Source organism: Pogona vitticeps, chromosome 6, assembly GCF_051106095.1.
Source record: "Pogona vitticeps strain Pit_001003342236 chromosome 6, PviZW2.1, whole genome shotgun sequence".
NCBI classification, from domain to species: Eukaryota; Metazoa; Chordata; class Lepidosauria; order Squamata; family Agamidae; genus Pogona; species Pogona vitticeps.
In genome coordinates this window covers 118,824,385-118,962,457 of record NC_135788.1, presented here as the reverse complement: position 1 = coordinate 118,962,457, position 138,073 = coordinate 118,824,385, and the positions used below count along the sequence as shown (strand labels likewise).

The 138,073-nt window shown below is 48.4% G+C and overlaps 9 protein-coding genes and 1 long non-coding RNA gene across 18 annotated transcripts in view; 4 read left to right on the top strand and 6 right to left on the bottom strand.

Moving 5' to 3' along the window:
* Positions 1-461: 461 nt before the first annotated feature.
* On the bottom strand, positions 462-14,131 carry IRF9 (interferon regulatory factor 9). The gene is made up of 9 exons (XM_020810505.3): positions 14,004-14,131; positions 10,026-10,214; positions 8,150-8,336; positions 7,304-7,419; positions 6,356-6,458; positions 5,290-5,358; positions 3,921-4,286; positions 2,801-2,916; positions 462-1,116 (listed from the first exon to the last, which is right to left on the bottom strand). Exons 2-9 carry the CDS (start codon positions 10,212-10,214, stop codon positions 997-999), a joined length of 1,266 nt encoding a protein of 421 aa, XP_020666164.3. The 5' UTR covers positions 14,004-14,131; the 3' UTR covers positions 462-996.
* Positions 14,132-17,645: 3,514 nt separating this feature from the next.
* RNF31 (ring finger protein 31) lies at positions 17,646-41,835 on the bottom strand. Its single transcript, XM_078378341.1, has 21 exons — positions 41,651-41,835; positions 40,731-40,877; positions 39,651-39,806; positions 39,484-39,543; positions 38,883-38,958; positions 38,143-38,344; positions 36,055-36,442; positions 34,103-34,387; positions 33,152-33,415; positions 32,281-32,463; positions 31,096-31,308; positions 29,335-29,508; positions 27,110-27,208; positions 25,711-25,800; positions 24,663-24,777; positions 23,894-24,012; positions 21,353-21,466; positions 21,164-21,221; positions 20,073-20,169; positions 18,676-18,850; positions 17,646-18,257 (listed from the first exon to the last, which is right to left on the bottom strand). The coding sequence occupies exons 1-21, from the start codon at positions 41,831-41,833 to the stop codon at positions 18,204-18,206; spliced, it is 3,252 nt and encodes a 1,083-aa protein (XP_078234467.1). The 5' UTR covers positions 41,834-41,835; the 3' UTR covers positions 17,646-18,203.
* A 3,037-nt stretch (positions 41,836-44,872) lies between these two features.
* On the top strand, positions 44,873-50,174 carry PSME2 (proteasome activator subunit 2). Its single transcript, XM_020809305.3, has 11 exons — positions 44,873-45,066; positions 47,093-47,125; positions 47,238-47,300; positions 47,419-47,505; positions 47,606-47,633; positions 47,778-47,875; positions 48,225-48,293; positions 48,683-48,750; positions 49,401-49,455; positions 49,747-49,833; positions 49,951-50,174. The coding sequence occupies exons 1-11, from the start codon at positions 45,016-45,018 to the stop codon at positions 50,029-50,031; spliced, it is 720 nt and encodes a 239-aa protein (XP_020664964.3). The 5' UTR covers positions 44,873-45,015; the 3' UTR covers positions 50,032-50,174.
* A 788-nt stretch (positions 50,175-50,962) lies between these two features.
* Positions 50,963-57,260, top strand: EMC9 (ER membrane protein complex subunit 9). 3 transcript variants are annotated; one of them, XM_020809314.3, is made up of 6 exons: positions 50,963-51,101; positions 53,123-53,333; positions 53,994-54,070; positions 54,168-54,237; positions 55,548-55,642; positions 56,643-57,260. In XM_020809314.3, exons 2-6 carry the CDS (start codon positions 53,124-53,126, stop codon positions 56,821-56,823), a joined length of 633 nt encoding a protein of 210 aa, XP_020664973.3. In that variant the 5' UTR covers positions 50,963-51,101; position 53,123; the 3' UTR covers positions 56,824-57,260. The 3 variants fall into 3 exon arrangements, with proteins under 3 accessions (XP_020664973.3, XP_072833175.2, XP_020664972.3); XM_072977074.2 differs by having other exon boundaries at positions 50,968-51,077; XM_020809313.3 differs by lacking the exon at positions 50,963-51,101 and adding an exon at positions 51,287-51,367.
* Positions 57,261-73,817, bottom strand: PSME1 (proteasome activator subunit 1). The gene is made up of 11 exons (XM_020809311.3): positions 73,553-73,817; positions 72,804-72,836; positions 71,777-71,839; positions 69,732-69,833; positions 67,128-67,194; positions 64,907-65,004; positions 64,633-64,701; positions 63,049-63,116; positions 58,606-58,660; positions 58,422-58,508; positions 57,261-57,469 (listed from the first exon to the last, which is right to left on the bottom strand). The coding sequence occupies exons 1-11, from the start codon at positions 73,589-73,591 to the stop codon at positions 57,389-57,391; spliced, it is 762 nt and encodes a 253-aa protein (XP_020664970.3). The 5' UTR covers positions 73,592-73,817; the 3' UTR covers positions 57,261-57,388.
* Positions 73,818-73,886: 69 nt separating this feature from the next.
* On the top strand, positions 73,887-75,500 carry LOC110087539 (uncharacterized). Its single transcript, XR_012080318.2, has 3 exons — positions 73,887-74,087; positions 74,226-74,330; positions 74,630-75,500. It is a non-coding gene; the product is annotated as an uncharacterized LOC110087539 (long non-coding RNA).
* A 508-nt stretch (positions 75,501-76,008) lies between these two features.
* On the bottom strand, positions 76,009-78,184 carry FITM1 (fat storage inducing transmembrane protein 1). Its single transcript, XM_020809309.3, has 2 exons — positions 77,799-78,184; positions 76,009-76,771 (listed from the first exon to the last, which is right to left on the bottom strand). Exons 1-2 carry the CDS (start codon positions 78,041-78,043, stop codon positions 76,153-76,155), a joined length of 864 nt encoding a protein of 287 aa, XP_020664968.3. The 5' UTR covers positions 78,044-78,184; the 3' UTR covers positions 76,009-76,152.
* A 571-nt stretch (positions 78,185-78,755) lies between these two features.
* DCAF11 (DDB1 and CUL4 associated factor 11) lies at positions 78,756-91,929 on the bottom strand. 7 transcript variants are annotated; one of them, XM_020809306.3, is made up of 15 exons: positions 91,697-91,929; positions 90,690-90,926; positions 89,380-89,507; positions 88,519-88,640; positions 87,944-88,008; positions 87,724-87,824; positions 86,502-86,648; positions 86,351-86,405; positions 86,198-86,266; positions 85,098-85,155; positions 84,028-84,213; positions 83,219-83,372; positions 82,908-83,060; positions 81,106-81,212; positions 78,756-80,408 (listed from the first exon to the last, which is right to left on the bottom strand). In XM_020809306.3, exons 2-15 carry the CDS (start codon positions 90,836-90,838, stop codon positions 80,307-80,309), a joined length of 1,596 nt encoding a protein of 531 aa, XP_020664965.3. In that variant the 5' UTR covers positions 90,839-90,926; positions 91,697-91,929; the 3' UTR covers positions 78,756-80,306. The 7 variants fall into 7 exon arrangements, with proteins under 7 accessions (XP_020664965.3, XP_078234470.1, XP_078234468.1 ...); XM_078378344.1 differs by having other exon boundaries at positions 90,713-90,926; positions 91,697-91,799; XM_078378342.1 differs by lacking the exon at positions 91,697-91,929 and adding an exon at positions 91,455-91,536.
* A 3,637-nt stretch (positions 91,930-95,566) lies between these two features.
* Positions 95,567-115,401, bottom strand: PCK2 (phosphoenolpyruvate carboxykinase 2, mitochondrial). The gene is made up of 10 exons (XM_072977069.2): positions 115,243-115,401; positions 109,862-110,107; positions 109,051-109,235; positions 107,849-108,052; positions 105,814-106,001; positions 102,910-103,072; positions 101,848-102,066; positions 100,776-100,913; positions 100,446-100,541; positions 95,567-97,170 (listed from the first exon to the last, which is right to left on the bottom strand). The coding sequence occupies exons 1-10, from the start codon at positions 115,269-115,271 to the stop codon at positions 96,716-96,718; spliced, it is 1,923 nt and encodes a 640-aa protein (XP_072833170.2). The 5' UTR covers positions 115,272-115,401; the 3' UTR covers positions 95,567-96,715.
* Positions 115,402-132,248: 16,847 nt separating this feature from the next.
* NRL (neural retina leucine zipper) overlaps positions 132,249-138,073 on the top strand; it is a 6,042-nt gene continuing 217 nt past the window's right edge. The window contains exons 1-3 of the mRNA XM_020809326.3: positions 132,249-132,489; positions 133,814-134,213; positions 135,023-138,073. The exon at positions 135,023-138,073 is cut by the window's right edge and continues 217 nt beyond it. Coding sequence (XP_020664985.3) covers positions 132,470-132,489; positions 133,814-134,213; positions 135,023-135,403 — 801 coding nt within the window. The 5' untranslated portion in view covers positions 132,249-132,469 and the 3' untranslated portion in view covers positions 135,404-138,073. The remainder of the gene's footprint in view (positions 132,490-133,813; positions 134,214-135,022) is intronic.

The following is a 138,073-nucleotide window of genomic DNA, read 5'->3' as shown; positions in this document are numbered from 1 at the left end:
GAAATAATTTTTAACCTTTTGGACTGCAAAGACCACAGGAAAGTGACCCGGGGCAGAGATGCATGTGATCAGGAAGTCTCTTTCTAGCTCTGCTTATTGCTAGCAAAAGTAAATCAACTATTCCTCACGGTGTTTGCTTTGCATAATCGAACAAAGAGGCAAAGTACAACTTTCCTTGAGTCTGCTGTGTGCAAAACGGGAGACAGACCACTGCTCAATTGCAGACCCAACTCCGGTGACCCAACTGACGGGGCCTTAAAAGAACGCTCCTTTGTGTTCCCACCACAGATCTTCAGGACAGCTTTTTCAAAACCACAGCCAAATATTTCCCAGAATCAAAGCGATGCCATCTCGCTTCCCGAGAAGAGAAGTTAGTGTAGCCCCAGTATGAAACTCTCCCGCTTTACAGTATTATGCTGGCTGGTGGCTCAAAATTCATGTACTGGACGCAAATTCTAGCATCTGTTTCAAAAACACATTTTATTTAAACACACACGGTAACTGGGTTCATACAAAGTCGTTTCTCGCTACGAATAAAGTGCAAGTGAGATAATTTACTAGCCTTCTGCGCTGCTGCCAATTTTTTGTTTGTTTGCGTGTTTTCTTGGTCTTTATTTGCCTTCCTCTGTCCCTTCTTCGTCCGTCACCCCCTTGATCCAAGGAGATGCTGTATTCTGAGCTCTCGACGCTGAATCCCACCATCTGCAGGAAATCATCACAGCAACCAACCAGTCCCTCAATAATGCTACATGGCTGTGGCTAGTGTTATACACATTTCTAGAAAGAGTATGCAAGGCAGAGCAGATCCATCGTGGGTGGTGGGCAATACAAGAAGTCCCACCCGGCTCGGAAAGAAAGACAGGAAGGAGACCATTCTGCAGACACTAGTAAACGAGAAATATGGACAGACTTCGAGGCCCCCGGAGGGAGACCCAGGAGCCGTTCTGTGACCAAGTCCAACCAAGTCTCGGACGGGAACCAAAAGCTTCTGTTCCTTTAGGGCAGGATATTCGCCGACAATACAGCCACCTGGACAGGATCGAGGCAGGATGATGCTTCTACTACTGGAAGAGCAGCAGCAGCAGACAGCAGGCGGAGAGCACAAACGGGTTCTATCTGTTGGGTGGGAGGGGGAAAAGGAAAAAAATTGTAACTCCTTGTGCCAGACTTGATCAGATTCCATTCACTCGCCAACATTCAACTTTGCTGCCGAGTTTGAAAAACATCTCTGCTCCGCGCTCGGAAAAACTACTTTTGGGCACCGGATCTGGTCCGGAAACATGCTGGCGAGGAGATGCTGCAGATTCCCAACCCCAAAAAGCATTCCCCCCCCCCATGTTTTACCTGTCTCATTCTGCACTGCAGGCTCATCCTGAATCTGGATTACTCAAAGTACCATTCTTTTCGGATCCCTGCCTACTTATAAGGAGCCTGGTGGTGCAGTGGTTAAACTGCAGTACTGCGGCCAGCAACTCTGCTCACAACCCGGGTTCAATCCCAGGTTGCCGGCTCAAGATTCACTCACCCTTCCATCCTCCCGAGGTCGGTCAATATTTACGAGTACCCAGCTTGCTGGGCGTGGGGGTGGGCAATGTGCAGTCTGCATAATTAAAACTAAACCACTCAGAGAGACCTTTAAGCACTATTGGGCAATATACAGTGGTGCCTCGCTTAGTGACATTAATCCGTGCAGGAAAAAACGTTGCTAAGCTAAACGGAATTAAAAAGCCCATAGAAACGCATTAAAATGCCATTAATGCATTTCTATGGGCTTCAAAACTAACTTTAAAGCAGAGATCCTCCATGGGGGCGGCCATTTTCGGTGCCTCTAAAGCGAGGACACACAGCGGACGGCCGTTTTGTTTTCCCGGCAGCCATTTTGAAACCGCCGATCAGCTGGCCGAAAATGGTGGCTTTGCGATGATTGCTTCCCCGCAATCATTGCAAAGCGAATTTTCCCCATAGGGACCATCGCAAAGTGATCGCTTTTGCGATCGCTTAAACTCTGTCAGTAAGTGATTTCATCGCTCAACGGAGCGATCGCTAAGCGAGGCACCACTGTATAAGCAGCACACTTTGCAATAATGCCTTTAATCCACAATTCCTAAACACCGCACACTGTTTACTGCCCCAGAACCTACATGTCTCCTTAAAGCTATTCTGCCTACCCATAAATGCTTTTCACACCCGGGCTCTTTTGCTGAAGGGCACCAAACTCATGAAAAGACACAACAAGGAGATATAACCTCGATTAACAACGTACAGCGGAGAGACCCAAACTTTTTTTCTATCAGGTTTCTCCACCTACAATCCTACACATACTCCCTCGGAGACCATTCATGTTGCTATAATTCTCTTCTGTCCAAAATTCCCAACCATGACAGGCAGGGAACCCTTCTGGTTGTGTCCCATAACAATGCCCATCCTCCCCCGCTGGCATGGACTGCTGCCTGGGGATGATGGTATTGGCAGTCCAAAAGAACCAGAGAAGAAAGACAGTATCTTCAGAGGACCTTTCCCACCCACTGGTCATCCCTTTATCCTGAACTCTGCAAGCTCACAAGGCTTTTATTTCTTAATGTCTTCTCCTATTTCTTCTCCCCCGATTCTTCCCATAACCCACATGTCTGTTCCTGGCAAAGCTGAAAACGGAGAGCAGGCACCCTCGTGTCTAACTGAAAAGTCTCTTACTGTACGGACCGTGCTTCTCTTGTACCATGGTGGGCTTCCAGCTGACCGCAAATCCCTCCTTCTGAAGCAGCGATGGGTTGGGGCCTCACCACCACATAGCCCATCTCACCTGGATGATGATGGGTTTGCTGTCCATACTCTCGTCCTCCCCTAGTTCTTCTCCAACACAGAGAGTAATCCGGTGTTCGGGCAGAGGGGCGAGTCCCAACTGGAACTGCTCCAGCGCTGTGGGCGTAAAACATAGCAAGGGTCAGCGGCGAGAAGAAGGGTCAAGAACCATTGCAGAACATGGAAAAACAACTTCAAGGACCACCATTCCCATGGTCCCCCAGCCAGGGAGGCGACGGGATGTGCTGGCTGGTTGGATCCTCATTTTAGCAAGGAGAATCCGTGATTTTGCCAAGCGCTGATGTGACTGGTTCACTCAAGTGCCTGTTCAGACCAGAGAAGGTGTACGGATATTTTAGGGAAATCAAACCAACCAGGAAAACAAGTCCTTCAAGGAAAACATAAAACCCATCAAACAGAGGCACCAACTCTTAAACTGCCCATCTTCATTTCTTAGGTCTCATGCGGAGCTTGGAGAAATTTCCTCTTTTTTGGACTTTGGAATTCTGGGAATTATAGTCCAAAAAAATTAATATTTGTAAGCTGCATTCCAGAATGTTTTGAAAAGTGCTCTCTATACCTTCTTCTTCACTGATGCTAATATTTGCCGACTTTTGAAAGTACCCACTGGATATCCGTTAAGTATGCAACTACAATGGACGCTTAAATAGCTAACAAAATACCTCTTTGTTAAAGACAAAGATGTACAGAGTTTAGCATGACCCTATCAGGGAGGGAAGCACTGTGTATACCACCTGGCACTCACTGAAAGAAACACGGATTATATGTAGGAAATACAGCAGAACCCCCTTATCAGCGTGATCAATATCAGCTGGTTCAATTAGCCATGGCCTGAAAATATTGAAAGAAAAACCCTTGAAATGTATATTTCTAAAGATAAAGTTGCCAGAACCAGCCACTGGAGGGAGACAAAGACCATACTATGTACGGCATTTGCTATTATCCACATGTTTCAGCATCCGCAGGGAGGCTTCAAACTAATCTGCCACAGATACAGGGGTCTTACTGTACACCCTTTTCCTCTTCATTTCATGAGGAAATGAGTTCCCCCCCCCCCAGCCACTAAACCCTGTGGTTTCTTGGTGTGAGAGAAGCTTCACCTGCTTTAAACAATCGGGTGCTGAAGAGCTGAAGGAATGTGTTATTCTCCAGCCTCCCTTGGGCGTGAACTCCGCTCGGTCCTCGGCAGAAGAGGCTCGCTTTGCCCCGACACTGGGCGAATATTCCCTCCTCATTGCTGGCCACCATGACGCCCTTCTCCAGATCCTTCAGGGAAAGCAGAACGGCTTCTTGCTTCTGACCGCCCTCCGTTTTGATCGGCAACGGCAACCCCACGCGGCTCATGCTGCTGATCAGGGCGGCCGACGGGGCTGGGGCGGAGGAGATGAGAAACTCCCCCGCGGGGATCCAACTCTGCTGGACCAGCTCGCCGCTATAGAAAACGGACAGCTGCACCGAGTAATCCCCTAAGGAGAAAGAGGAAAGGGGCTGAGTCCTAAAGCAATGGGTTACAAAATGAATGGGACGTGGGTGGCGCTGCGGGTTAAACCGCAGAAGCCTCTGTGCTGCAGGGTCAAAAGACCAAGCAGTCGTAAGAGCGAATCCACATGACGGAGGGAGCTCCCGTCGCTTGTCCCAGCTCCTGCCAACCTAGCAGTTCAAAAGCATGCAAATGCGAGCAGATAAACAGGTACAATCTCGGTGGGAAGGTAAACAGTGTTCCATGTCTAAATCACATTGGCCATGTGACCACGGAAAGATTGTCTTCGGAGAAACGCTGGCTCTACAGCTTGGAGACGGGGATGAGCACCGCGCCCTAGAGTCGGACACGATTCGACTAATTGTCAAGGGGAACTTTTACAAAACGAATCTATGGGCCACAATCCTCCTATCTGGAACTGGTTAGGCTTCCTCTCGAGTCCTGTTCTGGATACTGCATTTCGATAAGGATGTCGACAATCTAGAGCAAGTCCAGAGAGAGGGCAACAAGGAGGATCTGGCGACTGGAAACCAAGCCCTAGGAGGAAAGACGGAAAGAACTGGGCTTGTTTACCCTTGAGAATAGAAGACTGGGGGGGGGGGGGGGAGACATGATACCATTCTTCAATTACCTGAAAGGTAGTCCTACAGAGGAGGGACTGTTCTCAAACATCCCAGAATGCAGGACGCATAATAATGGGCTCAAGCAACAGGAAGTCAGATTTCGGCTGAATGTTAAGAAAGACTTCCTGTTAGAGGCAGTATGTCAAACTGACAGGAGGTAGAATGGGAATCGAACGCTCATCCTCTGGCTTTGCAGCAAGATACTTTAACCACTGAGCTATCCAGCCATCTTTTCTGGACTGCGACGGCTGAAACCTTTCCCCAAACTCTGGATCTTAAGGGGTTAGAGCTGGGATCACAAATCACGGGAGGGAAGGGACAATTCTTTATAAGAGGATGATCTCTGATAAAGTTCTGTGATCTTACCTGCTTCCACTCCAGAGTCCAATGTGGAAACGGGATTAAAGCAGACCGAATTCTCGTTCACCTCTGGTGCTGGCGTGAGAAAAGAGGGGGAAAGAAGAATGAATTTTAAGAGGGGAGCCCCCTCCCGTGACCCACCGTTCGGCGTAAGCTACCCCTTATTCTCTCTGAAATATTCCCTCCTCAATCTTGCAGGAGAGGATTCCCTCAATAAGAAAATAGATGGTGGGTCAAGAGGTAAATACTTGATATTTTTTTCTTCACCGATGAGAAAGAAAAATGACATTTTGGAAATGTCTGCGCTTTTTAAAACAAAGACACACACACACACACACCCAGAACACCTTTTTTGTGCAGAAACTCCCTGGGCGCTGCTCCAAAATGCTCTCGTTTTGCAAAAGGCAAGGTTTTTAAAAGCAATAACACCCTGCCCTCTTAGTTCCTGAAATATTTTTACCCCTCCTTTATCCTTAAAAAAGGACCCAAGGTGCCATACGTTGTCCTTGAAAGACAGTATTTAAAGCTGAAGACAATGAGAATCTGTTGTAAACTACCCAGAGCGGTATATAAATTAAATAAATAACAACGGTGGTTTATATAATTAAAACCCGGTAATTAAAGCTAAGAACGAGTAAGAACAATGAGTTAAGAGCACTGCATACTCTGTGGCAGGATGCTTTCAAAAGTCTTATTTGAGCCGGCCAGATCCCGCGCTGGTGTTTAGAACCAACGTGGATTTTGCCGCAACATTAATAATAATAATGAGAATTCTCCTATGGGAAGCCTGATCTTTATGGATCCAAACAGTTGATATTCTTAAGACTAGATATCCGTAGCTAATGTGTAATGTGGATCTGGATTCCACTTAATGAAACCCGATCAGATTTCCTCCCCCCTTTTCAAAGTGTTTAGTCAGCTTCCTGAACCCGGTGCCCATCTCTTTGGCAAGACAAGGAGATTCATTTTGCAATTCTTCACCAAGCAACCCCAGCCAAATACTTTTTACGCCCCAGGCACCTTGAATGTATGAACAGAGTGATAACGTCCGAGACAAGGCGAATTCCCCCACCTGGTTCACCGGCCTGGGGACTGGTCTCCCCGTTCTGGTAGGCAGAAGGGTCGGACCCGTTTGTAGTGTTGCTCGTCATGGCGGCCGGCTCCAAGCATACTTCCTACGCAACAAGGAACTGGTGTCAGGGTGCGTCCACATGAGGACTCTCTGCTCAAATTCCACTCCATGGATGGCCATCTTTCTCCTACCCCCTCGCCCACGCCTCTTTCGCCATGCGCTCGCCCTGGGATGACACCCAAGCGGCTTGAAAGGCAGCCTTCTCCAATCTGGTGTCTTCCAGAGATCTTGGACTACAACTCCCAGCTGGTCACGGGGATTCTGGGAGTTGTAGTCCATAACACCTGGAAGGCATCAGGTTGGGAGAGGGAAGCATGTAGCAAGTCATGGATACCACTCACTGGTATAGCTTCCCTCTCACCAGTTCCCTCTCCTTTTCCACTCGGTGTGCGTGGAAAAGTGCGCATGCATGCGCGCTGGCCTCCCTGCACACGTCAGGTTGAAGGGAAACTTCCCTTTCAATTTCTTTTATCTGTCGGACTGCACTAGCGCTATCCCAGATTGCAAGAAATACATTTTTTAAAAAGTAAAATGTTAAAAAGAACACAACAGCACCACAGCGGAGAGCAGCTGTAAGAAGCTGCCGGTGCGCAGGCTGGCGGGCGGGCGCAGGATGAAGCCTGAAATGCAACAATTCTAAAACCCCAGGTCCCCCCCCCCTCTGCTAATCTATAACACAACTTAAAAACGGATTAAAGGTTTTCTCAGGAAGATGAACATGTGGTTTTCAACGGGCTTCAGAAACCCCGATCCGTCTCCTGATTCGTTTTTCCTGGCATCACTGTGCCCGGAGAAACCGAGGAAAGAAAGCACGATCCGGTCCACGCGCGCACAGACCCCGCGGACAAACTGTCCGAGGGTCCGATCCACCACAATGTTAATACTCACCACTTCCAGGAGGGGAAGAGAGGCGGCCGGCTGAAGCGGGCTGTGGTCAGAACAAGCGTTTTTATTCAACTGTTCCAACTTCACCTTCTTCGACTTCAGGAGTTTCGGCCGGGGTCCTTGGGAAAAACCCAGATAAAGGGCCGGGGAGAGATAAATTAGGGCTCAGTCGGCACTCCGGATACATCTCTGTGCAACCCCTTAGTCCAAAAATCCCCTTCCCGAGAACGGCCAGGTCCTCCTGTTAAAAATAAACGAAGCCAGCCAGCCTCTGTCACTTTTAATCTATCCACCGGCAAGGAGAAAGCAGGGAAGAGTAAAGCTTGGGGGAAGCCGGAAAAACACCACTGTGACACCATTGAAATGGTTCCATCTGCCATGCCATCTGGGAACGATGGGGGCTGTAGTCCAACAATTTTGACCGGCACAGATAAGGTTGCCCTGAAGCAGAGGGGGGAGGCTTTGGATGCGACGGAACTGCCTTTTCTGCCCCCAGGAACGCCTCCGGGCCATGAGGTCTTCCAAAAAACAAAAAATGGAAGCCATTCCCAGTGTTCAAAAATCGATGACTTTTGGGGGCCTCAAAGGTGCACCCCAGAGGCCTGCAACCGATTCCTCATCATTTTCGGCTGGGGATTATTTTTAATGTCTTGCCAGCGAACTTTGGGGCCGCAAAAGAGCCTTAGGTAAGGCACGGGGGTTCAGGCCTACCGTTTTCCTCCCTTTCTATGCAAGCATCAGACCCATGATCTTGACAGGAGCGCCTGAATCATGTTGGGAGATTTTGAGGGAGAGAGAAAAAGAAAAAGAAGCCAAAAACACACAGAAATATTTAATTACTTTCCTTACCAAGAACCTGCTCGGACAGTGGGACCAGGCGGTACACTTTATAGGGCTCTGTGATATCCAGCCGGGAACGCTCCGGGACCTCCTCGAACTCGGGGCTCTTGCTGAAGGCACAGCGGATGCGTGTCTTCCAGGCAGCTGGGTTGATCCGATCTCCAGGGCGGTATTTCCCTTTAAACACGGCCCATTCCTGTGCAAAGAACGCATGGAGAGAGATGGCGACTGAACCTTGTTGGAACTGACATCAATCCACCCTGCAATGGAACTCTTTCGCATTATGATGGCCTCTCTCGAGCCTAGCCTTCTCCCTGATAGACTAGTTTTCTCTAGGCAGGGAACTTCCCTTCATTCTGTTATCCTGAGCGAGTCTTCTATTGCTCCTCCCGCCAGAGTGCGGGAAACATTACTTTCTGGACTACAAATCCCAAAATCCCCCACCAGCCATTCTGGATTTTGGAAGTTGTAGTCCAAAAAAGAAAAGTGACTTTGTCTGCGGAGGCGAGAGGGATGGCCTGTCGGCGGAGGGCCTTTTCGGCAGCTGCCCCCTTGGTCTTTGGAAGGCCCTCCCAAACGGCGTCCGATGGGCACCGACATTACTGACATTTCGGCACCAGGTTAAAACCTTTCTGTTCCGGAATATTTTTAATTGAAGTTTTGAAATTTTAATTGATAAGAGTCATGGATCTAGAAAAACAGATTCTAGACTGTTTTTGCAGATTGCTCCTGCTTTTTATTCTTGCTTTTGTAGAGTATCGATGTAACCGTATGAGTTTTTAGTGTGTTTGTTTCGACGGAATTGTTTTAATGGATGTTGGAAGCCGCCCGGAGACCCTTGCAGGCACCCTGCATACACGTCGAATAAATAAATAAATAAATAAATATAATAAATAATACCACAAAAACTGGAAAAGTGGCATGCCGTGGGCTGCCAGAAACATCAGCCGTAGCTTTGGCCTTTAGAAGCCTTCAAACTGGACTGCCTTAGCTCGGCCCTCGGCTACACCCACAATGAGTCAAGATACACAAAAGATAAAAAAACAAGGCGACAAACCATGGCCGTGTGGCACGAAACACATCGAAGTCACGACATCACACCCTCTTGCAATGGTAAAAGTAGCTCAAAGTAACTTCAGTGACAACCTCAACGGAGTTCAGTTACAATTAGAATTGCAACGTAACTTCCTTATGTCCCCGTGACAAAGAGGTTTCTCTCTGGATTTGCCTTTCTGCCTCCGTTTCATCTCCAAGCTAAAACCTTTCACCAAATGTGTTCGCCCAAGCCTTTGGGAGGACAGGATCCCACCCAGATTGTGGAACGGAAAGCCTACAGCGGTAGAATTATTTTTCACAAATTCAGTTTTGTATCTTTGAAACTTTACCCTAAACTAGCTAATCAGTCTATAAGACAAGGGACTGGGTTTTAGCAAACGTCACCATGTGGGTCATGCAAAATAAAACACAAGTGCAAAAATAGCTGATACCTTTTGTTGTTGTTGTTTAGTTGTTAAGTTGTTTCCGACTCTTCATGACCCCATGGACCAGAGCACGCCAGGCCCTCCTGTCTTCCACTGCCTCCCAGAGTTGTCAAATTCATGTTGGTCGCTTCGATGACCCTGTCCATCCATCTCCTCCTCTGTCGTCCCCTTCACCTCCTCTTGCCCTCACACTTTACCAGCATCAGGGTCTCTTCCTTTATAGACCACTAAAAAATTAGCACAAAAAAACTCATGTGGTTATTTTTTTTAGTGGTCTATAAAGGTCTTGCCTATTTTCACTGTCCCTAACCACAAATCCGTATTTCTGGTTCATTCTCAAGATCGTGCGCAGTCTGGCGAGACCCACCCTGAAATCTTTTCTACCTAACACACAAGCACAATACCTTGAAAAACCCAGCGTCTTCTTCGTGCCGGAACTCCTGCTTCCCGGCGTGTTTCCACGGGATACGGAACATCGTCTTGGCCGGAGGGTCCTCCCAGACGACGCCCGGGAACTTCCCGCCTTCCACCTGCTCAATGGTCCAATCCCTCAGCTTCCGAGTTATCCTCACGCCTCGCTTTGGGGTCGCCATCTGCAGCCGGAAGCGAAGAAAGGGTTGAGAGGGTGGGGAAAGTGATCCACGGACTCTAAAGAGTCCCACGCCACGTTATCAGAACGTCAGATTTGCGTTTCCCAGAACAGCGTAAGAAGAGCGTGGTGGATCAACCAAAGGATCGTATGTTCTGGATTGCACGCCTCCAGTGGCTTCTTGGTTGCCTCCGAGAAAGCCACCGGCCAGATGTGAGCACAACCGCACCCTCTCCATCATGCGCTTCTTCAGCTGAGGTAGAGCAACTGACTCATAGCCACGGAGGGCCTGAGCCGCCATGAATGGATCCAATCCGATTTTAAAGCCACCCAAGTTCACATCTTACAGGGCACCTTGTGGCATAGAGTTCCACAGTTCAACCTGACACAATGACACTTCCTTTTTTCAAAATAACAGGCATTTGGGAAGCATTTCAAAGAGGACCACGCATCAAGGAAGGGGTTTGACCCACACCAATGACACAAAGGATCTCCCCAAGCCACTACCCCAAAATCTCAAAGACTGGCACTCGTGATTTATAACTTTTGTGCTGGCCTTATAAAGGTACTGCTACAATATGGTAATTTGAGAGTGGACTTTGATTCTGGTCCATGTGGCCAGTCACCTCCATTTTTTGCTCAGCTTTAGAGAGCCTTATTGCTAAAATAATTCAAATGCAAAGGTACAGGAAAACATTATTGACTCCTATGATGGTTTTATCCAGCTCCCTGGCTCGCATTTCCTGATTTTACAAGCAGGCAGCCCCAAGCTATGTTAAAGACTGCATCTCCCATTATGAGCCTGCTCGGGTGTTAAGATCATCAGGGGAGGCCTTTCTCTCGGTCCCATCATCCTCACAGGTGTGTTTGGTGAGGACACAGAGCAGGGCCTTCTCTGTGGCTGCTCCTTTAGACTCTGGAACTCCCTGCCACTGGAGGCCAGCCTGGCCACATCTTTGCTGTCCTTCCACAAGCAGGCAAAGACCTTTCTCTTCAGGCAGGGTTTCCCTGAGCGACTGGCTTGCTTAAGTAGGGGTTTTTCATGGATTAGCATACCTTGTTGCTTCAACTGAGTTTTGGTGATGCTATTTATTTTTTTAGTATGGCACTTGTTTGATCCTTTCTAGTATTTGTGTACTCAGTATTGTTAGCTTCCAAATGAGCTTTTAATGATGCAAGCTGCCTTTTAAGGAGGGAAATGGGGGGAAAATATTTTAAATAAGTCAATGCAAAACTTCATTCATATTTTAAGTGCGACGGCCCAGAAAAAACTCCCTAGAAAACAACAGCAGCTCCTCTCTCACCAATGAGATATTAGAAAGAGGACGGATCGCCTGGGCCCAAGGAAAGGCAACTTTAAATCAACAGCCTTTGAGATTAATTTAATTAGATAAAATAACTCCCTGCAGTGTTTTAGCAAAGAACCAGGCAAGCAAAATGCAAAGGATGCTCGGTTCCATGCCTGCCGATCCTTTGAGAGCTGTAGGAAACTCCCTTATCTGGTTCCTGGCACCCACCCATAGAGTCACGCCTGGTGAGCATAGGAGCGAAGGCTTTTTCGGAGCCCGCTGGCAAACTACGGAACTCACCGCCCAAGATGGCCAACTCCCTGGTGTTCCTTCTGCGCTTCCGCCAGCACCCAAAGCCCCGCGTTGCAAACCTCTAAGGACAGGGGCTACAAAAGATGGGCCAGGTACTCATCTACCCCCCCTCATTTTTGCAATTATTATTTGTAACAGAGAGAGCTTTTTAAAAGGGTTTTTAATCACACCCTGTTTCCCTACAACCACTGATCCCGTTTTAAGAGTTCACTGCTTTATTTGCAACCGTCAGTCAAAATTTTTAAAAAAAGAAGTCCCGAGAAATAAAAAGAATGTTGTGGCTAATATCTTTACTTCCTTCAACAATTTGGAAAGTCACCTTTCGGTAGCAAAGTCCGGACTGGGAATGATGCAAGCCTAAAGTCAAATAAATAAATAAATAAAATTCCTGGTGGCTTGTTATGAGACAGACCAATTAATTCATTGGGACGATGATTAAGTACTCTGATTAAAGCCTCTTGTCTCTTACCTGCACAGGTAAAATAACTGATTAATTGCCCTTTTCATTCATTTGTTTAAATGCCATCACAGCACAAACTAAGAGACAACTAAGGTAGCTCTTATATTGCACTTATATGTCACTAGCTGGAAGAATCATGCTAGAGAATACTGCATCTCAGTGAGATGTGCAAATTGGAAGCAGATTCTTACCAAATGTAGCACCGCGTGATGGATGTGAGCATGAAAAAGGGATGGAAAGGCCAGGAGCTACACACAAACACACAAACTTTTCTATTAGGTGTCACCACCTTTCAAACAAGGAAGTTTATATTAAGGAGGAAATTTAAAAGAAAAAACCCAAAACAACATTTTCTTTGGGGAAACAAGAACAAATGTCGAATTAATAATAAACAGTGAGCAAAGCAGTCTATGGGGAAATCAACAGAAGGGATGATGGTGGTGGCATTAATGAAATCAGAGGAGAAGACCAGAAATTAAACAGCCATTAAAGAAAACAAGGTTAAAGGTCAACATATTTTAACAATCATGCCTGAGTCCCTGAATGCCCCTTTTTAAAGTTAAAGTTTGTTTTAAATATTTAACATTTGGAAAATTTTGTATTATTCAATGTGTTTTCATCCGTTTTTTAGTGTGCTTTTTTAAATGTACAACTTACTTTTTAAAAAAATTCTATTCTTTTTTAATACTGGGAGCTGCCTTGAATCCCATGATCAGGAGAATTTATTTGTCTGTCTATAAATCAGACAGACAGATCAATACCTAAATCAAATAAGGCACAGATGTACAGTAAAAGCAGGGGAGGGAGACCATGGGCGAGAGTCAGGAAAAGAGGGAGGGAGGGAAGGAAGGAAGGAAGAGAATATTAAAGAGTAAAAATGTGAAAAAAGGTGAAAGGAAGAGCAGCTCACCCATGGATCTTGTAGCATATTTTAGAAATATCTACTAAAGATATTCTGCCTGCCTGCCTTCGAATGTTTGTTATTGCACCGCAGATAGTAAAAACACAATACAAAATGAATTTTCTGCTTTTACAGCTAGCAAGAGATAAGTTAATAATTGACTTTTTAGATCCCTACATAGAGGGACTGCATGGGAGTCCCTTTCCAAAGGGCAGCATCTGCAGCACCTATTCAAAAAGAAAGAAAGAAGTCGAGGAACCCGGTGGCACCCAGAAGACGAAGCCATGGGAGCCTCCGTGGGCTGCACTCCACACCACCCGAGGCTCGAAGCAGTCCTCCAGAACCGTCTGCTCCGGAATAAAAGGTCTGATTGTCAAGTCCATCTTCCCAGTCTGGGTTTCTGTGTTTGATCAAGTGGGCTGCAGTTCCGAATGCTGTGTTGCATTTCGGGGTCTCACCGGACTCCGGCGTTGTTGAAAGAAAGAGAGAGGAAACGCCACGGGAATCCGGTCCGCCCCGTCAACAGGCGTGGGTCTGGATCGGAGCTCAGGGCGGTCCTTGTTGGGGGACTACAATTCCGACATTCCCCCTCTCCCCAGGCTGGGGAGGAATTTGGGGAGTTGTAGTCCCCCTCCCCCCAAAAAGTAATTTCCCCCCCCCCTTAGTTCTGCCCTGGATCTCTAGGATAAGAGGAGGAGGAAAAGGAGGGGAGGGGGGGAAGGAAAAGATATGGCTAGAGAAATCAAAAAGTTGGAAAGCAGGAAGGGAACGGAATTAATTTAATAAATAAATAGAAATAAAAATAAATGCAAAGAGCAGGCAAAGGCGCACCTTTTCCCGACTTTGCTGGCCGCCTTCCTCCCTCTGCAGCGGTCCGGCTCCCGGGCTGCCTCGGTGCAGGATCGCACCCCCGGGTCCCAGCCGGCTCGCGCCGCCCCCGATCAGCTGGGCTGCCCCCCCGCCCCCTCCCTTTTCTTCCCTCCTCCGAGCCTTTTCCTCGAAGTCACGTGGCGCCGAGCGCTTCCCCGCCCTTGACCGCCAGGGGGCGGCAGAGAGACGCTGTGTGGATGTTTTTATGTACAGTATTTTATTTAATTTATTTTATTTCACAGTATTTGTTTTTTTTCGACTCCTATACCGCCCCCTCTGGCTACCCAAGCCACTCTGGGAAGGTTTACAACACAATAAAACAAGGGACATTAAAAATATCTATATTATTAAAGCAAAACCCAAATAAATATACACTACTGTACTACCAACCATCTCACATGAGGTAAAATATAGAGTGACTCAGGGTTTGTGCCCAGCTTTAAGCGGTTGTGTTTCATACATGCCGTTATGTATGACCTAGGTTTGGTGTTTAGTTCTTTTGAAGTCTTTAAAAAAAAAAAAAAAAACATTCGCACATGAGACAGAAAGCAAGGTTGGAAGAGAATCGTCTGAGAACTGCAGAAGCTGGAAGGGACCCTGAGGATCATCAAGTCTAGCCCGTCAAGGAGGTCTGGGGGGCGGAATTCGAACTCCCAACCTCTGGCTCTGATGCCTTAAGTGCTGAGCTAGGTTACACAGTGTGAGAGCCAGTGATGCCTTTTATGGGATCTTTTTTAAAAAAATCCATCCTCTGCAAGCTTTCGGGACGACGTTTCCACTTCTTCAGGCTTAGCGCCACCCCTTTCTGGACAGGGCAGCCAAAAGGGACGCACGGGTCCCAGATTTGGTGGTACACGTTTGTGAGGCTTGACGCCAGTCCCCGGAAGGCTGCGGTTTGAAGCCTCTTCACAGCCTCGTCTCAAAATTTTACACCCCCTTGCAAGTTGTTTTTTTGGGTGGGTGCAGTTAGTAATTAAAAAAATATCACCCACTCTTGCCTTGGGCAATCTTTGCGAACCACACAGCTTTTCCTGGTCCCCTTAAAATAACAAGAGATTGCAAAATACTCCAGGAAGCATTGGATTTTTTTTAATTTTGTTTGGAAAGAGGTCTCAAGACAGCAGGTCCTGATCCGTTCTCCTTTTCCACCTCTGTTGCCCATACTTAATAAACCCCTGAGAGATTACACGGGCCCCCATTTTTTCCCTAAGGGGAAGAGCCCTTTGCACATGCCTGTGGGTGATGGGTTCCCAAGCCATTTCTGACCTCATGACTACCAGATGAATGAGGGAACCTCTGAAAGGCCCAAGTCCTTAATAGTTCTGCTCAGGTCTTGCAAACTCAAGGCCAGAGTTTCCTTGGGGCACTCAATCCCTCTCATGTTTCTTCTTCCTATTTTCCTACGGCTTCCGACTTTTTCCTAACATCACATTTTCCAAAACACTGGTGGGCTGTTAGCTTAGTGGTTGAGGTCTCTGGAGCTGTAGAGCCAGAGGCTGGGAGTTTGATTCCCCCACTGTGTGTCTCCTTGACACGGGCTGGACTGGATGATCCCACGGGGTCCCTTCCAGCTCTGCAATTCTAAGATGATGATGATTATTACTACTACCAGACCACTAAAATCTCACAAAGGGGCTGGCTTTCCAATTCTGTAGCAGGAACAGAAAAGGCCTTCAAAGACATCATGCCTAAATAGATGTTCAAGCCACAGCTCGTGTATGCAAACAGTGGAAAAGTCAGCAGTGACTCCCAGGCTTTGGAACACGCTCCCCCCCCCGGAGATTTGTCTGGCCCCCTTGCTGGGCATTTTCAAAAACCAACTCAAGACCTGGTTATATAGACAGGCCTTCCCTCCAGACTTTACGTAATTCTCTCTCTTTCCTTACCTATTCTGTTCTGTGTTAATGTAGGAATCTGTTACTTTATACTAATTGTTTTTATTACGTGTCTGTGAGCCGCCCAGAGTAGACTATGTCTAACTGTGCGGCATATAAGCTCAATCAATCAATCAATCAATAAAATAAAATAAAACAAAACAAAACAAAGCTCCATTTTGGGACCCGCTTTAAAGAAGAGAGCCTGAACTCAAGATCTGGCCATGATGATTTGGGGGATTTTTCTGTTTGTTCCTTTGGCAACTCTCTGTTCTGCCATGCTCAACCGTCAAGAGTCTGGAAAACTAGTGTCCATTCGTGAGATTTTAGAGGCATAATACAGACACTGCCCATCCTTGTTTTTGAGTCATGTATAAAGACCAAACAGCTTCCCACCCCCTTTTTTTAAATTGCCTTTTTCCAGTGGGCAGGATCTTCTCATTAGACACTCAACATACAATGGGCTGTGTTTAGTCATTTTTGACTCCCGAGAGAGTTCAGGCTGCCAAGTTCAGCTGTGTGTGCGATGTTATGACTGATTTTTTTTTGTTCCTCTTCTCTAACCACCACCCCTCTTTGGTTTAGAAACTGGAATGCCACCACTTTGTAGCCAGCTGCATTTTTTTTCACGCTCAAGAAACACGTAGGTAACACAGCAAGTTGGGGAAATGATTATGGTCCCAAGACGTAAGCTTTCAAGTCACACAGGAATCTTCTTTAGGAAGAGAGAGAGAGAGATCCAGAAAACAAACGGGTAAAACTGAATGCTGGCAGATACCGTAACATGACAGGCTCCTTTACAGAGACTGGAAAAGTTAAGTTTTTCCAGGTGCAAATCCTGGGTCCAGTGTTGGTAGATAAGAGTCCAAAACAAGAAATCTTTCTGTCATTTTGATCCAAAGGAGACCAGCCTAGTGACTTTCCAGACTGGCCCACAGGGATGGCATGATTGTAATTCTCCAGGGATTTGGAGCACAGAAAAAGAGGTGTGTGTATGTGTGTGTGTGTGTGAAATCTCCTGGGGAAATGCAGCCTGCTCGTGCTAAAAACATGACAAGGGCAAAGAGAAACGGCATCTAGAAGCTACAGTGGTGCCTTGCTTGATGAGGATAATTCGTTCCGTTGAAATCGCTGTTAAGCGAAATCCTCGTCAAGCGAAATGAAAAAGCCCATTGAAATGCATTGAAAACCGGTTCAATGCGTTCCAATGGGCTAAATACCTCAGCGTCCAGCGAAGATCCTCTATAGGGCGGCCATTTCCGGTGCCTGTAAAGTGAGGAATCCGTCCTAAAACACAGTGGGGAGCCGTTTTGCACAGCAGGCAGCCATTTCAGAGCTGCCGATCAGCTGTTTTAAAATTGTCGTCTATCGAAAAATCGGTTTCCTGAAGCAGGGAACCGATCATCATTCAGCGATTTTCCCTATCAAAACATCATTTTGCGATAGCAAAAACTTCATCGTCAAGCGGTTTTGTCGTTTAACGAGGTGATCGTTAAGCGAGGCACCACTGTATACGGTTGTTCGGAACTGGCTTAGAGTGACTCTAATAGGGCTTACATGAAATATTTAAAGAGTGGTTTTACCAGCGCCACATCCTCAGTGAGCTTCCTTGGCTGAGTAGGGATTCGAACCCAGGCCTTTTGAGTCCTAATCTGTAACTCTGCCCACTCGTATACCACACTGGTATCCCAGAAGCTAGATTAGCAGGGAGGAATAAAGAAAAACATGATTTGTTTGGTTTTTTTAAAAAAAATCATGGAACAGTTTATTAATTTCCGAAGAGGTACGCAGGCTCAGAAATTAGGTGGAAAGGGGGAAGGAAATAAGGAGTCAGAAAAAGAGGGAATCGGAAACTGCAACAAGACATTTTCACCGAATTTAGCCACCAAATAATTCTCTCTCTTTTTTTGGTGAAAGTGGCTTCATTTCCAATCCACCACGGAAAAAAACATCCCCCATAAACATTCAGCTACAGTATTTAAACCCAACGCTTCCTGGATGACAAAAATAAAATAAAATATTATCTTTCATTTTACCCATGACAGTCTCCTAAAACTGTACATCTCCATAAGGAATTTGCATAGAAACGTGTAAAGACAAGAAGCTTGCGAAGACACCTTATCTTTGGGCACCTCGAATATAAAGCTACATCTGAAATATTAACACAAGGCGGAAAAGACGATGAGAGAAGGGGAGGTTTCCGTGCAGCGCTCCATTCCGCCAAAATCCAGAATTTCGCTCCTAAACCCGCCTTATTTCTTCAGCTGGAAGGTCCGCTTGCATCCAGCTACTTCCGCCTGCGTGGAATATGCTGGGCCAGCGGTACTCCATCTTTCAGAATCTGTGGCAGGTGGAAGAAGTCCAAAACAGGACACGTTAGCCAAGAAGACGGAATGATTCAGCTTTTCTTATATCTGTCCCCCCCCAAAAAAACTGAATATATATGGAGTTTTAGTACTCCTTGTATTTTCCATTTCTCAACGTGAAGTAAGCTGCCTCTTGATACTCATTGTTCTCAGCTTTAAATATTGTCTTTTAATGACCAAAAAAGCCCATCAGTTTTATACGCATTTCAAATACTGTTTTTTCATGACATAAACTAGTTTTATGCTCATTGCTCTCACCAACCAACCGACCGACCGACCGACCGACCGACCGACCGACCAACCAACCAACCAACCAACCAACCAACCAACCAACCAACCAACCGTCTTCCCCTTGACCCCGTTGCTCTCCAGCCGGCAGCGGTCCAGCCTCACCTTGAGCAAACGCCCCCGATAGGCTTCCTCGTCTTCTGCTGGCCCCTGGTGCGGTATCTGCGCAGCGGGCAAGTGGCGTCGGCAGACGTTTTCCGCCTCTTGCACAGTGTACAGGGTGGCTGGGTCCAGGGAGTGACCATTGATGAGACTGACCAGGTACTCTTTATAGTGCGCCCTGAGAGCAGGAGGGGGGGGAAGGAACAGAAATCACGGTGGTGCGCTGACACTTTCCTTGTGCCAGTGTGTGCAATAACAAAGAGGGACCCTCCAATATTCCCACCCTCCTTACATGGAATCACAAGTAAGAAATAAATAAAAAAAATAAGAACAAGCTCTATTCGGGTGTGTTTTGTAAACTGCCTTGAGCCTCTCTGTTGAGAAGCAAGAGGTCACTCACTCACTCACTCACTCACTCACTCACTCACTCACTCACTCACTCACTCAACCAACCAACCAGCCAACCAGCCAACCAACCAGCCAACCAGCCAACCAACCAACCAACCAACCAACCAGCCAACCAGCCAACCAGCCAACCAGCCAACCAACCAACCAGCCAACCAACCAACCAACCAACCAACCAACCAACCAACCAACCAACCAACCAACCAACCAACCAACCAACCAACCAACCAACCAACCAACCAACCAACCAACCAACCAACCAAATTATTCAGCCCAATAACCTCGCCCCCTCTATCATCACGTTCTTTACAGTAGGAGTGCTGAGATGAATGAAGAAAGGTCCTGGAGGGAGCAAGAACCCTGGAAAATCTGGTTCTCGCTCCTGCGACAGGCCTACACATGAGTAGGACTTTCCTCTTCTTCAGATCCGGCGCTGCTACTGTAAACTACAGGCCAAGCATTGTTCCTCCCTAAGCATGTGCTCAGCACCAGGCTGAATAACGCCTGATTACGGCTGACATCTTTCAAGGAGAGAGGTGCGGATTTATAAGTTTTTGGAGAAGCCTTCCCAGAATTCCCTTGCCAGCTTGGCCTCCCGGGGAATCCTGGGAATGGTCCGAAGCCACAAACACATGCTCCTCTCTCTATCTTAGAGCCAGCTTGATTTCTCTCAGATTGGCTCAGTGCCTTTCCAGTCAAGAAGAAATGAAAAGAGAGTATGATCGTTTTCATCCGAAAAAACACACACAACATTTCTGTTCTCTTGCAACATGGTCTAGCAACTGGGGTGCCGGACTGGGATTTGAAATTCAAGGTTCTAGTCCCTATTAAGATCAAGGAGTGATCCCTTTCTCTCAGCCTGATCTACAGGGCAGGATTCTTCTGAAGTAAAACCAGGGAGGAGCAGAGCCACATACACCAGCTTGAGCTCACAGTAGGAAAAGTGAGATACAAATGCAAATTTAAAAAAATAAAATTAAAATAACATTACTCACTGACAAAGACCAGCATATCCTGCTGGGGTTTCTTTCCCACAAGGTTCATCCTTTAACCCTGCCATAGTTTCCTTCTGCTCCATAACACGGCATCCACCTGCATGGTAGGAATCCATGGGGATTATTCATTCATTTATAATATTTGCCACCTTGGCATCTTTTTTAAGGTGAAAGGTGGGATAGAATGGATAACATATGTATTTCTATACCCCTTTTTTCGGTAATAAAGCCTCTCGGGATATATACATATAATACAATTAAACGATTACTTAAACCCCAGGGAACTGGAACACGAGATAAGTTTTATTCTTCTGATCGGTGACATGGATGTAGAGGGAGACAGATGTAAAAAAAGAAGTAAGCAAACATCTGCACAAAAGACGGATCCCTCCATCCTACGGCAAAGGAGCTACCAGGGAGCCGGACGGATCATTTTAGTTTAGCCTTCTCACCTTGAAACTGGCGGGGAGGAGTGGAAGATAATTCCCCCTGCAAAGACGAGGGGAGACGGCAACAGGCCAAGAAGCACAAACGTATCTCGCAAGGCCAGCATGTCCTCATCAGGGAAAGATAAGCCACTCTGAGAACCGTATCAATGACCATTCCCAGAATCCTTCTTGAAGCCTTAAGAGCTCAATTATTTATTTATTTAATTAGATTTCTATCCCGCCCTTTTAGACAAAGTCTACTCCGTCAACTTAGTTATCGTCAACTTATTTATTTATGGCACAAAATCAGATGCTTAAGCAAAGCAACTGTGGCGTCTCTTCCCACATGTCTCGTTCGAGAAGCCCTTCGCTCTTTGGTGTCATTCAGATATATCTATTTTTGTTTTTGTTAAATAATTTTTAAAAGCCAGATAATAAGAGTTCTTAGAACAAGGGAGTTGGAAGGGACTTAATACGGCCATCAGATCCGACCCCCTTCATCCACTGCTCTCCATCTCTTTCCTAGAAAGTGGGAACGGAAAAGGCAGAGAAGCTTCCACCCCTGACCTCCTCAACCCTCCTCCCAACGGTCTGGATTACAAAAACCATCCTCCTTGGCTAATTCCAACTTTTACCGTCTACCCGGAATCCTTTGCCACTCACCTCCAGGGGTGGCTCGGGTGCCGGCCGGTGGGTCTGTATTGAACACCACATTGTTATCCTGGAAGGAAATAAAAGACCTCGTGAGACCACCACCGAGGCCGAGCCGTGGCGGGCAGCCCGCGGGCTGGGCCCTCCCTTTGCCGGTGGCTCTTCCTGCCTCCCACCCCTCCTGCCTTCAGACCGACGGACCTGTAGGAGACGCTGCAGGCGAGGGACGTCCCAGTCACGCAGGTAGAAGAGGCAGTCCCGTGGATGGTGGCCGTGGAGAGACCGCCGGATGTGACAGTCCGGGACGGGGCATTTCTGGAGAAAAGGGAGTCCGCGATCACCCAAAGCAAGCAAGACGGATCAAATCCCCAACCCCATGAAACACATACATGAGATCCCGCCTGAAGACTTCTCTGCCTCAGGGGCCAACCAAGAGCTATTGTTTTTTAGTCGTTAGGTCATGTCTGACTCTTTGTGACGCCATGGACCAGAGCACGCCAGGCCCTTCTGTCTTCCATGGCTTCTCGGAGTTGGGTCAAAGTCATGTTGGTCGCTTCGGTGACCCTGTCCAACCATCTCATCCTCTGTCGTCCCCTTCTCCTCTTGCCCTCACACTTTCCCAACCAAGAGCTGAGCGTTGTGCAATTTTAACAACAACGACAGCAACGACAGCAACAAGAACCTCTGCTGTCAATTACAAATTCAGACATAAATATGTGGCAGGAAAAAAAATATATGAAAGTATAAGAACGTTGGGTGGGATACGAAAGGGTTGGCCTAAACTTTAGAAGCCCTTCTAAAAAGGGCCTCAGAGAAGTGGATTAAGAGTGAAAGCATTATTGGGGGGGGAAATAAAAAAGTTTGCCAAAATTACTGGTTTGGTTTGGAACAAAGAACGGGTAAGCGGAGATGGCAGGTTCGTTGAGCATGTGGGCCAGTTTTCGCAATGAAAATGTAAACAAGGATGCTGACGTTACGTGGAAAAAGACAATAACAAGGGGAGAAAATATGGGAGTCCAGTTTATTTGGACTCACGCATTACGTTGTAGTCCCTCAAAGACCACTATGTTTTAATGTGAGCTTTCACGAACAAGTCCACTTCCTCGGATGTAAATAAATCAGTACGAATTGTAACGTAAAGACGCAGTTTTAATTCTGTCTCTGGTGAACTGTGGGACGGCAATACTTCACCTCATCTTTAAGGTTTAATCATCATCATCTTACAGCTACAAAGCTGGAAGGGACCCCTAAGATGATCATCCAGTCTGACCCCATCAGGGAGGCACCACGGGGGGGGGAATCGAACTCCCAACCTCTGGGTCTGCAGCCAGATGCCTAATGCATTGAGCTATCCAGCAGTTCTATGAAAATCAATAATAATAATAATAAGAAGGCAGCTTAGATTTTAGTTTAACACTTGTATCTGTCATATAATACCAATCAAAGTTTTTATAATTTCGATTACTCTGTTTTGGTAAATTTTTCCACTCGCTTCTGGCGACAGGCTTGGATCAATAGCTCTCTTTTCCGACCCGTCTGACAGAAGAGTCTGTCTTGACAGCTTCTGAGGCTGATGCAAGGTCTGGGAAACTATGCTATGCCCTCAGATAAAGGCCCCATAATTTCTAGCTTATCTCGTGTGTTTTTTTTCAATTCCGGTCAGTGAGTTCAGAAAGCAAGCAAAAGAGAGAAGTGTTGTATACAAAAACATCCTTTGTTTTTCACTCCGAAATCCGCAGAGATCACTTCAGAAATGTCAGGGTTCACCAAAAATCAAAGGCTCCCTTGCATTTCCCCGAACAGGGAGAGTCTGCTGAAAATGAACACAACTTGGAGCAATGCCTTGGATCGCTTCTGCCTAGATTTTATGACCATGGATGGCTTCAATTCCTCAATACCGCCTCCCTCTCCAATGTTTCGGGAAAAATTTCCACACCCGTTACAGAAAATACATGCGCCATCTAGACTTTCTCTGCAGCCCCTGAGGACTAGAAACTTGGTGGGAGTTGTTTTTTAACAATAAATATTGATAGCTGTTGGGATTCAGTCTGGGTGTTAAAAGGGGCTTTTAAATGGATTGTTATGCCTTACTGCTGTGAATGCGTTTTAACCTCAGTTATATTTTTTACTATTGAATTGTGCCGTGATACTCACAAGGAGACTTTTATACTTCATGTAAGAATTTTTGCTTGGGGAAGGGGGGGAGGAAAGAGAATCTCCCCAGTTTTATTCCACCACTCGAGTTAAATAGGAGATAAAGTTGTATTATTTTCTGCAGTTTCTGTTTTATTTCCTGTAATCCTGTACCTGGAACGATTCTTCCATTAAAAAAAAGAGATCTCTCCCCCCCCCTCTTTCCTTTCCTTTTAAAATAAACTTTACGCACCCTTTTAAGCTGATTGTCTGGGAAGGTAGTTCTACATTTCCCATCCCTGCTGGGAAGTTAAGCGACTGAATTGGGAATATTGATCTGTCTGGCAACTGGTGGCAACTTATTGGAATTCTAAATCTGAACCCCTGGGTGCGCACCCCACCTTCCAGGCAGAATGTATGTGGAAGAGTGAAAGGATCTCAGACAGGATTCATAGCCTCCCCCTCCAACCCTAAACACCCCCCTCCGCTTGCTCTGGGTGCTCCTACACAAGAGAGAGCAGGAGGTAGCACGGCAGAGTGGCTACAGTGCGGAGCCTGGTTTTGGGGGCACCGTGCCAGCCCCCCAACCCCCCCCCCCAGCCTCCTTACGTTCGGGGCATAGAAAGCGCCATAGCAGCCGCTGCAGAAATGGTGCCGACACTGGGTGCACTGGAAATGCATACATCCTCCCCGGGCCAAGGCGTACGAGAATTTGCATTTGGGACAGGCTGGAAGGGAAGGGGAGAAGAAAAGGTCAGGGGGGGCAGAGAAGCCGGGAAGCCGAGGGGGAAAGGGAGAAGCACTCCGTCCCGGTAGAACCCTGGCAGACGCTGGTCACCTACGTCGGACTAGCAAGGTCTTCCACACCTGAAAAATAAGACTGGACCTAGCTAGCTGAAAGGCTTCTTCCTTCCAGAGTAGCCTCTACTCCCTCTTTTCCCCAGGGCATCATCCCATCGCCTATGACTCACGGTGACCCTACGAAGGAGCCGTCTCCAAAATATACCCTGTCCTCAACGGCCCTCCTCACTATTTCCAAATGCCATCTTGTGGCTTCCTTGAGGGAGTCGGTCCATTTCGTATTATTGGGTCTTCCTCTTTTCCTGCTGCTGTCCACCATTTCCCAGCAGGATGGGTCTTTTCCAGGGAATCCTGCCTTCTCACGAGGTGCCCAAAGGAGGACCGCCTCAGGCTTCAGCACTTTGGCCTCCAGAGATCATTGTGGCTTGATCTGATCTTGGACCCCCTCGCGTGATCTAGGAATTCTGCGGCTTAACCATCCGCGAAGCAGGCCAGGGCTCGGTCTTGCCGGGAAACCACGTACGGGTTGGGATCTCGGTCAAATGAGGGGGTAAGGGTGGTGGTGGGGAATACTCACCAATCCCATTCTCCTGCAGGTAGGCAGCTAAGCCCTGAGCTTGATATTCAGGATCATTGGCTCGCTTCCATTCCTGGAACTCATCACACGTCAGACCCTGATGCTGGGGCTCCCACTGCAGGACGGGGAAAAGGGGGGGGGGGAAGGAGGCAGGATCAAGGATGGCCGATAAGCGCCCTTGCTTGCCGGGGACTGGACGCAGCAGGCGGAAGCTCAGCCAGGGATCAAAAGCCTTCTCGGAGCACCTCCGCCTGATGCTTTTTATCCCCATCCCCATCTCAGGCCGAGAGGGGGGACGCGTTCCCGAGGTCCAGGAACCGCACACGGCTCTCAACCAGGTGGGCCTTAAAGGCTGCACACAAACCCATCCCGGGATCCCCACTGCCCAAATTATTGCTCTAATTTATTTATTAGACCCCACCACTACCAACCCACACACTCTGTCCTCCCTGTGGTTACAGGGACCCACGTGGCCATCATCCTCATCTTCTTGTTGCTCCTGAGCTGTTCTACGTGACTTCTGGACGCCAGCCCACGGCAGCTCCCGAGAGGGCAGGCTGGCTTCGAGAGCAGCCGCCCACCATGGTCTGTTTCCCCCCAAAGCAGAAAGCATCAGGAAGCCATATAAAAGTAGCCAGGAGCTGCTGCCTCATCCCAACAGCTTCTCCTGAGGCAACTGCCCCACATGACCTCCTAAAACAGCGTCTTCCAACCCTGGGTCCCCAGATTTTCTTGGACTACAATTCCCAAAAATCTTGGCCAGTCCAGCTAGTGGGGAAGGCTTCTGGGAGTTGTAGTCCAAGAACACCTCGGTGATCCGAGGCTGGGAACCACTGTCTTAGGGGATCTACGCTACGGGTTGACCCAAAGCTAGGCAAGCTGCTTTTTCTGGATGAGAAAGCCCATCATCCCCTGGGCTGGGGGATTCTGGGAGGGCTAGTCCGACAAGCAACTTCTCCAGGACTCCCAAAGCGTCTCTTGCGCACGACAAGGTGGGAGACCGCAGCTTCTCCCTCGCCTCCCCCCATCGCCCGAAGTCGCCACCGACCTGGCGCTTGCATTGGACGCAGAAGCTCTTCCGGCACTGTGGGCATTTGGCCTCCAAGTGGTCCGATTCATAGATGAAGCCGAAGGAACACTAGAAAAGAGGATGGGATGTTTTGTTATGTCCTTTCAGGTAAGCAAACAAGGAAACATGGCAGCCATTGCTGGCTCCAGGGCCACAAAGATGCTTGGCTCTTGTCTGTGCCAAAAGGCACCGTTTTCAAAGAAGTGGCCGTGTTAATCTTTGGAAGGAGATCAAAATAAAATGAACAGCAGCGCTAAAAAACCTGTGACCGTCCATTTCAACCTACCTGGACATTCTTGAGTGACCTGTAGGGAACCAATTTTTTTGGGGGGGGAACAAGGGTTGAAAGAGAAGCAGCCGAAACAAGGCCTATGCGGATGCTGGAGATCTGCTGAAAAGGACTGGATCTGAAATCAAGGGTTCTTGTTACCACATGGGAAATCGTGCGCCGATTCCCCCGGTTTGCCACTTGTGTCAACAATGCTATCATGACCTCATTAACTTTTAACCGAAATTACTGACAGCATGACAGCCTATTCCCTGACCAATGAACCTTTATCCATTACCTCAGGACCCTCCCCCCTTATCTACGGGTTCAAGTATCTGCTGATTCACTTATCCACCGTTGAAAAACATTGCAAGAAAAATCCTGGAAATATATATTTCTAAAGATGAAGTTACCAGAATTGGCCACTAGAGGAAGCCAGAGACTGTGCTCTGTACAACGTTTGCTTTAAGCCACGTTTTTCAGCATCCACGGGCTGGCGGGGGGCTTCGAACTGATCTCCCACAGATATTGGGGGTCTTACTGTATTTGTATCCTCGCTTGGTCGTCGGGCCTTGTCAAAATAGGGCAGTCATACAATCTTACTCTATGGTCAGCGGGTTGGACCGTTCAGTGGTTTAGGGATCTGGCTGTGGAGCCAGAAGTTGGGAGTTCAATTCCTCCACAGGGCCTCCTGGGAGAAAGAGCCAGCCTGGGTGGCCTTGGGCCAGCTGTAAAGTTCCCAGGGCACCCCCAGAAAAAAAAAGGACAGGGTAAATCACTTCCGAGTCTCCTCTGCCTTGAAAACCTTGGAAAGAGTTGCCGCAAGTCGGAACTAACTTAATGGCACTTGGCTATTAATGTCCGAGGAAGTGGATTTGACTGACAGAACTGCACACTGAGAGAGTCTTCAAGAAGCCACCATGTTTCTGTCTCTTGTGAGTTTGGTTTGATGCACCAAAAAAAGTGTAATTTTTTTAAAATACGGACAATTCGTTACACGCCTTTCCTATAAGAGCTCTCTCCTCCCCTTTACGCACAACTCCCCGAACACTTCCTTGCTTGTGCTCCTCTTCCACCCGGCAAGAAGGCGGCCCCGAACAGCTTACTCACATGCGTACACCACTGGAACTTTGGATCCCGCATGAGCTCATGCTCCGTCAGCTTTTTGTGAAAGAGATCGTAGGTCTCCCGGTCCAGGCAGCTGCGCAGCTGTGGGGGGGGGGGAGAGGAGAAGCAGGGAGAAAGATGAGAATTAGAGAAGGTGAACAACCGGGTTGCCTAAAATGTTTTATAATTTCGGAGAGAAAAAGGGAGAAGACCGCTCCGAATACCATGAGGCTATAGACAGCAGAGGGGGCTACGGCTTGGAAAGAGATTTTAGAGGAAATCCTGTAAGAAGGGATCGTTACGCTGTAGACGAAGGTCTGTTTTTCCCCTCTTTAGGGAGGCTGACAAAATGTGGCACATAAGCCACAAGGGGAGCCCTGTGGCGTGGTGGTTATGTGCTATTTCAGTCGCCTCTGATTTTTGACTAATGAATGACACCCCCACCCCACCCCGCAAAATGCCCTGTCATTAATAGCTCTGCAAAATCAAGGCCATGGCTTCATTTATGGAGTCCATCCATCTCCTCTATTTGCTCTTCCTCTTTTCCTCCTGCCACTTTTCCTAGCTAGAGCCCTGGACCAAAAGAAAAAAAGGAAGGAAGGAAGGAAGGAAGGAAGGAAGGAAGGAAGGAAGGAAGGAAGGAAGGAAGGAAGGAAGGAAGGAAGGAAGGAAGGAGAGGGAGGGAGGGAGGGAGGGAGGGAGGGAGGGAGGGAGGGAGGGAGGAAGGAAGGAAGGAAAGGAAGAAGGAAGGAAGGAAGGAAGGAAGGAAGGAAGGAAGGAAGGAAGGAAGGAAGGAAGGAAGGAGAGGGAGGGAGGGAGGGAGGGAGGGAGGGAGGGAGGGAGGGAGGGAGGAAGGAAGGAAGGAAAGGAAGAAGGAAGGAAGGAAGGAAGGAAGGAAGAAGGAAGGAAAGAAAGAAAGAAAGAAAGAAAGAAAGAAAGAAAGAAAGAAAGAAAGAAAGAAAGAAAGAAAGAAAGAAAGAAAGAAAGAAAGAAAGAAAGAAAGAAAGAAAAGAAAAGAAAAGAAGTGGGGGGGGAGGTATATGATTTTATTTTCCCGGAAGCCTCCAGGAGTGCCAATATGGCTCTAAAATGGAATTCAGCCCCTTCTGCCGGGGGGGCGGGGGGGAAAGGCCTCCCAAAATCAACAACCTGAATCCCAGAAGGGGCCATTTTTTTCCATGTTTTTAACGCTCCTGAGTTAGGGGCCGCCTACACTGGGTCCCGGGTCTCTTGGAAGAGTCGAGGTTGGGAGTTCGATTCCCCCACTGGGCCTAATTGACAGAGGCTGGACTCAATGATCCATAGGCTCTCTTCCAGCTCTGCCGTTCCAAGATGATGATGATGATGATCTTGAGAGGCTTGAAGGACGGCCAGTGATCATGTGATGATGTCTAGTCCTGCGCTGAGCAGGGGGTTGGACTTGATGGCCTTAAGAGGCCCCTTTGAACTTCATGATTCAATGACAGTATGATTCTAGGTCTTAGGGCTCTCCTCGGTTTATCTGGATACACAGCTTTCATTTCTCCTTCTCTTTCTCTGCTAACATTTCCCCCCAAATGCTCCCGGATCTCCACTTTGGTGAACAGGGTGTGACTTCGGCTTATGGCTAGAAACTGCTGAGTTCAAGGACCGAGCGGTCATTTGGAAAAGGAAATAAGAAGTGTGTGCCCTCCAGGCCATTCAGACTTGCGAGGCAACCCCTTTGAGGATCCAGATGGAGAAAGAGAAGTGGTTTCTCCTGCCTTTCTTCCCTGAGCAGCCCTGAGACGGACAGTGCAGGTGGCCCAAGGCCCCCACCCCCACCCCAGGCTGGCTTTACTCCCAGGAGGCCCAGCGGGGAAATCGAACTCCCACCCTCTGCAAGCCGGAGGCCTCACTCCCTGAGCTCTCCTTCCGGCGAATGAAATCGTTAGCTAGAAATCGGGACCACTTCTTCAATCAAAACAGGGCGGCCTCTAACCCTGGTAGGGTGGAAAGGGGATGGCCCTCGATCGGGTAGCATTTCCCCAAATCTTGTGCTATTTCAAAGAAAATTATTTTGCCTTCTCCTCTATGGGAAGGGGGAGCTCTCGAAAAAAATGAAAACAGTACCAAGAGGTTCATTAAAGGGACGTTACGGTTCGCGAGAACGTGAGACGTCAAGTGAGCTGCAGGATGAGGCAATTGAGGGTCACTTTTTTCACAGCAGGGAGGTTGGGACGGGGGGGGGGGGAGAGAGAGTGAAATACCTGGACGTCCAGAGTAGAGAAGTAGCTCAGAAGTTCTTTCTCGTCACTGATTTCCGGCTCGGAGCAAGCCGGGCAGACCAGGTCCGTGATGTGCTTCTCTTTCACGGCGATGGTGAAGTGGAGGGCGAAGCATTCTGGGCAAATGGTACATTCACACGACGTCAGAGACTGCATCTAAGGAGAGGAGAGCCCGGCTGGATGAGGCCCACGACGCACGGCGCCCAAGAGCCCACCCCTCGGAAATCCCTCGACCACAGTGAGAAACGGAAGCCAACCACTCTCTCCACCCCAGTGTGTCACCGTTAAGAGATATGCTGCTTCAGTACAGTCGTGCCCCCCTTTACGATTGCCCCGCATTATGATGAAACCGCATTACGATGACGTTTTTGCAATCATAAAACAATGGTCTGAATAGGGGTTTTTCACTTTGCGATGATCGGTTCCCTGCTTCGGGAACCGATTCTTCGCAAAATGATGATTTTTGGACAGCTGATCAGTGGTTTCAAAATGGCCGCCGGGTAAATAAAATGGCTCCCCGCTGTTTTCTGGGACGGATTCCTCGCTGCACAGGCACCGAAAATGGCCGCCCTATGGAGGATCTTCGCTGGACGGTGAGTTTCCAGCCCATTGGAATGCATTGAAGGGGTTTCAATGTGTTTCAATGGGGTTTTTATTTTCGCATTACGACGTTTTCGTTCTACAGTGATTTCGCTGGAACGAATTAACGTCATAATGCGAGGCACCACTGTACATGGAGGTTCTATCTAGCGGCTACATAACCGTTAGCCCACTCACCAATGATGCTTACGGCCGTCCGCTTACAGGCCTTTCTGCCAGACAGCGCCATCCTGGACAAATATGGGTTTGATTTTGTCTGTCTGCATAATTAGGCAGGCGACTTGGGGGAAAAACTCTTAGAGAGGTGGTTTTATTTAGGCGGAGGGGGTGAATAATTACTCTATAAACATCTATTATCTTCATCTGGTTCCATTGGCTGGGCCAGCAGGGCAATGGGAGTTGTAGTCTCATGCGCCGGGAGGGCATCAGGAGACACGCACACACAAAAAGGAGGAAAATGTCAAAATGATGCAAAAGTTTATTTGGGGGCTACCTCTTGCAAAAACTAACAGTCAGTGGGCAGGCTGATGGAAGGATCGCAAGATTTGTGACCCAGAAAGGAAACATTTGCAAACTCTAGAGATAAGGAACATTTCACAGAAACAGGAAGTTGGAAGGGGGCCTCTAAGGGTATCGAGTCCAACCCCTGGGGCTCAAGGTAGGAATCCAAATCAAAGTACAGTAGGGCCCCCCCTTATCTGCGGGATCAGCATCCACGGATTCACTTATCCACGGTCTGAAAATATTAAAAGAAAAATCCCCATAAGATGTATTTTTAATGATGGAGTTACCAGAAATGGCTAGTAGGAGGGAGACAGAGACCACACTATGTATAGCCTTTGCGATTAAACAGCGTTCACAATAACCTGTGTTTTTTCAGCCTCCGCAGGGGTGTTTGGAATGGATTCCCTGCAGATATGGGAGGATCTGATAGACGGTTATCTAGCTTTCTCTCCAATGCCTCCCACGTCGCTGATATATAAGTAAATTTGTTTTTCATTTACGGCTGAAAAGAGTCAGCAGAAAGGAGCCTTGGAATTGGACGGATCCAGGACCCATCGCCGAATCTTGTATGTTCCCCTCTTCCATAAAGGAAAGCAAAGACTGCAGCTTCAACGCAGGGACACAAACACACACGCGTACCTTGTTGCGCGGCAGGGCCAAGCTGCAGACGGCACACTCCCAATTCAGCAGGCGCTTGATGAAATCACGACTGGGGGAGGCTCTGACGGCCTCCACAATGTCGGCCAGCTCCCAGCCTCCATCGGCCGGCTGCTCCAGCATCAGGGAGACCACCAGCTCCGCACGTCCCCAGCTGGGCAGGGACAGAGAGGCCAAGAGGCGCCGCAGAAGGGCCTGGAAGGAAGGAGGCAGGAAAGCACGACGGTCACTGCGGGACTTGGGAAATCAAGGCTCTAGTCCTCACTGTGCCTGAAACGGATCATTGGGCTTTGTTGTTTTCAATATCATATTGATTTTGTCAACTGTTTTTAACCTAATACTTGTTTAATCCTTTGTCTCTATACATTTATATTTGTTACGTTCGGAACAGTCAGCGGTCAAAGGCGACGAGGACACCAAAGGACACACGTTGGTTGGATGGAATCAAAGCAGGCACTGGCCACGATTATAAAGCAGCCGAAAGCAGCCGCAAACAACCGGAAATTGCAGGAGAGAGCTGGTTCGCGACATCGCCAAGGGGCGAATACGACTGGATGACTCGATGCGATGAAACACTCACTGTTTTTAGCTTTTAAAGATTGGTCTTTTAATTGTGGCAAGCCACTTTGCGTCATTTGGAGGAGAGATGGGGTAAAAATATTTCACATACATAAAATAAATAAAAACTCACAGGGTGACCCTGAGCCATTTGCCGTATTTTTCCCGTGTATAAGATGCCCACATGTAGAAGACACTCCCCCCACTTTTCTAACCTCAAATTAAGAAATCTATGTGGGGCTTAGCAAGTGGAGGGGAAAATAGGGATCAAAGCCCTGCAGGATCGCTTTGATCCCTGCTTCCCCCCCACATTTGTTTTTCTTCTCTCCTCAGCTTACTTCTGTGTATAAGACGACCCTCAATTTCTAGTCTAAAGATTTTAGACAAAAGTATAGCCTTAGACATGGAAAATACGGTTCTCTCTCTCTGTCTGCCTGTCCTACCTTGCAAGGCTGCTATGGGGATACAGGAGGAATGAGGAAATCCTTTGAGTTCATGGAAGAAAGGGAAGGACAGCAGCCTCGCCGATCATTAGTAAAGCACCCCGGGGAGCTGAACAGAAAGGGAAGCCCTTCCGGGGACCGCGCGTTGTGGTCAGCCCCGTCTCACCTGCCGGTCAGGGCAATGGACGTCGATTGGGGGCTCCTCCTCCTCCCAGAGCTGCCGATGAAAGGGCTCCAACACCCGGCGCTGGAGTGGCACCAACGCCCGCCACAGCTCGCCGTTGTTTTGGTAAAGTGCCTCCAAGACCGGCCCACGCTCCTCAAATCCCAGCGCCTTCAGCTCCTGGATCTATTCAGAGAGAGAACGCTCAGGGTGAGACACACTCCCCACCACCACCACCCCAGCAGCCGGATCCCCTGGGATTTAATTTCAAAAAAATACTTCGCACACATTCTGAGCACACCTTGATTACTTTCCCATCCTCTTAGGGCTACGATCGATGGAGAGGATCTCAAAGGATGACTCGGCCAGAGCTGGCATAGGAACTCCTCACTCTGTGGCCCCTGAGCACGCCCCCCCCCAATTATTGTCTTTTAAATCCAAACATATTTGCTCTCTTCTAAAAATCTGCACCGTCTCCACCTGCAAAACCTTCCTACTGTATTTCGAACCCGTTCAGGCTCCTCCCTTTCACAAGCCACTACCCCTTTCCGGCCCCACCCATTTTCAAAGAGGAACCTTCCTCCCTTGTTCTAATTTTGTCCTAAGGTTCCGCCCACAAAACCCACTTCCCTCCCACCATAAGCCCCTCCCTCGCTGCCCAGACCCCACCCTGGAGTTCCCCCGGCTCCTCCCACTCCCCCAGGATTCAGCTCCTCCCTCTTATCCAGACTGTTTCCGATCACCGATCAGAGATAACAGCAGACGTTTGCAAGCCAGACAAATGCCGGAGGCTGCATCAGACCCCTTCTCCCTTCCCACAACCTTCCATCTCAGGAAGCCCATCCATTTCTTGAAGCATCCCGCGCGGGCTGACCTTGTTGCGCCGGGTGGCCAGGCACCGGGCGACGGCTTCGTCCACGTCTCCCTGGCTCTCCACCCAGGCGGCCTGGACTTCCTTTCGGGTGATGACGCCCAGTCCGCCCCCGGGCTCCTGCTCGCCACGCTGCGTGGCTAGCTCCGCCATCCCTTCCAGGACGCAAGGGAGCTCCGAATTCAGCCACGCCAGAGGCAGCTCTGCCCCAGAGTAGCGCAAGGCAGCAGCCACCATCTCGGGGGCTACCCCAAACGTCTCGGCCTCCTGGTGGGGGGGGGAGAAGAAAAACAAGTCCATAAAGATCCGGTGAAATTGGACAGGGTGGCAAAGAGAAAGACCAGCCGAGAAACTCTTGAGAGCGGTTTGCAGCTCGGCCTCCGAGGGGAACCACCCGGACTTTTAAGGAAGGAAGGTGGGTATTCATCCGTATAAAAGAAACTGGGATTCAATCTCGCACGTGGCCTTTAGCAGGTGTGACTGGGAGGGACCTTCTTGGGCTGGCATGGCTGTCAACCAGGACTAGCCAATCGTTCCTTCCCTGCCTCGGAATTCAGAGACAGCCCCGCCTCTTTCCTCTGTGTCTCTTTCCCTCCCTTTAGTCTGTTAGAAGCAGGTTGTTTTGTGGAGGGCTGTGGCTGAAAAATCAGCTGGCCAGGTTTGTCTGTTGGCTGTTTGATCTATTTCAACTGTACAACGCTGAAACCTTCAGTTCCTCCGCTCTCTAATTTCTCAAAGCGAGTTACTGAGACTGTAAGGGCCAGTGGATGAAAAAAAAGGGGGTGGACTCCCTTTGGGGAATTGAAGCTATTCTGCTCCATTCTATTCTGCTCTTCTGCAGAGGACCTAAAGAAATTTAACCAAAAGTTTGATAGTCTGCAACAAATTCTTGCCGCTACATCTCTTATGCCCCCACATTTTTCTTCCCTGTCTCCAATACCAGGACCTACGCACCCGAATCATGGCCACCATCTTCTGCCCGTCCTCGCGCAGCTTCTCCTGCCTCTGACGCTCCGCTTCTTCCTGGGAAACGAGCGAGGTCTTCTTCCCATCTTTGGGATCCCCCTTGACTTCCGACGTCAGGCTTTTCCTCTGTCGGTCCTCCTCTTCTTTTTCCGGCTTGGGGGGAAGCAGCGCCGGGGCCGGCCCTCCGCGCTGGCTGGTCCGGTTGCACATTTCACACACTCGGCCACGGATCTTGTTCCAGTACGTACAGTGTTCGCACTGCCAGCCGGAAGACTGCAGGGAAGGAACAGGGAGAGGCTGAGCAATCCAGGATGGAGGGACAGGGCGCCTTTTAGCAAATATCTGCCTATTGGCCATTAGTGGGACTTCGAAAACACAAAGACACCTCGATGGGTGACGGTTATTCTGAAGTGTTTCGTGGGGACGGCAGACCTTGGAAAAGATACTTTTCAGACTCTCACTTCCAGAAGCCCTCATCTTGTAGGACCCCTGCCTAGCAGCAACCACAAGAATGGGGTTCTTGCAAATAAATTTCCCCGTCCATTGCCTCTCTGATTCTCATTCCCAGGGGACGGATGAGTATTTTCATTCCGACTTCTTTGTACTTAGTTTTATTCCTTAGCAAATTTGCCTTATTTCTCCCTTGCTCCATCCCTGTTTCAGCTAGGGCGAAGACAGAAGCTGTAAGACAAGATGTGAACAGGGAATGGATGGGGTTTTGAAGCTCCCAGATGGGGATTCATCTGCATCCAGCTGTGGGCTGAGCAGAACCCAGCAGATGTGGTTAAGGGAATGACATCCATGAATAGGTAAAAGGTCCAAGATCATCCACCTTCTTGTCTTTCTGACCACCATGAACGGAGGGGTGTGAAAGTTGGGCCCTGAAGGGGGTGAAAAATGATTTGTTTGAAACGTGGCGCGGGAGGAGAGATCTGCAGCTCTCCTGGACAGCCAGAAAGAGAAACAAGTGGATCCTAGATCAAATTAAGCCCAAACTCTCTCTGGAGGCAAAAAAAAAGGATGAAACTGGGACTGTCCTGCTTTGGACACATCATGAAGAGGCAGGATTTTACTGGAAAAGACCATCATTGCTGGGAAAGGTAGAAGGCAGCAGGAAAAGAGGATGACCCAATACGAGATGAAGGGACTCCCTCAAGGAAACCACAGGTTTGAGTCTGCAAGAGCTGAGCAGGGCTGGTTGAGGACAGGGCATTCAAAACCCTGAAGTGGTTCTGTGCTGATGCTTTGGACTCCCTAGGATAGCCCTAGGAATTAATGACCTCCCAAAGAGCCTGCGATTACCAGCCGTGCTCAGATTTCACAAACTAGAAGCCAGTGGTTGCCTTTTTATGGGATCAACCCACCGCGCGTTCAGCCTGCCTCTGTTCCTGCTCATACCTTTGCATTTGCTCAGAGAGAGAAAAAAGGCCAGCAATAATTGCAAGAAACCAATAAAGGAATAGTTTTAGAAGAACCAGCTGTGTCGGTCTGCGTTAATGGATCAGGCAAAAAAAAAAACAAAGGGGAAAAAAATTAAATGAAGAACTAAAAGTAAAGGATATAAAACTGTCGCGGTAGTATCTTAAAGATTAACTGCTATATTTTAATGTAAACTTTTCGTAGACAAGTCCACTCCCTCAGACGTAAATAAAGGAGGACGAATTGTAACGGGAAGATTCTGTTTTAATTCAGCCTCTAGGTAACTGGGGGGGACAGCAATGCTTCACCTCGTCTGCTAAGATTTAATAATAATCATCATCGTAGAATTGCAGACCTGGAAGGGACCCCATGAGATCATCCAGTCCAGCCCCGTCAGGAAGGCACCACAGGGGGAATCGAACTCTCATCCTTCGGCTCTGCTGCCCGAGATCTAAGCCACTGAGCTATCCTGGTACAAAGGCATGATTTATGCTGTGCCCTCCCGACATCCATCTACTTACCTCTTCCTCCTGCTGTCCCGTTTCCGGGCCCCAAGCAATCAGGGGCTTCGCGTCGCCCATCCCAGGTTTTCCGGCCAGACGCGGCCGCTCGCACATGGCGCACAAGACGGTGGCCGCCTCGTTCTCGAAGGTGCAGGACTGGCAGGACCAGCGTCCCCGGACCGTCTGGCCCCAGCTCCCGGGGTCCTCTTCCGAACTGGTACTGGGCGGCATCCGGCAGCCACGGGGCCGGTCGCAGGCCACGCAGAGGACGTAGCGGGCGTCGTTGGTCGTGCGACAGTTCGCGCAAGACCACGGGGGCCGCGGAGCAGAGAGGCTCAACCAGGGCGCCGTCAGGGGCTCCATCGGAGGCGGCAAGGACGTCGCATCAGAGGCCACGATGGAAAGGCTTAAACGGATCACAATCACAACACTCGGTCAACAAACTGACAATGGACAAGACTGCAGCTGTCACGTATCTTCTGAATAACCCTATTTTTCCATATATAAGACTATACTTTTGTCTAAAATCTCTAGACTAAAAATTGAGGGCCGTCTTATACACGGAAGTAAGCTGAGGAGAGAGCAAAAACAAGTGGAGGGGAAAGCAGGGATCAAAGCGATCCTGCAGCGCTTCGATCCCTTTCCCCCTGCACTTGCTAAGCCCCACTTAGATTTCTTAATTTGGGTTTAGAAAAGTGGGGGGGCGTCTTATATATGGGGGCGTCTTATACATGGAAAAATAAGGTACGTACTGGCTGGGATCCTGTGGTCGATCCACGCTTCCGTAAGGGAATTGTGGAAGTCTCAGTGGCAAATGGTTACCCTCTGAGCAGACGCTCGTTGCCTTCCTCAGCAGGCGCTCCATCTGCCACCAAAGGTTTATGGGATTTCCCTTAAACGGGCAAAAGGACTGGGTCCTTTTGGAGCCAACGGGCATACCCAACACCTCCGTGGCCACATCTTTGAGACAAGGGCCTTCTCTTTGGCTGCTCCCAGAACTTTGGAACTCCCTCCCACTGGAGGCCAGCCCGGCCTCCTCTTTGCTGCAGGAGAAGACCTTTCTCTTCAGGTCAGCTTTCCTTTAATTACTGCCCCTCTGAGAAGTATTTTTAAACAGAGCTTTGTGCCTTGTTGCTTTTATTTTTGGTGTTGATTTTGTTGACCGTTTTAGCCTAGTATCTCTTTGATGCTTTTATAATATTTGTACCATAGAGTCACAGAGCAGTGAAGTTTGATCGATGCAGGAGAACAAATCAAAGGATATCTGCCAGGTGGTTGTCTACGTTTCTCTCGAATGCCTCTAGCGTTGCAGTGCTCACCACCTGCCAGAGTCCTTGGTCCCATTGTCGTACTGCTCTAACAGTTAAGAGGTTTTTCCTGATATTCAGCCAAAATCTGGCTTCCTCCAACTTCATCCCATCGTTCCATGTCCTGCATGCCTTTCAAAGCTAGAAACAGCACACTTACTGTTCCAAGCTTTTAAAGATTGCCTTCAACTGGCGTAAGCCACCTTGGTTTCTTTTTTAAGGAGAAAGACAGGGTAAGAACTTTTGAAATAAATAAATCAGTAAGTGGCCAACCAGACATTTCTGGCTGACGCTGCTTCAGTCCATAAACCTTATCTGAAATCAAAACTGTGAACGGACCTAGATTAAGGGTAAGTGGAGTTTAGAGGTCCTCGCAGCCTGCAAAAGGATCAATGCTCATCACCAGGACCCACTGCAGGCTGTACCAGCCCTGAAAGTGTCAAAAGGGGTGGCGGTGGAAGGGGGCGAAGGAAAAACCAGGAGAAGAAGTGGCTAGAAGTTTCACAAAATGCCATTCCGGGGGAATTAGAGGCTGCCATATGGCATGGGGGGAAACATGGAAGAAAGCAATTCCTTCTGCCGTGGCTATTACACCATTCCTCGAACATTTCACACACCCCAGAACCTGATTTAGGGTTACCCTAAGCTGGAAACGACTTGACAGCACTTAAAAGAGGGTAACAAGCAGCACTTCGAGGAATGGCGAAACCGGCCGCTCGCCCTTCCCAGCGCAGGCGGAAAGGAAAAGGGCCCAGGCATGGGAAAGGACGAACATCCACCAACGGATTGGCAGTACTACCTGGAAGGAGGTGGCGCTGGAGGAGGAGGCGGTGGGCTGCGCCACGCGTGGTCCTTCAGGGGGACCCGCTGGTGATGGGTTCGCGAAGGGTGTTTGTGGAAGAGACGGTCGCAGTCTAGGCAGAGGGACTGGGCGCAGGCGGCGCAGTGGAAGGACGGGGTCTCCAAGCCGCAAAGGAGGCAGGCGTCCGGGGGAAGGTACCCTGTGTCAAGGCAGCCGGCATGTAGGTGGAGAGAGAGAGAGAGAGAGAGAGGAAGTCAGGCGAGAGCTGAAATAAGCACCTGGCTTTGCAAACTTCTGCTTTTGGCGCCTGCTCCCACCCCACCCCACCCCGGGCTTAAAGAACTGGCAAGAATATTTCCCCTAAGGTTTAGTTCCTGGCAGCTTTAATCGGAATTACGGAAGTATTTTTGGCCCTTGCTTCGTTCACACTGGGGCCTACCCACCCCTGCGGTGCAGCCCTGAGAACTTATCCAAAGTCCAGTTTTGGCCCACCAAGCAAAGCTGTGCTCATATCCTAAAGCTTCTCGTGACTGTCATAGGGACTAGAAACCCGCTCGTTTTGTTTTGCTTTGCTCTTGTAATTACAACCCGGAAGCCAGGTTGTTCCAAATGAGAAATGCCGTCCCAGCCCTCCAATTCCAGCATGTAGAATGATCGAGGGATTTTCAGCACCCTGAACTTTAAGGTTTCATCAGAGAAACTACGCTTTGGGCCTTCGGCCGCTGCCTGACGTTTACCTGACTGTGACAATGTATTCACTGGAAGCTGGGGTGTGTGTTCTTGAACCGGACAGGCGTCTGTGAGGAGGCTGGCCTGGGAGAGGAAGAATGTACATTTACTGTATTTATTTACTTAAAATGTATGTCAATATTTTTTTACCTCTCCTTAAGACCCAAGGCAGTTTAGAACAACCACCTACTGATGGGAAGCTATGCGCACATACGATGTGCAATTCAAGGTGGCTTCTGGAAATCACAGAACAATAAGAGTTGGGAGGGGCCTCTAAGGCCATCAAGTCCAACCCCCCCACCCCATAAAGGAATCCAAGTCAAAACAGACTAGACAGAGGGTTGTCCAATTTCCTCTTCAGGGCCTCCAGCGTTGGAGCGTTTACCATCTCCCGAGAACATGGGTTCCATTATCATACTGCTCTAACCGTTAAGAAGTTTTTCCTGACATCTTTACTCTACAGACAGCAAATGGAGTCCATGAGAGGGACCCCCCCCCCTCAAAACCACCAAGTTCCTCAGAAAAGCAAGATTTGAATTCAACTCTGGTTCTTGTATCCGTGACCGGTGAGAAGAGAGACCAGCCCAGTGCCACCGATCCGATACTCACCTGTAAACTGTCGTATCCTTTTATTAACTCTTGAAACATCAGAGGATTGGGGTGAGCGTCCTAAAACGGGAAAAGAATGATGGACATTCTCCAGTTCCTAATCAACAGCCTCAATTTTGATCCCACCCTCCCAGCCGCGACTTCTCGGTCTCATCCTCCTGCCATACCGAAAGGAGGAGGTTCAGCTCAGCCCGCAAGAGCATGATGTCCACGGTGACAGAAGCCACTCGGGCGATGTCTGGTTCTAGGAGATGCTCTGGGAAGCACAGCCCGTCCCCCTGCTCTTCGGAGTAGCCGTAGAGGCGAAGAACATCGCGGCCGCCCTGTCGGAAAGGAACAATCCAGGGTTCAGAAGATAGCAGAACGGGGGTTAGAAATCACAGAATCATGGAGTGGGAAGGGGGACCTCTGAGGCCATCAAGTTTGACCGCCTGCTCAAGGCAGAATTTCTAGTCAAAGCAGATCGGACAGAGGGTTTCCTCAATTTTCTCTTGAAGGCCTCCAGTGTTGAAGCGCTCACCATCTCCCCGAGGTCATGGGTCCCATTGTCGTACTGCTTGAACAGTTAATAAGTTTTTTCCCATTAATAATAATGTCTCCCATTAGCATGAAAAGCGTTCGGTCATCACCTGAATCTTTAACAGACTTAGACCCAGGGCAGCCACTTAAATACTCATGCTATGTTTCCATAACACCCACTTTCCATTTAGCTGCTATGTTCTGAGCTCCCTGACTTTTCTGGACAGTCTCCAAAGGCAGCCCCACACACAAAATGTTGCAGTAGTCCAACATAAAAAGTGGCTAGAACATGGAAAACGGAGCTGATCCCTTCTCTTTGGAGAAGGGGTCGTGGCCGATGTATTTGCTGAAGTGGGAAAACTCCTTAAATGAGCACCCCCCCAACCCAAATTTTTCAAGGGGAGCCCAGCGCCACCCATAGCAAGTGGAATGCCTGCTACAGAGATGAAAACTGGCCCTTCTCCAGTCCATTCTCTAAACAGAGATTAAGGCAGAAGAGGAGGAGTGATGATGAACCGTCGCCATGATGGTGATGGTTAAACTTCACTCCATCTTTCCAGTGATCTCCCACGGTGGTTTTGCGTACATGCGAACAAACACCACGAGGAGCACAAGATGGACCAGTGTGAAATGCAATATCACAAACATACGACTACGCTTTACAATACACATGCTACGTCCAGAACTGTATCCCTCAACGAATCCTGAAAAACAAGCATCTTTCTCACCTTGATGGTGTCCACTGTGTCCCGGAAGACGGGGTTGTTGAACTTGACCATCCGCCAGAAACGAGGCTTGAGGGGGGTCAATAAGTTGCGGCCGTATTTCTCCAGGATGTTCAAGGCAACTGAGACAGTGCGAAGGTCCTTTAAGATCTGGAAGGGAAGTGGGACATCGGGAGCTGTCTCTCTCTCTTGCAGGGACCCGCCGTGGCCTCGCTGAAGACTCTCAATTTCGCTTTAGGAACCACCCAGAGACGCTCAAATCGTAAGGCCTTGAACATCATTGCTCGGGCATTATGCAACAGAGGTTCAAATCCTGCCTTTTCTGCACCAGATGCTGCTAAATTCTACCTTTCCATACTTTAAATACAACTTGAACTCTTATCGTGGCCTTTTTCCGGGCACCTCCAAACCAACATTTTGGAGACCCTAAATAGGATAAGTGCTTCTAAATCTTATTTTTCATAACATTTTCAGTAGGCTGCTATTAATTCCTCTTTAATATTTGAATCATTTACCATTCTTAGTTTCTAATATTTTGTTTTTAACGATGCAAGCCACCCAGAGTCCTTTTTTTTTGCAGGGGCAAGGCTGGGTAATCATATTTTAAATAAAGAAATGAAATGAAGCACTGTCCAACTTTTCCCCTGTTTCCTAGCTCGGATGTGGACCTAATTTCTCCCCCTATATACTCGGTTCCCTGTCCTGTATCTTCTCTCTCCAGCCCCCTGAGGTGGTAGTGGGATCACAGGCTGAAGTTCAGCAGGTAAAGCTTCCGTCCGCCCAACGTCAGCCGGCTCGCCAACCGTTTGAAGATCTCCCAGAAAGGAAGGGAAAAAAGCCACCGCCTGCTTGCTCCATGGCTAAAAAAGGTGACTTCTCCCGCCCTTGGCTCAGGTTTTTTTTTTTTTTGTTCCATCCCTTACCTCTCCCTGAGCGTTGTCCCGGATAAGACCTTTTGCGTCTATTTCCCGGTATTTTTGTTCGAACGGCAACGCCAGCTCCACCATGCCCTGTACAGATTCGGGGTTCTGCTCCGTCGGGTTTCTGAACAAGGACGCCATCAGCTCGTCCCGGAGGGCTGTGAATTTGCTCTCGGCCGCTTCCATGTCTAGCATCACAGGGGCGGAGAGGGGTCCAGAGAAAAGAAGGGAGCACAAAACGAGACTATCTTATCATCATCATCATCATTATCATCATCTTAGACCTGCAGAGCTCTACAGATCAACAGACCCTATAGATCAGTGGTTCCTAGCCTTTTCTTTACCATGGACCCCCTTTAAATAACTTTTGTTGCCGTGGACCACCAAGACTCAAGTCAAGGGTTTAAAACCCTAAAAGTGCATCAAATTATTTATTTAAAGTTTCTCATGAAAGGTCTTCAAACGTGGAGAGAAGGGAGCAATAAGTTAATCTGTTAATGCACACAACTCCTATTGTAACATTCTTAAAAGGAGGAGGAGGATAACAATAAGAACAACAATCATCATAACCATCATTTCCGGATTGGATTTCCAGATCCAAAAGACGCCTTGAATGTAACACAACAGACATAGTAGTAATAGAATGAAGAAATGTCTGCATCGTTGACATTGCAATTCTGGGGTATGCTGGAGTTGAAAATAAAGAACTGGAAAAACCAACAAAATGCAGAGATCTGGCCATCGAAATATCTCGCTTGTGGATGAAACACATTTCCGTGGTCCCCGTCGTCATTGGGGCTTTGGGAACAATATCAAGAAATTTCACACAGTACTATAAGCAGTTGTAGATCTCAGACCATCAGAGGTGCAAAAAAATGGAAATATTAGGAACAGCATACATACTACCCCGATATTTAAGAGATACTTAGGTTTTTGGTTAAAACTTGTATCTGTTATATAATACCAGTCAATGTTTTCATGATCTTGATTGATTATCGCTTTGTGGTTTTGTATAATAATAATAATAATAATAATAATAATAATAATAATAATAATAATAATAATAATAATAATAATAATAATAATAATAATGGCCTTTAGTTTTTGCTGGAGAAACTGAAATTACAAGATTTTTGTTCTCTGTTTTTCCTTTTCTTTCTTCCTTTCTTTCATTTTTTCCCCCTTTCTAACTGCAAAAGATCGTAACGTTTCTTCAAGTCAAGGCCCTCTGTGAGGACATGGTGGGCCCGCTTGGGGTGGGGTGGGGTGGGGTCCGCGGACCCCAAGTCTTGAACCCTAGACTAGACAGCATCAAGTCCAGCCCCAGTTCAAGAGGCCCGGGGTGGTGGTGGTGGGGATCGAACTCATGACTGCAGAAACCACCGAGCCATCCAGCAGTTCAGAACCTCCACAGCGGCAGCCAAAACACTTTTCTCCAAGCAAGTCAAGGCAGGGGGGAACCTCCATTTTATCCTCACGACAGCCCTGCGAGGTTGTCCCTCAGTAGAGGAGACCGGGGGGGGGGGGAATCCCAGCCGGGGTTCCGTGCTGCCTGCAATTCAGCATTTCCTGCCTCCAAATGGGTTCTCCCCACCCCCACCCCGAACTCTGTTGCAGGATCCAACCTCTGGGCCCTGCTTTGCAGAAGACATAAAAGTTAAATCTTGGGGAAGTTACTTTTGTTGGAAGGAAACCTTCTGAGGGCAGAAAAAAAGATTGCGGGGGGGGGGGGGAGAGAGAGGACAGCAAGTGCACAAAGATAATTTGTTAAAAAGCACTTTTATGGCTTTCAGAGTGTGGAAATATTGCTTTTTGGACTACAGTTCCCAACATGCCTGTGGGATTATGGGAACTGTAGTTTAAAAAAAAAAAAAACACCACAACCGGGTAATAACCCCACCACATTTCCAAGGGGTGTTTGCTACCATCTGCTGTGGTACAGTACCACCAACTTCATTCAGACCCTAAAGGATTATGGGAACTGTAGTCCAAAAAAAAATTCCAAACAGTTAAAACAACAACAACACTTTCCTACGGTCTGTTGTTCTACTACCGACTTGATTCAGACTTTGGACTTTAAAAAAAAGTGGGAGAGGGGAGGAATTCAAATTTTGGACTACAAGTCCCAGCATCCACCACCCCACCCCCAACGTCCGGAATTGGGGTGTCTAGTTACGTCCCAACGGGAACCCCCCCCCCAAGGCACCGGATCCGGGTTTGATCCCGCGGAGGGGGAATTTTGCAAAAGGCGTTTAGAAAGGGTGGTGGTGGTGGTGTGTCTCCTCGAGAGGAGAGGGAAGGAGGTGGGGGGGGAATCCCTTACCTGATGGGGGGGGATCGTGGAGGGGGTCCCCTCGAAGCCGCAACAGCTGATGGCAAAGCGCAGGAAGGAGGCGGATGATGGCGGGGGGGGGGGGAGTGTGTGAAAGCGAAAGAGGAAGGAGCCGAGCAAAAGCTCCCAACCCGTCGCCCCGCCAGCCCGGGAGGAAGAACTGCAGGAGCCCGGCTTGGGTACGGGGGGGGGGGAGCGCGGCCAGGGTGCCTCTGAGCGCATGCAGAGTGCCTCCGATCGCGACACAGCGACCCCCCCCCGACCCCCTCGGGGGCAGCCGGCGATCTGCTTTTGGGGTTTCTGCGGCCGGGAGTAGAAAGAGAGAGAGAGAGAGAGTAAAACTTGTGAAAAGTTTCTTGGGAGGGGGGACTACAACTCCCATGAACCCCCCCTCTAACCGGGATGGTGGGGGTTGTAGTCCCTCCCCCAAGGTCGCTTTTCCCCCAAGCTCTTTCTCTGACCCCGGTGGTCAGGAAGGAAATAATAATGATGATGACCTAACGAAGCTGGCGATTTCGTGTTTTTTTAAAATCTAATTTAATTGTGCATTTAATTTTTAAAAATGGGTTAGGGGGGCGTTGGGTAGGATTGGAGGGGGTGGATTTTTAAATTTGGGGCTGCCAACACGACTTTAAAAAAAGAGGGGGATTCGTAAGATTTCCAGGGGCACCTCGAGAAGGAGGGGGGGGTCCCAAGAGTTTGGAAGGAGCTTCGCGGGCGAGGGGATGCTGGGCATTGTAGTCCCCCCAAAGGCACGCTCCCAAGCTCCGGGGTAAGGGGTAGGGTGGGGGGGGGGCTTCATTTTGTGACAAACACATACACACATACACACCCCCTTTCTCTTTTGAGAGCCTCCTTCCCGGGAAGGGCGGCGACACGGGATGGGGCGGGGCGTGAACGTGTGAATGCGAAAGCGAAAGCCCCGAAGGCGCCCGCGTTGCTCCCGTCGGTCGGTTCCGCAAAGAAACGGTCGTTAGAACGGAGGCTGGTGCTGTTTGGTGCTGAAGGCAGACCCCCCCAAAAGACACACACCGCCATGGCCAAATCCTGCACCGCCATCCGGGTCAGCAAAGAGTCCCGTGAAAAGGTGGGAAAGGAAAAGCGGGGATATTGTGTGTATGTGTGTGTGCGTGTGTGTGCCCTGGCAGGGAAGGAAAAGTCTGGGTTTCTTCCCTTCCAGAGGGAGCGGGAGGTCCCAAAACTTTGGCTCGTTCTCATGGTTCTCTCTTAAGGGTCAGCAAGAGCAGCTCTGAACATGTGCAGAAGGCACTCTCCGCCCCAAAGGCCACCCCCCCCCGCCTCCCAACCTCTCTTGTTCTGCTCTGTTCCTGGGAGGGGGGAGGAACCGAAGCGGGCTCTTTAAACCTGTTCTGGTTTGCTTTTAGTAGTGGCAAGGGGATTCTGGGAATTGTAGTCCAAAAAGCCATGTTTCCCAAGCTCTGAGGCTTGGCTTTACAAAACCATGGGCCAAGAAAAAGATGCATGCCAGCAAAAAAATTAAATTAAAAATAAGGAGTGGCGCTAAAGGCTGCCCACATGGGATTTGTGGTGTTGGGGCTTCGCTGCCTGGTTGATGAAGCTTTGGTTCCTTGTGGACCGACGCATTTGGTAAATCATCATCATCATCCTCTTAGAACTGCAGGTCTTGAAGGGAGGACCCCAGGGATCATGGAGTCCGGTCCCTGTCCAGGAGGCCCTGCGGGGACTTGAACTCGCAGCCGCCTCAACCACGGAGCTGTCCACAGAGGGGAGAGCTCTTCCGAGGGCCCAGGTGGTTCTTCCCGGAGAGGGACTTGCCTACACCACAGTATTATATTTTAATGTAAGCTTTCCCATAGGTTCTGTTTCTCAAAGAGGAATAAATGGTATATTTCGCACTCGTGGCCTCCTTTTCCAACATTGTTGTCTTGATGCAGATGGCGTTCACTTCCAGAGAACCTGCTGAGGGTTTCCCCTTTCAGTTTGAGAAGTCACTTCAGAGATGATGGGTGCCAGAACCAGATCTTAGAGGCCTTATTATTATTATTCTTATTTCTTTTGGACTACGACTCCCAGAATCCCCTAGGCAGCTATGGGAGTTGTAGTATCCCCCCTTTTCTCCCCCTCAAAAGGCACAACTTCCAAGCTCTGGTGATCAATAACCCCTGTGGGTTGTTAGCGGGAAGAACGAGGGGAGCAAGCAAATTTATTTGTAATTGGGAGGGCTTTTTTTGTCACCCCCAAAGATAATTTAAAAACACCACAAAAGTTGATGACAACTGGTGGTTGTTTGTAGGCCATTTTCTGACAGCAACCATTTCCGTCACGGAAAATATTCCACATGTTCCCACTTCAGCTGTTTCCCAGGAGGTCGGGTGAAGCCACATCCCGAAATGTTTCGTTGTTCTGAATGGTAAAGAATAAATCTTGTGTTGGAGAAAAAACAACCCCCCACTGGGGTGTGTGTGTCACAACAGCCTACCCCCTACCTGGAGGACTCCAGTTGTGTTTGACTACAAATCCCACCACCCCAGGGGGCACAGCAACCCACGATGCACCGCCACTATGAAAGATAGTTCTGTTCGAACTGTGCAGCGTTGTGCTTTGTGGGCGGATCCGTTGTGCAGGAAGAATGGCGGCAGATCTTCGAGGAGGCAAAAAAGAGGTTCTAGTTAGAGTAGACCCAATTGAATCAATAGCACTACAATTCAGAATCGACTGCGCATTCATTAGTATTGTTATTCAAAAAACCCAGGCACAGTCGAAATTATAAAAACAGATGCAAGTTTTAACCAAAAACCTAAGTATCTGTTAAATATCAGCACAGTATATATGCTGTTCCTAATATTGCCAATGTTTTGTACCTCTGAGGGTGTGATTTCGGAGATCTGCAACTGCTTGTAGTACTGTGATGATGATGATGATGATTAACCAAATCCCCACTGATTCAGTGGGCCTACTCTAGTTGCAACGTATTATACTAAGCAGAAGAGTCGGTATACTAAGTCACGAAGAGTCGGACGCGAGTAAACGACGACGATACTAAGCAGAATTCCAGTCGTTATTTCCATGTATTTCTTTACGTTGGACCCCAGAACTGGTTGCCTTTCATAATCTCTTTTCTTTTTCCCTAGATGGCCCTTTTCCGAGAGACCCTTTTCAAAGAGGTAGGTCCTTGCATGCCCCCCACTGAACACCTTCCCAGATTGCACCCCCCAGGTCCCCAAGCGAACTGATTTTCCTCTCTCTCTCTCACCCCCCCCCCCCACATGTCTACAGGGTGAAGAATTCCTTTGCACGTTTCTCCCGAAAAAAATACTCCAGTTGGATCAGCTTCTCAAGGTAAGAGGACCCCAATCATAACCCTCAAGGTAGACCCCATCATTTTTGGGAGATGGGTTTCTCTCGCATCCCGTTTTCTTCTCCCTATATTTTCATCCTTATCCCCTTTTTTTCCCAGGAGGATGCGATGAACCTTCAAGATTTCAATTCTCTCCGGGCTCCCCTGGATATCCCAATCCCAGACCCACCCCCCAAAGATGATGAGGTGGGTTACTTTAAAGGGTTCTTCTCTCCCCAAAAAGATTTCAGTTACAGACTATAAGGAAAAGCGTTACTCAGGACTTGTTGTGTTTTTTTCCCTACAGATGGAAACTGAGAAGGAGGAGAAAGAAGGTGAGGCAAAAAAACGGATGTGTGGATGTGGGTGATATTTGACAGTTGAAGGTTTGTGTGTGTGTGGGTGTGTGTGTGTGTGTGTGTTGGGGGAGTGTCACAGCGTTCTTTGTAGTTACATGCATTTTTTTCTCCCACTGCCAGCTCCCAAATGTGGCTACCTGAAGAGTAACGAACTCATCATTTCACTTATGAATCGCGTTAAACCCGAAGTCCGGGAGTTCAAAGAGAAATGTGCTTTGGTGAGTTGTGAAAGCACCTCGTTCCTGTTCTTTCCCTCACTTGCTAAACTAAGGCTGGGCAACATGCAAGCTTCCAGATAGTCTTCGACTACAACATCCAGCATTCCTTACCATTGGTTCCGTTGGCTGGGGCTGCTGGCAACTGCAGGCCTGCACCCTGTGGAAGGTCACACTTTTCTCGCCCAGGTACCAGACATACCATCTGCGCGGCGGTGTGCCCCGAGCTTCAAAAGGTTCACTTTCAGATGGTGGTCCGCAGACCGCTAGCATCACCGCTGGCTACGTTAATTGAAAAGTGTGGCAGCTTCCTGCAGAAGCGTCTTAGTTCCTTATTCCTTCTTCCCATCAGGTTGCAACCTGGATTCAGCACTTGATTCCCAAAATTGAGGATGGCAATGATTTTGGGGTGGCAATTCAGGTAAGAGAAACTGAGTTTCCCAGAGGATCTATATCTCACTTGGTCCCAGCAGAGAATGGATCCTTCTTTACCCAATTAATTAATTTATGATTGGTACGGTCTAGAGATGGGCATGAGCTCTCCTCTGCCTCCCCCAGCAGCTGCCCACTGAGGCAGGGAGGCAGGGCAGGAATTCCTGCAGCGCTGCCTTTGAGTGGGCGGCTGCTGGGAGAGGCAGAGGAGGGAAACAAGGACTGGTCAAACACCCAAAGAGGAGGAGAAGAGCAGTCCTAAGAGTTGTTTATGTGAGATGTTTGTTTCAGGACGGCCGGAAAACTGGGGAAGCGGAGGGAGAATGAGCCTTTTTTACGCCTATACACACTCATTTTTATATTTTTCTTTCTTAACAGGAGAAGGTGCTTGAACGAATCACAGCTCTGAAGACCAAAGTAGAGGCCTTTCAGACCACCATTGCCAAGTAAGTGGAAGGTGGAGGTAAAGGGAAAGGGCATGTGTGTGGCGTCCCTCTTCCAAAGCATTGTGGGTAGGGCACATCCATGCCCATTTCCTTAAAACAGACTAAGTCTCTCTCTCTCTCTCTCTCTCTCTCTCTCACACACACACACACACTCACACACTCACACACACACACACACACACACACACACACACACGGATATGCTTTCCTGCCGCGACGTTACGTTGGATTTCAACATTCAGCATTCCTCACCATGGGCTGTGCTGATTAAGGCTGATGGAAGCTGTAGCTCAGCAACCTCCGGAGAGGAGGTAAAATTGGTTGAAGGAACCAATCTCTTAGGGGTAAAAGATTGGTTCCTTCAACTGGAGTGATCTCCTTTCAAACGACCCTTCTCGCTGCAGGGGAATCCCTCCAGCCCTATCTTAAAATGTAGAATCTTTCCAGCGGGGGCCACAAGTCCTGCTTGGGCACGGATCGGGGGGGGGAGGTCATGCTGGAGCACATTTTCCTCCCACCGTATGATGGCTGAGAAATGGATCACCTCAGATCACTGCACCAGCAGTCCAAATTGGGATCTACTCCCCTTTATGACGCACCTGATGTTAACCTTGCCCGTTGTGACCATCCGGTGCTGCTCTTCATTCCAGGTATTTTCAAGAACGTGGAGACGCCGTAGCAAAAGCCTCCAAAGAAACTCATGTGGTGAGTCACAGAATGGAAGTGTCAGGATGAAATCCCGTTTTGTCCTCTTGACTGGGAATCAGCAGAGGAATTACGAGACCTCAGCCCCTCTCCCTTGGTTTCCTCGAAAAAGCTCAAGAGCTTGGAAAAACTACCATCTTGGACTACATGTCCCAGAATACCTCTTGATTTGTAGTTCTTCATCATCATCAGAACTTTTCCAAGCTCTACAAAGCCTTTCCTAACAGGGTCTCTTTTGAGATTTTTAAAATGATCTTCCTTTTCCATCTGACGTCCCTGTCATTTCTACAGATGGATTATCGGTGTCTCGTTCATGAGCGTGATGAGGCCATATACCGGGAAATCCAGATCATGATCCTGGACATCCGTGGGTTTTATGTGAGTATGCAGAAGGATTGTGATCGTTCGCTGGCAAAGTGAAAAATAAAACAGGGAAAAGAAAGGATTCAAACCAGGAGAAATCTCATCGAGTTTCCAATTTTCTTACGCACACAGGCTGAGCTGTACCATATCTTGAGTGTAAACCTGGAAAAGCTGACCAACCCTAAGGGTGAAGACAAGCCATCAATGTATTGAGGGACCCCTTTGCTGACGCTGGACAACGGCCTTTGCTGTCATTAAAATAGAAGGCTGAAAAGAAAAGCATTCAAAAAACCTAAAAATATGTATATTTGTGTGTCTTTGGTTGGCATTGAAAAATAATATAATTGAATGAATTTGGTGTCCCTTTTGCTTATGTTGTCATTTTTTCTTAGAAGGGTTTTATGGAAAGAAATACAAACAGCCAGGGGAAAAGAGTTCCCCCTTTCTTTCTGATTGGAAAGTTCTCACTGCCTACATTTTAAAAATGTCTTTGATGCTGCAACTAATGCGAAGCCTCTACCTGAAAGTTTTTCTCTTTATAATCAGATTAATGTAGCCGGCTCCAAAGCACACACTCAAGAGTAGAGCTTGAAAGAATATTTTAATTTTCTTGCCCTGATTTTCTCTTGTCTGTTGGAAGATAGCTTGTGATATTTTAAAAGTGGCTTTTTAGTCTAATAATAATAAAAGTGTTTGTATTCTCGAAGGCTTTCACGGCCGAGATCCAATGGTAGTTGTAGGTTTTTCCGGCTGTTTGGCCTTGTTCTGGAGGTTTTTCTTCCTATCGTAATAATTTATAAACTGCAGCCTTCGTCTTTTTCAAAGTCTTAGACTGAGGTCAATGCAAAAATTTCATTCTTTGTATAACGTCTAAAAGAAGATGGATCGTGTTGGCACTTGGCTGAGAATCGGATGAAATTCAACAGGTGCAGCTTCCCCGATATGGGAAGACTGCACCTGATGGACTTCTTCCTGGAAAGGGCCTAATACAGTACAGGGACTGTCTGGAAGGCGGCAAGCTGTCTTCACCTCTTTGCCCTTGACATAATGATTGTGGGAAAATAAAATTTTTTTGCCTGCTTCCTGGTTTGATTCTGATTGATCCTCTCTAGGATTCTTCTCTCTACGATTATATGAGAGTGAAGAGGGAAGAAGGGCTAGAGTGGTAAAGTCTTGGTTTCCGGTAGACTAGACCGCTGCCTCTATGGTTAAGAGTTCCTGGACTTCGAAACCATCTCAGAGGGCGGGGCCGGCGAAAAGTGAGTTGAGAGCGGAAGTACCTGGTAAGGAAGCTAGGATGTGTCTCTATGGTAAAAGTAAAGGACGCAAAGTGGGAGGAGTTTTTTGAATAGCGTTATAAAAAAATTCTTGCCCAATCGGAGTGTAGCACGGCCAAACGGCGAGGCCAATGAGCGGAGCAGAAGTGGACCAAAGGCAGGGGCGGCCTGGGATTGGCTTCGCGCAGACCAATCAGGGGACGAGGGAGGCCGAGTTGGGGGTTCTGCCGGGGGGATTCTCGAGCAGCGACAAACTCGGGAGGAATAAACAGGTGGGTGACTTTGCATGCTGGCCCAGGAGTTGGAAAGACCGGCAGACGGGGGTGGGTTGGTGGGGATCAGGGTGCTGTTTCTCGTGCGCCCGCTCGCAGTGCTGGGAAAAAAGTTCCTTATTTTGGACTACAACTCCCAGAATCCCTATGCTGGCTGGGTAGGGGATTTTGGGAGTTGTAGTCCAAAATAAGGAATTTTTCCAACCTCTGACCTCCGCCACTGGTAGCTGCTTTTTCCCCTTGGCAGCAAAAAAAGGAGAGGGAGACGCTTGGGGCTAGAGGGTAGGGGAGCAGAAAGCAAGGGGAGAGGCTGCAGATGCTCAGTAGCCCAGGGAAGGGGACCTTCCTTCCTTCCTTCCTTTAAAATAAATAGCCTTACACAGGCTTTGGGCTTCACCTCCCAGCAGCCACAGCTGGCATGGCCAAGGCTAGCAGCCCGTGGAAGCTGCAGACTGGAAGAAAGAGGTCACTGCTTGGTGCCACATTGTGCCCAGAGAGAATTGCATTGCAGGCAGTGCATCACGGCCTCTCCCAATTTGAAGAGACCCTTGTCCAGCAGGCCGAGGCAAAGAGGCCGTCCCGAAAGCAGCCAAATCAGGGAGCTGGACAGGGGGCAGATTGCATTTGTCTTCAGTGTGGAAGGGATTGTGTCACTCTCGAGTCGGCATTCTCAGCCACACTAGACACTGTTCCAAGTCCTCCATGCAGAGCATGTGACCCTCAAGACTGAAGGATGCCTAATCTCCGCTCCAGTTCGATTTTGCACTTCATCAGAATTTCCTGTTCTTTTAAAAAATCCAGATGTGGATAAAGATGCAAAGGGTGTGGATTATTAAGAGAGTAGCAAAGGGGTGGGAGTGGTGGTCTGAGAACCCAAAGGTGGCAATTCAGATGATACCGGGAAGGGACAGCAAAGCGGATGATGGAAGGGAAGGAGGGAGGCTGTGAATGAGAAGGATGGCAAAGATTCAGAATCATAGAGTTGGAAGGGGCTCAGAAGACCATCGACTCCAACCCTCCTGCTCAAGGCAGGAATCCAAGTCGAAACAGATCCGAGAGAGGGTGGTCCAATTTTCTCTCGAAGGCCTCCAGTGTTGAAGCACCTCCCACCTCCCGAGGTAATGAGTTCCGTTGTTGTACTGCTCTAACAGTTAAAAAAAATTCCTGATATTCAGCCGAAATCTGGCTTGCTTTATCTTGAGCCCATTGTTGTGTGTCCTGCACTCTGGGATGATCGGGAACTGATCCTGCCACTCCTCTGTAAGACAGCCTTTCAAATATTTGGAAAGGGGTATCATATCGCCCCTTGGTCTTCTTTTCTCAAGGCTAAACATGCCCAGTTCTTTTAGCCTTTCCTGATAGGGCTTGGTTTCCAGCCCCCTCATCCTCCTTGTTGCCCTCCTCTGAAGTTGTTCCAGTTGGTCAGCATCCTTCTTGAAGTGAGATGTCCGAAACTGGACACGGTACTCTAGCTGAGGCCTAACCAGTGCTTAATGTCAAGGGACTAGTACCTCACTTACGTTAATGCACCCTAAAGTAGTATTTGCCTTTTTTTGTAGCCCCATCACAGTGTTAACTTACATTCAGCTTTTGATCTACAGCAATTCCAAGATCCTTCTCACTCCTAGGTAGGCAGGACAGGTTGGGGGCACCAGATGCGTCCTCCAGATGGCTCCTGGAGGGACAATCGTTTCAATATGAAGGCGTGTTTTGGGGTTGGAAGAGAGCCTTAAACCTTTTTCCTTTGCTTCGCAGGATGGCCGAAGTGGAGATCTCACCCAGGGCTTATGTCAAGATGTGCCTTCACGCTGCTCGCTACCCCCACGCGGCAGTGAACGGGCTGCTGTTGGCTCAGAGGTGCCAAGCAGCCAGCGGGCAACCGGAATGCCTTTGCATCACCGACTGTGTTCCTCTTTTCCACTGTAATCTGTCACTCACTGTCATGCTGGAAGTGGCCCTGAATCAGGTATCCACAGATGGAGGGCATCCTAGAATCTGTAGCGTGGGTTTCCAGAGATGAGACCATGCCAGAGGGGAGACCACTTGCCATATATATGGTTTTTGGATAGGACCTCCCGGCATTCTCTGGGCAGAATTCAAAATGTTGGTTCTAACCTATAAATCCCTAAAAGGCTTGAGTCCATGCAATCTCAAGGATTCTGCCTCCCTTTATGAGCCTCACTGGATATTAAGATCATCAAGAGAGCTCTTTCTCTCGGTCCTGCCACCTGCAACAGATGCGTTTGGTGGGGACACAGGAGAGGGCCTTCTCTGTGGCTGCTCCTTTAGACTCTGGAACTCCCTCCCACTGGAGGCCAGCCTGGCCCCCGTCTTTGCTCTCCTTCCGAAAGGAGGCGAAGATCTTTTTTCTTCAGACAGTCTTAGTGACAGACGTGTCCAGGATTGGTTTTAAAATAGGTTGTATTTTCTTGCTTCTAAATATGCTTTAGTAATGCTTTACCTATCCCTCTTAATACAATGTTATTAATTTGCTAATGTTTGAATAATTCAGCGTTTAGCTTTAATATTGTGTTTTAATGATGAAAACCACCTTGAGTCCTTTCTTAAGAAAAAAAGGCTGGGTAAAAATATTCTAAAGAAATAAATGAATGGTCTCTCTCTGCAGGTGGACATTTGGAGTTCAGAGTCAGATTTGCTCCTTGCAGGCTATTACCAGGCCAACTCTGGGATTGACGACAAGAGGTGAATTTGGGGGGGGGGGTGGCCTTCAGTTAGGGGAACCCTTCCCTCCTTGTATCCTAGGTTGGTCTGTTAATCCTTCTTTCTCTGCTCCACACAGCCCTTCCCCTCTTGCACAAAAGATTGCTGGGCGCATCGCTGAGCTGTACGACAGTGCCATCCTCATCATGGTGAGAGCTGGGGAAACAGCCGATGGGATAGGGGTGTGAAGCTCTCTGTATGAGAAGAATTAAGATTTCTGTGAAGCAGACGAGTACCTTAAAGGATGAGCTGCATTCTTGTTACCTCCAAATCTTGTGATCATGAGCATGGAAAGAGGAGTGAGTGACCATTGCAGACGGAATCAAAACAGTTTTGGATGGGGCTCTATGCAAAAGGACATTCTGGAGAAAATTGTATTGTGGGTTTTTTGCTGGTAGCAGTGTAGGTGTTTTACGTCCTGGCACTGAACGGCGGCTAATTAACCAGTGGCCACTTTCCTTACGAGTTGCACAACTAGCACTTGATTAGGCATACCAGGGGCAACTCATTGATTAGCAACCTTTCATCAATTTAAGTTACACATCATGCTGATATATCAGGCAAAATTCAAAGAAACAAAACAAATATGAAAGCATGTGGCACCATAAGGACTAATGATTATATTTTAATGTGAGCTTTCACATGCGTTAAAATATAATCATTAGTCTTTAAGGTGCCACGTCTTTGTTTTATTTCTTTAATTTGCCTGGTGTGCTTGCACAGACTAACACGGTTACCACACACACACACACAAATGCATCAAAGTATTGCGACACCTGCGAGATACATTTATGCCAGTACAGTCCAGTTTCATGCCTTACAGTCCAGTTCTTAAAGGCCGTGTTTCTGAGGAAGTGGGTTGAATTTTCCCATTCAGCGGGTTTCGAAGGTGCCACAATACTTTGGCCTTGGGTATCTGTTATACAACAAAGCTAAAAATCGTACTTCTGAGTACAGGTCACGGAAGACAGGCGAGAGACTACACTACACGTCTTGTGGATAAGTTCTCTCCTTGTGAATAAAGTCCCACCTTGGCTAGAAAAGAAAGCAGCAGCTCTTGTCAAAATCACTTGACTGACACCATAGTGCAAGAGTAGGCAGTTGTGGCCGCCCTGATGTTATTAGATGGCAACAACCTCACACTTGGCGCTATTAGCTGTGTCGGTTTAAGCTGATGAGAGTTAAAAGTCGAACCACATCTGGATGTTTGGACTCGGTCTCCTTCTGACGAGCGGCAAGCTTCCTCGACGTGCGCCATCCACTGTCTGAGAGCCCACAGGCCCGAGAGTCACATCAGCACCTTGGAGGCGCCCATAGCTGTCCGTTTACCTCAACTGGCCAGTCGGTCTCCATCTTGCTTCTTGCCACACAGCGAGAAATTCAAGGCCAAGACAGAGGTGTGTCCGCACCTCCAAAACGGACACATCTAACTGCTTTTCTCCTCCAATGTTTTTCTCAGTTAGATAACTGCAAGTTCACGAGAAATCCCCGGGTCCCCCCAATCGTCGTGTTGGAGCAGAAGGATCGGCAGTGGGTCCCCAAAGACAAAAACCTGTGAGTTTCCCGTCACCTACGTGTTCTGGATTGCTCTCTGCAAACCACATCTCAATTTTAATTGTACTCCACCCCCACAAAACAGACAGAGACAGGGTAGGTTGCCATTTTTCCCTTTTACAGCTTTGGAAGTAGTCCCAGACATGGTGAGAAGGCTGGGATGGCACAAGGAGAACTCCCAAGTTTGCTTTCCCCTTCTTAGTTGCATCGTTTTTCCAATAGTGTCTGGTGGTGCAGAGGTTAAACTGCACGACTGCAGCGCAGACTCTGCTCACGACCCGGGTTCCATCCCAGGTAGCTGGCTCAAGGTTCGCTCATCCTTCCGAGGTCAGTAAACTGAGTACACAGCTCACTAAGGGGTGGGGCAATGGGTAGCCTGCATAATTAAATTGTAAACCACCCAAAGAGTGCTTTAAGCACAATGGGGCGGTATAGAAGCAGCACACTTTGCCTTTGGTGATTGTACGGGCAGTTATTTCTCTGAATGGACTCTCCTGCTGTTGATCCAGGTGCTGCCCTGTATTGTAGAAGTGAAGTGATTTTAACTTCTGTGCCACCCCATAGTACTAAAGCACTCTTTGGGCGGTTTGCTGCATAATGATGCAAATGAACGTTGGACCCCCCATCCCAGCAATCTGGGGGCTCCCTTTGCTAACTTCAGAAGGATGGAAGGCTGAGTGAATTTTGACGTGAGCAAGAGGCACGAGTGATTTATGAGTTGTTAAAAGGGAAAAGATCTAAGAATGGGCATAGATTGGGATGGGTAGAGCCAATGGAATGGGAAAAAAGTAACAAACGAAACCCTAAAATTAAAAAAAAATACCTCCAAGATGATCCCTGATATAGAGTAAGTCTTGGGTAGAGGTTGGACAGAACGGCAGACTTCTGGACCATCGAGAGAACCCCTGGCTTCGTTCTCTCTCCCAGCGGCCGTCCTTTCCACTTTCAGCTCCCTCTATCCACCCTAGAGACCTCAGGGGTGCTTGTCCTTCTGTTTCAGGGTCATGTGGAGCGACTGGGAATCCTCTCGCCACATCTGCAAGTCCCTCCTAGAAACCAAGGCTTACACCCAGTTGGTGGACTTCGATGCTCACCTGGACGACATCAGAGAAGACTGGACCAACCAGCAACTGAACACGGAAATTGCCCAGTTGGTGTCTGTGGCCAACGGCAGCGCCTGAGGGACGAGGAGTGGCCATAAAGAGTGGTCCTCAAAACACACCAGAGAAGGAAAAGGATAGAGCATCATCGTGGACGGTCTCAAGCAGCTTGCACTTAGCACAGTCTTTACAGTCGCTCAAAGAAAGGCCGGATTTATAGATGGGTGGTGGGTTTTCCTGTTTCGTATCGTACCGTTTGGGTTGGTTGGTCCTTTTCTTCTCCCAGGAAAAGACCTGTCCAAAATATTCACGATGCACAAAAATGGAATGGACCCACCAAACCCATTTTATAATGACACAAGCTGGGTTGTGTTTTTTTTAAGTACCTAAGGAGTGCTTCCAGAGACAAGACTGCTAGACTGTTTTGTGATATAAATCTTGCAGTCCCAGATCCGAGTCCAAAGTTTCCGCTGCATTTCTTTAGTCTCTGAATGAATTAAAATGCAAAACTCTCGGCATATGTTAAAATCTCTTTTATTTCAAATAAATTGGGCAGAATGAAGGCGAAGTGAGGGCAGGCAGTTTCAGGTTGTGGGCCAAAAAAAGTGGGCCTCTTTCCTCCCCCTTATTCCCTGACGTGTGGGGCTTAGTAGATCATTCCTTTGTTTTCATCACGGGGCTTCTTAATCTTTTCAAAGTTCTTCAGGAAAATGTCGTAAACTACAGCCTAGAAAGAACGAATCACGTGTGTCTGAGTCAAGCAGGGTGAGACGGAGCTAACAGATCTTTTAAATATAAGCAAGATGCAACAGGAAGTGATGTAAAATGACTTCCTGTCTAGGAAGAGCCACTGACAGCCAGGGTGAGCAAAAGTGTTGCAGGGATTTCTCCCAAGAACTGTCACCTGCAGTTCACTGATTCACCACAGGGGGCAGCTTACACCCAGATCCTGACAATAAAGGAACCAGCCATTTCTTTATCGGCCCGTAGGGGGCGACAAAATGCAGGGAAAATGTGACACGTGAAAGAGACTGGGGGGGGGGAACATGGCTGAGTACCCCTTCACCGGAGAAACCTACTGTTTCCCCGAAAATAATACCTAACCTGAAAATAAGTCCTAGTGTGATTTTTCAGGATGCTCATAATATAAAGCCCTACCCCCAAAATAAGCCCAGTTAACTGAAAGCCCCCCTCCCCACCATTCTGCAGCAACCAGAAGATGGCGTTACTGTATTTAAATAAGTGTAGATGGTTGTACATGAAAAAAATAAAACATCCCCTGAAAATAAGCCCTAATGTATTTTGGGAGCAAAAATTAATAAAAGACCCTGTCTTGTTTTCGAGGAAACATGGTACTTAATTGGGTTTCTCGTTGAACATCGGCATCAAACAGGGAGCACAACTAGAGCTAAACTCCACCCCAGGATCAAAGCAATACTGGAAACAAACTTTGCTTTCAAAAGGGATAAAAAGTTGGGAGACCCAGAAACCGTTGTAATAAGTGAGGCAAGAGGCACGTCGTACGGATGGTGGAAACACTATGGATAAGATCAGCGCTGAACCAAGTACCCATCCTTTTTCATCTGCCCCATGGCGCTCCGTGTGAAATCAACGGTTTGGCACACCACCACACATTCCAGCCTCCGCGCCCTGCCCAACCTGCCCCCACAACGACTTACGTAAATGTTTCTAATTTCGTTGACCATGAATCGGATTTCGGCATATTCGGCCTCGTCGATCTCATGCACCAGCTGGCGATAGTCCCCCTACAAGCCACAGAGGGAGAGAAAGGGAAAAGCGAAGAGATATAATTGCAGAATTATTTCTGTGGCTGCCACAGGAGCGGAAGGCGTCGGAACTTACCACGTGTGGGCTTTTTGCTGCTTTCGACACGGCGTCACCTCTTTCAGAATAATACCTGTGGAACATACAGAAGACGGATCGGAATCGGGAGCGAAACATTTGATTTATTGATTTGTTCAATTTCTACAGAATAGAACAGAAAATTTGTTCCATTTCTATTCTATTGATTTATTTGTTCAACTTCTATCCCATCCATCTGGCCTACGGCCCCTTTCTGGACGGTTCACAATATAAAAGGGACAGAAACAAAACTATATAAAACAACTAAATTATAAAATAAAACAATTTCGAACAATATAGAACACATTCTAAGATGCATAGATAAAAGCTACCTACTAAAATGCCTAAATAGGAAAATGAGGTTATTCAGAAGGTGTCCCCTTTTTACCCTTTTAAGTCTGCCTTCCTAAAAAGTTTTAGAAGAAATCGCTGTGTTAGTCTGTGCGAGCACATCCGGCCAAAAATGAAATATAAAGATGACAAAATTATCGTGGCACCTTAAAGGCTAGCTGCTGTATTTTAATATTAGCTTTTGCAGAGAAATCCTGTCCACGGAGGACGAGACTTTGTCCACAAATGTTCACATTGAAGTGTAGAAGTTAGTATATAAGATGCCACAACAATTTTGTATTATTTCTTATCCATTTGTGTATTTTTTTTTCTCCTGGTCTGCTAGCACAGGCTGACACAGCCACCTCTTCTGAAGCTACTATTAATTTAGTTGTTTGTTGCAGGCATAGACCGTGGAGGTGTTGTTCCCTAAGAAAATGCGAAGAAAGCAGGAAAAGAGGCAGACTGAACATGAGACAGATTGACTCAATAAACCACTGGCTTCAGTTTGCAAAACCTGAGCACGGCGGGCAATGGCAGGCACTTTGGAAGGCCATTCATTCCTAAGATCATCCTGGATTTGTCCTCAAAAGCTCACATTAAAAGATAGCCATTCGCCTTTCAAATGCCATAACGTTTTGGTCTTTCTTTTTATTTTTTAACTATTCTTTTGATTTTGGCCAGCGATGCTTCCTGAAAGCGAGGCCCTCCAGATGTTTCCGTCTGCATCTTCAGCAAGGAAAGACAAGACGTGAAGGAGGAAGAGACAAAAAGCATGCGTCTAGCAGATTATTTATCTGGGGTCTTGGGTTCTCCGACCTCAGTGGTTTCGACCCCTTGGGTCCCCAGATGTTCTTGGATTAAAATTCCCAGAAGCCTTTGCCACTAGTTGGACTGGCCAGGATTTCTGGGAGTTGTAGTTCCAGAACACCTAGGGGACCAAAAAGGGGGGGGAACTCTGTCCTCCTCCAAGTCTCTCTTTCTCGCTGATCGTAATCTGTCCCACCCACACCTATATTATAATAGCATGCCAGCTGAAGGGACGGCGGTCATGGGCTGCATTCCCAAAAGCTTCTTCTGTCAAATCAAAATGTCTTCATTCGTCTCGATAACCAGATAAATAATAACATTTAATTAACTGTTCAAACGCTAGGTCACGTTGCCAGCGTCTTCTCTGGTCAGATTAAAAATCCCGATTCCTCGGGAAGAATTGGCTGGATCAGGTCTCTGTTTGCAAAGCCAGAAGGCTGGGAGTTCGATTCCCCCCACGGGGCCTTCTGAGAAAAAGAGTCGGCCTGGGGGGGGGGTCCCAGGGCGCCCCCCCTCCAGAAGAAGGGAAGGGGAAACCGTCCCTGAGTCTTCTCTACCTGTAAAACCCTGAAAAAAAAGGGTTGCTGTAACTCAAAACTGAATTGACGGCACAGGATTCTGATGATTAATAATATGAGTAATCTTCAGGAACGTCACTGGTGTCTTCTTTGGGAGAACTCGTACGTCTAGTGCCACAGTCGGAGCGTGTTACTGGACTACAACTCCCATCAGTCCTCGCCAGCAAAGCCAACGGTGAGGCCAGGAACCTCTGGAAGAGCTACGCCCACTTCTCAGCCCATGGTGTGTTTTCCATCTTGTGTTGACAGCGCACCGTTTCCTCCCGGGCTGTTCCCAACTTTTACAACTTTGTGCAACCCTGCCTCGTTTAACCTTTGGGACTCCTCTCTAAACCACCTGGCGTGTTTGCTGGAAAGTTTTTTTCTCACCTCTCTGGAAGAGAACTGGGAGGCAAAAAATACACTGTATATATATATATTTTTGGAACAGAACTCCCCAAAACTCCTAACCCCCCCCGCCAGGTCAGCTCCTGGTTACGGCAGGTTGCCGGTTTCCGGAACAGAAACCTGAGCTGTCTTTTGGAGGCCAAAATGATGAAAACAAAACTGTCCTAGGCATCATGCGAGGATAGGATTCTCTGGAAAAGACCCTCATGCTGGGAAACGGAAAGCAGCAGGAAAAGAGGAAGACCCAATAATAGATGGAGGGACTCAATAAAGGAAGCCCCAGGCTGGACTTTGCAAGAGCGGCTCAAGGCCTTTGAGGACGGGACGTTCTGTAGATCCCTCATGAGGGTCACCCTAAGTTGGAGGCGACTTGACAACATGGAACAACAGGTTTCTGGGAATTGTAGGCTACAAAAGGTGCTTGCTTCCATGGATTCTGAAGCAGAATGGAAGCTAGCACTTCGCTTTGCATGCAGACGGTCCAAAGTCCAGTCCCTGTCATCTCCAGTTAAAGAGATTTCGTGTAGCAGAGGCGAGCAGAAAGGTTTTTGTGGGTCTCCGACCCTGGGCAGCCTCGGCTGCTCAAGAGGAGACGACACTGGCCCAGGCAGCTCGGGAGCTTTCCTTGGGCATTTTCAGACAAAGCTGAGCATCTTGGAAAGCCGCCTCCCGGGCGCCCCAGCAATCACAGCTAGGCTCCTTTGCCCCTTGACCTCACACCTCACAAAACAAGCCAGTGCTTTATGGACAGTCGCCGAAATGCCACTCGGCTTCCAAGCCAGGTCCTATTTTGTTCCCGACATGCAGGTAGACATGCAATAGGGAGAGTCCTCCTATCGCTCCACGTTTCTGCCACGGGAGGAGAAACTCGAAAAAAGTGGAAATTTCTATCAAGTGGTGGCAGGAAGGAAGGCCGAGCCAAGCTTGCAAATTTAACTTTTCTCCACGCCCAACCCCCAGGAGCCATGCTGGCCCCAAAGGATTCTGGGAGTTGTAGTCCAGAAGGACCCAGTCTTTACTAGGATCCACAAGGCGGCTGCACTGAGAGTTTGGTGTGTCACGCGGATGCAATGGGAGGCACAATCCTTGTGATCCAAGTCACGCCCACGTTGCTCAGGGATCTAATTCACTTGAGAGTCAGCCCTGGAATCTTGTCCCGGATCTCAGGGCTTGGCTCTGGGAGGGGCGGAGGGGGGGGGGAAGTCTTTCCCTTTGAAGTGGCTTTCTGGGTTGCTCCGGTTGGACAGGAGAAGAGAGCTGACACAGCTCTAAATGCCCTCCAGTGAGATCATCCAGGCAAACAATGGGGCAGAGTTGAAACACCCCCCCCCCGCACCGTCCTTAATCAAATCAGGCAATCACATAAAGGCTTCAAAGTCCTCCACCTTCTTCTCTACCCCACCCACCGCTACCTGTTGTAATCCACCTGGATGCCAGGTATGCCAAAGAGCAGTGCCTTTATCTCCTGCCTCAACCAGTAGACAAAAGTTCTCCCCACTAATAAGGGCCTGGGAAATATTCAGAGAAATAACAATGACAGAAATAACAAACGTACACTCTGTGGGGCTTCTGGGAGGAACAAGATGGGGCGTTTGGCGTGAGTATTTGTGGATCGCAATCTGTCCGTAGAAGCGGACTATTGTCCCCGAAATCTCACGCTGAAATAAAGGTGTTATTCTTAAAAATGCTGTGGGATGTCTTCCGCCGCCTTTACAAGGCGGCGGAAGGCAGCAGGAGAAGAGGAGGGCCAAAGAGAAGATGGACAGACTCCCTAAACGAAACCACAAGCTTGAGTTTGCAAGAGCTGAGCCGGGCTGCAGAGGATGGGACTTTTTGGAGAGCGTTCATTCACCGGGTCGCCCGACGTTGGAGATGACTTGACAACACACAACATCAACAACATCTGTAGCTTTGGTTTTGCTGTTATGGCTGGAGGTGCTACAAAAGGCGTCAGGCTCTCAGCCTATGTCTTTTGTTGACAAAGACTGGCGGGGTTTTAGAGAGGAGCCTTCTCTACCTCTTCCTGGCAGATGCCCGGGAATCCACACCTTCTGCCAGATGCGGCTGTACCCTCCCTTTCTTTATTGCACCTCCCGGTTTGGCCATAAGCGCCCACAATGCCCTCTCGTAAATCTGGAGCAAGTCATGGCTGCCACATCTTTCTTAGCCTGTCCTTGGCCACTTCTCTTCTCTCAAAGGGGCAAGCAGAATCATACACAAACCCACCCACCCCGGAGCTCAGAAACATAAAAACTCCTCCCTGACTACAATGCCCAGAATCCCCGGCCAGTGCGAAACATGGACCCACGAAGGCCGCTTCCCCAGATTTTGGACTCACTTGGCGATGTGCGTCTGAAAGCTTTCCAGCTTTGTTCGAGCTGAAGTCAACAGTTCGTACACTTTTTCCTAAGAGGCAGGGGGGAAAAATAGAGGCCGATGAAGTGGGGAGAAGCAGAAATGGGGGTGGTGCCAGGAGCCTTGGTTGAGTCCCAAAACAGAGAGGCGATGGGGCAGAATACCTCTTTTTCCAATAAGCAAGGCCGTGCACTCTGTATATTCTCAGTGGAAACTCCATCAGGAGTAAAGGGGAACCAGACCCTGCTGGAATGACTTATTCCATCACAATCTGTTTAGGAGGGGCAGTAAATGTCTGCTACGCCCTTCTTAAGCTTCTGCGTCTCCTTTAAGCTCAGCTGTAGTCCTCACACCCACCCAGCGGCGCACGGATCTGACCAGTATTAACATATCATTGTGAACTATTCTGGTTGTCATTAAAAGTATTTTAGCGTGTTATGGTCTTGAAAGAGGTAATTAAGACCCATTTGCTTTGCAAAAGACCCCCCCCCCCCTTGGTGGAGATAAAAACCGCTGGGGTTTGTTGTTATGGGTCAAAACAATTGCTTGCATTTTAAAACTCTCTTTGGGGGTTCAGCAACCATGGAAAGAGGGTCCGTTTCAAAAATTTAATTCTATAGCACTGTATTTCACAATTTTTTGCTTTCCTCCCTTATCCTCGTCAGCTGGCAGAGCTGTAAGGAAGGGAGGGCAATTGGGATGCAACAATTTAGGAAATAACTCTACTGGTTAACGTTAGGTGTTATTCACTTTACTTTTTTTTTCTCTGCCCCTTTTTCTCTTGGTGGGGAGGCCACGGACCAATATCTTGGGTCCAAATGCACGGGAGATGCAGCTCTTTGCCCCCCCTGGGGGGGGAAGCAGCTTTTCGATCTATTTTATTTCACATTATTTACAGGCAATCTTTCTCCCGCGGAGGGACCTCTCGTTATTGATTAGACTTTCAGGAATACAGTGGTACCTCGCATAGCGAGGTTAATCCGTTCCGGATTAACCTTCGCTATGCTGAAGCATCGCTGAACGGGGCAGGGATTTCCACTGGAACGCATTAAACATCGTTTAATGCGTTCCAAATGGGCCAAATACTCACCGTTCAGCGAAGCTTCAGGATGGCCGGCAGCCATTTTCGCGCCCTCGCCTCGCTTAACGAGGGCGCGAAAACGCTGCGCGCGGCCATTTTGGGCCATTTCCCGGCTTCCGGCGGCCATTTTGGCCGCCGAACAGCTGATCGTCGGGGGTCGTTTTGCGAAGATCGGTAAGCGAAACGCTTACCGGTCTTCGCAAAGCGAATTTTTCCCCATTAAAAAAACGTTGAGCGATCGCATTAGCGATCTGAAAAAACGGATCGCTATGCGATTTCATCGTTATACGGTGCGCTCGTTAAGCGAGGCACCACTGTACTAGATTTTATCCATTTTGATCATTTGGCTACCTCAGATAGTGAAAGTTAACCCATGGAGGCCTAAGGGCTTTTATTTAAAATTAAGATCTGGTCCCACACATTGGGGGCGAGTAGGGTGATTTCGCAAGGATCGAGACACACGGATGCGCCAGCACGTACACTCACCTGGACTGCTACTCCAAAATTATTGCCGTCCTCGATCCGTGGGACTAAGAGTTGTAGCCACAGAGAGATCTAGGGAACGAAAACAGCAAAAGAATCAGTATGGGTGAATGCAGAGGCTGGAGGAACTATCTTTAGGGTCTACCGCTCCCCGAATCATTCCAGGAGTTTTCGTCCACATGCTTCCGGTCTCCGCCTGAGCACGCTTTGTTTGCACCCACTTTTTTTGCACGCAGGCAAACGCAGTCTGCGCCGTTGCTTCGTCCTAACCCCTCACCAGGTTGAGTTTCTCCTTGGCGCCCTGGATCTCGGGTTTCACGCGGTCCAGGAGGGCCGTAATCTTCTCGTTGTGGCAGACGGGACCACACGGAGGGGCTGGCGAGAGAGGGAGAGTATTTTAAGGGACCAGAATTTGCAGCCGGTGCAAAAAAAAAAAATCCACTCGGAGACGCCTGGAATAAAAACGTGATCTGAAAAAGTCTGTGAAGTCTTTGCACTGCGTTTATTTTTTAAAATCTGCCAGATTCCTCCATTTGTTTTCTCTCGCCCGTTGGGTTTCTCGGATGGTGTACGAGAGTATCTAGACTTTCTGAAGACCATCTCCGAAAGGAAACGCAACCGCTGTCAGGACCTGGGGAAAAGCCCTCATTTTTTCTTTCTTTCTGCCGTTCAAAGACTGGGCGCCGTTCAAAGCGGCAAAACAGGCAGGAACACAAAGCTTTTCTGAGACAGGGAGAGAAAAGTGGACTCGCTCAATTTCTGCAGGGTGCCCGGTGAAAACACCAGAGAGCGCCTTTGCTGAACTACAGCTCCCCCGGATCCTTCACCACCGGCTACATTGTCTAGAGCTGTTGGGAGTTGTAGTTCTTCAAGCACTTTCTGGAGGGTCCACAGTTTAATTATGCAGGCTACACTCTTCTCCAGCAAGCAGAGTACTCAACTTACCAACCTCAGAAGGATGGAAGATTGAGTGAACCTCGATATCTGGAACTGAATCCGGGTCGTGAGCAGAGTTTTGGCTGCAGTTTAACCTCTGTGCCATGAGGCTCATGACCTCATTTATCGGCATTTGGGTCTAAATTTCCCTCTAACAAGCTATTTTTGTGAAAATCATTTCTCTTTAGGAAACAGAAGTCTCTTTACCTCCCTATGAAATATTTTTCACAGAAATCCTTCAAAAAAAAAAAGTTTTACAAATCCATTCCCCGTCTTCTCCTTCTAAACGTATTTTGTCTGTTCGCTCATTTTGTCTGCTAATCCTAGTTAAAAATCTTCCGGCACCACAGCGCTAAACTCCAGTCTCTGGAACAAAGGGGGACGAAAAATAAACCACGCTGGAAGCAGGGATGAAAAGGCATAGAGAGCCATAGAGGAGGGAAATGTCCTTTACTAATCAAGGCCACCTCACACTGGCGCAGAAAATACCAATAAAATCAGGGCAAAACCATTTGAGGTACGCTTCTTATGAATAAACACAAAGAGTTACACAAACGAAGGAAGGTGTTGGATTGTTGGTTGCCAGCCAAGGATCCACGACTAGGCATGAGCTGCTTTGCCACCTTTAAAACTGAGAAAAGTTAATTTTTCTGGAACTAAAACCTTGAGCATCTCTTAAGCTGGCATGGCTACCAACTTAAGGAGGTAAGAGGGATGGCTTGTAGACAAAGGGCCTTTTCAGCAGCTGCCCCCAGACTATGGAATGCCCTCCCGACTGAGATTCGTCTGGCGCCGACGCTGATGACAATTTTTATATATATATTGTAATTGCATTTTAATTGTTCTAAATTTTATTGTATTTTAAATGTTGTAAGCCGCCCAGAGACCTCTGGGTAGTGTGGGCGGCATATAAATTAAATAAATTAAATAAATAAAACTGCTCAAAGTTCAGCTGCTCTACCTGGGACGGTGGCCTCTGTTATGAGGAAACTGTCCGAGGTTTCAACGATGGGACATAAACATCAACTCCTCCTGTGCTCTTGCAGCTGTTAAGAAGGGTGGGGATAAATATCACTTTTAAAAGGACTTATGAAAGCGTTTACATTCTCGTGATGATTTTAAGTACCTGTTTGTAAACCTAAACTGAAGCCCATGGTTCTTAAGACTGGAGCCTATCTTTAACCTAGTTTTTCCCGTTTGTTTGTTTGTTCTGACTGAAACTGTTTTGGTTTGCTATTTTTATTCTGTTTTATGACCGTTGTAAGCCACTTTGAGCACCTCTCCAAGGTAGAAAGGAGGGGTAGATCTGAAAGAAATGACCGTTGTCATCCTCACCAGCACCAAGTCCAGAGGTCAGAGTGACCAGTGTTTGTGTCCAAAAAAGTAACTTTTCTTAGCTCTGCCTGTATAAAGAGATGGCCCCATAACCTGGTGGTTCAATTCCACGGATGGCTTTTCTGCTGGAATTATGAGTTAAACATCATAACTCAAGCTTCTAATGCGATGAGTAAAAAAAAGGGACCACCGTCAAATTCCTCTGAATCCCCTCTCTGCGCCTTTACCTTTATCGTCATCATCTGCTTTCTTTTTTTTATCCTTCTCTTCTTTTCCAGAATCCTTATCTTCTTTCTACAGCAGGAGAGAAAGAATAAAGGCACACGATGAAGAAAAGCCACAGGGTAAGACAGAAAAACTAAGCACGCAAAAATTAATTGCACAAAGAAAGCAGCCAAACCAAATTTTTATCAGATCTAAAAAAATCAGAACAGTTTTCTTTTCTTTTGTCTAATATTTATTACGAAACATTTGGTTGCTCTCCTTGGTGGACAAACAAAGGGTGAACTTCTCCCGGGGGGAAATATGCTTCCCCTCCCTAGAAGTAAAGATGATGAAACTGAGGCTGTCCTATTTTGAACACACCATGAGAAGACTCAGTGGGAAAGACAATCATGCTTGGAAAAGCTGAAAGTGATAGGAAAAGAGGAACACCAGTGTGCTGAGATGGATTGACTCCCCACAAGAAGCCACAACCTTGACTCTGTAAGAGTTGAGCAGAGTGATAAGCTGATAGGGACGTTTTGGAGGGAACTCGTTCATAGGGTCGCCATGAGTCAGATGTGACTTGACAGTAGAGAATGACAACAGGAAATATACCCATACACTGCAAAAATAGGTCTTTGCATCCTATCCCTTCAGAATCCCTGGAAGGACAAAAGCTATCCCAGTCAAAGGAAGCATAAACTCTCCATGTACGTACTCGTAAAAACAGAGAAACTTTTCCCACGCACCAGTCCCAAGGATAGGGAAGAAAAACTTGATGGGAACTAATTATAGGGAGAAGCGGTTGGTGGAGTTTGAGCAACCTCTGTCACAATCTGAATGGGGAAAAAGTAGGGTGTGGGAGTGTGCAACACCCGATACCCCCTGGCGCTTCCTAGTGTTTACCGGGACAGAAAAGCTTGAATACTTAACAACACGGTGGGTAATATGGATAAAGAATCTCTACTGCCTTTCTCCCTCAAATCAGAGCAGCAGCAGCAATCATAATTTAAGATATGCAGGTGACACCATGTTACTGGCAGAGAGCTTCCGTCCTCCTGAGTAGACAGGAGAAAGGAGAAACGGCAAAAGCCAGATTACAGTTGAACCCTAAGAAGACAAAAATCATGAATACAGAAGAATGAGATAATTTTATTGCTGAAGATGAGAAAAACAATCAAATGGCTAAAAAATATTCCATTGAACTGCAGCCAGGAAATCAGATGGCGATTGAGACTCGGAATGAAGGAATTTGAAAAGGCATTTAAGAGTAAGCCTCTCTCACTGGAGACCAAACTCACCCCTATTAACACCATTTCCAGTTTCAAGGGACAGATGTGAAAACTGGATAGTGAAGGAAGCCAACGGGAAAATTTTTTGATTGGTTTATAGATGGTGTTTTGGGAGAGAGCTTGGCACGTACCCGAGAGAGACTAATATGTAAGTTTAAGAGCAAAGCGAACCTGAATCCGTGCTAGAAGCTAAAATGATTAAACGGAGGTGATCGTATTTTGGGGTGCATCATGAGAAGATTCGACCCGATGGAAAAGACATTAATGGTAGGCAAAACAGACAGCAGCAAGAAAAGAGGAAGACTTAAAGAGATGAGATGGAGTGGCTCAGTAAAAGAAGCCACAGCCTCTAATTTGCAAGAACTGAGCAGGACTCTTAATTACAGGACGTTTGGAGGTTATTATTTCATGGCTGTTGTTATGATAGATTGTCAGGTGCAAAATGACTTGTAGCAACCCTAATAAGGCTTTCAAGGCAAGTGAGATATTTAAGGAGTGGTTTTACCGGTTCCGCTCCCCCAGGGAGCTTCCATGGCCGAGTGGGGATTCGAACCCTGGTCTCCAGAGTTCTAGTCTGCCCTTTTACCTACTACACCATGTGGGGAACCATTATTTCATCAGGGTGTCGCAAATCAGAAGCGATTTAATGGCACGTAACAATAAAGAATGAATCATAAGGGTTATGTATGACATTGAGATCACGGCGCTCTGTTTCCACAGTAATGAAGTGTTCCAGTTGTGCAAAACATCTGGATCGGAGAAGCCAGGATGGAAAAAAAGGGCATTGCTACAAGCTTGCTACATAGCTTTCGCATGATAAGGGAACCTCGTTGCTCTGGCCTGCAGAGTTAGCAGGTCAGACTTAATCCTGGCTGTGATAGCACATGTGTATTCCCTCCATGCGTCCAGGCCCCAGGACCCGGGGTTTCACTGGAACTGCTCAGTCATGTTGCTCTGGAGCGCCTAGTGTCACCCCATGACAATACACAGGTGCCACTTTCCATGCAGGATGTAGAACGTGGAGAGCTTCTTCTTTTGAGCTACAGCTCCCATTGCTGGAAAGAGGATTCTGGCTGGTGTCATCCTAAAAAAAGAGGACATCTGCAGACCGCACACACCCAACGCCCCATGGACCTGCAGATGAGCAAAGAGGGGGCACAAATAGTGAAGGGCTGAGTGCTGGCCTAGCGGTGGGAGACCCTTATGAATTAAGTCGCTTGACCTCCAGCCATAAGGAACAGCAGGAGTCCCAGGAAGGGACTTGGGGTCAAAACCTGCCCTCTTTCGGCTTAATCCTGGGGGGCAGGCCCCGCACCCTGTGCCCCACTCACTCACTTCTCGCTGCTTGCGGCGCTCCTCATCTTTCTTCGGATCAGGCACGGGAATGTCTAGCTCTGCACGGAGTGAAATCAGGTCCGAAACGTTCAGCTCGGGGTCCTAGGAAAGGGTCAAGAACAGACCTTGGTTAAAACACTGGTCTCGCTCTCAACTCTGTTCTAAATGGAATCGATTGAGCAATCACGGGGCAATCACATCGTATCTGGGTCGGTGTGTGAGTGTCCCCTTGGGAAAACTTTTAATATGTTTTCAAGTTGTGTCGTATCTCGGTTGAGGGAGGCTACACCGGCTTTAAAAATCACGACCTTTGAGGCTCGGCCGCCCTGCCCTCACGCTGCCAACTCAGCCCTACTGCTGTGGAGAAGGGTGAGGGTGCGGGAGAGGCAGGGTCCTTTTAAGAATGACCCACAGCTTTTCCCATCGGTACCCACAGAACACACCACAGAAATAAAAGGTGCCTAGCTTTGCCGTGGTGCTAAAACATGATCCAAGCACAGATCCTCCTGAATCCACAAGATGGGATCTTCCCCCAAACACTGTCAAATCGTAAGTCTCATCCACTTAACGAGCGCTCTATACTACTCTTCACGCTTGTAGGCCGGTGGCTTTCTTCTGTTGACGGCCAAGTTTCCATGGAACTAGAGGCAAAAGGGAACACGACCATCATCTCCTTTTCTCTCTCTCTCCCCCCCCGCTACTCTTTTCTCTCCCTCCCCACTTTGAACCCCACTTGTTATGTCTTTCCTATTAGGAAAGCTATCAAAGGAACAGGTTGTTGCTTTGTAAGGTGAATTGCACAGGTAAGCTGCAGAGGTCTTCTGAAAAAAAAAGTTATGAGTCACTGAACAAGTAACACTTAGGCTCAATTCTTTTTGTTGTTGTTCTTGATGATAAATAAATCGTTCCCCAGGAGTTTCACCATAATCACAAACTGCTGACGGATCCCAGCCTCTTGCAAAAGCACACACACACATAAATGTAGACCAAAACAATAAGTCTGTCCAATTTATTTGCTTCCCCCCCCAGTTTTTTGCCTTAATTGTCATTTGTTTTGAACCTCGAACAGCACTTAAGCAGCAGGATAAGAAGAATAAATCTAATTCCCCAATTGTCACCCATCCCTCTAGGTCAGAAGCTAAACGGCTTCAATTTTTTTTTTGAGGGGGAGGACAAGGAGCGGGTGCGAATGACGCAGGACGAAAATACAGTCCTGAAGCGGGATGGAGGGGTTCTCCTACAAGTTTGTTCCAAAGTGCCCTGTCTCGTGCGCTAAAAATAATGAGAATGACAGGTCTTGAAATTGTGTCTGGTCGAGGTAGCATTTTTCAAAGCTGCTATATATTAAAAGGGTCACTGTTGGCTAGTGCGTGTTTCAGCCATCATCATCTTTCTCCTCTTCTGATCTACTTTTTTCTTTTCTTTTCATAAATCTCAGGCTACAGGGAAACCTCTGTTTCAATTCTTGTTTTTTTTTAACCTGTCATTCTGTAGCTCAAACCTATGCATGTTTACTCCGAAGTCACATTTACTCAATGGAGAAATACAGGTAAGTATACAATTGCAAGCCTGGAACAATTTACACGCTGGTCTCTAAAGATACTCAAAAATATTATCTTTTAATGATATAAGCCACCTTGGGTCGTTTTAGAAGAGGAAGGCGGGATAAAAATATTTTAAATAAATAAATGAATCAATTTCCAAACCCTATTTTCACTCCCTTACCCAAATCCCATTTTTTAAATCAGCTTGTATATTTACTCCAATCCTTCACTTTTTGGAAGTCGAACAGTTTAATCCCAAAGGATGACCACAATTTAAATCAATTTATTCTGCTTTGTGTTCATGGGATGGATAGTAATAAAGCTATTTCTTGTCTGCATATTTAGGAATTCTTCACTACCAACGCAGCTTACTTTATTTTACATAGATCCTTGGACTTTTTCCCTGCCATCAATTCATGTTTTCTGTTTTTGCCTTAAAACATTTCATTGCCTGGTATTGCAAAACCACCCTTCCTGCCACACGCCCACCCATCATATTACCTTCAGAAAATTACTCAGCTCCACGATTTTCTCCGGGAAACGCTTGGCTACAAGATCTTCCGCCTGGCGAACGAGGGAAAAAGTCCCAGGAGACGAGAGAGAAACATTAGAAACGCAAGTGGAATTAAAATCTCTGTCAATTCAAAATCCAGGGACTGAAACAGATACATACAAATAAAATATAGCTGAAATGAAAATTTATCTTTTTTTTTGTGGGAGCCTGAGATCTTGAATTGGTAGAGCTTATATTTAAATAAGAAACGGAAACGGGACTTATTCCAAAGGGATTTGGGGTTTTTCACAGTTCTTCGTTAACTGGTGATACATAAATAACGATCCTAGGCGAAAGTCTGCCCTCCCCACCAAAAATCCTGCAAAAGGGAGTTTACACTTATCTAGAATCTGGTTCTTTAGAATCCGAAATTAGTCACTCCGTGTTGATAAATGAGTTCTGCACTCTGCCTATGATCAGAAGCTACAATGACCGTTCCTTTGCTCCAGGGAAAGTTTTAAAACCATGACAGAACAGCCAGGAACCAAGTCTTTCTCTCCACACACCCCCCCCCCGCTTTTTATTAATTAATCAATCATATTTTTATCCTGCCTTTCTCCTTGAAAAGAACCCAAAGCCGCTTACTTCTTTTTAAAAAAGACAGTGTTTAAAAGCCCCCCCCCCCCGTCACAAATTCACGGTTGTGAGTGGGGGAGTCTGACAGCAGGAAAGAATTCCATTTTGAAATAATAAAAAATCAGTTTTATTGCAAATTCGTGTCTCTCTCTGTCTGTCTGTCCCCCAGCTGCCTAGTTATTATTATTATTATTATTATTTGCAATTTTATGCTGTTGAACTTTTAGGGACCACATTTTCCACCGTCCCTTTTCTGATTTTTTTCTCCCCTTTTCTCTGTGGCTTTTTCTGGCTCTTAATTGGGTTCCTTTTGAGGTTGCTCTGGTCTCCGAGTCGGGTGGGATTAAAAAAAAAACAGGAAAAAGGAGTAAATAAAAATGGGTGATTTCTCTCACTCACCTGGGTGCAGAGTTTGGCTTTGAAGGCATTCACCTGGAGACGGCAGGGAGAAGCAAAAGAGAAAAATGAAAGTACTATAGAGGAAAGACAAAGGGGGGGGGAGGTGGGAAGCGTGTGCGAAAGACGACGCCCGGGCACCTCGCCAAGGCTCTTGGGGGCCCTGTCACCCGAGCCCTCGATGCACCTGTTGGACTTACCGCCTGGCTTGCCATCTGACAGGACGGAACAGAGGGTGACAGGTCTCTGGATGGGCCCTCCATCACACACACACAATACACACACACATACATGCTTCCATCTCCTCCACCTCTTGCAACACCCACCCCCCACCCCAGGATTTTGTGTGTGAGAAAGAAACACCATCTTTCCAAAGTGGGGGTTCCTCTTGGATGGTCCCCCCCCCCAAATTTCTCCTGGGATTCTTCCCTCTCTGGCTGCCCCATCTCCTTTGACAACAGCCCCCTTCCTCCTTTCCCATCTTTGCCCTTCAGCCTGCAGAAATCCAACCGGTGAAGCAATCCGCCCGGACCCCCAACAATGGAAAGCCAAGCCCCCAACCAGGTGAATTTCGGCCTGTCCCTGGGGCGCAGACACCCTCTCAACAGTCTTCCTTTTTCCTCCCTCTCTTAGGCAGGCCGATGTCCCACAGGATGAGCCTTTCCCCCCTAGAGAAAGCACTTTAGGGACTCAGAGAAACCCTCGCCTCGCTTCCTTCCCCCCCTTCCCTTCCCCTCCAAACCGGATTGTACCTGCGCTTCGCACTCCGGAGTCACTTCCAAAGTGGCCATGCTTGCTTCAACTGCTGCTGCTGCTGCTTCTGCACCGCCCGGGACGCGAACCTGGAAGGCTGGGGGATCTCGACAACCCCCACCCCCACCCTCAAAAGCGAGACGCGAGTCGGGAAGCGTCGTGGGGAAGCGGGCGAAAGGAGCGAGTCACGCATGCAAAGCGAAAACGAAAGGAGAGGCGGAAGAGGAGGGCGCAGGCAGCAAAATCCGAATTAAGCCGGACTCCGGGACTTCCCACTGCACGGGGGGGGGGGGAGGAGGAGGAGGAGGAGGCGGGGCCCTCCCTCGGGCGCATCAGGCAGCCATTCAACCGGTGCAGAGCACCCCGTCCCTGCAGGGGCGGGGAAGCATTGCCGGTTGAACTGCCTGCCTGCCCTGCCAGGAGGAGCCAAACCAGTGCAAAAGCTTGGGGCGAGGAGCCTGCCTGAGGATGATGTGTTCCCTGCCTGCATGCTTGGCTCTCCTCCGCCTTCTTCACCACCACCACCCCTGCGAGGTAGGCCAGCCGGAGAGCGCTCGCTGTGCTTGATGGCCCAAGGCCGGGATTCGAACTCGGATCCGCCTCCTTGGGAGGACCGACATCCCCAAACCGCTGCGCCTGGATCGCAAAGAGAGTTTCCCCTTTTTCTCCCAGATCATTGCAAAATCTTTCAGAGGAATGCAAGATCTGGCCAGGCTGTTATAAACCTTTCAGAATTGGAACGAAGATGCACGTGTTGAAAGAGACTGAAGGAGAAAGGTATTATTTCAGACTTTTAACACAATTTGGTTTTATGCTGCCTTTCCTCCAAGGGGCTTAAGTTGGGATGGGGGGGGACAAGCCACCCTCTTGGCCCTCCCCATCATCTTCTCCACAAGGCTGTTCCTTAAATGATGCAAAGAGCATCAGCTTCCGGATCACACAGAGCTCTGGCACAAGGGGGAAAAAAACCACAACCTTGACAGGCAGATGCCAGAGGTTGCAGGGCGGGAAAGCATCGTGAAAGCAAAGAGCATTAAAAGGCCTAATATTGTGAATATCGTTGGGCTTTCTAAAAGGGAGAAGAAACCACCCAGGAAAAGGAACCAGAAATGGCACCTTTGCCTCAGGGGCTCGGCGGCCATGTTTGGGCACAGACCGAGAGGAAATGCAGGCTTTATTTCTAATAAAGAATACAAATTCAGAGCCGATAAGAAGCACGCGTGAGCCACGGACAGGAAGCAAAATTTTCGTGCGTCAAGTGTTCTCGTGATCTTGAGGCAACCTCGCAAGCCGACTTGTTCCACAGGATCATTCTGTACCGTCCTGTCCCGGGAACCACACACACCTCTTTGCCAGGCGTAAAAGGCAGGCGAAGATCAAGCTTCCTAAAAGTGGGGCTTGGTCTGCAAACCGTGTCAGGCACAGCCTAGAGGGAGGGAGGGAGGGAAGCAGAAGACGGCAAGAGAGGAATTGCACTGTTTTATTTGGTATATTCTTGACGGGCTACACAAAGTTGGCCGTCGGTCCTCCGCATCGAAGGGGTGAAAAAGTTTTTTTAACATGCTCAGAAGCGCTCCATCACTCATCACAGCAACGCCGTCCAAACAGAAGCAACGGGGAATAAGGACCAGGAGCTTTGGGGAGGTACAGTGGGCCCTCGACTTACGAACCTAATCCGTTCTGGAAGGACGTTCATACCTCGGAAAGTTTGTAAGTCGAAGTACCATTTCCCATTGAAATGCATGGGAACGGAATTAATCTGTATCTTAGGACCGAAATATGAACAAGGAAGTATATTCCTGGAGACAGAGCACAAACTTCTAGCAGAGAAATATTGTTTTTCCCCTGCTGATTTTTAGCACTTTAAAAACAAAATTCTACCTTACTTAAAATATACAGTAATACCATTTCAGGTATTTTAAAAAAAAATCCTAGAGACCTCTAGTGTGTGTGTGTGTGTGGGGGGGGCCTTTTTGGATAAAACTTACCCTGTTTCCCCAAAAATCAGACCTCACCTGAAAATAAGCCCTAGTGTGATTTTTCAGGATGCTGGTCATATAAGCCCTACCCCCCAAAATAAGCCCCAGTTGAGTGAAACCCCGCCCTCCACCTTTGTGCAGCAACCAGAAGATGATGACAGGACTGTATTTGAATAAATGTAGATGGTTGTACATGGAAAAAATAAAACATCCCCTGATAATAAGCCCTACGGCGCTTTTTGGAGGAAAAATTAATATAAGACCCTGTCTTATTTTCAGGGAAACACAGTAGGCTACTGGTTTAACGGGTAGGGAATGTCTGGCTCTCTCGCTGTTGGACTACAGTTCCCATCCTCCTTCATCCTGGAGATGCTGCAGTTCAACACCAGGAAGGCCAGATGTCCCACACACACACACCGCCGCCAAACTGCTTGGCTTTTCAGGGCAGGATTCAGCCCAGACGTCTTGTCCTCCACCTGAGAAACCTCATGGCCACGCGGTGGGGCGATGGAGCAGCCGACGGGGGCGCCCCAGTTTATTTTCCTTCACCGAGGTGTTGCGGGAGACCCCTTTTTTCCGGGTCTAGGGGGCGGTCGGGATCGGGGTCTCCAGAGAGGGCCTCAGTTCCGCTTCTTGGCCTCTCCCGGGGCCACTTTGGCAAAGAGTCCGGCGCCGGGCCTCCCCGGGGACCATCGCCAGCGGTACCACCCACGGTAGGTGAGGTACCAACAGAGGGTGGCGAGGGCGGCGCCGACCACCTTGTGGCTGTATTCGTGGAGGTAGACCACGGTGCAGGCCAGGAGGAAGTTCCACAGCGCCAGGAGGACCACGTTGAGGAGGAAGATGAGGCGCAAGGGGACCCCGGCGGGGTGGCCGTGGGCCAGGTATCGCCGGAAGACCGAGGTCTCCTCCACCATCAGCAGGCAGCAGAAGGTGAGCAGGAACGTGTGGCCGGAGACGTCGTAACCGTGCCATTTGTGGCCCTGGTGAAGACAGGTCCACTTGTCGGGAAGAGAGTTCACCAGGATGCCCTCGGGCAAGGGGTCGAAACAGTAGCCCGTGAGGTTCTCAATGAGGAGGAAGGTCTCCGTGGCGCCCAGCCACAGCCCGGCCCCGACTGCCAGGCGGCTGAGGTGGCGCGCGGTGAGCAGGACCCGGCGCGTGGCGAGGTAGACCACCGGGAGGAGGAAGCCGCCTAAGAAAATGCACGTCCAACCCCAGGCGGACCGGACAAATTTTCTGCAAGGGGAATAAAAAAGAGCAGAGAAGATCAACGGGTAAGAGGGAGCCGGAGAAACAGCGGCAGAGGGAAAAAAGCCCACAGGCCGCCACCACCACCCCCTCGGCCGCCTCGGGTCCTTTGAAGGAGAAAGACGGGGCAGAAAATATTTTAAAATGCATCCCTTTTTCCAGATTGACGCGGTTTTCCAGAATCTGAGAGGCAACAGCGACAGGAGCGTGCAAGGGGGTCATCAAGAGACCTAGGTAATGCCAAGGCGCTAGCCCTGCTACAGAATAAGGCCAAAGCACCCCCTGAAGGGGTCGACAGGGCACAATCCAGATCCCCCGCTCTCTAAATATCAGCCGTTGTGTGCCATCAAGTCAGAACCAACTTAGAGTGACCCTAATAGCGCTTTCCAGGTGAGATATTTACGAGTCATTGGTTTACACCAGTTTCACACACCCCGGTCACTTTCCGTGGCTAAGCGGGAATTCAAATCCTAGTCTCCAGATGTCAAGTTGGTCATCTCTGTCCATTCCACCCCACTGGGTGCTATCGCTAAATAGGAGTACCCAGAAATACAGGTCCCATATCCAACCCGTGAAACTTTAGATCATCGGAAAAGAAGTTACAGCAGAAGGGGATGCCTAAAAAGTCCGGAGACCCATGGCCCTCCGAACCTAAGAGATCTTTTGCGTGTTTCACGTTGACCAGGGGTTTGCAGGAGAGCAGCTGTTCTGCGAATGGGCTGGGCTGAAATTCAAGGACTGAATTTGTATTTACAGCACAGCTGTAAAGCTGAACCCGCAATTCCTCAGAGGGATCCCTCGTTCAGCTGGGTGCTGATCCGACCGAGCAATGTTGGGGGGGGGGTTTGAAGACGCAGTGATGCAAATGGGCCCAGCAGTGTTTGGTGGGGGCTGCTGCTCATACTGCCAGAAAGATCTCCGGGCTCCCAGTAGCACTTCTCCAAATCCCACACCACCACCCCTGCCCAGCACACACACGCACACCGAGAAGGCAAGGCCTCCAAGGCTCACTCACATGTTAAAAAAGTTGTGATGGTTGGCGAAGATCGCCCGGGGGTTCACGTAGAACTGAAGCAGCGGCCCAAAGATGACGACGGCTGCGAGCCAGACGTGGTAAGCTCGCCGGAGGCACGGCACGCCCAACAGCCAGGCATACTGGTTGCTCCAAAAATATACCAAGCCCTGGCAAAGGGCTTGCGCCCAGCCGGCTGCCGTGGCCAAGAGAGAGGAGGGCCGATTCGACCTGGATCCCTCAGCCATTCTCCCAGGTTAGCCTCCCCTCTCCAGGGAACCCCGGAAATGCCGGATGACCCTGCCGCCTCTGCCTGGGGAGGAAAGGGAAAAGGGTGGGTGGAGAAAGGTCACCCGAAAACTGATGTCCCACGACAGCTGTAGGGATCATCGTTTCTGAGTTTGGAATGAACAGCTGATGGCGAGAGGAGACAAAACGGCAGGGCAGAGGAGGGCAGACTTTGAGATTGTTTCTTTTTTTCTAGACTACATTTCCCAGAATCCTCTACCGTTTCCCCAAAAATAAGACCTAACCTGAAAATGAGCCCTAGTAGGATTTTTCAGGATGCTCGTAATATAAGCCCTACCCCAAAATAAGCCCCATTTAAGTGAAACCTTGCCCTCCACCATGGTGCAGCAACCAGAAGATAACATGACTGTATTTGAATAAATGTAGATGGTCATACATAGAAAAAAAATAAAACATCCCCTGAAAATAAGCCATACTGCATTTTTGGAGCAAAAATTAATGTAAGACCCTGTCTTATTTTCGGGGAAATACAGTAGATAGCATGGACACAGTAGATAGAATATGATCTCCTGGCATATTCTGGCAGCTGTAGTCCCCTCCCCTCCCATCTCTAAAATAATGCATTAGAAGGAAGGCCTTGCCCTTTGCACATGTTCAGAATCCAAGCACTGCTTAAAAAAAATCTTAACACACACAAACCTGCACAGAAAGAAAATTTCAGCAACTTTTTATTGACACCAACCAGTTTGCACAGATGGATGGAGGTGGGCAGGTCGCCCTTCTGCCCAGGGACGCTCCCCCTCCCATCACATCTTGTATAAACAACCCCTCTTTTCAAAGGGGCCAGAAAAGCTCTCTCTTTAAACTGAGAAACTAAACTAAGATCCCTGCCCCATCTACTCCAAACTTAAAAACAGGACTCCACTCTAGTTTGAATTTATTTGTTAAGCGCAAATCGTGCATCCTGGGGAATATTTTCAAGTCTCCTCTGTTCCCTTTACATCCACCGCAGTGGCAAGGGGAGGAGTAACAGCTGTATCGTTTCAAACAGGAAGCAAAATGAGGCTGATATATCTGGATATATCCCCCAACTGGGACACAGTTGGGTCACCTTCGCCTGGGTAAGAAAGGGGTGCAAAACACAAACTTCCCAAACACCCCATTCTCAAGAAACCTGATGCTCCAGAAGGATGGAAGGGGGCCAGGGGTGCAAGAGACACGTTAATGCTAGAGGACCGAAGGTGATGTGTGTGTGTGTGAGAGAGAGATTTCAATGCAAAGAGAAAAGCATCAGAGGGACAGAAGAGAAACAAACTGAGGGAGGCAGTTTCTGGGGTGTGGGTGACCCCAGATCATCTGGATGCCAGATGGGAGATGATGTGTCCGACATGAGTCTCCATACCCCAATGGACATGGGAAACGTTTATTTTCATCACCCCTGAGCAAACCATTTCCCTGGAAAAGAGAGAGAAATCTACCCTTGGAGAGGGGGAAAAAAAGCCACACCTGAAGATTTCTGCTCCAAAAGTTGTACTTCACGACTGCAAGGAGCCACAACAGAAGAACAGGACTAGATAAAGATAAATCTCCCTGACTGGCTGTGATCCGGGTTGGAAATTTTGCTCGCTGGACTGGGAAGAGGGGGGTGGGCACCGGAAAGGGCTCCTTCGTCCAACCCTTGCCCCCCCCCGAACTCTAACATGCCATTCGGAAAGGAACGAGGGAGCCTGCGCTGGTCTTTTTCCACCTTCTCTGCCAGGTCAGTCGGCCAGTCTCACCCCTTGGGACACTTATCCCTCTCCTCAAAGCCAAAGAAGACCCACAGAGGGTTGCAGGGGGGGAGAAGTTGTGCTTCTGGCTTGTCCATGATTTTGCATCTCAATCTTTGTGTACCCCCAAGGGGTAGGTTCCAAGCTCAAAAACAAGGGTCCACCCTCCTGAGCAAGAAATCCAGAAATTATACTGGGGGGGGGGGCTGTTTTGATTAACTCTTCCCTCCCTTGGCAATCAGTCCGTGATCTGATGCTTCGCATCTTCAGAAGGCGACGGCCCTCCCTCACCAATCACCCTCTTGATTTATAAGGGACAGAAGACGTGTGTAGCTTGATGGGGGGCATAGGAAGAGAACCACTCTCACCCACCCCCTCTGTTCCAAGGCCACCGGTAGCACAATGTAGATTTTTTTCCCTCCCCTCCCGCTCAGCAAGTCCAAAGCTGGAGAAGGGGGCAAGCAGTGGAGAAGGTCTACTTCTCGGAGAACGCTTAGGGCAGCTTTCTGGTGCTTGGGAGCTGCTGAGGGTCCTCCAGGTCGTCTTGATCGTATTCCGTTTGGTGGTATTCCCACAGCCGGATATTCCCATCCCACTGCCGGGGGAGAGAGAGAGAGAAAGTTAGTTTGTTCGTTATTAATCATTTCCACCAAAATGTTAAATTAAAACCGTGTCTCCATAAAAACCTTCAGGGAATTTCACATTTTGATCTTTTACATCAAACCAAGTTGCAAGCCTTGTCTTGCTTCTCTCCTGCACCTCAAAAAGGTGCAGGCAGGAACTTCCTGCTTTGATTTCCCCACTGCCAGCACCACCACCTTTCTCAGGCACTTCAAGGCAGACACAGCCCGTGGAGAACCTCAGGCTGCAAAATTGGACAAACCCCCCCCCCATTTCAGACACCTGCCTACACTTGGTTCAATTGATATTTTGCCTTTATCCCAATCATGGGACCCAAAGCAGCTTATTATGATGGTACCAAAAAAAAAAAAAAAAAAAAAAAAACCAAGGCAGGGACTATTGTGGGCCAAAGGAACTCCCTCCCATTGTATGGGGAAGAGCCTCTTGTCTCTTAAAGGGACTCCAGATGTGGAAAAAATGAGTCAGAAGGCAAATAAAACACAGGGCTGTGTTTTGTGTGTGTGGCTAAGTAGAGTGGAGCTCCCAGACAGATTTGTAAGGCAGAGGAAGAGCAATCACAGCGACTACAAGGCCTGGGCCAGGTGCCTTTGAGTCAGGATTCCCCCCCCCCATGGTCCCCCCCTGCTTTCTGCTCCCTTATCAATACTTGCCGAGCTACTGACAATCTTCTCCTCATAGGGGTGCCAGCTGACGTCCCGGACGCAAGCTTTATGATTGGTTAGCTTTGTCACAATATGGCCAGTCAGGAGATCATAGACTGGAGGGGAAGGAGAAAAAGACAGTCTGTAGAAGCCTTTCCAACGTATTTATTTATTTATTTATTTGATTTTTACCCCGCCCCTCTAGACTACGTCTACTTATTCATCCATTGTTTATATCCCACCTTTCTCCCCAACTAAAGGGCCCAAGGGGGCTTGCAAAATGGCACGGGGGGAGGCAGCAAAGATTCATAAATTATATTTAAAATGCTATTAAAGCATATTAAAGACTTTTAAAACTACTTTAAAAATAGGAATAAAAACACACACATTAACAAGCGAGAGAAAACCAAGCCATCTCTAGTTAAAAACTCCTTCCAGTCCCGTCCAATTGCCAAATGCTTGCAAAAAAAGGAGGAGGAGGTGGTTTTGCTGCAGTAGTTAAGTGGCAAAGAGGCTACCCACCCTCTCCACATTTCAAAGTTAGAGTTTTAATACTCTACCCCCTTGGAAGTATGCTTTGTCCTCCCCCAGACCTAGTAGCCCCGTTCATGAGCTATGTACCACCTGGGCACATGGCACTTCAAAAAGGCTCCCTGCCCAAAGCGCTTACGGTCAAGAGTTTAACGTTGGATAAATCAAAAAGGCAAACAGACATGGCGCTGTGACAAGCCAACGGACAGCGATGCCCTTTTAGACTGAGCCGGACTCTTCATCCTGCTAGAAGCAGCTGTCCATAACCAGGACAATGCTTATGCCCGTCGAGACAGGTGCAAAAGCAGCCCTGGTTTAGACGTCCCTGCCCTTCAGAGGTCCAAGGGCTCAAGAAGAAGTAGCAGGAGGAGAAGAAGCCATCTCCAAAGATGAATGGCTATGCCCAGCATCACCAGTCAGGTCGGTGGGTACTGGAATTTCACGTATAACAGGGGACGTCTGTTTTAAGAAAGGCTACTATGAGGTTTTATGGAAACAAGTGGCTGCAGCAATGAATGGAGAGGAAAAAAAGGGAGAGAAGCAATGCCTGGAAGCAATGCCGGAGGAGGGCAGGGTGTGTGAAAGTGGCAGAAGACAGTTTCAGGCAAAGGGCTGCAGAAGAAGGGGTGGGCCCTCTGAGGGAAGTGGGTCTGGATTGGAGAAGGGGGAGAGGCATCTGTCATGGGAAGGGGTCTTGCCCAAAGGCAGGGAGCGGGAGAGGTCAGAGCAGTGGAAAAACTCAGCCAGCAATGCCAAAGAGCTCCTGCTAGATGTTGGAGTTAAGGGGAATACGCCAAGGGAATTAAAGGTGGGCCTCACTTAGCCGGATCAGCCAGAGATCCCCGAACGTTTTGTGCAGTGTCCTTTCATACACCGTTGTCACCAGAGAGCACCCCGTTCAAATGATTCAACAACCCTCACCCTCTATTTGAAAAGGAGGTTTCATTTCTCTAGGTCCTCTCATCCCCTGCCTGCCAACGGCACCTCCAGTCTGAGAGGGCTTCCTCTCATGCTGCTGCTTCTTCTTGAGCCCTCAGGCGTTAAAAAAGGGCAGGACCTTCTAATCCGCAGCGGCTTTTACACCGGTCTCAAAAGTGATGCAAGGGCTCTTCTCTTACACGCATGCAGACCACCGGAGGCTCCGTTCCCAGATATCTGCAGGGCAGGGCCTGATCTCTTAGAAAGCCGGCCCACGTGCGGGGCTGCCCGTCCGGCTCCGCCTAGGGTGGAAAAGGCCTCAGTCCCCACCCCGTCCTCCCCTCTGGCCCTTGATCACTTACCCACTACCTTGCCGGTGGAGCAGCCGCTATAAATGTACTGCTGTCCTGTGCTGTGCGCCGGGGAGAAGCGGCAGCGGATCAGAGTGTGGAGAACCCCATGGCCCCGATACGTCATGAGGGAGGTGTCCCCAGGAAGCTTGGATTTGCGCTGTGCTGGGGGAGGGAAGAAAAGGAGAGGGGAGGCCGGCTGCCCTTGCGCCCTGAGCTGTTTCCCCCTTTCTCGAGGGAAACCCGGGGGGGTGGGGGGAATACGCTGTTTCTTTCCAGCCTCCGCATCTTTGCTCTCCCGGTGCGTCTACAGATCTACCCACCTTTTTTGGGCACTTGCTGCCAGCGATAATCCCAGTTCTGCTGGGTAACCGCTTGGCGGGATGCTTCGAGCCCCTCATGGCCCGAGAACCTCCGCATGTCCCACAGCTTAATTGTCTGGTCCTTAGAATTAGAGATGAGATACCGGGCATCTCCCTGGCAGAGAAAAAGAGGGAAATGACTGTTTACAGGATTATATGACACTGATATTTTCACGTAAATGCTTGTTCATAATCCCTTAAAAGGAGGCATGTGACACCTTTCGAAATGGTACGTATTATTGATCACAATGTGAGGTTTTTCTGAACGACAGTCCACTTCCCAAGATGTACAAATTATATAACCCAAGGGGCTCCGGTACGCATGGCATGAAGCCAGCAGGAGAATACTGACCATGAGGGCAGAGTTAAACAAAGACAAAAGATCAATCTATTACCATCAATGATAAACAAATATTTTATTTATAAATAAATACTTTCATTTATTTAAAATATTTATTTAATTTAACTCATTTAAAATATTTATATTCCACCTTTCCTCTAGGAAAGACTGCTATGGACAAAACTATTGGCAAAACCACAAAGGTAGCAATTGGAAAGGTTCTACATCTGTAACAATCAAATGTGGATCCTAAATGGACACAGCAGTTTCCTGAAGAACACAAACGACTCCATTGAACATCAGTCAAGGAACACTGTGGTCCCAAGGCATAGATTTTTTTTTTAAAAAACCAGAACCAGTTTCGAAAGCAAATCTTGCAGGATAAACCAAGGCGCCACCTGCCCCCGTCAAGACTCAGAAGCACACCTACTTTGCTGTCTATGAAGGTGATGCCATCTTGGTGTCCAGCCAGGATCCCCACTGGCCGGGGGTCGCCCTCGCGCATGGTGCGCCGGTCCCAGACTTTGCAGATGGCGTCGTCACCCCCGGAGAAGAGGATGTGGGAACTGGTGTCGGCAAAGGCCACGGCATTCACGTCGTCTTCATGGGCCTCAATCTGGGAAGGCAGGATGAAAGGAGAGAGAGAGATTTTCCAGCAGAGGGGAAGCCAGGCTATCCCATGCTGAACACCAATGCACAGACACCACGGAGGCATGCATATCTTGGGCATCAAGAGCCTGTGAGAGAACTCTTTGAGCTCTCAAATAAATCAGAGACTTCTGGGCTCAAAGAAAAACAGCCCAAAACACATGCTACTCAAGTTTGATTTCTAATATCAAGGATCAGGTAACTCATGATTAAAACTGTCCCCACCCTATCCCTGCATTCAAAGGTTGCTGCCATTCCGAGCAACAAAACTGAGGTACAGAAGCAAACAGTCTGATCCAGTAAACAGTGTTGACGATTATCATTACAGAACAATGACCTGAAAGCTTTTTACAGTGTATTCCAGAGTACGTGAAATCACATTATGTTGTGGGAGCAAACGGCAGCTACGAAATGCCAGATATGTCCCTCGTTGTTTTCCTGCTCGCCTATGAGCCAAGGGACCAGACATGTGACTATGGGCCTTTGTTCATTAGCTACAATTGGCCACTGTGGTTGACTTGTTTTCACTTACTTCAGAGTAACATCTTCATAGGAAGCTGGCTAACATTCCCTATGTAGTAATAATATTTATAACATTTAAAATATTATGATAGGCATACTAATTTATAATTATGGCTACAAATCACTTTGATCGGATTTCTCGGTTTTTAAAGATAAATGGAACATTAAAAGAGAGAGAGAGAGATGCCAAAGAAGCCAGAAGGGAAACAAAGCCTGACAGATATACTGGCCTTTGCAAGTCCCAGGGAAGAAAGAACAAGAAATGGATGAATGATAGGAAATGGAAGGGATGTGCTGAAGAAGCGACAGGGGTGTCAGCATTAAAAGTACCTTGAGCGTCCGCTTATTCTGCTCCATGTCGAACACATAGACACAACCGTAGTTAGCCCTAGGATTAAAACCATAACAGAACAGCTGAAGAACAAATCTAAATCCAGAGTGACACAGAAGCTAAAGTGGTGAATGGAGTGGTGGATGTCTGTAAAATGAATGCAGCAAGGTTCAGATTCATTTTTGTCCCATCCTTCCATGAGGGGGGAAAAAAAAAACAAGAATCCTCTGGGAAGAACAGAAAACAAAAGTCACAAGACACCACCGGGTGACATCACAGAAATGCTACAGAACATCCGTGGCAGCCTCTCTCCAGTGCCCGTTCCACCTGGATCTTCCTTTAGCCTCGCTGCTGCGGGGGGAGGGCACATCGAGTGAGGCAAGGAAGGCCTGAACTAGAACGCAGAACCTTCTTGGTTGTCCACCCCACCCCACTGCGATGTGCACCTCGGAATGGCCTCTCACTAGAGATCTGGCAGGCCTCCTCCCTCCAGAGCTTCAAAAGACAGCTGAAAACCACACTCTTTAGGGAGATGCCTTTAAGGATCTTCTTCTCCTTGATGACGGTACCCCGCAACCCTGTGCCACTCTCTCTTCCATTTGGTTTATTTTCTGGGTTTGGGGATTACTTTTATTTATTATGTTTGAGGAATGGGGGGGGGCTAGGCTTTATATGATATAATGACCACCCAGAGTAGTCGTCCCACTAAGTCCGGTGGGATATAAATGTTAGACGTAAGCAATGGAAAGGATTTGTTTTGTGGGCTGCTACATGGAAGACACTGGTAGGCCCTGCCCCTGGAAAGGAAGAAGCAGGAGAGGATTCCTGGAATCCTCTTGGCCACAGGGATCAGGACGGATGGGAAAGAGATTTTAAAAATCCATGGGTCAGGACAGAATAAATCAGTGTCCCATTTTATTCAAAGCTCAGCAGACCTGCAGAGTTTTATGCATTCTGGGTAAAGTGGCGGCTCCAGGAAGTGGCTAAGCAATAGCTTAGCCTGGAAATGTTACTCTGGGAGATTACGGCTCCCAGAATCCCCTGCCTGGCCCTTATCAAAAGTAACATTTGCCAGATGAGGGCAAAAAGGCTGGCTTACCCGCCAAGAACTTCTTTTCCATCTGAGGAGACTGCAAGGGAAAAGACGGCAAAACGGCGCTCATCAGGCCTGGGAAGAGAAGAAAAAGACTAGAATTGGAATTAGAACCTCTTTTAACCAACAAAAACCGCTGGGGCCTTGCCTTTTAACTACCTCAGATCCAGTGCTGTGTGGGTCCCGTTCTCACCATAGATGTTGCAGATATGAACTAAAGAGAGAGAGAAAGATCACGAGGACCCATTCTCCCTGAGGAGCCCAGAACAGAGGGCTCCATGCCCCCTCCCAGGAAAGTGGACACACTCACTGTAGTCGGACCAGCTGGAGTAAAGGAAATGGGCCCCATCTGGAGTGAAGGCGACGTCCAGGACGCTCCAGCCGACGTCCCGTGCTTTCACGCTCCGGAACTTCCGGAAAGCTCCATAGGTGCAGTCATACAAGCGGATTCTTTGATCTGGAGAAGGCGAGCAGGAAAGGGAACAGGAGATGCTGTAACTCATGATGCCAAGTAACTATGTTAGTTTTAATTTAAGCCTCGTGGCTACCCTGTTTCCCTTAAAATAAAACCTAACCTGCAAATAAGCCCTAGTATGATTTTTTAGGATGTTCGTCATATAAGCCCTACCCTAAAAATAAGCCCCAGTTAAGTGAAACCCCACCTTCCAACCTTGTGCAGCAACCAGAAGATGACATGACTGTATTTGAATAAATGTAAATTGTTGTACATGAAAAAAATAAGACATCCCCTTAAAATATGCTCTAATGCACTTTTTTTTGGAGCAAAAAATAATATAAGACCCTGTCTTATTTATGGGGAAACAGGGTAGTTTTATGTATGATCAATACTAATATGGCTACAATGTGCACAAGGATTCCCTCTATTTCAGCACAACAGTAACAACACACAACTCTTTATTTTACAATTTAAGGTAAACCACAATCTGCTGAGCAGATAAGATGTCTGGATGAGAAAACAGATGCTTATTACATACTATATGTTAATTGCCTTCTTTAATTGCAAGGATGTTTGCACTTATCACTCACATTCATTAATTGTACTTTCCATATCCATCTTTGCTTTGATCCCACCCCAGCCGTATACACTGTACATATATAGCCAAAGTTTTAATACTGTACCTCGCACATCTGACAAAACAGACTGATTCTAACAGGAGTTTCCGTGGATTACAATACTTTAAGTCTTAAAGTTGCCAGATAACTTTGTTGTTTTGCTGCAACAGACTTAAGGTAGCTCCCCCGTTAATAACTCCATCTACCCACCATCCCACCAAATATGCTTCCAATACAAAAGGAAACAACAGCAAAGTTATCTTACAGCATCTGACCATGGATATTAATAATTGCAGGAGATTCCTCCTTGAAGGACAATGACTTTGGAAACAGCTGAGAAGCTGCATTACAGACAGAGTGTCCAGACAAGATGTCCACAACAGCCATATACAACAACAATGCTCACGAGTAGAACGTGTTTTTTTTTTTTAAATCAAATCCCAAACCATACAAGATACCTTGACAAGCAGACATAAACAATCGTCCATCACGGGAATAGATCCCACAGAAAGCCTTCTGGGAATACAAGTCTGTGAAGGCCAGCTGGTTGGGAAGAAAGCTGGAAGAGGAAGGAAAAAAAATCAAGGTTGGGTTACCATGGGAGAGATCCTTCCTTACAATCATTTTGCCCTAATCTCATCTAACTAACCCAAACCCTCCTGGGCCCCGATTACTCACTGTGACACAACCCGCGAGCACTCCCCTGGAGAGAAGCTGCCATGATGACAGAGGCCACGTTCCCTCTGCAGGGAGAGGAAAAGGAAGATGTGTAAGAACTCACAACACCTGGCTCACAGTCTCCTACTAAGGAGCTTTTATCAGTGAGAAAAATTGCCCACATAAAAGCAAAGGGAAGCAGTGTCACATTCAAAGAATTCATCAGTAGGGGTTACCCAGAACTTGCCCGCTGCTTTTTAATACCATGGAAGAAGCCAAGGAGGAGGCTCCCACACCTCATACTTCATCTGCCCACCCGTTTTGCCACATGCATTTCATTGTTTCCTTTATAGGTAGGAGATCCACTGCAGTCAAATCACTGTGGGATCTTGGGTCCTGGAAACGACTGGGCAGAATCGCTGGACTGCAGCCCAGCCTATCAACCCTGAAGACCACCCAGCTGCTTAGATGCCATTGCCTTCCAGACAGTAGACAAACCCTTAATACCAGGCATGTAATCCCTGCACAAGTTGGCTAATGCAATGCCAGTTTTTTCCTAACCCACTTTTCGAATCTCAAAGAAGTGACCAGGGCACCTGAGAAAGCAGTCTGGGGATACTGCAGTCAACTCGCCCTGTTCCCAGCCTGCCTGTCGCCAAATGGATGCGTGTTTTGATCTCGTTGCACTCCAGATCACGGGTGTCTGGTCTCAAGTCCACTGCAGATGATTAGAGGCGGGGTGGGGGGGAAGAAGGGGGATCAGTGACCACATTGCCAACTCATTTTATCCCTCATGAAGCCATGGTGCTCACAGATTTTCAACAGTATATTTTGTCATTGCGCGGACTAGACATTTAGTTATCCATACATACTGAGATTTTTCAGACGGCCATATCAGCGTGCCCAGAGTCAGACCTGAGGCTTGGATGATACCATGCACTATATACAGCTCTGGGTACAAACCGCTGGGCTCCAGATCCCGGCAAAGTTAGGAGCGCAAAAACTTAAAACTGACGCAACCCTCGGGTCTGACTTTCCAAACCAAGCTCCCCTCCAAAATTATGCATGAACCCCAACCATCTTACTAGTCTCAGACACAACCACTACTATTTAAAACAAGGGTGGGCATGTGCAAAAAGTTTCAGGGCTACATCCATTCCCTCCATCTTGTGAAATCAGAAGTGACAAGGAGGTTACTTCCCATTTTCCAAAAGTGGCATTTCTGATTCAGCATGGTTCTGTCTATTGGAAGGGGGTGGGTTATAAAAGAACTCCATCCACAGAACGCTCTGGAGCAACAATTCTATTGGTACAAAAAAACAAATTTTTTAACCAAGAGGTCTACAGAGGCTGCATGCACCCAAGGCCTCAGCAGGCCATGCGTGGTTTGTGGGGTGCCCAAATCTCCCCTACAACACAAACCTTTTGTGCAGCCACACAAAAATCTTAACCAATACCTGGAGGTTTGTAGTGATCTCCCAGACGCCCTTCCCATGCACTGTCATTGTCATCATCTGAGTCGGAGAGGGTCTGGAACACCCGGACACTGGCTGCTCCCCCACCCTGCATCAGGTGAAAATGTCCTCTGAGGAAAACACGGAGGGGAAAATGCAATTGAGGGTTACAGATTTTTTTTTTTTGCCCCAGACATCTCTCCCATGTTACAGCTCACTTGGAAGTAATGGACAGAAGCAGACGTCAATTTATTAATTTCCTGGCCAGTTTATAAAGTTTTAATACAATGGTTCCTAAGCCTAGGAGCCCAGATGTTCTTGGACTATCATTCCAAGAAGACATAACCAGGCAGCCAATGGTTAGGACCATAAGACTTCACCCAACAAGGAAAGCTGCAGGCCATAGAATAATATTAGAGATCCATCTTGTCTATGAACAATTACTCAAACCCAAATAAAAACAATCTTCCCTGAGGAATTTAGACACAGCAGAATTTTAGAATTAATAAAGAATTTTCTCTTCTGCTCAACAACATCCTCACGGGATCTGATCACAGCACTTCCTAGAACTTCTGAAAGGAATGTTTACACATCCTTCTCCTGACATGTATTCTCATTTTCATTGTAGCATCCTCTGCTTTCAAGAAGTCTCCATTTCATATTATGCTATCCAACATTATGCTTTATCAGAGGCTGGTGTGAACTAGGTTGTGACCCTTAACACCACTCATATATCTATTTTATTTATTTCATTTAGTTACTGCATTTTAAAGCCTCCTATTAACCAGATCCCTCTGGGCCATCTGTACACACTTCAAACCTATTATCCCCCATGCTTTTTACTGGATTAAACAACAATTACTGTTTCTTTAGGCAGTATACAGCAATACATATTCCCATATCTCCTTAAAGAAGTGACACAACTGCTCCCAGGCAGAAACATCCTAATTCTAAAATCTTAATTTCATGCAAAAGAATCTCAGTGGAAAGGTCAACAAAGAATCCATTTCTGAGTAATGCCTCAAAAGTCTCCCTGCTAACTACTATCAACAGATTCTACTTATCAAGAGAACTATGTTTTATTTGTTCCAGACTAACAGATCAAACACACACACAAAAAGCATGCTAAATTGCTGTCCGCTTCCCTTCTTGTGACTCTGCTTCTTGGGAGAAAGGCTCCATACCTCCTTGCGCGGCTTTCTTAAGGAAGCCTCCCTGTGACACACAAGCCTCCAAGACCAAGGGGTGTGTGTGTGTGACATCTTTCCCCCTTATCCATAAGGTGACCGGAAAGGGGCAAGGGGATGAGTTACCTGCGCAGTAGATATGCCAGTACCTGGGCCAGATCCACATCCTCGTCGTCGTCTTCCTCGCCACGCAGGCTCCCAGAGTCCCTCGGCAACCAGCTGCCCTGGTTGTCCCGTCCTCCTGCGCCAGCGTTGCTACTGCTGCGGGAGCCCATGTCTTACGGCATTCTCCAGACGGGGGTCAAGCTCTGGGACTCTCCCTTCCTGGAGCTCAGGTAACCAAACGGCAGGGAGGGCGACTTCCTGAAAGGGAAAAATGCTGAGCCACTAAACCAGAGGACTTTGGACACGGTCAGGGCGGGGGAAGAGGCCTGGTTTGCTGTCTTTTTCCCTCCTCCCTCTAGGAAGCCAGGCCCAGCCACTTACCCACCCAAACCCTCCTTAGGGTCCAGGGTGGCTCCTTCCTAGGCCCCCCCAGGCCCTCTCCACACCTCCCTCAAAGCCTCTGACCCAAGCCCCCAGCTCCCTAAGAGCTGTTCCCATGACGGAGCCGGAAGCTCCCACAACTCAGCCCCACAGTTTTGTCTCCCCCCCCCAAAAAAACCGCTTCGGGCCCACTTCCACCGGGCTCCCTCTTCACTTGATCCCCTCCCTCTTGGTGGGGGCCTCGAAGGATGTTTTTCCCCGCCGCCGCCCCCCCCACAGGCCCCGCCGACTACGTATTAGCCTTTCTCCCTCCCAACACCACCGCCGAAGCCTCCCCCCGGACCTAATTAAAGCCCCTTCCAAGCTTCCGCGACCGCCTGGCCAATGGGCGCAGCCGGTGCTCACGGCTCCTCCAATCGGCGGGCCCCATCTTGAGGGGACACTCTGGCTCCCCTCCTCAACGTTCCATCCCCGCCGCTCTGCCCACCAATCAGAACGTTGGGTTCGCTTCTTACCGAGTGGCTCCCTTTATTTTTTTATTTATTTAGCTCCCCTCCGCCCGGCCAATCACAAGCCAGATAGCCCGGCCCGCCGGCCAACCGGCCGCCCCCCCTCCCCCCTCCCCTCGAGCGCGAGACCCTCCTCACCCTCTAACGGTCCCCGCGCGAGGCCTTGTTTACATCTTAAGGAAACAGGCGCCTCTGACCTAAGCCGAAGGAGACCGGAGTTGGGAGGGGGGAGGGACAAGCCGCTGGCTAGGTGATTGGCTGCGCGTCCCTAGCCCACGTGGGTCAGCTGGGAGGTTTTTAAAGGGCTGCCCGTGTTTGATTGGCTGCTACGCCTCTCTTTTCGTTTGGACTGGCGGGGTGGGGGTGGGGAGGAAAACACGAGTCAAGCCCTAAGGCAGGTGATAAGGTCAAGGGAATCTCCGATTGGGCAAATCAGCGGATGACTCGCCCAAAAAAGGCGGGCCATGGGCTGAAGGCTGGCTCTCCGATTGGTAGCACGGATCTAAATCGACAGTTCCTCCCTCCATCCCTGCTTAGTTGCATAACCGAGGCAACCAGGGCTGCGCCGAACGATAAAACCGCTCGGGTAGGAGGCGGGCTATTCTGGACCGAATAGGATTTTGGGCTCTCTGATTGGGCAATGGTGAAGTGATTGACGTTACTAGGGCGGGCGTTGACGACGCGACTAATAAACACGCAGAGAACTTTGGAATCGGTTGTGCAATTATTCAGCCTTCGTGTTTAACTTGCTATGTTTACAGTGTATGGGCCTCCCCAAAGCTTTATATGATCTTTAGGTCCTTCCCGTCTTCAAGCTATACTAGAACGCCTTCACACGTTACATATGCACGTGAACTCCCTGACTAGGACCTAGTGACTATCTGTAAGCTCCATGGGGCAGAGACCTTTCCTGAGGACTCTGCAAAGCACCATGAGGAGAACTGCGGAGAAGCCAGCTATGGCGAACTGAGTTTCCCCATTTCTCATTTTCTTCATTATTCTCCCCAATCCCTTTCCGATTTTTATAGTTTTAACACTGTAAGTTGACGTCTCTTGAGGAGAAGGGAGAGGTATCAATATTTTAAATAAAATGATGGCTTCAGATCCCCACACAGCCATGGAAACTCACTGGAGAGTGGCCATAGGTAAACCATAAACAAAAACGTTCCTAAATTGGAAGCAAACGGACACATTTATTAAAATATTTATATTTATAGGGTTCATCAATTCAAAGATGAGTGTATTCTTGATTCTGTCTTTTTTTTCCTTTTTTTTTCTTCAATGGGTAGCTTCATAGCTCTACTAAGACTGAGCATTGCATCACCTTGGAGCAGAGGGAAAAGGTGATTTTAAGGGATGCCGGTATTCGGAGACATATCATATCACCTTCTTGCAAAGTACATTCTGCTGTTGGTCCCATTGAGTAAGCGGCATTTACTTCCACATGCTTTGAAGACATCAGCATCTTCCTGCCATAAACTCTTGAGCATCCTATCATTGATAGGCTCCAGCTCGCAATCTGCATCTTTCTGCATCTGGGAAGCCATTTGCTTCTCCTTGTGTAACGTGTAGCTCATAGGTGTACTACCAATTCAAAGTGTTAAGATGTAATTAACACTCATTTGCACAATCTCCATCTTATTTGAATGCCTATTTTCCGGAATTCCCCTACGGTGCGTTTTCTTCTCTGTTTATCATTCCTTCTATCCCTCCCTCATCCCTTTTTCTGCCTCTTAAAAAGTCACTTTTTAATATTTCTTTCTTTTACTGATCACATAGATATCCTGTCTTTGTTTTCCCTTTAATGAGCTTTTGTCCTTCCCATTTCATCCTCACAAGAACTCCATGGGCTCAGCAGAGACATGGAACTGAATCAGGGTGCAGTCCCTCTGGAAATTTGCACCAACCTGTCCCAACTTTTAAAAAATATCTGTCTCAAGTCACGTGGTGTAGAAATCGGTAGCCATATTCACTTTGATCGAAATTAAATTGATTTATTTGTAGTAATTAAAACCACATTTGGCAGTTACATGGATGAAATCGATTCGTTCCTTTCCATTTTTTTAGGAGCACGCTTTTCGTACACCTTTTCTCCTTCCAGCGTTTTGACTACTACACCGTAGGGACATCTTCTCATGCTGGGTAAAGGAAGGAGGGGGTCTGGAAGTAGTCAAAAGAGATAACTTTTACAGGTTTCTGATCAAATTACACCCTCAAAGAGATGACCTGCTCTCTGATCCTGTGCATGCAGTTCACAGCACTTCATTTCCCAGGGACTCATTTCATGGATGTGTCTTCTCTTAAAAAGCCACCGTGCGTCGAAAAACAGAGACAGACTGCCAAATGGTTGTGTGTGGTTTTTTTGTCAGCGTGGGATCAGTACCCATAAAAGAACAGTCACATCCTTTTATTTCTTGACACCATTATTCTCATTCATGTTTGATATTAATAAAATATAATTTTATTTTTTAAAAAAACCCAGACAAATCAAACTGTAGTCCAATGTCTAGCTTGGCCTCTGGGATTCTTTTTATTTTATTTTATTTTTTAGCTGCTACCCCACTACTGGTCAAAACACCACCACGAGAAGTATAACCATCAAAGTACTGACCAAAGTTGAGTATTTCCTGCCCCTGTGCCATATAGGAATGTACATACAGATGGAGATGAAATTTAGATTATTAGATTATAAGAAGACATAGCACCTGATAGCCAGCTAGCAAAATTGTAACAGACTCGCATAGCTATTTTAGTGAGTGGCCAAAATGTGCTTTATGTAACTCCTTCCTGTCGTTGGGTATCTTCATACGTTCAATGGCGACAATCTTCCAGTTTGTTTTGTACACAAACACACAAACACCAGCTATTGGGTGTACTGCTGGGATGTCATGGAATATTCGCAGACATTCTAAGCTCCAGGGCAAGAGACTAGCAACGGAGCAATGATAAGACAAAGCAGAATAGAGTTGTAGATGGACCCCAGTGAGAGTAGACAGTGTACCAGACAGATTTGAATAACGGATAATAGTATCGTGAGATGGAGTCAAATTGTCTCTAAAGAGAAGACCAAGGGCAGGCAGTAAATTTCATTTTAATGCCATATTTTGGTCCACAAAGGATCGTTGTTTTTAGCGCATTTGGCTTCAGAACAGTCATGTTAGGTAGGTGAAGCTGAGCGTGGTTTTGTCTAAGGCTATGCAAGGAGAAGCACAAGTGAAGAGAGATGTTATCCATGATCACCTCTAGACCCAATACTCTAATCCCCATATTCCTGTATTGCTAGATTTTGATTAACAGGGTTATTAATGTTCCTCAAATCAGTTTAAGCTGATTTTTGGAGAAAGTCAGTTTCTATTGAAGAGAAATGCCTCCCCATACCTGCTTAGCTAGTTGTACTGGGAGCCAAACTAGAGCCTAGGTAGCTTTAAATATGGATCGCTGGGCTCAAATGGACAGAGCTGCCATCGTTCACAAACATTCTGACCTTGGACAGAAACCCAGGGACCATTGAAAGAGGTTTCAAGTTATAGATGGGGATTAACCATTTCGCACTGGGTTTAGTAAAAGGATCATTCGGACCAAGGGAGAGAAATCTGTAGCCTGACACAAAGCTGGGACAGCGAGCACCTGAAGCCCCTTAATATCAAGAGGGTCACAGCTTCTGTCCTCCTGCTTCAAAGAAAAGTAGAAACGTTTGTTAAAATTTATAACGTTAAGAGCCATCGTTCATTGCTTGCTCACAGAGTAGGCAGCCCTGCACCTTCATACATTTCCTGTGGGCTCCTGAAGAGTAGATTTACTCCCTGCCACAGGAGAACAATCATCAACATGAGCCAGGTTTACAGAAATTACAGGTCATAAAACCCACCCAGTTAGGAGTGGGATATACAGTGGACCCTCTACTTACGGAATTAATCTGTATTGGAACGGTGGCTGCAGGTCGAAAAGTCTGTAGGTCGAGGCTCCATTGACCTACAATGCATTGAAAACCAATTAATCCGTAACCGGCCATTTTGGTTCCATTTTGTTTTTTTCTGGTCTGTAGGTCGATTCTCTGGCTGTAAGTCAAAACTGAATTTTGCGGCCAGAGCAGTCTGTAACTCAAAAAGTCTGTAAGTTGAACCGTCTGTAAGTCGAGGGTCCACTGTATTATAAGATGGGCTGATCTGGTGAAGAATATGCAACCACACGTCACTGGTGTAGCAATGTGGCCTCAGAGGTCCTCAGATAAGCAAACTACTGGCCAGTGGTGGTTTGACAGACCGATGGCTTGACTTGGTATAAGGCAGTGTCATACATTCAGATGAAGTAAGAGGAGAGGCTAGGTAAATGTAGTGTATTTGTATGGCTTGTGCTACATTCTGGTTATTCTCACTACATATTGGGTGTAGAAGTGAGAGGTCAGCACCTAACGGTTCACTTCAGATGAATTTGAGGTACTAAACAGGAAGGCTGGTTTTGCTAAGGAGATTTTGCTAAGGAAATGACACTGGCTTGAAAGGCCTATTGATGGTAGACCTTCTACTGCTCATGGCGACAAGGCTTCCCATTTGTGTCCCAAAGTAGAGAGAAAAAAATATTGGTCCCAACATAGGACTTGAAGACGTTCACCAAGTTGGCCTGAGGTGTCCCCTTTGGGGGAAAAAAAAGAAAATATAAAGGAAAAAGCTTCCCTCACACCTTCCCTGAGAGCATTTTTCAGATCAGGCCTTTCCCTAGAAGGAAGGAAAAGCGGTCTAAGGAAGAGCGGAAATGACTCAGTAGCAAGGATGATGCATCAACGAGAAAAGCGGGCTCAGACCCAACAGGGCCATTGGCAGGACAAGATGGCAGCCGGACAACCTCTGCACTGTTTCCCTGCAACCAAGGAAGGAGGGCAACACAGGAGAAAGGATGGAAAACAGAGACATCGAGAAAATGGACCCACCGAGAGAGCTTGGGTAGTGCCTGGGAGCCAGGACGGCCACCCTACGTGGATGGAAAGAAGATGACCAATTCCTTAATGGCCAAAGAGGCTTAACTGGTAAGAAGCAGGGAAAGGGACATTTTGTAAACAAGCACCCTGCCATCTCCTTCGTCTTCCCAGAGGAGATACCAGGGATGTGCCTTTGGTCTTTTCCAGGGTTTGTTTTTTCCTCCTTTTCCTTTTCAGGTCCCTCACATCTTCTTCACCCGGCTCTCCAAGCCCTCCAGTTCCTTCATGACTTCCTTGGGCAGGTCGTCCGGGACTTGCTCCGTCAGGTACTGCCTGATTTCTCGCACTTCTTGTTCCCAGAACTCCTTGGGCAACGAGAACAGCTCCTGAAAGTTCACCTTGTTCAGGCCCGTCAGATCTAAGCCCCCCTCTTTCGGGAGATAGCCGATGGGCGTCTCCTGGGCGCTCTCTTCTCCGTCGACGCGGCGGAAGATCCAGTCAAGGACGCGCGAGTTTTCTCCAAAGCCCGGCCACAAGAAGTTCCCGGAGGCATCCTTCCGAAACCAGTTAACGTGGAAGATCTTAGGCAGACGGACCCCTTTGCGCTCCTCCATGCTTAGCCAGTGCTCTAGGTAGCGGCCAAAGTTATAGCCAAAGAAGGGGCGCATGGCAAAGGGGTCGTGCATGATGACTTTGCCTGTAATGGTTTTGAGGGAGGTGGAAAGACAAGACAGTTGTGCATAAGTCTCATGAAAAATACATTTTGTGGTTGTTGTGGGTTTTTTGGGCTCTTTGGCCGTGCTCTGGAGGTTGTTCTTCCTAACGTTTCGCCAGTCTGTGTGGCTGGCATCTTCAGAGGACAGGAGTCAGAACTCTGTGCTCTGGTGCAATTTGTTTGGGAGTTGAGTATTTATAGCTGTGGGATCAGCTTATCACAACAATACACCCACAACAAAAACACACTGATCACCACAATCACCCATCTCCTGAAAAGGACAAAAGCTGATCCCACAGCTATACTCAACTCCCAAACAAACTGCACCAGAGCACAGAGTGCTACTCCTGTCCTCTGAAGATGCCAGCCACAGAGACTGGCAAAACGTTAAGAAGAGCAACCTTCAGAACATGGCCAAAGAGCCCGAAAAACCCACAACAACCATTAGATCCCAGCCATGAAAGCCTTCACGAATAAAAAATACATTTCCTTTGACAGTGGAGCCCCGACTCCCTGCTGAATGGCTTAGCCTTGCATCCACCTTCAACAAGCTCTCGCTGTTCCTCAACATATGCGCTAAACTTTTAACTCCTGAAATGAACCATGTCTCCCTTCTCCACCCATCTCTGAATGTCCATTGCCAAGACATCATGATGACCTCTGCACTATGTTCATCCTGAGGCAGCCACTCTTCCTTGGGCTTCATACTTAGGACAGCAAAAATGGTTACTGCCTTTGAATACATTCACCTGTGGAACTCCCTACCACAGGATGCCACAGTGTTTTGCCAACACCAGTGGCTCTGAAAGGAAACCAGATAAATTCTGGGAAGTTATGGCCATCAATGGCTACTCATCTGAATGGCTATATCATTTCCAGGATCCTCGTCAGGGTGCCTCTGTATATCAGTTGCAAGGGAACGCGAGGCAAAGAGGGAAGGTGAACAGGTGTCTTCATGGTGGGCTCCCCAAAGGCAACGTATTAGACACCACAAGAACAGAATTTGCCATGAGGCCCACATGGATGTTCTGTTCTCGTTCCTATTTAAGGTTCTAAACCGAACTTGGAAGACCCAGGAAAAGGCAGCAAATTAACAGCTGGCAAAAAGTCAGGGGGAATTTTGAAAATTCATGGTAGTGGAAGTGGCCGGTTGAGAAAACAAACTTTAAAAATAGCTACACTCAAAATCATGGCCTAGCTAGCGGTCATATTTCATGTCACATAGCCAATCGACAAATTTGATAAATTCCCTCTGAGCATCACTCAAGCTGGTAGACATCTTGATGTCTACAGGAACTGGAAAGTGTTTAATCCAAAAGAATAATCATTTTAAACACTGATATGGTTTGTCTGAAAAAAAAAAAGCATACTGGGAAGATCTGACTTATCCAAAGCTTTCAGGCGATGCCTCCAGAAATCATGCGTGCTAGAAACTTGGGAATTTCTGCGGTCGGTGTACAGATACGTAGGCACGGTACAAGGCCCACGGAAGACTCGTTTATTTATTGCATGTCTTGCATTTATATCCAGCCTTTCTTCAAACGAGCTCAAAGTGGCATAACTGGCTTCCCCCAGTTTCATCCTCAGCCACGTGAGGCTAATAGGCTGTGACTGGTTCCACAACCCTTTTCCAGTTGTTATTTTACTGCCTTTTACCTGGGCCTTCCATATTAGATTTGCCCTATGGGGATTCGAACCCAGGTCTCAATGGGGAGACTTCGGTTCAGTGGGGATTTGAACGCAAGTCTCATGGATCTTAGTGGAACACTCTAAGTACCGCAGGTTGGTCTCCTCTATTGTCTTCATTGTATAATCTTCCCAGAGAGACATTTCTCTTCTGTTACTTTTTAAAATTGGCAGAAAGTTCAATACAAACTTTTATGATCTTACTTTGTGGGAGATGGTTAGAACAGTGTTTCGTGTGTTTTTTTCCCCCTACAACTTCCTGAAAAGTCTCTCATGCGCCCTTCAGGTTGTTTAAACTACGTTGCCACATATGAGTTGTTTAAAAAGTAGCTAAGCTGGTTCTTCTTATTGCTGTTTGGCAGGCGGTTAATGACATTTTTATTCAGAAAGGAGCTAAGCAAAGTGACCCTGTATTTCTTTTAGTGACACGTCTTTTGCCTGGATTTTAAATTTCACTCCTTTCTAATAGCTGATCTTTTTGTGTCTTCAAATATGTTCGATTGTATTTTAAATTCCACTCCTTTTTAATAACTGATCTTCTTTTTGCGTCTTGAACTTTTAAGTCCTACCCTTCAAGGAAAGTGGGGAGACGGGGGACTTAAAACCATAACTTGGACCGAACATAATTCTCTGTCAACTAAATTGCCAAAGGTAATTTGTTGCCCTAGTTTTTCGACTCTGGAAAAGAGAAACTCATAGTACTGCTTGTTAGTTTCTTAAATGAAATGAAGGATAGATAAGGCTGAAAATGGCATGAAACAAAAAAATAATAATGTCATAATGCCATACAAGCCATGTTGACTCAGGATTCGAGGGGAGAGGGGAGGTACAGTAGGAAACCCTTATCCGCGGGATCAATATCCACTGATTCACATATCCGCAGTCTGAAAATATTAAAAGAACAATCCCTCCAAAAATATATTTTTAACAAACAAGTTCCCCAAACTGGCCACTAGGTAAAGGTTCCCCTTGACATTTAGTCCAGTTGTGTCCGACTCTAGGGCGCGGTGCTCATCCCCGTTTCCAAGCTATAGAGCCAGCGTTTGTCCGAAGACCATTTCCATGGTCACGTGGCCAGCGCGACTAGACATGGAACGCCGTGACCTTCCCACCATGGTGGTGCCTATTTATCAACTCGCATTTTTACATGCTTTCGAACGGCTAGGTTGGCAGGAGCTGCGACAAGCTATGGGAGCTCCCCCCGTCGCGGGGATTCAATCTTACAATGGCTGCTCTTCCGACCTTGCAGTCCAGAGGCTTTTGCGGGTTAACCCGCAGCGCCACCCAAGCCCCACGTGCCATGTATAGCATTCACGATTAAACTGTATTTTTTCGACATTCATGTGGTAGAGGCTTGGAATAGGTTTCCTCTAGATATGGGGGATCCCACTGTAATGTTTCTAAGCTCTGAAAGATTCCTGTTAAAACTTGTGAAAAAATGCCTGAAAATGCACTTATAAAGCCAGGATACTTCCATGGCCACTGCCAGGTAACCTTCGTTTTACGGAATTCGTGATGGCTGATCTAAAAGACAAATATGTCCAAACAGGGCAAGCCAGGCACTTGCTCACCTTTATGTTCAGCTGCTGCCGTTGCCTCCGATCTCATGGCGGTGCCCACGAAGACCCCATGGCGCCAGTTGAAGGCCTCGTACACCAAGGGGACACCTTGCGAGGGAGGGAGAAAGGTTAGCGGAAGGTCACCCCATGGATCTACTGAGGCTGATAGAATGGGAGAGGAAAAAACACCTGGCAGGGAGCACCGCTTGGCAAAGCTACTTTTTTGGACTCCGGGTCCCAGCATCCCCAGCCAGCAGCAGCTCTAAAGTCGGAGAAGTTTAAAGAAACTTTCCTTGAGTACCAGTGTCTGGGGTAGGGGTGGGGTGGGTCAAAGTCACTTACCTGCAGGCCTCCTGCCCCCAAAGATGATGGCCGAAATAGGGACACCTTGGGGAGACTCCCAGTCAGGGTCCATGATTGGGCACTGGCGGGCCGGGGCACAAAAACGGGAGTTGGGATGGGCCGCGGGTTCTGGGTCGCCTGCGGAGAAAAAGATGGGCGAGATCAGGTGATCAGAAGCAAAAATGTGCTATACGAGCTTGTGCCATTCCTTTGGGGCCAGCACCTTATTTGTAACTCTCAAAACAGTTGCCTTAAAGATTACCTTGCCCTGTTATCTATCTATCTATCTATCTATCTATCTATCTATCTATCTATCTATCTATCTATCTATCTATCTATCTATCTATCTATCTATCTATCTATCTATCTATCTATCTATCATGACAGGTATAAAATTAAGTCAACATATAAAACATCATAAAATAGAATGCCAATTACACAATGCTCCTTAAAACATTAAACATTTAAAAATGGCAGTGTGTTTGTCTTGAGGCTGGAAATTTCAATGGGTTTCTATTGATGGACATGCCAGAATCTACATCAGGAGGGGGCAAACTCATGGGTTTGCTGGGTGCATTTTCTCTTGTCCCAAATCCTTCATGTTCCTTCTCCCACCCCAACATTTCTACATTAGAAAAAGTAAGGGCGATCAGTTATTTTGGATGCAAAAATAACAAGAGCTGAATCCAGGACCTGCCACGTGTGTTCAGTACCACTGGAGCACATGAGACTGCACATGCGAACATACGAGACCGCATTTCCGGGTGAAAGCATGTTTTAAAGCAAATAAATGCACATGTCCCACTGTTGCCATGTTTTCCCTCTAGGCACCCAATTCCTTTAAAGCTCCACTCCTATGTGATCAAGGCCTGCCAAGTGCAGCCCACTTATCCCTCCTGATGACCCATCCCAAAACCACAGCAAGGTGATTTGCTATAACTTCCTCTCCGGATGGACAGATTTATTTCGCCTCTCGAAGGAGACCATCAGCTTCTAAAGGCACGCTAATTGCATTGCCTAGTTTGAGCCTGAGTGACCCATCACCGGTCCGCGACTGGTGGCAGAGGCTTACCTGGTTTCCAGGGCTTGCCCTGCCACGTGCTGATAGTGACGCCTGCTGGGATCATCTGGTCAATGCCCTCCCAGTAGACTCCCCCTTCACTCGTCTCGGCCACGTTGGTGAAGATGGTGTTGCGCTGGATGGTATGCATGGCGTTGGGGTTTGTCCTGGTGGAGGTCCCCGGTGCTACCCCAAAGAAGCCATTCTCCGGGTTGATGGCCCGCAGGACCCCTGCATGGAATAAACAAGGAGGAGGTGAGGCGCTCCGCCGATTTCCGCTCTAGATCTTAGGATCATTCTCTTGGACGCTCTAATCTACTTTTTACATGCAGGTTTCTCCATTTTTACCAAGGTCCTTCTCTCCTTTTGATCACACCAATTCAGGCAAAAAGTCAACAGATGGGCAGGAGTAGCAGGGGTGAGGACCAAAGAGGACACTGGAGGAATCCACGCCTGCGGCCCTCTCAAAACCTGGGCTGGTGCTCTGCTAAATGGCTCTCCATTGAGGAGTTATGAATACTGTTCGGATTTTTTGGACTTCGAGAATTAACCAAGAATTTCCTACCTAAAATTCTGGGAGATGTAGGCCACAGCCGCCCCATTTACAGAGTCCAGTATTTCACTCACCCAGAGCAGGGCCTTGTCAAGGCCCAGGCATGGCCTAGGACCAGCTGACTTCCTATAGTAGTAAAGGTACCCCCATGGAAACTGCCGTGGTGCTTCCTGGGCATTGTAGTTTTTTTTAGGAGGCACTCTCTATAGAGCCTAAAGGACACTGAGACTACAATGCCCAGGAACCACTACCACAGGTTCCTTGTTGTAGATCTAATACAGGAAGTAGGCTGGGCTAGGCCATGCAGCCTCCAAAACAAGAGCCCTTCTCCAGGTGAATGAAATATAGGTGCTTGGAAGTGTGGTTCTTTGGCCTGAAAGTCCCAGAATTCTTCCTGGAGGATTTCTGGAGAATTCTTGGAGTCAAAAGCTAAATGGCACAGCCTGAGGAGGGACACCCTCTTGATTTCCATCTCTTTAAACCTCCTCATTTGTCCCTTTCCTCCAGCACGGCTTACTCACCCTCGCTGTCAAACTTCATCCATGCGATGTCATCCCCGACACACTCCACTCTCCAACCCGGCAGCGTGGGGTTCATCATGGCCAGATTGGTCTTCCCACACGCACTGGGGAAAGCGGCCGCCACGTACTTCTTTTTCCCCTCAGGGTTTGTGAGGCCCAGGATCTGAAACATGAGCACGAGCAGCCCATGAGAGCGGAGTCAATTTAAAAAAAAAACTTTGTTAAACAGAGATTGAAAAAAGCTTGGTGCTTTACGAAGGGGGAATATTTAGCCATGCTGGCTGTGGGGTGCTAAAGTGCATCGTCATCATTTAGCCATGCTGGCTGTGGGGTGCTAAAGGGCATCATCATCATCATCCCCCAAAAGTAACATCCCCCCTTTCACCCCTTTCCTCAAAGTACCCCTAGTGCTTTGCATGGACAGACATGCATCCAACTCCCGGGAGCATCTTCAAGACAAGATACACCTCTAGCGACACCCTGGAAGGCTTTGCAAGAAAAACAAACAAACAAAGCTAGCCCAAATTCCTACTTAGGTAGACAGAGGCGTTGGGGGCAGTTCAAATAACGGTTTCGGCAGCCTTCTATAGCCCTATTAAAACCCATTGAAATCAATGGGATTTATGTCCCCTTCTATTCTGCACTGGTTTAGGCCTCAGCTTGAGTATTGTGTCCAGTTCTGGATGCTGCACTTTAAGAAGGATGCCGGACAAACTGGTGCAAGTCCAGAGGAGGGCAAAACGGACGGTCAGGGGACTGGAAACCAAGCCCTAAGAGGAAAGAGGGAAAGAACTGGGCCTGTTAAGCTTTGAGAAAAGACCGAGAGGGGGAAAGATAGCATTTTTCAAATACTTGAAGAACAACCATACAGCGGAGGGGCAGGGTCGATTCTTCATCATCCCAGAGTGTGGGACATGTAATTATGGGCTCAAGCTACAGAAAGTCAGATTTCGGTTGAATATCCAAAAAAACTTCTTAACTGTTAGAGCAGTATGACAATAGAACCCATGACCTCAAGGAGATGTGGTGGGCGCTCCAACGCTTGGAGGCCTTCAAGAGAAAAATTGGACAACCCTCTGTCTTATCTGCTTTGATTTGGATTCCTGCCTTGAGCAGGAGGGGTTTGGATCCGATGACCTTATAGGCCCCTTCCAATTCAATGCTTCTATGGTTCCATGTTAATCATGGCTAATTCGATTCCCGTGTATGCCACTGGATCTATTCTAAATTTGCAAGCAAAGCCCCAAGTTGCTGTTGCATAAAGTAATATAGAAACACAATATAAACGGTATAAGATCACAAGTGGCAAAACGAATCTGTGGATCGGCTGAGGCCGTTGTAAATTCCACAGGAATTTCTTCCCGTACGGAACAAACATTTACTTGAGATAGCATGCAACAAACAGGAAATCTGCCATGAAAAATCTTCGGGTCATAAAGCCTAGATTTGTATAATCAGATTTTTAATTTCCTCCTCATGGTTTCTGCTTTTTGTTTTTTCCTGCTGTAGCCTTCCTTCTCTCCCCCACTCCGTGCCTTTAATAGCTGCCCATGAACCAAACTTCAGCAGCCATACCTTTGAAGCACAGTGATGGGTCCATCCTCCCCTGCTGAATTCCTGCCTGTCCTTCTGTCCTTAAACATAGCCATCCCGGCTTTTTTTTTTTTTTAACTTTGGGAATCCTTGCAGACTCGCAATGGCGTCTGGTCATTTCAGACTCCATAAACAACATCAGTGTGTCTTGCCACAACTATCATTTAAAAAAATAAGTGGCTTTGTCTGGCCCTCGAGACTACCTTAAACCATCCGAAAATAGGCAGACTTCAGACCGTGTATTACGGACTGTTTTTCTCATTTTAAGGAGCTGTTTTTCCCCACAAGGCTTTGGAGTCTGCTCCAAACCACCCCGTTCAAGCCGTAAGTGCTTCTTTATTTTTCTGGAAAATCCCTGTAGCCTCATGTCAACGATCCAGGGCCAGCCCAAGACATTTTGCTGCCTGAGGCAGAACCGGATGCGGCGCCTCAGCCACAACCCACTCAAATAAAGGACCCCGGTAGCCAAAGCCAGCCAAACAAAAATCCTCAGGGACGCCTCTCCTCATCTTTGGCAGTCTGAACACAGCCCTTGTGGCAAAATTAATGGTTTAACCGCTTGCCGCCTTCGTGGGACCACCGAAAAGTCGGCCGCCTCTCGCCGCCTCATGGTAGAGCCAGCCCTCGCAACAGTCCCATGCATCTTCGCGGTGCAACCTCACAGGAGCGACCCAAAGAGGCCGTCAGCATCATTTCTCTTGGGCCCCCATCCACCCCGCTAGGCCGATGCCCTCCGGGATCCTGCATCGCCCCCCTCCCTCCCTTCGTGCGTCAGACTCATCCTCACGGACGGGATTTCAGCAGGCCTCTGTCACTCATTAACCAATTAATATTTGCTTGTTAAATATCCCTCCAAGACAAGGTAAACACCTACTGTTCTTTGGCCTCTGGCTGGGGGGCGAACCAAACTTCACCCTCTCCACAGTTCTAGTCGTGTCCCCACCCCACCCCGGACGCTTCTCGACACGGCTCTCCCCCACCCTAAGATCTCTGATCCCAGATTCCTTTCGGGGAAGCCATTTGGCGGTTCCAACCCATCAGAATGGGACAGCACTGGGGTTTATGTGATGCATCCCTTCCAGCCACTGTCGCCAGCACCCAAGCTCTGTTAGGAATAGTAAAGAGTACCTCTGAGCTTGTGCAAACAGCAGCCACCCTCCCCACTCCATGGAGAAGAGAGAGCTTGCTTAGAGGTTCGGCAGGGATTCCCCGGATCACCGCGGCCTGCTCCCCACTAGGTCTTACTCCCTTCCTCTCGGCAAGCGCCCCATCTGGCGTATCCCCTGCCCGCTCCCTCCGGCCCCCTCTCACCAGCATGTGCTCAGCCAGCCAGCCCTCGTCTTTGGCGATGCACGAGGCGATGCGCAGTGCGAAGCATTTCTTGCCCAGGAGGGAGTTGCCCCCATAGCCGCTGCCGAAGGAGACGATCTCTCGGCGTTCCGGGACGTGCGCGATCAGCGTCTTCTCTGGGTTACAAGGCCAGTTATTCACCAAGTCTTCTGCAGGGAAGAATGGCAGGCGGGGAGGAAACCAAGCCCCGGGGGGGGGCAAAAAAAAGCAGAGGTCAGGGGGTGGTCCAGGTTCTGAAGGAACATCTCCAGTACCTCCCAGCAGCTTCTATTGGATAAGTTCCTAGCAGCTCTACTTCAATGTATTATTCAAATCTTCAAATCCCCTTTACACAGTCAAATCTACCAGCTACTTAATGGATGGCATAATTCCTGTAGGTTAACTTTCGCGTTCAATGACATATATTGCACTGCTTATTTATATACTGCATGTATTTTGCATTCTAAGCTGGTTGGATAGCTCAGTGGTTTAAGGATCTGGCTGCCAAGCCAGAGGTTGGGAGTTTGATTCCCCCCACGGGTGTCCTGGGAGAAACAGCCAGCCTGTGTAGCCTTGGGCAAGCTGCACTGTCGCCCCAGAGTGCCCCTAGAGGAAGGGAAAGGTAAAGCACTTCTGAGTCTTCTCTACCTGGAAAACCATGAAAAAGGACAGCTGTAGGCCAGAATTGACTTGACAGCACAGTATTATTATTATGATTATATTGCATTCTGTAATTTGTATATTATGTGCTCTAATCATTTCCATGCACTGCTTTGACACTTTCAGTTCTAAGCAGTTTGTAAATGCCTGTAAATAAAGCAAGCAGTCTTTTCGTGATCAAAACAATGGGTGTGTTTGGCAGCAAGCTTTTCTACGAAATCTCTCATATGTAGATTTTTGTGCAAGGAGCGGTGTTTTTGTGTGTGTGGCAAAAGCATACTGTTGTGCCTTAAGCAAGTGTGCATCACTTCAACCAGTACAGATCATTGCACAACAGTAGGCTACAACCTGGATAGATCAGAGGTTTAGGTATCTGACTATGGAGCCAGAGGCTGGGAGTTCGATTCCCCGTCATGCCTCCTCGAGAGGGGGGATGGTCTGGATGATCTCTAGGATCCCGGTGGTGAAGACCAGAAGGGACTGTGAAGAGCTCCAGAAGGATCTCTCTGAATGGGTGGCAAAATGGCAAATGTATTTCAATATAAGAGAATCTAAAGTAATGCACATTGGGGCAAAAAAAAAAAATCAAAACTTTAGTTATCAGCTAATGGCTTCCGAGCTATCTGTGATGGATCAGGAAAGAGATCTCAGTGTGCTGGTGGACGGCTCGATGAAAGGGTCAACCCATTGTGTGGAGGCAGGGAAGAAGGTCAATTCCATGCTGGGTCTCCTTAAAAAAGGGGACTGAAAATAAAACAGCCAACATGATAATGTCGTTGTACAAAAACGCTGGTAAGGCTGCACCTGGATTTTTGCACACAGTTCTGGTTGCTGCATCTCAAAAAAGACATGGTGGAACTGGAAAAGGGGCAGAAGAGAGTGACTCAGAGGAGGACTGGGCTGGGGCACCTCCATGATGAGGAAAGGCTACACAGTGTTTGGGGCTCTTGAGTCTAGAGAAAAGGCGCCGGAGGGGGGGGACATGATGATGTATAAAATTATGCAGGGGATGGATCAAGTGGATAGAGGGAAGCTCTCACACAATACCAGAACCAGGGGACATCCACTCCAATTAAGTGTTGGGAAAGTGAGAATGGACAAAAGGCTATGGAACTCCTTGCCACAGGATGTGGTGATGGCATCTGGCCTTGATGCCTTGAAAAAAGGGATAGGATAAATTCCTGGAGGAAATGTCCATTAGAGGTTATGACCCATGATGGGGTAACCATCCTACAAAGTGGAAAAGAGATGGTGGGGAAAAAATAGAATCAGCTGGCCTAAAAAACTGAAACTCGTCCCTGGCAATTTTAGAGGTCTGCCCCACAACTTTCTTGCCCCCCCAGGGGGAGATGCTTACCAGTCAAGGGCAGGGGCCGCCCCACAGAATGCAAGCACTTGACGAATTCTCCATCCCCCAAGGTACGAAGGGCGGCGATACCCATACGGGTCATGATCCGCATGCTGGCGACCACGTAAGCTGAGTCCGTCAACTGGATCCCTATCTTGGAGAGTGGGGAGCCAATGGGCCCCATGCTGTACGGGATGACATACATGGTGCGGCCTGCGGGAGAAGAAAGCAGAAGAGGGAATGGTTTGGGGAAACGTCACTGTGTTCTTTCTTGCTTGCTCTTCTGACCACCTATGACTGGAAACAAGAAGATTCAGCTGAACTGATGCACTTTTATTGATTTCCAACTTGCTGCTCCTCATAGGTAGAGATGGGCACGAACCAGTTCGTCCCAGTTCGTTCAAGGCGGCCGCACAGCTGCTCCTCCCCTTCCCCGCCTCCTCAGCCTATCAGCCACTCACCAGGCCCAGCCAGCTTGCTTTTCCCACCTCCTTGGCGAATCCCCCAGTCACGAGCAAGAGCACAGACTTCCCTGCCCTTCCCTTTTCTCTGATTGGGAGATCAGCCAAGAGGGCGGGGCAGAGAAGCCCGAGCTCTTGCCGGGACCGGAAGATCAGTTGAGGAGGGGCTGGAAGCAAGCACATGATTGGCGGATTGAGCCAATGGAGGCAGGGGAGGGGAATAGCAGCACCTGTGCCTTTACAAACTGGGACGAACCAGGACGAACCGGTTCATGCCCATCTCTACTCATCAAAGTGCTGGGGGAGGGGTTACAGCTTAAAAGAAAGCCCTACGCCATGAAAACCCCAAATTACAAATACGTGAAACTATAAATTACAACAGTTTGCGAATGTGTGATAAAAACACAGTAACAGCAACGCCAGCCGCGAAATATCATTTTGGGGTTGGGTGGAGGATACATTATTAAGGAGAGAGAGAGATTTCAATGAATAAGTAGATAGAGTCTGTAAACTAAACATCCAGATGTGACTGGATGTTACCTTTTTTCAGATGGGAAGACAAGACAGAAGGTGGTTATGCCTTCCTTGAAAGGAAATTCTTGCTCTCAGGATCAATTCTTTTTGATATAATTTTAGGGGATGAGGAGCGTTGGTGGGGGGCTGGGTGTGGTTTGAGCAATTCCACCCGTTCCCTAGAGGAAAACATATTTCGTTATACCCTCTGCCTCCCCGAAGCTGCCTTCTCTTCACCTTTCATACAACCAGGGAACCGGTCGTCCACTGCCTTCTGGAAGGTTTGGGGGTCCATCCAGTTGCCCAGTTGCCCTTTGACCCCCGGGGCAGGGATGGGCACCGTGTCCCTCTGGTTCTCGGTGACAATGACCGTCCGGCTCTCCACCCGGGCCACATCTTTAGGGTCGGTTTTAGCAAGCCAGCTATGGAAAGACAGGAAGAAGTGAATAGAGGATTCTACTTTTCTGACACTTCCTTCACAGCCACTAGACAACGGGGGTGCTATAGTACACGGGTGCCTGCAATGCAAATACAGTGGTGCCTCGCCTTACGATTGCCCCGCATTACGACAAAACTGCATTATGACGATCTTTTTGCGATCGCAATTGCGATCACAAAACAATGGTCTAAATGTTTTTTTTTCACTTTGCGATGATCGATTCCCTGCTTTGGGAACCGATTCTTTGCAAAACGACGTTTTTCAAACAGCTGATCGGCGGTTTCAGAATGGCCGCCGAGTAAACAAAATGGCGCCCCGCTGTTTTCTGGGACGGATTCCTCGCAAGACAGGCAGCAAAAATGGCTGCCGTATGGAGGATCTTCGCTGGACGGTGAGTTTTGACCCCATTGGAATGCACTGAAGGGGTTTCAATGCGTTTCAATGTGTTTTTTCGCATTACGATGTTTTCGCTTAACGGCGATTTTCCTGGAACAGATTATCGGCGTTAAGCAAGGCACCATTGTATTGTCCCTTACGCGGCTCCATTGAGGCTGTGCAGGCTAAATGCGGTGGATGTGCCAGAGATATGGCTGTGGATACGGCACTTACCAATTCTCATATTTGGTCAGTGGTTTGATGACTCCTTCTGATTCAAGGAAGTTCAAGATTTTGACATTCTCCTTCTCCGTCCCATCACAGATGTGGATGCTCTCCGGTTGGCAAAGTCGTACCCCATGCTCCACAAACTCCTGTACCCGCCTCGAAAGTTTGCTGAGGTCCCCATGGAGCACCCGCGGGGTGTGGGCCCAGCGCACGGAGACCACAGACCAGCATCGGAGAGAGCTGGCTCCGAGACTACGAGAAAACAGGGGGGGGGGAAAGAGGGCACATGAGAGAGAGCACATGGGAAAAAGCATAGGGTCAGCAGGGCCGGAGAGATGACCACAGCACAAGACCAGCCACAGGACATCCCCTTCCCAAAACTGGACCTTGGAAAAGTTACTTTTGTGCGCTACATGTAGTTCCCAACCTGGGGTCCCCAGACGTTTTTGGACTACAACTCCCAGAAATCCTGGCCAGCACAGCTAGCGGTCTGGGAGATGTAGTCTGAGCACATCTGGGGACCTCAGGTTGGAAACCACTAGACTACATTTCCCAGAATCCTCTCAGCTACCACTCTAGGAAACATCTTACAGTTACAAGGCTAAACCAGTATTTTTTTTCTGAGCTCTGCCCAGCACAGCTTGACTGCCTGGGGCTCTTCTAAGTGTTCCCCAGACTGTGGACATTCTCACTTCTGCCGCCGTGGCACACCCATCATCCCCTCCCCTTCCCCTCCAGCTGTCCAACGTCTGTGAACTTTGTCCAAGCCCCAAACTGAAGCACGATTAGGGAAACCACATAGAAATATCTCTGCGTGCCTCACCGGCTGTACCGTCACACATGAAAGTGCACAGCAAGAAAGGTACGAGGCTGTTATTTGCACACCAAAATTTGTAGACATGATGCAACTTGTGGGCGAATTTTGGTGTAGCAAACAGCATACGCCTTACTCCTCCGTAAGCATCAAGAGGATCGACGATAAATATTTGGATCTACTTGAAGAAGCGCAGGTTTGCATCCATGCTTCTCTGAGCATGGACAGAGTACGAAGCCTTCTCTACTAGCGCATAAAATGATAGGAGCTTCTGACACCATTTTCCCTGATCTAGCTCCTTCCTGGCCGAGGGATTATAGGAGGTGTAGTCCAACACACCTAAAGGAAGCCCCATTAGGGAGGATTATTCTACAGCATACACAAATACACAAAGTTTTGATATTCCTGCAAGCATTCACAAAGATCACAAGTATGCACACATTTGCACGAAACTGCAAAAGTTCGTGTTTTCTGGACAGTATGCATTTCTTTCACAAGCAGAAGCATAAACAGAATTTTCTGACACCATGCAAATGTAAAGACATGTTTACACTTGCACATTTATCTTGCTGTGGACCCACTCTAAGACCAGGATTTGATCCAGGGCATATGACCCTTCCCAAAAAAAATTAGGATGTGGAATGTCTAGTGGAAAGAATCCAGAAATCTATGTGCTTCTTTGGGTATACAGGCCTATCATGAGCCTTTGCAAATATTCTCACAATGCACAGCACCTGCGACAAGAAGCCCCAACATTTCTCTGATGTGCCAACAACTCCACCGAGGTGCTGTTGATGGGCATGAGATATCAGATATTCACTGCCCAGAAGAAGCTACAGCTCAGACTTGCGTGGACTTTTTAAAACTCAAAAAACATGCAGGCACACTTAAAACTGCACACACAAATTTTAAGTGTGCAGGGGCCTACTCAAATTTACCTGCTTGTGCAAGCAAGTTGAACATATAGTTAGTACGATCTCTTGCATAAGTTTTCTGAAACTGAGCCAGCGTGCAAACGGCGCTCTTCTGGACCCAGCGCGGATTTGGTATACTATATAGAAGCCTTATTTTACTGCAATGCCATTCCCAGAAACTTCCGCTCCAGGATTCTGGGCGGCGTGATCCAGGAAAGTGGCTTTTCGGAGGCCTCCGTGTTGGTGTGGAACACACCTTTTTTTAAGGCCACACTTTCCTGACAGCCCTGCAGCTCATGCACAACTATGAGCGTGCAAGAGCAGAGTCCACTAGTCAAGTCCTGGGGCTCGCAGGTACGCTGACCTCTGATCCTGGTGTCCCGGCCTCCGAACTCTCCCACCAGGACTCACGGCACCCTCGCTTGGGTTGTTTGTGCGGCCAGGTAGGTACGTACACAACCCCTTGACCCTTGCACAACAGGTTGGGGGAAGGCGAGGGTTCACACACACCCCCACCCACACTCCCCAAGGACCGGCTGGCCAAATCGGATTGGTGCAATGCTGGCGGGGCTCCAGGACGGCAGAGTAAAGGCCAAAGGGCAGACAGCATGGCATGGACTTTCACCCAAGCCAAGGCTTCTGATAGAGCCGGGTGCGAGGGCAACGCCGTGGCCTCGGGGTGCGAGACACAGAGAAGAGTACACACTGTTCCAACACGCAGCCGGTTCTCCCCTCCCTCCCTCCCCTGCAGCCTCCGCGTAGCCTTCGTTCTGCCCCTTCTGGAAAGTTTCTTAATTTTAAAAAGAAAAGGAAAGCCACTTTGTGCATCCAATTCACACAGCTCCTTTGTTTTAAAACAGGAGCGCGGATCCGTCCGATGTGCCAGCTTGCTTACTGCGGGCCACTGGTTCTCCTGCAAGGAGAGCACTAGGAAGTTGGAGAAGCCAATGCGCAAACGTGTTTAAAGGCTGTTTATTGGGAACCCCCCTCTCGCTATGCCAGCGAATGTCACTCAATGGCCTCAGGAAAGCGCCTTTCCTTCCTGCCTCAGTTTCTCAGCTGTAAAATGGGAGCACAGATGTCCTAACTGGGTAGAGAGACAAACTAGTTAATTTTTTTAAAAAAATATGCGCCTCTCATGGAGCCCTACCTCAAGATGCTTTTAGTTAGTTAGTTAGTTAGTTAGTTAGTTAGTTAGTTAGTTAGTTAGTTAGTTAGTTAGTTAGTTCACTCCACCTTTCTTCCTAAGAAAAAAGGACCCCAGGTGGCTTACATCATCAAAAGACAGTAATTAAAAGCAAAAAACAGTAAACAGACACATGTTTTTAAAGCTTCCATTTGCGAGGCACTTTCCTCCCTTTTTTAAACTGCTCCCCAACAATATTGCAATAGTAATTATTCATGTTCCTATTTTTTTCAGATCAAAGGGGACTAAACTTAATGGAAAGAGAGAAAGAGAGAGGAAATAGTCCCCTTAAGTAAAAAATATGACCCTCATAATGAAGACAGAACTCAGGTCTCCCTCCTGGTTGGATCATACCGATTATCCCTATAACCTCCTCTCACAGATCCCTAACATCCTAATTCATTGATTATACCTATATTTTAAATTTGCACTTCCCTTCCACTATCCCCAGGCACACGGGGCCCCTGCAAGGTAGGCCAGTTCCTCGTTTTTGTGCATCCATGGGAAGTTAGGGCACAGCCGAGGGAAATCTATCAGTCCGAGGAGAGGATTTGGCAGAGAGGGGCCAAGATCCAGGATGGCCATTAAAGAAGGGAGGAGGGGGGCAGAATCCGGCCTCCTTCAGAGGCCTCCGATTAGCAGTAAACCCTTATCTGGGCTGTAGCAATCGAAAAGGAAATAAACGAGTGTGAAAAAACAAAGAGGACGTGAAACGGTTCAGGGTTGGCAGTTTCCTCTTGTGGGCGAAAGGTTGTGTTGGGGAAGGGGGGGCTAGTCCCTGGCGAGGAGAGGAAGGGTGACGTGGAGAACGGATCACGGATCACCCGAGGGCTCTTAAAAGAAACTGGGGGGGGGGATTCCCAAGGCCTCCCAGGTACCTCGGCCCCCTAACCCAGCAGCCCGGAGCAAATTCGCACCACCTGGGTCTTCCCCCCCCTTCCCCGAGTTGTGCAAAAATTTGCTCTTTTTCTGCAAGGGATACAGAAGGGGGGGGCGAATCGTCCATCAGGTGGGGATGGGGCAGAAAGGGGGTTTGGGGAGGGCGTTAGACAGAGAGAAGCCCAAGGACCTGGGGAGGAAGCGAAGGAAGGGGGAGAGCCACGAGAGGAGACGGGCCACGTCAGTGAAGGGAGGAAAGAGAAAGAAGAGATGGAGAGATAAGGCAGGCAGGAGGGGAGGAACCCGGGGGGGGGGCAAAAGCCATCCAGGAAGGGGCCAAGGAGCCCCCCCCCGCTCGCCCTGGACCACTTCTTCCCACTTTACAGACAGATAAACTGAGCAGCTGCCTCTGTTAGGGGAGGAGAAGCCAACCGGACCCATCCTCGTCCCACTGGAGAAATGCAATGGGGCCTTGATCCGTTTCATGTTTCATCATCCTGGCATGCCAGGATGATTGCAAAGTCAACTCCAAGGGCTTTTGGGGGGGTTGGACGGCACCAACCCCAGGAGCCGTGAAGGACCCATTCTCCCCCCCCCCGAGGTGGGTCTCCCATGTGCTCCCTCCAAGTTCCGGGTTGTATATATATTTAGGGCATCCTGGAACATGGAGGGAGCGCATGGGAGACTGTATACAGTATATATATACAGTATATAGATAGATATAGATATACTGTATACTGTATATGCAGGATGCTCTCTGGGTTGGGGATTAGAGGTCATGGATGGGGGGGGAAGCCCTCTTTGGGACAATCCCCAGAATCGTCCCAAGTGGCAAAGCTATGGAGCCATTTAAAGCTAGCAGGGGGTGGATTTTGGGCATGGTAGTCCAAATCCAGGAAGTGTTTTTTTTGTACTCCCAAAGTCTAGCATGAATGGATGGAGAAAGAGAGGGAAGGACCCCGAAGGACTGGGAGTCGTAGTCCTGCAGAAACGTTCTCAAGCGCTGGGATCGGTGGATGGCGGATGGGACGGGCGAGGGATGATGGGAGCCGTAGTCTGTAAAATCAACCTTCCAAGTTCTGAGATGAAAAGGATATGAGCAGTGGGGGAATTATGGCAGTTGGAGTTGTTTAGGTCACCTTCCCAAGCCCAGGGAGGAAGAGAGAGACAGGATGATGGATCCATCGTGCTACGGGCTAGGGGACTATGGAAACTGTTGTCCCTATAAAAACCTTTTTTCCCCCAAGTTCTAGGGTGGAATGTCTCAAGCTCAGAAGCCCCCCTCCCGTCACTGGTAATCCCTGGACCCCCCAACCCGCTCTTTCTCCGGGGCCATTTGGGGGTGCCTCAAGGCTGGGGATTCTGGGAGCTGTAGTCCTCCAACTCCAAGATAGGAAAGAGAGAGGAAGAAAAGGCCGAGGAGACAAAAGGGGGGGGGGGTGAGGGCAGAAGGGGTGCCTCCCCGAGATCGGGCGCAGGGGGGTGACCGGGGGGAGGGGAGGGGGCGACCGCGGATCCAGGCGATCGCGGATCCGGGAGGGGGCATGCCCAGGAGGGGGATCCGGCCGCGTGTGTGTGTGTGTGGGGGTCTCACCCCAAGATCCGCGTGTAGGGCGCCGGCATGGCTCTGGCTGCTGCTGCTGGTGGTGCTGCTCGGGCCCCCGCTGCGGTCCCCCCCGCCCGGCCGCTCCGGATGGACCCAGGCGTCCGGGCGCGGGGTTTAAGAAGGCGAGGGGAGGGGAGGGGAGGGGAGGCGCGGCGCCGGGCCCGGGCCCGGGCGGGCGGGCGGTGGGAGGGGAGCCCCGGCCGGGGACCGCCCCGCCGCGCCGCCCTCCTCATAGGCTGCGGCCCGACGGGCCCCCCGCCCGCCCCACACGCCCCAGATGATGTAACGGCCTCCCCGTCTTGCCGGAGCCAGAGAGCCTCCCGCGCCTGCGGGGAAGGCGGGCGGAGAGCTCCTGGGCGTGTGCAGAGCGCCTCTCCCCGCTCGCCCCCCCCCCGACCTCGGAGGAGGGCTTTGCAGCTTTGAGCCCTAACCGATTTTGGCGATGCACGATTTTCCGGAATCCACACCCCCCTACGCACACACCTTGGCAAGGGGATGATGGGCCATGTGGTCCCCAGACCACCCCCCTCCCCGCGCGCTCCTTTGGTTCCAGTGTTGGCCTTCCTCGCCCAAGGGGCGGGACCGATTTTTCTCCTAGCCCCGCCCCCGATCTCTTGGCTCCGCCCACCCTCTGGCGCCGCCCCCGTTTTTCCCCCCGCCAAGAGTAACCTCCCGAGCATGTACAAAGTGTTTTCCTGTTCCAGATCTGTCTCTTCACCTTTAAAATGAAGGAACAGGGTGGCTTTCATAAAAGCCTTTGGAAGATACACCCAAAGGTCATCAAGTCGAGCCCTCCCAGATGAAGCTGAGGGCCCTGAGCCCCAGAAAATTGCCTTTCTCTAAAAATGAAGCGCCCACCTCTCAGGAAGGGGGTTTGAGAAGACAGCACAGAGATGTGGGGTGGAGGAAGGAACGAGGCGTCCTGTGTAACTCTCAGGCCTGCACTGATATGCGTATCCAGCTACCAGTGGATGGACAGAGCCAACACTGGTCCTGGACGAAGATGGGTGACCCTTTTTGGGAGGGCTGGAGGGGCAACAGCAAAGCACCAGTTCAAAATGTGCAAGGGAATGTCCTGGGTTCGGTTCCTGCCGCGGAAGAACTCCGAAGGAATCTACATTTGCTTGTTATATTAACAGATGCATTGATGTGCTCTTTTGTAGTGGTGGATGATGGCTGACCTACCTCTAGGCAGGTTTATTTCCCCATCACAAGGGGGGGCTGTAGAGTCCCCCTAATAATCTTGCGCTCCACTCCGTCATCACTGCTCAAAAATGCGGAGGTGGGAGAGATCACCCCCATCATCCTCGGTTGGCATGGGCTGTGCTGGCTGAAAATGGTAGGATGATGTAGCCCAATATTTTTGGAGGTTGTGAGAGGGGGCACAATATTGGACCTATATAGTTCATCCAGAGGTTGGAATTAGTCATTGTGGACTACAGTTCCCAGAATCCCCCAACTATCCCGCTGGAAGATTCTGAGAATTATAGTATAAGAAAGTGGATTTTCATGTCCTCTGAGTAAAACATAGGTGTTTTATTTACAACCTTGCATTGCTGCCTATAGTTTGGGAAACACCATCTCTGGGCCGGAGATGATTGTCTATCAATCCATCATGAACCCATTGTTCCTTCCAGCTTTTGAAACTGAGAGAGCGCCCTTACTTCTCTGCTGAATGTTCTGTACCCCCCCCACACAGACACATTTATAGGTTGGTGGCAGTTGTTTTGTTGCTGTTGATCTGCTCGTTTGGTTAACTAGTCTGCAGTAAAGAAAGCAGCACAGACAAGTATGTAGGTTCAAGCGACTGGGAAGCTTGTAACTATTCTCCTCTGTGTATTTCTGTGCTTCTAAAGTGTAGCAAAAAATAATTTTACAAGTAATTCAAAACTCTGTAACAAAAAATCCCAACCCGGGCAGTAAAAGTATCACAATTATATATTAAGTAACTAACAGTTTGCTGATTTTTCACGACACCTTATAATTTGCTGCCTGAGCCAGCTGCTTTAGTTTTCCTAATGGTAGGTAGGACTATCTTGGAGAGACCTGGGTTCAAATCTCCTCTCCACCAATTGAGCTTTCTTGCCAACCATCCTCTTTCCACCTAACCTGCTCTCCAAACTGATAATAAGGATTAAAAAAAAAATCAGTTGGGAGGATGAAGACCTATGTATAGGGGGACCTTGAACGCCCTGGAGAAGAGCCAAGATATAAAATGTATCGAAAGGAACTCTGGACAAATTTTCCAACTCTTTCTGAGACTTAAAAAAAAAATCAGGCAGAGCTGAGGTTGCAATGAGGAGCTGCGGTGCAGAGAAGCAAATTATGTGCCGTTTTCAAAAATATAAAGGGCTGTCAGCATTTGAACCCGGCTCCGGGACAACCTGGAACACACAGGTAACAGCCCAGAGTAAAGCAAAAATCCATTGTACTCAGATTAGGAACAGTGGTAAAAAATAATTAATTTATCTTAACATTTTAGTTTGTCTTAATTTTACCTAGATTTCATATAGTATGTCCATAATTTTAAATTGTGCATTGCTCTGATTTGAAGGAACGAATGAATGAAGGAAGGAACGAATGAATGAACAAATGAACGAATAAACAGTGGGTAATTTAAATTATATTATTGGAAAGACCTTGGGCATAAATCTACCTGGAGTTTGTAGACACGCTTTAGACAACATGCGATAATTAAATGTGTTCATAATTTCAGGAAATTTGTAATGCTGTTTATTTACCTGGGGACAATTCTCACATGCCACAGGTGATCAAACGTGGGGCTGTAAATTCAGAAGTTTGGGATTAAAGATGGATTTGAAATCCACTTTTTGGTGATTTCATTACTCGTTTAGAGCCCCTTTCTGCATCTTCTGGCCACCAGGGAGCACCGCTGGGCCTTAAAAATACATTTCTCCCAGGGACTGGGGGCGCTTATGCAGGGCAAAAGGCAAATAACATGGTCAAAGTTGGAGAAGTGAGGTTGAATTTCTCTATACTGTTAATTTATTGTCCCTGTTTGAGGCAGAGGTTGGAAATGCTACTGTTTTTGAATGCAATTCTCGATACAAATCCCAGGAGGGACTGTTCCAGATGGGAGTTGTAGCCCAAAAGGTACGTTTCATGGGATTTGTAATCCAAAAGAAAGAAAATCAAATCCAGAACCAGATAATAATGTTCTCAAGCTCTGAATTTAGGACGTGGAGCCGCTGTATTAACAATGCTGCTTCAGACTAGCTTTAGCAAATCTCGCGAGATCTGGACAATAAGGTTCATTCATATATATATACAGGGAAATCAAGCTTCCATTAATATCCTCGAGCATGATCCGGCCTCGTCTTTTTTCTGTCTTGTGACGAAAGAAGTCGCCTCCTGCATCCAGGGCTTTTTCTTTGGGGGGCGGGAGGAATCTCTGATCTTGAGATAATGTTGGGAAAGGTGGAAAGCAGCAGGAAAAGAGGAAAGCCAAAATACAAGATGGATTGACTTCCTAAACCACAAGCTTCAGTTTACAGGAACTGAGCAGGACATTTTCGAGATTGCTCATTCATGGGTTGACCCTAAGTCAAGGACAACTTGACAGCACATAACAATCATTGGTCTCGAGTACGTTGTTCCAAATTTCCCCTCTTTCCCCCGCTTTTTCCTTTTCTTGGACTTCAATTCATTTCACCCCCTCAGCCAGATACCTATAAGAAGGTTCTGGCCTTCTGGGAGTTCTAATTGAGGATTCCCAACTTTACTGAATCAGATGCATTAAAGCGAATAAATACATTAGGTTGTTGTTGTTGTTGTTGTTGTTGTTTTGAATCGCCTCTTTTCTGGTAACAAAAAAGGGGGGGATGAGAGAACCCCTTACTCAACTCTTAGGATACATGAAAGGGGGGGGGTCAACATGTGTGGATTCTTCCATGCAAAACACTTCCACCATCACTGGCTGATAGACTCAACCCAAGCCAGCAGACTCCAGAAGTGCCCAACTACAAAGCCCATCTCCTCAACATGATGTCAGAGGATCGTGTGGTTTGTAGTCTAACTCACTTCGAATCAAGTTTGCTTGGCCGAGGATGGCCCTGCCCCAAATCTTTAAAAATATCATCATCATCATCATCATCATCATCATCATCATCATCATCATCATCATCATCATCATCATCATCATCATCATCATCATTTTGTTTAATCCAATTTTCCAGTGTTTTAAAAAAAATCCAATTTTTTTTTGTTCAACCCAGTTTTAGTTCATGCCATTACGTATATGGTGCATAACCATTGTATAACATTAAGCAGCTTAGGCATGAAATCCCACTGGTCCCTTCTTTGGAAACAGTAACTGCTAGCAAGAAAGAGCAAAGCATATCTCGTGCGCCATGGTCTGCTCCAACTGTTCAGACAGCCTGTTCACTGGTCACTAAGAGGACGGATTCCAGTTTAGCATACAGGACACTCCGTGTTTGGTGTGTGTTCTCTGCTATCAAGCCACTCTGATAGGGTTTTTGAGGTACATGAGATGTTCAAACAGGGATTTAACCATTGTCGTCCATCAGTGAGTTTCCACCACCAAGCAGGGATTTGAACCCAGGTCTCCTGAGTCCTCCTTCAGCCACATTGCCTCTATAACGTGCCCTGAGCTTAAATCACCATTGCACAAGTAGCAGGGAGAGATGCAGATTTGGAACAAAACTGCACACCTAAGACAGACTTGTGCACAAATTAACGGGCAAAGGTGTGTCGTAAGGACCGCAATCCAAAATGCACGGGGTCTCGCTTGCTTTTCCCCAAAAGAAGTTAACCAGTTGCCTTTACAGATCTTATAAGCAATGCTTGCAGCCCGGCAGGGCTTGGCTTTTTCACATGCTCCACAAAAGACACCCTTATTCCTTCACATTCTGCAAATTTGCCAGAGAAGTTTGAATGTTTGTGCAAACCCCGTGACGTCACCACCGACAGGACCACAGCCAGGAGAGGTGCTCAGTAAACAGGCACAGGAGGTGATAGCTGCGGATGGCCTTTTTTCCCTTCCTTCTTTGTGAATGAAGATGGCTCCCTTTTTCTCCTCCGTCATGCTTTGCAAATTACAGGTGTATTCGCTGGTTTCGCAGCCCAGAATTTTAGCACTCTTCGGCTGCACAAAATGGCAATTCTTTGGTACAAAATCTGTATTTGTTTCTGCTTTTTAAAACTATTTTTTTTTTCTGCTCAGTGACCTGGGCATCCATGCCTCTCCCCCCTCTGTGCCACATCGCCCTGTATTTTGCCATCTGCTGCCCTCCCCACCCCCACCACCTTTTTTTCCTCCTTTTTCTTTTCTCTGCTGCAGGTTCCTCTTTTGGGGCTGCTGACTTGAGCAAGAAAAGAGCATTTCACTCCTTCTCCCTTGAGGTCACTCGGGTCCCTGGAAGAGCGATCACGAGCCGATCAGCTGAGCTGACTGGACACACACCGCACGGCTCCCCCTCCTCGTATCCCCCAGACGCCCACATGTTCACTTCTAGTTTCCAACCTCCCTTTAAAAATAATTTTTAAAAAAAAATTATAGAGGGTGCCATGCTTCAAAGCTTAAAAAGAAGCTGAACCAGAGTCTTTTATTTCTATTTTTTTTTTTTTTTTTTTTTTTTTTTTTTGGCTGTGTGACCAGGTCCTTAGTTCTATTTGAACCCATTGTCTGTTTGCACAGAGACTGGATGCTTCCAACTAAGCGTTTTGCCACCAGCAAGAGAATGGGCTGTGCCGAGATATTTCTATTTGGAGCTTGGGAATGTTCTCTCTCTCTCTCTCTCTCTGTCTCTCCCCCTCTCTCTGTGGACTACAATTCCCAGAATTCCCTAGTCAGCATGACCACTAGTGGATTCTGAAGCTGTACTCATCAGAAGAGGCATTTCTAGACACTTTTTTAAAAAAATTGCAATCACCGAACCCTGGCCAGATCCACGAGGTGGGGTCTATTCAAACCTGTGATATACTCTAGGAGGCAGGAGTGTTCCTGAGCATGTGCAAAGACTCAGCTTGCCATTACTAAATCACAGCATGCCAGCGAGGCTTCAAGTCCACCAAACCAGCCCCGGGGGGTGGGGGGTGGAATCAGCTTCTGGCAAAGTTTGGGAAAATGACTTGCTTTTTCCTGCCATTCCTTGAATCGTTGTTGGGGGATTCTGGGTGTTGTAGTCTGGAAGCCCTTTCCCAAGTTCCCTGCTGTGATGCAGAGTGAGGCGGTCGCGCCAGGACGCAAAGGTTCAAGAGGCACTACGGTGGCGGAGGGAACAGTGCGTCTGAGCCTTAGCATCCAGTTTTATTGTTTTCGTGGGAGGGGATTGGCTTTTCCCATCCTCGGGTTTGAGGCCATGAAAAAGGAGGGTGAACGCTTGGCCTCAGGCAGCGAAATATCTTGAACCCACCTAGCCCGCCACAGTGATCCCTCTTCCTGTTTTGGAGTCCTCCGGCCGCAGGAGCAAGCAACTGGAGAGCGACTCTTTCGAAAAATCCCACAACAACCAGCGTAGGCACGCTGCGGTCAAGAGCAGGGACAGATCCTGACATTTTGGGTTGAGACGCCCCCTCTTTGCTTGACCACAAGCCGCCTGGCAGGACCAGAGAGCCAAACGGTGGCATAGTAGACATTTTAATTAGATTAGATTAGGCATCCTTCAGTCTCGAGAGACTATGGTAATGTGCTCTGAATGGAGGACTTGAAACAGCGTCTGGTGTGGCTGAGAAGGCCAATTCGAGAGTGACCATCCCTTCCACACTGAAGACAAAGACCATCTGTCCCCTGTCCAGCTCCCTGGTTTTGCTGGTTTCAGGACGGCCTTTTTGCCTCGGCCTGCTGGACAAAGGTCTCTTCAAATTGGGAGAGGCCGTGATGCACCGCCTGCCTCCAGGCTCAATGCTCCGATGTCAGGGTTTCCCATCTGTTGAGATCCATTCCTAAGGTCTTCAGATCCCGCTTGCAGATGTCCTTGTATCGCAGCTGTGGTCTCCCTCTGGGGCGATTTCCCTGCACTCATTCTCCATACAGGAGATCCTTTGGAATCCAACCATCAGTCATTCCCACGACGTGCCCAAGCCAACGTAGACGTCGCTGTTTCAGTATTGTATACATGCTAAAAATTCCAGCTCGTTCTAGGACTACTCTATTTGGAGCTTTGTCCTGCCAGGTGATACCAAAAATGCGTCTGAGGCAATGCATATGGGACGTGTTCAGCTTCCTCTCCTGCCATGCACAAAGGGTCCAGGACTCACTGCAGGACAGGAGTGTGCTCAGGACACAGGCTCTATAGACCTGGATCTTCGTATGTGTCGTCAGCTTCTTATTGAGCCATACTCTCTTTGTGAGTCTTGAGAACACGGTAGCTGCTTTGCCAATGTGTTTATCCAGCTGGCAGCAGGAAAGGGTGCTGTCATTTTAATTTCCCACAATGCCCCAGATGAAAGTTCTGAGTGTCAGGCGCCTGGTCCCCAAGGCATGGTGGGAAATTTAAAATGGCAGCGCCTACAAAATGTTTTCTCAGTCCTCACTGCCGTGTTTAGTCCAAGGAAACCCACCTCAACACCCATGCAGAGCTTAGAAAAATTCCTCTTCTTTTGGATGATAAGAGTTTGACATTCAGATCTTCCGCAGCCCATTCGCCAGGACGGAGGTTGCCAACTTATGGCGAACACCGAGCTGTCCTCCAGGCCACCAGAGCAGGCTGGGCTGTCATTCGTCCATCAGTGGGCCATCCAGTGTGTTCCGAACAGCCTCATGCGTGCATGCAGGCATGCACACATATGTTTAAGTGCAAAAATACCCTTTATTTTTCTTGTTAGCAAAATCCAGTTTGCAAAAGTGGCCTCCAACGCCATTTGCGCTGAGTCAGGGTGCCTGGAGAGCCAAAGTGCTGAGTCACAGTTCGTCCGGCTACAGCCTGTTTTTTCCCCAACCCACGGGTTCCTCTTGCAGCTGGGGCAACCGTCTCCCCCACATGTTATCTTTTTTGGGGCCTGTGTCATGCCTCTCTCCCAGAACACCAAAATAGAAGCTCTAGAAACCACAGAGAAAGGGAGTTCGGAGGAGACAAGCCATCCTGATCAAAGTGAGAACCTGCACTTTTTTTAAAGACCCAAATCTGGAGAAAAGATCAGAAAAGCCATTTTAAAAAAAGAATACGCACCGAAAATCTCCCCATCAACAGAAGGATTGGTCCAGAGAGGATTTGAGCAGATTGAGGCATGTTGTTGTTGTTGTTGTTGTTGTTGTTGTTGTTGTTGTTGTTGTTGTTGTTGTTGTTGTTGTTGTTGTTGTTGTTGTTGTTGTTGTTGTTGTTGTTGTTGTTTTATGTCCTTCGAAAATAAACAAGTTCTGTGCCATTCTGATCTTTCAAACTTTTGGAGAAACAGGGCACCTCTGAACATGAACAGAGTGCTTTAAGCTTGGTCCTGGGCAATCCCAACCAGCCCCTACACACAAGATTAGAGTGAAGGACTTCCGGACTAAGGGTACATGCTTAATTGTGGAACCGCTCAAGGTATAATCGCACAAGGAAATGGACCACATTTTGGAGCAATAGTGCGATATGCGTCCTAGTGATCCCACTGTGTACGGGGGAAATTGCACTCCAGCCCAGCCCCGATCTGTGCCCACACTAGACCTTTTTGGTTCAGCCTTAAGGCTACTATCATTGGGGGGGGGCAGGTTGGAGATTGCTCCCTACAAAGGGATCCTTTCTGGTGCGTGCGGGTGTCTGCCTTTAATGCCGGCACATTCTCCATTTAGAAACAGGATGAAGAACAACCAGAGGGGACTCCGATTTGGCAAGGAGGGGCCTTGGCGAAATCCAGGAAACTTCCACTGCCCCTTGCCCTCCCAGACAGGAAGGTCACAGGTCAGATCAAATCACTTCTCAGCCTTGACTGCCTCTTCCGGACGTCGCTGGGCTCACTTGCGGGAGCTGTTCGCCGGCATCTTCGCCGACGTAGGTACTGCTCCATCTGGCTTACAGAAACCCAGCTCCCACGCTGGCAAATATGCCCATTTCCAAGTTGTCAGCACAGACTCTGTGGTCTGGAAAGTCGCTTCACTCTCACGTAGCCTGATTTTGCAGCCATGAGGTCTAGAACCTTGAGGGTTTTTTTGGAAAAAGAAAGAATGACGAGAAAACAAGGTTTCTCTGAAAGCTAAATAATGGGCAGAGAGCTACAATCAAATCTTTCTTTAGGGACACAAAAGAACCTGTGTGTGTGTGTGTGTGTGTGTGTGTGTGAGAGAGAGAGAGAGAGAGAGAGAGAGAGAGAGAGAGACAGAGACAGAGACAGAGACAGAGAGACAGAGAGAGAGACAGACAGAGAGAGAGAGAGAGAGAGAGAAAGTTGTTATATTGTGATGTGTGTGTGCACATGAACGAGACATGCAGATGCCATTGCTTGTGTGCCTGTCACAATAACCCAGCAGGCAGAAATGTATCCACCTGCATTTTTTTAAAAAAAGACCCAAATCTGGAGAAAAGATCTGAAAAGCAACATTTTGACTATGCGTCCCAAATCTCCCCAAATTACATGGTCATTTTTCATCCACACGGGATTGCCATGCTAGTAAAAGCATTATCTGTTGAATGTATGTAACGATCGCCCGTTCTCCTGCGAAGAAAGACCCAAGAACTGGGGTTTTTGTTTTTTGCTTTTTGCAAGAGGGGGCGGGCAGTGGAAGGGTGCCCACCCTGGATGCCTGTAGAGAGCCACATGGCTGGCAGATTGTCAGACGCGGGACTCTGAAATTGGAGCCACCCGGCTTGGGTTTTCCAGCTTAAGACAGGGTCTTATCTCCCCCTTTCCACCCCCCTCCACCATCTCGGAGAGGTGGAGACACCTGATAAGGGGCAGTAAAAATAACAGAGCCTGATATGATCCGATTAACTATAATCGTCCTTCTGCACCCTCACCTGTGAGAGGGGATCAGAGGCAGAGAAATAGGTGTTCGGGGTCAAGGGAACAGGAGTGACCCCCCAGGGGAAGCAGGGACCCCCAGGAATCCTGGCTCAGAGACCCCATCACCTCTGTACGACAACCTCAGCGACCGCTTTCCTTTCCCAGAGGGGCAAAGGACGGGGGACTCTGGGCTCCGATCCCTCTGCCCACTAGGCCCCACTCCCCTCCTTAAGAGTGTCCTGCCTTCCAATTAAGAAATCGCTCTTGTCTAATCCACGAGCGAGTAGCAGCTTTAATGAGCTCTGATCTCCCTCCAAAGCCGATTCGGTCGCCCGCATGTGTCCACACACCCACTCCCGGCCCTCACCCTCCTTTCGCCTGATTGTCCCGCAGAAACAAACAGGTGGATTAGCCCGGCTGGGGAGACTTTTAATGGGATCAACGGTCCAGAGGGGACGGTTTCTCCTCCCGGATCAGCCAGGGTCCCTGGGGGTTAAACTTTTAACCCTGATAATCACCCCCAAGGGTATGGAAGCAGGGCAGATCATGTCTAGAGTTGGAAAAGAAAGCGACGGATGAGTTCGAGGATCAGATTGGAGGCCCGGATTTGTAGGGGATGCCGGGAAGACGTTCGATGAGAGGAGAGACCTACGTAGCTCAGCTGCACCGGTGGAATCTCTGCCTTGGCATGGAGAAGGCCCCTCGGATTCAACCTCCCACTATTTCCAGGGTGGGAAAAATTCCTGCCTCAAATCCTAGAGATTTCACAAAGTGTCACGTTTAGATTTCAGGCTGAACACGAAAGGAGCTGTCCGCAGTTCTGAATCTGGGGTTGGGGAGGTCTCTTGTAAAGTTCGGATGGAAACCAGGAGCAAATTCAGTATTCCACCCATCCACACCAGTTGACCTCTTCTGAGCTGAGCTCCCTGCCAGTCAAGGAAGACAATAATAAACGTAACTAGGCTTACTTAGTAACCATGTCCCTTTCCTACATTTCTATTGTCTAGTTTCTGCGTTCTGTTTCTAGTGGAGCAAGGAGCATGGGATTCTGGAAGCCACCTGTGCTGGTTACTGTACCAGATTGTAAACCAAACTGTGTTAAAAAAATTTTTTAAGGTAACATGCTGACTTACAATACCACATGGTCAAAGCGCTGCAAATGAGAAGTCGTTAAGTTATGATAAACGATTTCAAAAAATTAACTTCACTCACTTATTATAGAATTAACCAATTTTTGTAAAAAAATCCAAACTACATTTCCGGCTATGGACAAGGCGCAGGCCAGTGATTCAGGCTTCAGTTTTGAATCAGGGCTCTACTGCAGGCGACATCACCTACGATGATCCCAAAAATATTTGAAATGAATGAAATTAGAAGACGGACTCCCCTAATACTATGCAGTTTTTAATGTTTATTTGCTTTTAATGATTCAATTGCTTTTTAAATGCTTTTTAAATTATTCAATTGTATTTTTGTTAACGTATAGTTTAATAGTTTTTAAAAAATGTTTAACTTAATTATGTTTTAAATTCTATCCTTTTTAATATTGTGAGCTGCCTTGGATCCCCTTCACAGGAAAAAAAGCAGCCTATAAATAAAGACACAAACAAATAAATAAATCCATAAATGTGATTTAGAGAGAGCCTTAATTAACACATTGTAGTGTGTGGCTTTCGGCTGAATCATTGTTTGGCTACATCAAAGCAATGGTGCTTGCTTACCTTTTTCAAATTCCTAATTTTCCATCACAGCTTTAATGGCATGACTCAGAGAGGAATCCTAACGTGTCCAAAATGCATGTTTCCAAATATAAGGAGGTGTTTTGCTCATGGACAGAGATACCATTTTTCACAGTGCAGGAGGAACATTTCCCTTGTGTCCAAGGGGATTATAATCCATCAAGGCTCCCCCTGCAATAAATCTGTTCGTCTTGTGAGTGCCCTAAACATTTTATTATACATTTCACAGTCTGAGACCCACCTACTCCAATATCGGGTTTAGAACGAATTGCATTCAAACCTAAATCTAGTCTCTTAGAATAACCAGTCTCCCTAGGGTTGGATTAGATTCTTCTACACATTATTTTCCGCACATGGTTTTGTCATAGTTTCAGCTTCCATGGCCAAGTTCCTGTGTAGGCTCTCAAAACAAAAGGATTATTGAATCCCCATCACTACCAGGTTTTCTACTCCTCCCGTATGAATGGAAGGTTCTTTTCATTATCTTTAAAAACCCACGGCCAAAAAAAAAAGAAAACAAAGAAAAAAGAAAAAGAAAGGTGGGGAAAGGCATTATTTTAGAGAGGACTGAGCCCCTTGCGTTGTTTTCATCCCCCACCATGAGGACTAGTAACTTAGGTTTTCAAATTGAAAATGAAAGTTACGGGATCCAGATCCAGGAACAGCCATTGGTTAGAAAGCCAGGAGTATGGATGAAGACTGTTCGGACTCAGACAAGGCTATCTCTCATAGACAGAGGGCTATTTTAAGAGAAACCCTAAATATTGGGGGCCGAGCGTGGCCTAGTGGGTTAGAAGTGGAGGTGCTTTGCTGAGCAGGTTGTCCCGAACAAACTTCTGTGTTCCTCTATCTGTAAGCAAACAGATGTCTAGCCCGGATCTTGGAAGCATTATGCTTGTTGGATGGAATGTCCCATAATCCTCCAGCTAATGGCCATAGGGTGATAGGGGATTCTGGGAGTTGTAGTTCCCCCACCCCAAAAGGAAGTGGTCCATCTTTTTGTCCTCCCCGAAGGCTGACGGGGAGCAGGGTTTCTCCCCTCTGCTTGGAAATGATCCCAGTCGCCAACTGGCTCTGATATGATCCTGGAAACACACACACACTTCCTTTCCACCGGTCCGACTCCTACCCTCTTTGAACGTCTTAACCCCAGGTCGGGGGCTAAGGTTGGCTGAGAATGATCCTGGAGGAGAAACTTTGAACTTTCGACAGCCCATAAGCCATGCCCGGATTCACGCCCAGATTGGCAGAGGAGAGCTCATGCTTTCGGACTGACTTTTTTGCATCGGCACGAGTAGGAATCGCACAATAACAAAAGGAGATGGGGACGCCAGCAAGCTGGGGTTCACGGCCCGCACCACAGCATGGCTTCCATCATCCCCGTTTCCTTGCCCTGATAGATTTGAGTCCTTCTAAAGTCTGATCTCAAGGCCCTCTTATCAGAGGTTCCCCCCCTTGCGTTCCTGGCAGGGCTTCTGTAGCTTTGCAGTAATGTGGATGTTCAACAGGTCGAGCTCCCTCCCTCCTGAATCCAGACAGCAAAGTCCCAGAGAGGCTCCCCCTTGTTTATGGCCTTAGGCATACCTGCCCCGTTTCTACCACCAAAAGCTAGGGGACCAACCATGTAGTACAGGCAACCAGACCTGAGCCCACGGCTGGGGCTTACCTTAAAGAATGCCCAGAGGGCCACCCGGCTCGTTCAGCTGCTTGTTGCCTGGCACTGCCAACGCCTGGCACCTTCCAGCCCAAAGCAGGGGCCTCACTCCCGCCCGATCTTTAAAAAAAACACACCCAACAACAACCCAGAAACCAGCAGAGATTGGTCAAGCCTGGCATTTGCCCAGTTGAGCCCTAGAACAGCACTCTGTGCTCTGGTGTAGTTTGCTTGGGAGTGGAGTATTTATGGCTGTGAGATAGGCTTTTGTCTTTTTCTGTAAATGGGTGATTAGTGTGTATTGTTGTGGATGTATTGTTGTGCTTAGACCATCCATGATCTCCCATTTTGAGCCGGTCCTTGGCCCATGGGGGCGATGGAGGGATGCCCGTGACCCGTTTCTGGGCAGGAAACCCCCCCCCCCCAAAAAGCCTCAGCTTCCCCTGGCTCCCAGCCCGACCGTTTAACCCCCTGCACCCTGGAGAGATAATCTGGTCTTCCTAATCCAAAATTGTTGTGGTTTTTTTTAAGTGGTGGAGGACTTTTTTTTTTAAAAAAATGGAGATTGTGGACTCTTGGGGTTAAAAGTTTAAACTCCCCATCTGATCCCCCCAAAGAGAAATCGTCCCTTCTGGCCCACTCTCCTGATCCCATTAAAAGTCTCCCCAGCGGACTAATTAATCGGTGTGTTTATTTTGCCGGGATGAAGGTGGAGGGGGGGGTAATAGGGGATGGGTGGATGTGGGATTGGGGTAAGGGGCAATCGGCTTGGCTGGGCTGGGAGCCCATTAAAAGTGTCACCCGCCTCAGGATTAGGCCAGGGAGAAATGTGGGTCAAGGAGGTCAAGACACATGGGGGGGGTGATCAAAAGCAGGGGCATAGAAAGATTGGCTAATTAAACAGAGAACATACCCTTAACGATCCCCAGAACTCTATTTTATTTACCAGATCTGGAGGGATATACAGCTTCTACCTTCCATCTGTCAGTGTTCATAACCCACCTCTTTATATGTTGTAAAATATATTGCTTAATACCCAGATTTAAACCTTAGCTAACCATGAGGGGTCTACTGGTTGATATCGGCCTAGTTCCGAGCCTGATTTGAATGGACATATTGGATGATATTCCTTTTTAACTACTGTACTGTGTCTCTTCAAAACGGTCATATTGAGGAGAAATGGCTCACACTACAGGACTGTTAGTGGCCTTTTTTTAAAAAAAAAGTTTCCTTTATGGCCTGGCTCCTCTTTTGCCTGTAACGGTGCCACGATCCATCAAGATCCAACAGGTGAAGTCTATTTTAAAGATTCTATTTCTTTTCTTTTAGACTTTGCAGCGGCCTGGCTGAGATCTTCCAAACAACCTCGGAAAAGACTCCAGGAAAATAATTTTCTGCAAGGTGCCCACATGATGACTGTATTGCCTAGTGGTCGTCTGTGTGGCGGGGTAGGTTTTCACTAATTTGACTTAAGTACCCCTGTTTCGCTCTCTGTCTCCCTGGCACTCTTTTCTGCACACACAAGCACACCCGATGCCTCTTCACATGCAGCAGGCAGAAATGACACCGGTGCTGTTCACATGCAGCAGGCAGAAATGACACAGGTGCTGTTCCCTTGGGAAGGAGGGAGTTTTTCCTGTTGAACTCCTGCCTGCGGCAAGGCTCTGGCTGAAAGGGGCCTGTCGTGTCGCAAAGGGGGCAAACTGGGGAGCCCGACCCGTCCTCTGTCGGCTTCACAACGGGGACCCGCTCGCGCCAGGGGTGGCCGGTCCGTGGCCAAGAGTGGGGTGAGGCCTGATGACCGGGTGACGTCACCCTGAATAGGCCGAGAATCCCCTGTCACAACCGCTTAGCCACGCTGCCTGGCCCTTTTGTCCCGGCCCCAACGCTGGGTATTAGGAACGGGGCAGAAGTCATGGCAACCCGGCCGGCCGGGTCGCATTCTGACCACGGGGGCTCCCTCCCTCCCCTCCAATGGCCCCCCGGCTTTCAAATGAGCAGCGGCTCCGGTGGGGACCGAGGTCTCATCCGTTTTCTGTGGGCTTCGTTCATCTCGAACAAACGCGTGCACGCACCCCCCCTCCCCAGCTTTTGTCCACCCTCTTCACAATCATTCCCTCCATAGAAAGATGATGCCTTTGGTGAATGGTGAAGCCGAGCTTGAAAATGTTCCATTTTGGGACGACAGTTCCCATCATCCCCCAACCAGTGGATGATGGGAACTGTCATCCTAAAATGGAACATTTTCAAGCTCTGGTTGTGAGCTCAAATTTTTGATATTGTGCAAGGTCTTACAGAGCAGGAGCAGAGAGTAATCATCATCATCATCATCATCTAGGTTCACACCCCACTTTGCTTGGACCCCTTTCCGGTCTCCAAGGCCTGTCCTCAGAGGGCCCTCGATGGGTCTTAAGGAAAGCTGAAATATTGACAACAAACACACAAACAAACAACCAGATTGGTCTTTTTTCTTTTTTTCTGGAAGGAAGCAGCTGCTGTTTCTGCTCATCCAAACGGGTCTTGGGAGAAGTTGTTTCTGAGCCCGTGCAGAGTTCCTGAGATTCATCCCCTCTAACCCAAGTTAGCTCTGTGTTTTAGGAACCTGGGGGTGAAGCCAGAGGTTCAGGGCACCGTAAGTCAGAATTGAATTGACAGCACACAATGAACGAATTAATTCCAGGTTATGCATCCATGCACTCTGCAAATGCTCAGAGGTGCTAGGTTATTATTGATGGGCCGGTTGCAGCCTTTTTTGCTCGCCGTTAAGCCTGACATGAAAGGATATACTTGAGGTGGGTGGAAGGTGGAGCCCAGGGTTGGAAACCAGAGCAGGAGAAAGCTGGGAGCAGCCAGTAGAGAAGGCAATAAAAGTGGGAGGCCAACATCTTCTGCGGCACGAGGCTCCTGTGCCAGTCGAGGACCATGGGCGAAGAATCACAGGTCTGGGGTTTCATGAACCGTGGCCCCTCACCCCGAGGAGATCTTTCCAAAAGAGTCCGGTTGCCTCCTTTGGATCTCAAGAACTGTCCGGTTGGCCACGGTGTGATCTCCTTCAGCCACCCGCACCCCCAGATAATTTGGTACTACGACACCCACCGTCCCCAAACAGCACGGCCCATGGAGAGCAAGGACAGAGGGTGCCCAACGGGAAGACCCCTGGCTTCGGAAGGCCAAGCCACCATCCGAATCCAATTTTAGGGCCAGTCCTCCCGCCAGGCAGCAGTCTCAGGTGGCAGATGCCGGGGGGGAGGCAGCAAGGATTGGCATCGAGTCGGCGAGGGGCACAGAGCCATTGGGGGGGGAGGCCCCACGCGGTCAGAGGGAAAACCATTCATCGAGGGCTGTGGGAGGTTGGGAGGTGTCATTCATAATAACCCAAGGGTTTTGCAGGCTCCAGCTGGCAGGGACATATCCGGGCCACTTTGCCCGTCGTCTCAGGCAGCACAAAGTCTGGGGTCAGCCCAGAGAGCTCGGCTTTCTCGTGGCAGCAGCCAGCGGTTGTGTCAGACCAAAGAGCGGCACTTTCTCTTCCCCAGATGAGGAAGTAAAGAGCAGAAGGAAACTTGTTCTGGAAGGCAGGGAGGGCGGGCGGGCGAGGGCCTCCTCCCAGAGACACTGAACTCATCCCACAGTTATGGGGAGGTGGCCGGTGGGTGTGGGGTGGGGAGGCGCCGCTCTGCCAGTGATCCCTCTTCCTCCTGGGCCAGCCCAGTCCAGGCGCCTCATTGGCCAGCCATTAATGTATTCCTTTGAGCTCAGCTTCCCTGGAGCTTTAAAAGGGACCCTGGTGTCCGGGATCTGGTCTCTGGGCTTGGGCAAGCCGCCTGCCATCCTGTCCTGGCCGTGGTGCTGAGGAGGGGGGCACCAGCCTCGCCGAAAGGTCAACCAGGGGAACTCGTCTGGCAGCTGGACCAGGAGACCGATGGACCCCCAAACCAACAGGTGGGTGCCCCAGAAACTGGCCACCTCTTCCACCCCCACCCCCCCAAAAAAACCCTTGGTGATGGTTTCATAAATTCATAGCACAGCATAAAAAAAGAGTCGAGTCTGGAAAAACCGTTGGACTACATATCCCAGAATCCTGCCTCCCCGGATTCTGGGAGTTGTAGTCCGCGGAAAGTGACCTTTCCAGCTTTTGAGGAGCAAGAGAAAGCAAGGAAATAATTCCATTTTTAATTTTTATTTTTGCAAGTCCTCCTGCCGGAGATGATGATCCATTTTGGTTCATCCTTTCTCGACCCTTCCGCCTGCATTCTGCTACCTTAGACTGTCGAGGCCTCACAAGGCAAAGGCTTGGCACCTCACCCCGTTGCCAGCAGGTTTACTCGGGAGCAAGTCCCCGGCAGCCTGCTGGTGCTTCCTGCTTCCTAAACCTAACTAATGCTCAGGGTCCATAGCCTTAAAGATTTAGTCTCACCGAAGCCAAGGTGTGAACGCACAGGGGTGCAGAATGTGTGATAAAAGTTTTTTGGGGTTACTTGTCCAGTGAAGAGGCTGGCCTGGACGAATTTTGGGAGCTGTAGTCTTAAAAAAGTAACTTTTTTCAAGCTGTAGAGAGGGAGGCGGTTCTTTGTTTTTGAATAATCCATAAAGATTTTAAATGGGTTGGTGCAAGGTATCTTTCCAGTTATGCTGAATGGGGCAGTAATTCTTCATGGCTCGGTGGATCTGATTCTCATGGGGGTTCTTGCTCTTGATGGGATTCCATAGTGATGTACATTTGAGCTATTCTGTGCGTCACGGATCCCCAGATTTAGCACAAAAGATCTCCTTTAGCTCCTGGGTGGAAAAGACCCTAACGTTAGTTCATAGAAGAACCTAGCCATAATTCGCTCTCCACAGAGCTGTGAAAATTCTAACCTGTCCATTAGGTCATGCTCGGTCTGGATGCTCTCTGCGCATGTGCAGAGCGCATATCGTTTGCATTCGTAACCCTCTTATGGGTTTCCCATGGACCTTGGATTGTTTTCCCCTTTGTGAACAGAATGCTGGATCAGAGAAGCCTTGGGTTTGATCCAGCGTGTTCTTGTGCGCATGCCTGCGCATGCAGGCTATGGGCTGTATCGTAAGAAAGTGGAGGGAGTGACAACCTCCATACTCTCCAGATCTACAGGGCTAGGGGTGAGTGGCGTCTCCGTGGACCTGATCCCTCCCTCCCTCCGTAGCCAACCATCAAAGAGGCTGCTGGTTGGTTTATCCCAGACACCGATCCATCCCTCGCTTCTTCGTCCGGTCCCTCATGTTCTCTTTCTCTCGTCCGGGGTAGGATGAGCACCCTTCCTCCCAGCCCGCTGGCGCTCGATTACCTGGACGACTTTGACCTGCTGAGATTCGAGGTCAAGCAAGAGGTTTCCAGACCCGGCGTGGGCGCCTCGTCCTTGAGTTCCACCCCGTGCAGCTCGGTGCCACCTTCGCCCACCTTCGACAAAGCCGGAGGGGACCCCAAGTCCACCCTGGAAGAACTCTACTGGATGGCCACGCTCCACCAGACTCTGGCGGCCGCCGTGGGGGGAAGCCCCGAAGGCCAGATGGTACCAGGGTTGGACGAAGCCGTGGAGGCCCTCCTCGGGGTCCCCGTGGCGGAAGCGGGCCTTCGTGGCCGGGCGACCCCCCAGCTGCAGGGGTTCTTAGGAGCGACCGAAGCTCTCGGGACAGAGCAACAGCAGGTAACCCGCAGAAGAGAGATTTTAAAAAGAAATGGATTACCTGTGTGGGGCAGGAAGGGGGAAAAGCAAGGGACATCCCTCAACCAGCATTCTGGGAGTTGTAGTCAAAAAAATCCAGTCCCTCTTCAGACAAGAGGCAGGTCAGATCCAACCTTCCGGTTCTAGAAAGTGCAAAGTTATGCCGTGGTTAGCAGGACCTGCCAAAGGTTGTAAAGGGACAGAGGATTGGCGGGCTCCCCAGGGATAATTGTACAGAATACCCCAAACCTTGAAAAAGTTACGTATTTGGACTAGATTTGCAAGATGAAAGCACAGAGGAGTAAATAGACAGAGTGTCGTCAGAAAACCAGCAGATTCCCCCCAAAACCAGCGGTTGTGCCAGCTGGTGAAGATCAGAAGCTTTGTGGAAAAGTTTTGCAAACTTTTGCTAGGTCTCTCCCGGGGAAATGTCCTAGACACGCTGGTACTCCACGAGCGAGGTGTCGGGCCCCTCTGTCCGAGTCCAGGAATGGTGGCCACAAACCTTCTCGGAAGAAGGAGGGTCACCTCTCCCTAAGGGTTTGCAGCCAAGCTAGAAAAAGATATAGGTTTTGGCCTGTTGGTCTCAGAATTTGCTAGCCAGCGTGGCTAGGGAGGATTCTGGGAGTTCTAGTCCAAAAAAAGAGTCATGTTCTCAGCCAGTTATCTGATTGTTCTAAACAGGAATGTGTGATGTGCTGTGTAGTTGTTTTATTTTCCCTTTCTGTTCATACGTGGGTCCTCTCTCCGGCCTCTCCGTGGTCCCCCTGCTTTCCCCCACCCTTCTCCAGGTGCCGCTGCTCTCCGACTGCTTCTCCGACGCGCAGCTGGTCTCCATGTCGGTGCGAGATCTGAACCGCCAGCTCCGGGGTTTCGGCAAGGACGAGGTCCAGCGGCTGAAGCAGAAGCGCCGCACCCTCAAGAACCGCGGCTACGCTCAATCGTGCCGGTTCAAGCGGGTTCAGCAGCGCCACGTCCTGGAGGCCGAGAAGTCCCAGCTTGCCCAGCAGCTGGAGTCCCTGCGGGTCGAGATGGCCCGGGTGGCTCACGAACGTGACATCTACAAGGCCCGGTGTCAGAAGCTGCTGGGAGATGCCACTGGGGTTCACGGTGGGGAGGGGGCAGAGCCGGTGACCCCTCAGTCAACCTCACTGACACAGTTTTTCCTATGAGCAGCCCATGGTGCTCCCCTCCTGGCCCAAAAAAGATCTGCAGGAGTGGAAGGGGAGAAGAACTTGGAAATCTTTTTCCCCCCAGTCTAGCCAGTAGGGGGCATTGTGGACAAAAAACAAAAAAAAACCACTTGTTCTCCCTTTTCCTTCCACTAGAGGGTGACATCCGCTGAGGTTCCTAGGAGGTGGCTCCTGATTTCTACCACTAGGTGGTGCCAAAGACCTTCAGAATGCTGGTCATGACCATCATGCTTGCTGCTCTCATGTCTTCTCCTTCAAAGAATTCTGGAAATTGTAGGATTTTTCAGGGAGAGTGATGAGGATTCTGTTAGAGCCTCTGCAGGAAACCTATAGGCCACCCTGTGTTGTCAGACTCCAACTCCCATCTGCCCTAGCCAGCAAAACCAAGAGCAAGACCCCTCCCACAAGTGGGCCATTCCTGTCTTATAGCAAACGGTAGGGATGGTTCTGTGGCACCTTAACGACTAACAAGGTTTATTGGGCGTAAATCATTCTCATGGACTATAGACCATTTCTGCAAGTACAAAATCCTACTTCAATGCCCAATAAAAACTGCTAGTCCTTAATACTGACACTATTGGGCTTTGCTGGTTTTTCTGAATTTCAACGCTTTAATTTTCCCCCCAGAACAAAACATTTATGGATCATAGCACAGAATCCAGAGAGCTTGCCCCCCCTTTTTTGGACCACAAGCCCTTGGTAGCTACGCTGGTGAAGGAACTATGGGATTTGTAGTCCCCCCCAATTCTGACTTTTCTGCATGGCCATAGCATCCCCAGCAGAGCCCATGGAGTTGACCGGGCCCCATCCTGGCGCTCAGAAATCCATGCCGCCTCTTTAGGTCCACGGCCTTTGCACCCACACGCCCATCTCAGGTCCAACTTCAAACTTGTTTTTCCACATGTATACAACCTTGTGTTGGGTAGGTGGGTGGGGAAACTAGTGATATTTATTGGTCTTTTTGTTGGGTAGGATGCGGCTGCTGCCAATCCGGGACGGGTGCTTTTCCGGGCAGGAGAGGGGGGAAAAGGGAGGGATAGAGCATGAGGTTGGGGTTTCAGCATCCGTAGGTGAAATTTGAGGGGGACACCTGGGCGAGAAATCAGGTCAACGCTTCCCACCCAACCCTGCCCACTTTGATGGTGTCTTGCCAAAATAGCTCAGTAAAACTCAAAACAGGCCAATGTTGCGATGGGGTGTGTGTGGCCAGTATGGCTGTGGACCCTTGTCGGGACTGGTTGAATTTAAGGAGGAAAAAAAAGGTGTCAGGGAGAGTGAAAAGAGCCAGTAGTATCTAAATGGAGAACCTCCGGGCTGTTTTGCCACCCGCCCTTGGGAAGCACCCTCCGTCAGCAAATTTTGGTGAATAAAACAAACGTTTAAACTCTCCTGCTCCCCCATCCCCTTACGTGAATTGCTGTGGTTCCCAGACCCGAATTCCCATCTGTGTAGCTGTATAAAACAGAGAGGGGTGTATGTGTGGGATCCACTTATGGTTGCCTGGCCGGCTTGCTTATGCCAAGAGTCCAAAAGTCCAAAGACAGAAAAACTCTGGGAGCCAGCGGGCAGTGGCACCATGGAAGCGCGCCAGCGTGGAATTCCGGGGAACCCCCAGACGTCTGTTTTCCTCACCCACAAAGGGATAATTATTTGACTGATAGTTTTAAGAAAATAAACACTAGGCAGGTCCTATTATTATTACTAGAAAAAAAATGCATGTGTGAATTTCTGGGTGCTTGCGAATATAAGAGTGTGCATGTTCAGAAGGGAGAACATTAAATGGGCGCGCATGTCAGCACGGAAAGGAAGAGTAAAATTTTTGGTGTTCCTCTGTGTGGCAATTGTATGCAGGCACACACAAACAAACGTGCGCATAGTGCGCCATTTCCACCCTTGTGTTCGTTCTGCTTGTTCCTATAGGGCAGGATCTGCAGCTGGATTCGGTCTTCCGTGTGTGCAGAATGACTCGGAGAAAAGCACATTTTCTAGACATGGTGTGTAATAAAGTTGCGTGTGTGGCAGGAGAGGCAGAAAAACCCAGCAGCACTTTTTCATTGTGCTCAGTTATGGGTGGCGTTACTGCAGTCTCCCTTGTGACTGAGCGCCCTGGATGGTGCATTTATAGTTACCACGTGCGAATCCTGTGCACCAGGCAGTCTGGTGCACAATTGTGCCGGTCCCTTAGCAATACAGGGTGTGTATCAGGTGTGACTGGGAGTGTTCATTAATGTGTCAGAGATTGTGTGTGTGTGTGTGTGGTTGTAAGATAGCGTCACGGCAAATGGTTTATATGGTCTGCTTGGGACTACATATCCCAGTATCCTCAAGTGAGCTGGATGGGGTGTTTTAGTCCCGGCAGTCCAAAAGGGTCAGATCTCCCAGCTCCTGTTGCGCACCAAACGGAAGCATGTGAATTCTGCAAGAGAGGCGGTAGACAGCTGCGTTTGAATCAGCACTTGGATAAGTGCTTTTAAAAACAACAACTCAAAAAAACAGAAGTTCCAGGATCCGAAAAAAAGTAACTTCCCCAGGCTGTGGTGTGAATGCCTGTTTGTGGTCTGCCTTCCGAGGGTGTGGCGTTTTTTAGCATGAGATTAGTCTTCCCCATAACGCCACACGCCACTCAACATCCCATTTTCTGTGTTTTCG

Coding starts and splice junctions, on each gene's coding strand:
- IRF9 (XM_020810505.3), bottom strand. CDS start 10,214: ATGGCGACCCCAAAGCGAGGCGTGAGGATAACTCGGAAGCTGAGGGAT. Junction 6,459..7,303: donor CTCTTCCCCTCCTGGAAGTG/GTGAGTATTAAC, acceptor CTTGTTGCGTAG/GAAGTATGCTTGGAGCCGGC. Junction 5,359..6,355: donor TCCCCAGGCCGGTGAACCAG/GTGGGGGAATTC, acceptor TTCTCACGCCAG/CACCAGAGGTGAACGAGAAT.
- RNF31 (XM_078378341.1), bottom strand. CDS start 41,833: ATGGAAGCGGCCGAGAGCAAATTCACAGCCCTCCGGGACGAGCTGATG. Junction 34,388..36,054: donor CGGGACAGCAGGAGGAAGAG/GTAAGTAGATGG, acceptor CCTTCCCTGCAG/TCTTCCGGCTGGCAGTGCGA. Junction 27,209..29,334: donor TCTCTACTCTGGACGTCCAG/GTATTTCACTCT, acceptor CCCCCCCCACAG/CTGCGCAGCTGCCTGGACCG.
- PSME2 (XM_020809305.3), top strand. CDS start 45,016: ATGGCCAAATCCTGCACCGCCATCCGGGTCAGCAAAGAGTCCCGTGAA. Junction 47,126..47,237: donor GAGAGACCCTTTTCAAAGAG/GTAGGTCCTTGC, acceptor ACATGTCTACAG/GGTGAAGAATTCCTTTGCAC. Junction 47,876..48,224: donor TCAAAGAGAAATGTGCTTTG/GTGAGTTGTGAA, acceptor TCTTCCCATCAG/GTTGCAACCTGGATTCAGCA.
- EMC9 (XM_020809314.3), top strand. CDS start 53,124: ATGGCCGAAGTGGAGATCTCACCCAGGGCTTATGTCAAGATGTGCCTT. Junction 53,334..53,993: donor TGGAAGTGGCCCTGAATCAG/GTATCCACAGAT, acceptor CTCTCTCTGCAG/GTGGACATTTGGAGTTCAGA. Junction 55,643..56,642: donor GTCCCCAAAGACAAAAACCT/GTGAGTTTCCCG, acceptor CTTCTGTTTCAG/GGTCATGTGGAGCGACTGGG.
- PSME1 (XM_020809311.3), bottom strand. CDS start 73,591: ATGGCCACTTTGGAAGTGACTCCGGAGTGCGAAGCGCAG. Junction 71,840..72,803: donor AAGCCAAACTCTGCACCCAG/GTGAGTGAGAGA, acceptor CTCGTTCGCCAG/GCGGAAGATCTTGTAGCCAA. Junction 69,834..71,776: donor AGCTGAGTAATTTTCTGAAG/GTAATATGATGG, acceptor ACCCTTTCCTAG/GACCCCGAGCTGAACGTTTC.
- FITM1 (XM_020809309.3), bottom strand. CDS start 78,043: ATGGCTGAGGGATCCAGGTCGAATCGGCCCTCCTCTCTCTTGGCCACG. Junction 76,772..77,798: donor CATCACAACTTTTTTAACAT/GTGAGTGAGCCT, acceptor TTCCCCTTGCAG/AAAATTTGTCCGGTCCGCCT.
- DCAF11 (XM_020809306.3), bottom strand. CDS start 90,838: ATGGGCTCCCGCAGCAGTAGCAACGCTGGCGCAGGAGGACGGGACAAC. Junction 89,508..90,689: donor CTGGCATATCTACTGCGCAG/GTAACTCATCCC, acceptor TGTTTTCCTCAG/AGGACATTTTCACCTGATGC. Junction 88,009..88,518: donor TCCCCAGACTGCTTTCTCAG/GTGCCCTGGTCA, acceptor CTCTCCCTGCAG/AGGGAACGTGGCCTCTGTCA.
- PCK2 (XM_072977069.2), bottom strand. CDS start 115,271: ATGCCGGCGCCCTACACGCGGATCTTGGG. Junction 108,053..109,050: donor GTTCCCTGGTTGTATGAAAG/GTGAAGAGAAGG, acceptor CTTCTCCCGCAG/GCCGCACCATGTATGTCATC. Junction 102,067..102,909: donor GATGAAGTTTGACAGCGAGG/GTGAGTAAGCCG, acceptor TATTCCATGCAG/GGGTCCTGCGGGCCATCAAC.